The sequence below is a fragment of the Gastrolobium bilobum genome, unplaced genomic scaffold (genome assembly GCF_033153095.1).
Source record: "Gastrolobium bilobum isolate Gb01-03AN ecotype WA unplaced genomic scaffold, APGP_CSIRO_Gbil_v1 utg8372, whole genome shotgun sequence".
Lineage (NCBI taxonomy): Eukaryota > Viridiplantae > Streptophyta > Magnoliopsida > Fabales > Fabaceae > Gastrolobium > Gastrolobium bilobum.
In genome coordinates, this window is record NW_026897597.1 from 117,579 (window position 1) to 261,757 (window position 144,179).

The 144,179-nt window shown below is 33.1% G+C and overlaps 10 protein-coding genes and 1 pseudogene across 17 annotated transcripts; 4 read left to right on the plus strand and 7 right to left on the minus strand.

Moving 5' to 3' along the window:
• Positions 1 to 8,874: 8,874 nt before the first annotated feature.
• Positions 8,875 to 30,473, minus strand: LOC133308418 (uncharacterized). Its single transcript, XM_061509030.1, is given in 8 exon segments — positions 8,875 to 8,974; positions 14,513 to 14,844; positions 15,079 to 15,738; positions 15,912 to 16,043; positions 25,816 to 25,936; positions 26,120 to 27,982; positions 28,044 to 28,535; positions 28,687 to 30,473. Coding segments are annotated over 8 exon segments (5,487 nt in total).
• An 8-nt stretch (positions 30,474 to 30,481) lies between these two features.
• LOC133308419 (loganic acid O-methyltransferase-like) lies at positions 30,482 to 42,158 on the minus strand (annotated as a pseudogene).
• A 2,569-nt stretch (positions 42,159 to 44,727) lies between these two features.
• LOC133308433 (uncharacterized) lies at positions 44,728 to 53,881 on the minus strand. 2 transcript variants are annotated; one of them, XM_061509054.1, is made up of 14 exons: positions 53,627 to 53,881; positions 52,097 to 52,206; positions 51,892 to 52,002; positions 50,200 to 50,257; positions 49,301 to 49,390; positions 48,141 to 48,235; positions 47,897 to 47,950; positions 47,504 to 47,569; positions 47,220 to 47,357; positions 46,897 to 46,954; positions 46,655 to 46,769; positions 45,876 to 45,945; positions 45,278 to 45,349; positions 44,728 to 45,140 (listed from the first exon to the last, which is right to left on the minus strand). In XM_061509054.1, the coding sequence occupies exons 1-14, from the start codon at positions 53,790 to 53,792 to the stop codon at positions 45,024 to 45,026; spliced, it is 1,320 nt and encodes a 439-aa protein (XP_061365038.1). In that variant the 5' UTR covers positions 53,793 to 53,881; the 3' UTR covers positions 44,728 to 45,023. The 2 variants fall into 2 exon arrangements, with proteins under 2 accessions (XP_061365038.1, XP_061365039.1); XM_061509055.1 differs by lacking the exon at positions 47,504 to 47,569.
• A 12,805-nt stretch (positions 53,882 to 66,686) lies between these two features.
• On the minus strand, positions 66,687 to 67,365 carry LOC133308441 (uncharacterized). The gene has a single exon (XM_061509062.1). The coding sequence runs from the start codon at positions 67,286 to 67,288 to the stop codon at positions 66,743 to 66,745; it is 546 nt and encodes a 181-aa protein (XP_061365046.1). The 5' UTR covers positions 67,289 to 67,365; the 3' UTR covers positions 66,687 to 66,742.
• Positions 67,366 to 88,417: 21,052 nt separating this feature from the next.
• LOC133308411 (glycine-rich RNA-binding protein 10-like) lies at positions 88,418 to 88,692 on the plus strand. Its single transcript, XM_061509022.1, has one exon. It carries the CDS (start codon positions 88,418 to 88,420, stop codon positions 88,664 to 88,666), a length of 249 nt encoding a protein of 82 aa, XP_061365006.1. The 3' UTR covers positions 88,667 to 88,692.
• A 3,715-nt stretch (positions 88,693 to 92,407) lies between these two features.
• On the minus strand, positions 92,408 to 93,150 carry LOC133308420 (uncharacterized). The gene is made up of 2 exons (XM_061509031.1): positions 93,048 to 93,150; positions 92,408 to 92,805 (listed from the first exon to the last, which is right to left on the minus strand). Exons 1-2 carry the CDS (start codon positions 93,148 to 93,150, stop codon positions 92,549 to 92,551), a joined length of 360 nt encoding a protein of 119 aa, XP_061365015.1. The 3' UTR covers positions 92,408 to 92,548.
• Positions 93,151 to 96,784: 3,634 nt separating this feature from the next.
• On the minus strand, positions 96,785 to 106,831 carry LOC133308424 (uncharacterized). 2 transcript variants are annotated; one of them, XM_061509035.1, is made up of 11 exons: positions 106,634 to 106,831; positions 106,317 to 106,421; positions 106,155 to 106,225; positions 106,016 to 106,065; positions 105,717 to 105,790; positions 105,567 to 105,629; positions 103,801 to 103,888; positions 97,819 to 97,881; positions 97,671 to 97,750; positions 97,499 to 97,570; positions 96,785 to 97,218 (listed from the first exon to the last, which is right to left on the minus strand). In XM_061509035.1, exons 2-11 carry the CDS (start codon positions 106,346 to 106,348, stop codon positions 97,140 to 97,142), a joined length of 672 nt encoding a protein of 223 aa, XP_061365019.1. In that variant the 5' UTR covers positions 106,349 to 106,421; positions 106,634 to 106,831; the 3' UTR covers positions 96,785 to 97,139. The 2 variants fall into 2 exon arrangements, with proteins under 2 accessions (XP_061365019.1, XP_061365020.1); XM_061509036.1 differs by lacking the exon at positions 106,634 to 106,831 and having other exon boundaries at positions 103,801 to 103,883; positions 106,317 to 106,402.
• Positions 106,832 to 112,863: 6,032 nt separating this feature from the next.
• On the plus strand, positions 112,864 to 118,415 carry LOC133308428 (sulfhydryl oxidase 2). Of its 3 annotated transcripts, none has more exons than XM_061509043.1 (12): positions 112,864 to 113,390; positions 114,680 to 114,704; positions 114,798 to 114,890; positions 114,993 to 115,174; positions 115,472 to 115,541; positions 115,629 to 115,697; positions 115,781 to 115,854; positions 115,940 to 116,084; positions 116,910 to 116,950; positions 117,214 to 117,360; positions 117,443 to 117,925; positions 118,060 to 118,415. In XM_061509043.1, the coding sequence occupies exons 1-11, from the start codon at positions 113,155 to 113,157 to the stop codon at positions 117,912 to 117,914; spliced, it is 1,554 nt and encodes a 517-aa protein (XP_061365027.1). In that variant the 5' UTR covers positions 112,864 to 113,154; the 3' UTR covers positions 117,915 to 117,925; positions 118,060 to 118,415. The 3 variants fall into 3 exon arrangements, with proteins under 3 accessions (XP_061365027.1, XP_061365028.1, XP_061365026.1); XM_061509044.1 differs by having other exon boundaries at positions 117,443 to 117,877; XM_061509042.1 differs by having other exon boundaries at positions 114,798 to 115,174.
• Positions 118,416 to 119,098: 683 nt separating this feature from the next.
• Positions 119,099 to 123,154, minus strand: LOC133308429 (uncharacterized). 4 transcript variants are annotated; one of them, XM_061509047.1, is made up of 8 exons: positions 122,972 to 123,154; positions 121,912 to 122,255; positions 120,677 to 120,748; positions 120,421 to 120,488; positions 120,166 to 120,316; positions 119,989 to 120,069; positions 119,797 to 119,889; positions 119,099 to 119,694 (listed from the first exon to the last, which is right to left on the minus strand). In XM_061509047.1, exons 2-8 carry the CDS (start codon positions 122,164 to 122,166, stop codon positions 119,611 to 119,613), a joined length of 804 nt encoding a protein of 267 aa, XP_061365031.1. In that variant the 5' UTR covers positions 122,167 to 122,255; positions 122,972 to 123,154; the 3' UTR covers positions 119,099 to 119,610. The 4 variants fall into 4 exon arrangements, with proteins under 4 accessions (XP_061365031.1, XP_061365032.1, XP_061365029.1 ...); XM_061509048.1 differs by having other exon boundaries at positions 121,912 to 122,252; positions 122,929 to 123,154; XM_061509045.1 differs by having other exon boundaries at positions 122,929 to 123,154.
• Positions 123,155 to 135,096: 11,942 nt separating this feature from the next.
• Positions 135,097 to 136,092, plus strand: LOC133308421 (putative fasciclin-like arabinogalactan protein 20). Its single transcript, XM_061509032.1, has one exon. It carries the CDS (start codon positions 135,097 to 135,099, stop codon positions 136,090 to 136,092), a length of 996 nt encoding a protein of 331 aa, XP_061365016.1.
• Positions 136,093 to 139,274: 3,182 nt separating this feature from the next.
• LOC133308422 (small ribosomal subunit protein RACK1-like) lies at positions 139,275 to 140,309 on the plus strand. Its single transcript, XM_061509033.1, has one exon. The coding sequence runs from the start codon at positions 139,275 to 139,277 to the stop codon at positions 140,307 to 140,309; it is 1,035 nt and encodes a 344-aa protein (XP_061365017.1).
• The last annotated feature ends 3,870 nt before the right edge of the window (positions 140,310 to 144,179 follow it).

Sequence of the window (144,179 nt, forward strand, 5' to 3'; positions counted from 1 at the left end):
CGATTTTGTGAAGTGATATGTCACGGATAGGGTTAACAAGGGAGGGTTAAAATAGTCATAAAAAGCGTGTGATATTTTTTCATTGGGTAGAAATCCAATAATAATATTAGGGTAGGGGTGTTCGCGGTTTAGATTGAATCAGTTTTGGAAGCAAAAAATATTCAAGCCAATCCCTTCGGTTTGATCATATAATTATTCATTCGGCTTGAATTTTTTTCAAATCCGATCCGATCCAATCCAATCCAATTTTTTTACGTTTGAATTTGATCGGTTTTTGATTTTTTGAAAATCCTAAAATTTATTTCATGATTATTGTGCAAATAACATCTTTTGTATATATTGGCTTTTTAAATTATTATTTTTGAAATACAAAAGCATTAGTAAACTATAATATAAATTTTTTTCGGGCAATAAGATATGAAGCTCTATAAAGATAAAAATTTGTTGATGATATGTGACTAGATTTTTCTTGGGTTTAGTTGATGGTTAATGGTTCTTGGATTTATAAATTTGACTATGATTATGGAAAGACCCAAGTAGGTAAAAATAAATAATATATTGGATCGGTTTGGATTGGATCGGTTTTCATCAACCCATCTAAAAATCGATCCAATTCAATTAAAATTTGCGATTTTTTTCGGTTTTTGATTTTTTGATTTTCAGTTTATTCGGTTATCGATTTTTTGGTTCGGTCACCGCGATTTGAATCGATTGACGAACTCCCCTAAATAACCTAAATAATATCAATCTGTGATATTTTTGAAAGGGATTTTTCTTCACAAATTCAGTTAACGAGAATCTCATATTTCCAAGAAATTTTTTTAAATCTTTATATTAAACGTGGATAATTCGGATTCATAATGAGTTTTCTAAAATTTTAAAATTTATTCATCTATCAAACACCCTCTTATTTATTAAATGTATTTCAAGTGTTAGATATCGAGACTTCTCTAAGTATTCACAACTCAAAATTATTGTTATGTAAGTTGTGTATTTAATGATTTAAATCAAGTTTAATTGGTATACAAAAGTTATAAATGGATGATGATCCATGTTTTGAAATGGTGGTTGTATATATGAACCATATCTGCATTTTCTTGTTCTTTACCTATAGCCAGTATCCAGAGGTTCGTGAATCCTGGCACAACCTATATAGACACCCATACATGGTTAAATTCTCATTAATACATTATTACATATAATTTTCATTAATAATTAATTTGTTATTAGTATTGATTGAAAATTATTAACATAGTAATTAATAATATTATTAATATATTAATATTAATATTTTAATTGAAGTGAAGGAGTGGGGAGAAGTGAGTAATTTAGAATTAAGAGAAGATGCCAACTTTTTATTTAATTTTAACGAAAAAATTAAAAAAAAATAAAATAATCTTAGTGGTGAAAGTCGCCATGCTACCCACTCAATTTATTTTGGGGAATGAATTTTATTATGTAGTAGTTAACGTGATAATATAATATTATTATATGGGAGAATCTTAATTATATTAGAATAAATTAATAGTGATGATTTTGTGATTACTTATTTCAAAGAATTTTCTCTTTTCTTCGTCATCATTTATTCATCTTTGTATAATTATATTTTCAACATAATATAATCATGCTAAGGATTTGATGTTTGTCATTTTAAATGACATAAGTTATATCGTTTTAAGAGAGAAATAGACACAGAAAATGAAAATTATGGGAGAGAGAAAGTGAGTGGTTTTTTTTTTAATTTAAATTTTGAATCAAAAAATTTATCTTGTGTCTATCTCTCTCCTAAAATGATATAGTTTCATGTTATTTTAAAATGATAAACACTTTTTCTATCATGCTAAATAACATATGAGATAATCTACTTACTCTATTTTGCTAAAAAAAAATTCTAATTTAACTGTCAAACACGACATGAAAATAATATAATTTTCGAATCCGAAATTAGTCCAATTTGCCGGCACAGTCATTGATGCCTTATTATGGAGTTGCACAGGTTTTGTATATATAGAGGATTTGACTTTTTTATTTATTTAGAGTATTTATGGAGGATTTAACTACTCTAACTAGTTGTTTTAAGGATAATGTATTTTTTATGTTACAGGACAGGAATTTTGTCTTCTAACACGATCTACATGCGAGCCTCATATGATTGTTGTAGATTTCACATATTTTTTTGTGGGATCCATATGTGATTTGTATCGGTTAGAGAAATAATTTCTCTTCTATGACATAAAAAAATAGAGTTATATTTATAAAAAAAAATATTTACAAATTACACTATCTACTCCTTTGAATACAAATATTTAAATATATATTCCTCGAATTATATAATATAATTTATAAAAGTTTGTAAACAAAAAAATTGTAAATATAAACTACCCGACATAAAAAACATAATACCCTTGTTTTAAATTACAAAATTGCACATGGAGATCCCTTTGATCGAAAAACTGATGAAGTGATCATGTCTTTCATCCGATCAGCCCATAAAATCACGAGTGCATAACAAGTGATAAATCAGCTCAACCAATATCAAATTGACAAAAATTGATGAATTAACTCAACCAATTTACCAAAAAATTAATGTAAAGTTATAAGGATTTAAGTACAAATAAAGGGAATTAGTTTGTGTTGTTAGTCTTTATCCATCAGTTTACCAAAAAAAAAGTGCAAATAAAAAAAAATTAGTCTCCAACTGTTGAAGAATGAATTTTTCTCTTGCGCTCAACATCCATCTTTTTTATTTTAACTGTTCGATAGAAAAAGTCTCTCCTTTTACGGGATATAAATCCCATAAATAAGACATAGATAACTTGTTCTTCTTTTTCATTTTATACATGTTGTGTATTTGATATTTTACTTATTATTTTATGTAAAGTTAGCGAATATGATCACTATCGAACTTTTATGTATATTCTAAAGGACCTCCTATAGTCTACAAGATTATGCTTGAATGGTTTTGATGATGTCAAAGCATGAAGAGCTCAATTTGAAGATGCTAAAGTTTTGGGTTAGACAATTTTTAGATTCTTTGTAACACATAAGATATATCACTAAGCATGACTTCAAGCTCCAATGCATTTCATTCATCAAATTATTTTTGCATCTGATTTTGATAATTTGATTGCATTTTATGCTAATGTGAAGTTGAAATCATGAGAAGTGTTTATATTGAGGTACAAGCAATGAATTTGTTTTAAAGAAAGTATGATTTAAAAGGTTGAAAATTTTGAATGTTTGTGAAGTTCTGTTGTCACTCGCTCAAATACTCGTACGTTCGAGTAAAATGGCGAGGTAACAAATTTAACTCGCTCAGATGCTCGTACGTTCGAGAAAAATGGCGAGATAAGTAATCAGCTCGCTCAAGTCATCGTACGATCGAGAAAAATGGCGAGATAAATAATCAGCTCGCTCAAGTCCTCGGACGTTTGAGAAAAATGGCGAGAAGTCACGAAAAATGATTTAAAAGAACGTTTTCAGTTCTCTCAGTTTTCATAACTCGAAAATATATTTCTCTCTCTTCAAAAATCTCTCTCTCTCATCGTTTTTCAGAATTCTTCAAGAGCCAAAAGCCATCTTAGTGAGATTAATATCTTTGAAGCCTTATTGTGTGCAAGATTCATGAGTGTGTGAGATTGTTTAATCATCTTCTTCCAAAATTTCCAAATTTCCATCAACATTTTCATCTTCTTGAACCGTAAATGAAATGTATCAATGTTGATGAGTTTCTTGATCGATTTCTAAATCAAGCTTGGTTGATTTGAAGTGTTGTTCATGTTTCTACAAGATTGAAGGTTTTGAAGCAATTAATTCAAAATTCTTGGAACCAAAAGTTCAAGAACCCTAACTACATTCTCCATTTCTCTTTGCTGAAAACTTGAAAGCTATTGTGGTAATATCTTAAACCTTATTTTGAGCATTCTTTTGGTATACTCTTGATTCTAGATATTGTTGATTTGATTTTCAGTTTTCTTTTTGATATATTGTGAATATTCTGATTTCTCTGTTTTGATTTTAAGTGAATATAATAGAAATCTTGATGTTCTTTATGTAAGATTTGCGTTTCTAATTTTTGTGAAAGATTGATTAAAAAAATATCAAATCTGAATTTGCTTTTACACCTTGTTATACATTGTGTTAATTCAGATTTTTGTTTGAGATTCACTGTTTAAAAGCCTAATCTTGAATTGTTATAGAAATTTTATTGTTGGAATATTAAATCTGAATTTTCTGTTTTAATTGAGATATATTGTGCTTAAAATTCAGATTCCGTGTGGTTTATCATTAAGTGATTTAGCTAGAACTAATTCTGAAATTTTTGTGAAATTTTGAGAGAAATTACAAATCTGTTTTTTCTGGATATAGTGTGATAGTCTCTGTTTAAATCAGAAATTTCAATTGTCCATCATTTAGTACTTGATAGTATAACTTACAAGTTCCTTATTGCTGAAAATTTGAAGTTTGTAATACATATACTTGTGCTCTAAATTTTCTGCATACATTAAACCATTTTGGAGCTTGTTGTTGCGCCTTATTTGATATATCAAGTGTGATAGGACATTGTAATAAGTTGATAAATTTTCTGTTATAAATCTGAGATATTGTATTGTTTGTTTAAAGTGAAGTGCACGTGTGTGTAAATCTGTCCTAGGTGTGAGGGTGCAACTGTGTGGGTTGACGACCTTGTGCTTGGCTTGAGAGTGTGTCTCAAGGCCTGGAGCCTCAAGAATCCACTAGGTAGAGTGGAGGTCTTATGTGAGAGGAGTCGGTGAACTCCGTAGGTTCGACTTGAGAGTATTCTCATAGCTTGAAGCAGTGTAGGCACTATGAAGGTTTTTGATATTTTGTTTGATTGCTTGTGTGACGCGTGTTTGTAAAACAGGTACACTTGTGATAAATAAAATATCTGCAACAACTTCAATTTGGACGTAGCACCCTACTTAGACTTAGTGGGTGTGAACCAGAATATATCGTGTCTCTTGTCTCTTTGATTTAATTTCTGAATATTTTTTTAGAGACTTAAAGTAACACTGATTTCTGGTTTGAAAGTGCTATAGCAGTTTTCTGGTGACATATTAAAAGTGTTATAGGAGAATTAATATTTTCAGTTTTGTTTAAGAAAATTACATTGCTGCGTTTATACTCTATAAATTGCTAAGGTGTGCTTTCAGTTACTATATTGTTCTTAACATTTTGAAAAATTATTTTGGGCATATAGGGACTAAAGAAAAATTGTGTGATTGTTTACTGAATTCAAATAGTAATATAAATTGATAACTGTTAGTCTTATTGTGTTGGTGTTGTGATTGAACTTGTTAGTTCAACTTTGTCTAGACTTTACAAATTTAAGGATCTACTAACAAAATATTTTTGAAAAATTTTAGAACACCTATTCACCTGCCCTCTAGGTGTTCAGTAAGCGTCCTGTGTAAGAAGCCGCTTGTCCAACATATTCTACACTTGGATATTTCACTCAATGTGAACAACGCATAGACTTTCAAGTATTAAATAACATAATGATTAATATTTATTTAATCTATTTCATATGCCATTTGTTGTATGGTTTTTGTTTAATCACATATTTTTTTTATCTTAACTTTTTTTTATTATTTTGTGTTAATTTATTAAATATATTATGTAATATTTATAAAATTTTACCAAATTATAACTAATTCAACTCCAATCAAATCAATAGTTTATAAAAGAGTATCTTGTTGATTTAATGTCTGGTCCCATTTATTGATACTGCCTCTGCTCGGAACAGTGCCAAAAATGTCACTGTTCCCTAACTTTTTTTTTCTAAATGCAATGCTAACAATGTTAATTTTTAATATGTCACGTGGACAAGTTCCTTGGGCACTGTAACGAACTCAGTTTGCTGATGTGTCACTTTTCTAGTGGACACCAAGTTCGATACCTAAAGTAACGAACTTGCCCACGTGGCATATTGGAAATTAATATTGTTGGCGTGACATTTAGGGAAAAAAGTTGGGGAACAGTGACATTTTGATCACTGTTCCCTCTCACTCCAACGAGTTGGTTGCCATGTCGAAATTTGATTTGTTTCTCTACGTGTGCCTATGTGCATATTTACAAGGGAATTTTAATTACTTGTACCTTTATTTATTTTTTAATCATTTATCCCTCTGTAATTTTGTCATCTACACTCCTCTTTAATATTGTTAAATTAATTAAGTATACCTATTTTACTCTTCTTAAAAGAAAAAATAAAATGATAAAGAAAAAATAAGACCAAATGTTATGAAAACTTAGAACACTTAATAAAATATCAAAATAAAAAAGAGCAAAAAAAATCAAATGTGTTATGTGTCTAAATAAAGTAAATAAATGTATTAAAAATAAAAAAAAATAAGATTAAATCACAACAGTGACAAAAAAGACTAAAATTAAAAAAAAAAGTCTAAATGAAAAAGAAATTAAACACAAAAAAATAGAAGAAAAAAAAGATAAAAATATTTAAAAAATCACAGTTATCAATTTCGAAAATATTTTCTTTTATTTTGTTTCTATTTTTTTCCTTGGTGTATTTATTCTTTTTATTTTGATATGTTTGGCCTTTATATATCTCTATTTTATTCTCTCTCTTTTTAATTTTTTTATGAAAATCTTTAATAGATGGTGTGATATAAGGCTAAACAAAAATAGAGGAGAAAATATTTATTTTATTCTCTCTATTATATTCTAGAGGTGCAATATGGGTTGAGCCCGGCGGGTCAACCCGTCAAAACGGGACGGGTTGGGTTGAGGTTTTCAACCCCCCAACCCACCTCAACCCGCCCCGCCTAGAAGTGGGTCAAAACGGGTTCAACTCGTCGGGTATATATATATATATATATATATATATATATATATATATATATATATATATATATTTTACAATTAGGTAGTATTTCATTAGTCCTTAAATTTTTGTGATATATAATTTTTTTTTTATCTTAGTACTTCTTATAAAAAATAAAGAATAGCAATTTTATTTATGACAAATGTTATCTATATATAAATTTCTAAAGAATGTTTGACAAATATTAATATACATTTAAGATTGAGACTAAAAAAATACAGAGAAGTGTGAAATAAAAAAAAAATATTAAAAAAATTCATAAAATATAATTTATTTTTAAATTTTAATTAATTTTTTTTAATTGACGGGTTGGTGAGTTGACCCGTCAACCCACCATAAAACAGGGTGGGTTCATTTTTCCAACCCATATTTTTTGGCAAGTCAACCCGCCCTGCCCCGTTTTTGGCGGGTTGGTGGCGGGGCGAGGCGGGTCAACCCAAATTGCCACCCCTATTATATTCTACCCTTCTAGTTTTTTTTGTCTTCACTATATATTTTTTCTTTTGGACTATTTTTATTTTTATTTTTTAAATTTTAGTCTTTTCTATCACTGTTGTGATTTTTAATATATTTGATCTTGTTTTTTCTTCTATTTTTTTCTTATTCTATTTTCTTTTTTTATTTTGAAACATTTGATTTTTTTTTACTATTTTTTATCACTTTATTTTTTCTTCTTAAAAGGATAAAATAGTTATACTTAATTAATTTTCTAACAGTATTTAAGGAGGGGTATGGATAAAAAATCACATGGGGTTAAGTGATTCAAAGTAGGAAAAAAGGTCTGTCATTTTAAATGACACACCTTACATCATTTCACTCTCACAAAGAGGTGGGACCCACGTTTTTAAAAAAAAATTCCCGCACTCTTTCTTTCATGATTTATCTATTTCTCTCACTTAAAATAACATAACTTTATATCTTTTAAAATGATACATATTTTTTCCTTCAGAGTAATACCACCGGGGTTTTTTGAATTTTTCCCTATTTACAATTTATTAATGAAATAACCATCCTACCTAAGTCATTTAAAAAGTTATATGATTCAAAATTATTCCTCTCACATCTTCTTGCTATTTTTTATTTTAGGAATATTAAAAAAAAATTATTTTAAATGAATGACAAATAAAAAAAATTGCGTATTAACTACCTATCAGTCCTGTAATATCAGTATATATAAGTATTTTAAAATATACATTGTAAAATATTTTGCACTTTTATAAAATGAATATAAATGCCAATTTAGCTATACATAATATTTAAATTTATATATTTTATTTAAATACCAAAATAATTAAACCTCAATCCTGTCCTTAGTCATGCTATAATATTGGAGTCATGTTGAATTGTTGATGCGCAGAGAATTCCAGTCAAATTAAATTCGACTTAACCGGTTTGATGCTTGCACAGGATCAAAATCATTCCTTTAGTTCTTTAGTTAAGAAATATTATTTGATTAAATAAATCGAATATTTAATTTTTAAAATAATAATAATTATGTTATTTATAACAATTTTTATTTGTAACATTAATTAATATTTCTGTGAAATGAAAAGATAAAAAAAATAATATAATGAAATTTAGGATGTACAGCAAAAATCAGTGAAACTTGTTATGTACCAATATCGTTAATGGACCGAGCAAGTTTCAACCTGTTTTGCCCCACTTTCTGCACCCTTTATTGATGATTCTGCATTTTTCTTCCTCCATGCAACAAAGGTCTTTCCTTTTCCTAAAAGTAATTAAATAAATTTTTTTAACTATATCTTAATTGGGAATAACATCTTTGCCTTTAAAGTAGAGAATTCCTATGTGCCATAGAGAGGAAAACCAAGAGAGAGTAGAAATCAATGAAAGAGAAAAATAGAAATGGTGACCCACTAAAATTTCTCTATGTGGCAGATAGAAATTCTCTGCCTTCAAGGCAGAAATGTTATTCCCATCTTAATTTCAGCTTTTGTACAACAATTTGGATCAACAAAGCCATATACATGATTACATGTATCTACAGTTTAATATATAAAACACAGGCAAATCATTATGAGATTTTAAAGGTTTTTTCATTTTAAACTAACAAACAAATCAATGAAAATAGTTATGACTTTTATTAATCTTTTGAGCAGAGTTATATTTATAAATTTTTTGTTACAAACTCTTATAAACTAACTATGTATTCCGGAGAATACAAACACTTAAGTGTGTACTACTCGAAATACATAATTTAGTTTGTAAAAATTTGTAAATATAACATATCTTATCTTTTACCTTCTTGTTTCATGACCTTATAGCCAAACAGGCTCTGGTATCATATTAAAGAACTATTTTAACTCAAAAATTTAAATTGTTAGGAGATGTTTTTTAATGATATCTCACTAAAGTGAATTTCTTTGGACAATAACTGATAATTGGATTTATGTTGAAGCAATTTAGGACCTAGTACATTTGTATGTTTGTCTAATTATCATCGTCTCGCGACAACACAAAGCGTAACCCTCTTATAGCGCAGATCTGTGAAGAATCTCTTTGTGCTTGAACACTCTTCACGAATTGATCTCCTCTGTGTCACAGCACGAATAAATCTCTTTGCGTATCTGGCAAACCTTTTAGACTGTCCTTAAGGGGGAAGGAGGAGTGTATTTGCACTCTTTCTTTCAGATATAGACTTACCTCAGCAACAACACCAAAAAGGTTGATGACTAAAAGTGAAGAATATATATGGGTACCAAAAAATCCTTACTCTAAGCTGCTTAGACTCTAGATTTCTTAAGCTCTACTCATAACCCGACTTTAAGTGAAAAGAGATACAAATGAGGGAAAAACAAAATCTGTTGGAATTCTTATGTAGAATGCTACATGCAATCAATAAGAAGTTGGTTGGAAATATAAAGAGGAAAGGAGATATGAAGGGATGTGTAAGGGAGTTTCACCCGGGACAATGTGAGTGGTACAGGAGGTTTTGTTAGAGCCTAGCCTCGGTAACTCGGAGCCAATTGAATGCTTTGCAATTGATAAGGGTGTTTCCTGTTTTAAAATACCAATGACAAGTTACTGATTAATATTAAGAACCTTGGGATACACCACTCCAAAAGCTAGCTCAAAAGGTGGGAGTGCCCAAGTCCTTATAAACTCCATATTAGTTGCTCATACAACCAATGTGAGACTATATATCTCAACACGTCCCCTCACGCAAGAGCCCTTTAGGCTAGAAAAGAACCAATGTGGCTCAAAAGGTGAGAGTGCCCAAGGCCTTATAAAGGCGACATTAGATGCTCATACAACCAATGTGAGACTATATATCTCAACACGCTCCCTCAAGCAAGTGGGGGCGGTGAGGATCGAACTTGTGACCTTGTAGTCACTCAAGCTCTGATACCATGTTAAAAATCTTAGGATACACCACCCAAAAGCTAGCTCAGAGGGTGGGAGTGTTCAAGTCCTTATAAACTCCACATTAGTTGCTCACAACCAATGTGGGACTATATATCTCAACAATTAATAGCCTTAAAAGTGAACCTCATCGCTTTGAAATATTATAACACAAGAAAGTCTAAATAATACAAGAAGGCAACACATTTGGAGAAGAGTCACAATAAAATAGTTAAATCCTCCACAAATACTCAACATGGGAGGCTCTAGGGTCATCCTCTCCTAGCTCATTCTTCCATATCCGGTTTCTAGATAAATCTATTAAAAGGTTGATGCTGATCTAGATGGTTTTCATGGAGGTTCATGACTATATTAAAAGGTTCATGATGCTAATCTATTAGAAGTTTCATGACTATATTCTTGATTTAAAATGTGTTTCAAACTCTGGTGCTAACGTCCTGTGATATGTTTTGCGGGCTTAGTTATTTGCGTATGAGCATTTCTGGAATGCAGGTACTGAAAATGGAGCTGCCACTAAAAATTTTGATTGGAAAAATTAGAAAATCTTTTTTTGTCTTTTGCAAATTAGTCTTTGAGATTGAACAAAGTTTGGGATTCCTCGTGTGAGAAAGGGTGGAGAATAAACCCCACAGCATCCACAATACACCTATCATAAAGCTGTTAATTACCTTAAACTGGTTGCGTGAATTTCATTTTATCCTTTAAATAATGGGGAAAAATATTTATAATTTTATTGCAGAAAAATTTTCTCTGTTATATTCACATAAAAATGAATAAATACTACAATAAAAAGAAGAAAGAGAAAATATTAATGAGACTCCCTCACTTTTACGTTAATGTGACCGAAAAACATTAAACCCATAAATAGTTAATGATAAAAAATAACAAATTAAAAATAAATTCTAATATTTATAAGAAGCTAAGAATGTAACTTTAATATTTAAAAATTACAACAAAACAAATAATTATATGATGATGATTAAATAAAAAAATAATTATTTTTATATTTCATAATGACAAACTAATAATTACATGATGACTACTAATAAAGATCGAAGGAATCGGAACCTTACATCTATAAGATGACACACTGACTATTACATGTATATAATGGAAAACATGAAGGTAAAACAGTAACTAGGGCGTGGGTTCAAACTCTGCTGATCGATATGAGGACTTTTTTTTTTTTTTTTTTTTATAACATGCCGATATGAGGACTTTGTTGGTGGGTGATATGTAATTTCTCCCATAAATTCTCAACCCTAGTGGAATACCGGTGTCTGACCCCACTTAAACTTTTATTTAAAAAAAAACAGCAACTAGGAACAAGACACAAAAATAATATTATAAAACTTGTATCAATAGGAACTAGGAACAAGACAAAAATATTATAAAATTTGTATCAGCATCCGTGAAACACAAAAAACCTTTACGTAACATGCGTTATTAACACCTTAAACTTACAACCCACCATGCATGCACATCGAGACCATGATGCAAGAAGGAAAATGAGTTAGCCAACTTAAATTCAAGCAAAACATCATGTGAATTCCCTGCCTACGTAGAGATAACGCAACATTGAAAATAAAAAAAGCATTTAATTTGTAACTAACGAGGCATTGAATTACTCCATTCCAAAACAATATTTGCAAACAAACAATACCATCTCCGCCCAGCATCAAATTATCAAAATAACATCATGACCGAAACACACACAAGAAAATAATTAAAAAAAATTCATGGTAGCTATCCAAACACAGACGTGAAGTATTGCCCTAGACAATTAAAAATTGTACTTTTCTTTAAACTCACAAGAAGGAGTATTCAAATTCATTTAGAGAATGAGATTAATCAAGATAGGTTACATACAAATTGTGTCAAGAACTAGAAAGAGCTTCAAAGGAGTTTTTAATTTTCTCTACACAGTAAGGTTGCAAGATCGCAAGCTTCTTTCTTCTCCCTTCCTCTTCGCTTGTAGTCTCTTCCTCTATTCTTTAGTGGTCGCTGGCTTTTTTGTCTTAGGTGAACCAGAATAATTGAAAAATGAAATGGTCGGAGAGCAGGTTTTTTTTTTTTTTTTTTGTATAGTATTGTCCTGGTCAAAAAAATAAGTGCTACAATTTCTAAACAAATTGCTAGATTAATGCTGTACACAACTGAATTTCACATTATTGATTGGAACAGGGTGAAGATATACGGGTTTAGTGTTATCCTACAACCCAAAATTATAAATAAAATAAAATAAAATTAGGAATACATGAAAATATAAATGCAAAAAAAGTGTAGAATGGAAAACAAAACTTTCCAAAATTGGAAAAAAGGAGTATCTATGTGTGTACTCGCGCTATCCGATGCATATACATCTTGCTAAAAAAAATTAGGACATACATGGAAATAGAAATACAAAAAAGGTATAGAATGGAAAAAAAAAAAAACTTTCCAAAATTGAAAAAAAGGAGTGTCCATGTGTGGACTGGCGGTGTACGCTAAGTTTTGCTTTCACACATGTAATTGATTGGACGTTCTGCGTGTATTGTCAACAATTATTATAGGGTTGGATTTTTCTTAGGTTGTATTGGATAATTTGTTATCTTATGTAGCACACATAAAAATAGTGAGATTCTCTTTTTTTTTCTTTTTCTTAGGTTGTATGGAATAATTTGTCTCAAACAGCATGAAAAAAATATTTTTTATTATTATAATGCATCAATTCATGCTATGTGATGTATTAATGTCTCATAAATCAATTAGGAGCTCATTTCGGGTACAACGGGAATAACTATTCGTTTGCCAAAATATAAAAATATGAGATTTGGGTGAAAATAAATATAAAGACAATGATAATTTAAAAGTATTAATTTTTATCATATTTAGTAGCACCAAAATTATTTTCATCATCTTTGAAAAAGTTAACCTATTATAATATGAATATTTTTGACTCAAATAAATCGTCTTCTGTGCGAGAAAATTGTGATTTATCCAAAATATATATGAGTTTGGTGTTTATCATTTTAAATGACATAAGTTATGTTATTTTAAGCGAGAGATAGACATAAGGAATAAAAGTGGATAGTTTTTTTAATTTAAATTTTAAATAAAAAATATTTTATTGTGTCTATCTCTATCTTAAAATAATATAACTTTATATCATTTAAAATAACAAATAATTTTCTTAATATATATATATATATATATGAAGTAGGATCTTTTGACACCTCATATGAGAGCCATTAGATAAAAAAAGATCAACGACTCTAATTTGTAAGCATATGACATCATTGATCTTTTTTGATCTAATAGCTCTCATATGAGGTGTCAAATTTTAAATTTGACACTGATATCAAAAGATCCTACCTCTATATATATTCATTCATGTAACATTGTCATGTAGCATCGAAAGCAAGTAGAATTGAAAATATTGTACTTTAAGGCGGTTTCATAATATATGCGTCCTAACAAACATGATGCCATGTGATAAACCTGTCACGTAGCATCGAAAGCAAGTGAAATTGGAAATATTGTACTTTAAGGCGGTTTCATAAGATGCCATGTGATAAACCAGCAACTTAAATATGAAAGCGTACTACACCAACCAATCTTGTTCACATTTCCCATCACCATATAATATATTATCATCAGTTATTTACTTATTAGTGGTGCAAAAAAATGCTATCGATGTATCATTTTCGTTTAACAAGTAATTAGCAACTAAAAAAAATAAAAAAAAATTTGTCCAAAACAAAAAATATGATACTTATTTTAATCCCTTATACAAAAAACTAGTCGTCTGGTTCTTATAAAATTTAAAATGGAACCTTTTTAGTCGTTTTAAGGGACTAATGTGAGTCCTTTCTGAATTTATGAGGAATCACAATTTCAACTAAATGAATGTACTTTGAATTTTTTAGATACATCGAGATTAAATTTTTTTTTTATAAAAAACTAAAATGAAAATCGTATTTTTTATTAACCGACACAAAAAGCACTTTACTCAAAATCCTAATTACTAGAGTAACTGTCATCAATAATGCGATACTACTAGATCTCTATTGAAAGACTAAAATAGAGTAACTGATTTTGCATAGTCCCACTAAAAATTAAAGGAACAACGTCTTATAGTTCTCTCCGGACATATCATGAGTGTTCTTCCGCTTATTAAAATTCTAAAACTGAAATAAGTTTATTGGTTGATGAACAACACATTATTACTGAAAAGAAGCCAGAACGTGTAGGCCCTAGGCCCTAGCTACCTATGCTTTTCACTTGCGCTTGAGAAGAGCATACAACATGACTAATTTTAGCTTCTTTGAATTCATGATATCTGGAAATTCCTTAACTTTCTCAGTGCAGCGATCAAAAAGCTCATCAATAATTCCTCCACCAAAATGCTTCTCAATTAACTCTTCCAGCCCTGCTCTGTACATGGCAACAAAAATATGTGCACTTGGGATTGCAAAAATATCTTTAATATCCAATGTTTCTATCCACTCCATACTGAAACTACCATTTGTCTCTAGAATTGCCTTCACACTCTTAACAGGTGAGTAAATGAGAGGCAGATTGAAAGAGTCCACTTTTTCTTCACTAATCAGTCCCTGCATTAAAGCCAGCCATGAGGTTAAGTAGAATAATCCAAGTTTCAGATTCGGAAAGCATTGGATATCTTTGTGGTCATACATGCTAATTCCAATGCAAAAGCCTATATAATCAAAATTTCTTGATTAATGGGGAACAAGAAAAAAAATCCCATGCAAAAATAGAAAAAGTCATTCATTGATTAGTTTCATTCATAACCTATGTAAGACAGAAAAAGCCAATAGGTTTCTTACCCCTTTGCTCATGTCCACCAGGCAAGATCCCAAAAGTTCAAAAACTCTATTAGGGTCTACTTCTGAATCAAGAACCACGTCTGATGTTACAGGAATTTGAAGTATCATTAGTCCATTTTCCACAAGTTCTTGTTCTCTAGCATGGAGGAAATTTTCCAAGTCCAATTTATATTGGGTTGCATAGGCATCTGCAATCTCCTTGGGAGCATTTGTACAATGAATCCTCCCTTTGTTCCATGCACTAGAAGTTCTGTCTGTAATTTCTTTGGGCACTGTAGAGAGCCAGCATAAAGATGAAGAAGAATGGACCAAATGAAGTGTTTCTTTTGGAAATAAGCGTCCACGAAAAGAGCCAGGCACACCAGCTGCAAAATACTTCCTATTCGGTGGAAGATTTTTGAAGAGCGTGTTGAAGTCATTTGTGACTTGGTCATTAAAGAAAACTTGGAGTTCTAAACTTTGAACAGCAAGACCATGTGATTGGAATTGGTGCTCTATTGCGTCTATTATAATTTGTATTGCAAGAAATGTATTTGGTCCTGTAGAGCAACCCATATCTGCTATACAAATTGAGCTTGTGTGTTCAGCATAGGCTCTGGGATCAAAGCATTTGGCTATTGTCTCCCGTATCAACTTTTTACGAACCTCAATCATATCTCTCTGCAAAAACCATTACATAGCTATAACTGTATACAATTTAGCAAATTGATGCATACAGATGAGTGCATGCCATTTTGTCACCATCTTTATCCATGCTTAAAGTTACTGGTGAGAAGAATAAGATGAACATGAAGCAAGGTGTTATCAGCATATATAATAGCCAATTAATATACCTGAAAGTTGGAGTTTTGAGCATAGCTGTGAGGACCCTCTCCTCCTTTCATTGCATATGATTCGTTCCCCATCTCTATTTTAAAATCCTGGTCGCTGGTGTTATCTACTTTCACATGCTTTTGTAAGTTTCCCTGCAAAATAGAAATACTTTTAAGATTAACAAGAACTTAAAAGAAATTGATTTCAAGTGTTAGATATTGACTATCAAGACTTCTCTATATTTTCACAACTCAAAATTATTGTTATATAAGTTGTGCATTTAATGATTTAAATCAAGTTTAGTTGGTACACAGAAGTTAGAAATGGATGATGATCCATGTTTTGAAATGGTAGTTGTATATGAACCATACCTGCATTTTCTTATTCTTTACCTGTGTTGGGGTGACAATGTATGACACGATCCGGACATTAACACGAATTTTTTGTGTTCCAGTCAATCCATTTTTATTTTTGTGTCGTGTTATTATTGATAAAAAAAATCATATCATATCTAATGTCAATCCGTAACTGATCCGCGATTTTCTAATTACTTATTTATCCATCTTTTTATGAACCAATTTAAAAGTTATTTTTGTAAGAGATTATCATTTCTGCTTTGGCAGAAAAGAAATTTCTACCAATAAAACGTAAAAATTCTCTCTGATTCCTGTCTCCCTCCACTGAATTTTTTTTTTCTACCACTAACATAAATATATAAACCCCATAAAATAAAACAAAACACACTAGAGTTACTATTCTTTTCCTTTGTCAGTTCGTTAGTGCCGCAGAACAGCACAACCAACACTCTTGTCTTCTCTCCTCTATCTCACTATCTTGCAACGCACTTCTCCCTCTCCAAGTTTCCCTCTCGCTACAAATCTTGTTTAGTTGTTTTGTTCCAAAGCAACACATCTTGTTCCAGAGCAGCACATTCCAGTGCTTTCGAAGACACCAAATCTGAGTTGTGTTGCATCCCATCACACTCGACCACCGCCTCCACCATATCCACCACCTCCGTAGCCTCCACCGCCACCGTTCCGGTTGTAGCCACCCTCACGACGACAAGGTTACAAAAAGAAAGAGAGAAAGAGACCCAGATTAAGAAACAAGGAGATAGGATACAAGGAGACAAAAAGATATAAACTTCATAAAAAAAAAGTCACCTGTGCCCGAACAGAAAAAGTGAAAAAGAAGTTTCTTCTATAAATATTCGCATGGGTTGGAGGAACCCAGGTTCTGGGTCTGGAAGATAAGGATGGGAGGGTCTGAAAGTGAGGCTTGATAGAAGACAAACCTTCCATTGAAGCGCGCTTGAAGAAAAAAAGGGAGGGATTGCGCAACAAAAAGGGTAAGACGAAACTGAAACTGAAGTCCAAGAAGATACGTTACTACACACCCAGGCCTATTTGGAAATGTCTATAAAAGGAAAAGAAACGTGGAGGAGAGAACCGTTGTCGGTCGCATTCAAAGACGCATGTCGTGTTAACCAGCAAAATAAACTTTAATAATTGTATTCGGATTGGAAATTTTCACACTAATAATTAATCAGGTCGTATTCGGGGTTGATGTTATTCATGTATTAGACATCAAACCAAACCGCGAATTCCACCCCTAATAATTAGATCTTCGTCAATCCTGACACAATCAATATGGACACCCATAAATGTGATTCATCTAGTCAGATGTAAAATCTAATTTATCAAACAATTGATGATCACATGATTTTTTTCTTTCCCTACACACACCACACAATTAATTGTTTATCATATAACCTTTTTTTTTTTTTTAAAAAAAGTTTATCATATAGCTTTTTTTAAGATACAATGTTATAAGTAAATATCAATTATTAAATTATATATTATTATATTCAAATTATTTATAATTTAGAATTTATAATCATTAAGTTATTATCACATATTGAACAGTTAAATTAATTATATATAGGCAGTATAAATATAAATATTATCAATATAATGTAAAAAACATTAAATTAATTTAAAAAATTTAAATTTTAAAATATTATATTCATTACTTTAAATTAGGCTTACCTATGTATAAAAAAAAGGCTAACTTACATTAAACCACCTTACACTTTAGTGTGTTTTTAAAATACCACCCTACACTTATAATTTAAATAATTAACTCCCTTAAACTATAAGAATGTAATGCAGCAATTAATCATATTTCATAATTTAAAGACAAAAATACCCTTAATTTCAATCTAACACCCAATTTTTTTAATGGTCTCTTCATCGCCAACCATCATCCATCATGTAACAATTCAATATTCGAATTTTACCAATACGCAAGGATGTTGCTTAATTGAAGAAGTGAACCTGGCCAAAGCTTTATATATTGCTTCTCCTTGATCAAATGTCAGCATGTCATTCTGCTTAAGTTATTGATTTGGAGTCTATCGTAATTGAAGTATTGATGTTCTTGAAGTGGAATCCTTAGTATCCCTATACTTTTTGTGAAGATGAATTTCTTCAGTTGAATTCAGCTTTGAAAAATCCAAGAACTTAGGTATCTAAATGAAATCAGTTAGAGGGCTTTCTTGTTGTACATCTTCCATCTATTTGATTCTACTACTGTAACTGCATAGTGTAATGTTATTGTTTGCAATGATCTATCATTCTTTCATAAACATAGCATACATCTGGCGCGTCAATACCTAACGACTGGTTCACCATGTACCTCTTTTATTAAAGCTTTATTTTGTTTATTAGGTTCTAGCCTTGGGCACAATGATGCCCCTTTCGCTAAACTGAGTTCTTAATTCCGATACAAACATCTTCACCTCTTCACAAAATGATATATGCATTCCCTTAAAAATTCTCGATAGACCCAATCCTCCGATTTTACTTAAACAACAAAACAATTTTTTCAGTATTCAAATTTTACCAAAAATATTGCAAACGTTAGGTGGTGTCTGACGACAATGGCTATTGAAGAGAATAGGGATATTTTAGTCTTAAAATTGCTAAGTATGCTTAATTGTTGTAATGTGATAGATGAGGGAGGTTAATTGTCGCAATTAAAAGTGCAGGATGGTTTTTTGAAAACCCATTAATAATAGGGTAGTTTTATGTAATTTTCCCAAAAATAAAATAAAAATAGGCTCAGCTAACATTTGTGTCAAACGCTGGCTGTTTGACACCTAAGGACAAACTAGCTAAAATTTAGTAAAATAGATTTAGTGAAAATTATTTTTCCAAGGGGTAATTAGCGGATCCAGCGATACTATTTTATTTTTATTAATACATTATTGCAAATAATTTTCATTTAATAATTAATTAATTATTAGTATTGATTGAAAATTATTAACATAATAATTGATAATTATTTTAATATATTAATTAATATTTTATTTGAAGTGAAGAAGTGGGGAGAAGTGAGTAATTTACAATAAGAAGAAGAATATTTTTCGTTGTTTTTTTTAAAACAAAAAGTATGGACTAATAGCCATCTTTTTATTTAAATTTGACGAAAAAAATAAAATAAAATAAAATAATATTACGGTGAAAGTCGCGATGCTAACCACCTGGTTAATTAGAAATTCGCATTCAATGATTGTACAAGACGCATCAGACTTTTACGCAGATAAACTACCCACACCTCCACAAAAAAATTTAAATATTATTTTTATAATAAATTTTTTTGAAATCGTTATATTTTTTTAAAGATTTGATGTTTGTCCTTTTAAATGACATAAGTTATGTCATTTTAGGAGAGAGATAGACACAAAAAATGAAATCATGGGAAAAAAAGTGGGTGGGTTTTTTTAATTTAAATTTTAAATAAAAAATAATTTCTTGTGTCTATCTCTCTCTTAAAATGACATAACTTTATGTAATTTAAAATGACAAATAGTTTATTTTTTTAATCTATTTAGGAATCTTTAATAACTAATCAAACCCAAAATTTGAAACCGGTCACGCCACAAAAAATAGGCGCATTGAGAGTTGGATCATGCCCATACTAAGTTGGGACCAGTCACGCTCAAATGACCCTTTTCTCGAATCCTAATTTGTTTTTGGCGTACAAAAAATATTCCAACGCACATAATGATGCTAGGGATTAATACTTTTTATATTATTGAAAATAAATTTATAAAAGATAAAATTATTTTATATACATATGTAAATGTACGTGAGGCCCACATGAAGCATATAAAGAGAAGAGAAAAAAAATATAAGTCATATATATTTTTATATATATATATAAGATAAAATGATCATTTATATATAAGATATAAAATACTAATCCATAGTATTATGCAATAATGTGATTGTGTCCCACCCCATATGTTGTCTCGTTCATCTATCTCCAATGTCATACTTGGTCTTATATGTCTATTATTTTTCAGGAAAATATTTATTATTTTAAATGACATAATTTTATGTCATTTTGGTTGTTTTTGCATTTTCTCTTCCCCACTTTTTTTTTCTTAATTTTATAAAAAAATGTAAAACAATACCAAAAATACACTAAAACGACATAATTTTATTAAAAATGATATAAAATTGTGTCATTTAAAGTGATAAATATTTTTTCCTTTTTTATTTACTTAAATTTTTAACGAGAATTTTTTTTTGTATTAATAAAGCTTAAACATTTAAGTAAATAAAAAAAATGCATTCGGTTTGTGAATTTGTTTTCGTATGACGTTTAGTATCCAATTTTTTTTTCTTTGTTACTACAATCGGTTAAACATATATATATATATATATATATATATATATATATATAGGATATTATTAATATCAATTAATGTTATTATCAATATCATTATTAGTTTGTTTCACCATTAGATCGACAATATTGATCTAACAGTTCTGATTTAATTTTTTAAAAATCTTCTTTCTTCTCCCTACATAATATTTTATATTTATTTTTACTTTTGTATAGTTATGATTCCTCATATTTAATATAAAAACATTAAATATGAAGAATTATAACCATACAAAGATAGAAATAAATGTAACTATTAAATTAACATAAACAATCTAACGGTGAAACAAACTGGTAATAACATTGATAATAACATTATCCTATATATATATATACTATTTGCTTCTTCTTTTTAAAAAGTCCTTATCTGTTTTTGTCAATATAAAAAATATATTTACTTTTTTATTTCCTTCATTTTTATTTTCGGTAAACTTTCTTCACGTTCACTTTATTCGTTCTTGTAATTTTTTTAATTTAAATATCATTTTTATTTTATTCTTATAAATATTTTGGTTTAAATTTTTATTTCACTTTAAAATCATGTGATTATTATTATTATTTTATAATTATTTGTATTAGTTCTTTAGTTTTTAGTATAGGTCAGAATTTAACTTTTATTTATTAGTTTTTATCTGTTTGTCTTTTTCTTTTTTCTTTTTGCATATCGCGCTATCGCGCCAGAGGGAATAATAGCATGTGTACGCTTCCTCTCTTATTAGGTACTGTAACGCACTGTTTATATAACATGAATAATAGACATAAATAAACTAAAGGTTAATTTTTTTCTTATTTTACATGAGAAAAATTTTTCATGTTACACACAATTAAAGGTGGGTCCCATCTTCATTTTCTTGTCTTCACACTTTTTTGTGGACCCCACTTATGTATTGAGTGTGTAGCATAAGAAAATTTTCTCACGTAAAATGAGAAAATTAATCCCCATAAACTAAATAAACAAAATTTATATGTTTATACAGTGTTGGGTTATTCAAGTGGGATGAGTCTCATATTGATTGATAATGGATTAAGTGAAGTGAATATAAGTGGATGGATCCATGAACCCAATGTCTTAAGGTTTTGGATTGAGATGTGGTGTCGAATCTACTTGTTACGGTTGATGTGGCTTAGCTCATTGGTGGTGTCCCCCACCACTGGCTTTCTCTTGAACTCGCTTTACAATGATGTCGTCGATTGAAAGGGAGTAAACCGATGATGAGTTTCACACTTGAGGAGGAGATTGTTGGATTATTCAAGTGTGATGAGTCTCACATTAGTTGGGAATGAGCTAAATGAAATTGACATAAGTGGACGGACACATGAACCCAATGCCCTAAGGTTTTGGGTTGAGATATGATATCGAATTCACTTGCTATAGTTGATGTATTTGATCCACTTAACTCATTGGTGGTGGTCACCTGCTACGGGCTCCTCTTGGACCCGCCTAACAGGGGTATTAGAGTTGGGTTGTGCTCGAGCTAGCCTGGTCTTTGGCTAGGAGGCGAGTTGAGTATTTTGGGCCTAGGTACTCAGTTGAGGGCAAACATATCAATGGTGAGTTTCACACTAGCTAGCATATTAATGTTGGGTTTCACACTTGAGGGAAGATTGTTGAGATAATCAAGTGTGATGAGTCCTACATTAGTTGGTAATGAGCTAAGTGAAGAGTATATAAGTGGAAGGACTAGTGAACCCAATGACTTAAGGTTTTAGGTTGAGATGGTGATGTCAGACTCACTTGCTACGATTGGTGTAGCTTAGCCCATTGGTGGTGATTTTCCGCCACGGTCTCCTTCTGGACCGCTGACATACACAAATTCAAAGAACATAAATAGTGTCTACCAAAAAAAAAAACATAAATAGTAGACATATACGAGTAAGTATGACATTGGAGATAGCAGTATGAGGCAGCACATGGGGTGCCTGGGAGTGACACTTTTTAAATCCCATAAAATAGAAAGATCACAATCACATTATAACATAGTACCATTTTGTGCGTTTAAATCATTTTTTTTTATAAACTTATTCTTCACAGGAAGTAATTATATTCAAGACGAATACATGATTATGACTTTAAACTCTCCCAAAGATAGTATTGAAGAGTATCGAACACATACTTTTACCCCTATTTACTCTGTTCCATTGCACCAACTGAACTATCATAATTTTGTTGAAATCATTTTTTGTACAACAAAAAAATTTAGGAATTGAAAAAAAAGGGTCGAGTCACGCCCAAAATAATGCGTCTATTTTTTAGTGTGACCGGTCTCACTCTATTTTAGAAGTGATTGGTTGTTACATATTTTAAAAAGATTCAGAAATGTAATGTTTTGTGATTTTTTATTAAAAAATAATATTTAAATTTTTTTGTCACCACACCGCTCGTTCTTTAATAGAAGTCAATTAACGGCAAAAAAATTAAAATATTATTATTTAAGTAAGAAATTACAAAAACATATCAATTTGGAACTATTTTACAGATCTATAACAACAAGTTATGCCTAAAATAGGTGTGACTAGTCATGCACAAATAAGGCATATTTGGATTCTTAGTCGCTCCCAATTTGGGCGCAACTCACTCGGTGATGACACGTGGCAATTGAAATCAACAATTTTACCATAAAACCTCGTAAGACCATAACTTTTGATTTGGTTGTTTGAATGAGGTGATTCTTTTTTTGATTCCACATAACTTTTCGAGATTTATGCAATGATATCTCATTGAAGGAGATTTGGTAACAAATATTCAATTTTTTTCGAATTTGCAACAATGATGCCACCACAAGAGCATTTTATCTCCCAAAAGTTTCCAAAAAAAAAAAAGACAACATACATTTATTTGTTGGAAATGTTTCTAATCATCATAGTGGTTTCCTCTCCAACAACATGCATAGGCAACAAATGAAAACAACAACAATTTTTTTCTTACGAAAATCCTTAAAGTACTGATCTTGTTGCTGAAAAAACAGTTAGTTCAGAGACTATCAATGGCAAAAAATGAGTGGCAAATTGTTGGCTCGGGTTAATGGAAGTTGGTGGAATCATTGTAACAGGTAATGGACACAGATGATGAAGTTCTTGTGAAAGAGATGAAGAGATAATAAAGTACTACTATTGAGGAGATATGGAAATGGTAAAACTAGGCCAAAAAATTGATGGCACATGTTATAGCTCATCCTGTTGGTTTAGGGACTTCTGGGTTTAAACGCTCTTGTGGTTATGACATCATTGTTGCAAATTCAAACCGTATTTGTGGGATACAGAACTCCAACTCAAACTTCAAAAGTTCAACTTAAATAACATCATTCACATTTGTAAAGATAAAATGTGCCAAATTGGGCACAAGGGAATTTTTTTGACTCAATCCCCTTTGGGAATTTGGTAGTACATAGATCTCAAAAAATATGTGGAATAAAAAAAATGCACAGATTGGGTGCGACCAAGCAACCTAATATGCCTTATTTGGGTGTGACTGGTTGCTATAAATTCATAAATTAATTCTAAAATATTATGTTTTTGTAGTTTTATTTAAATAATAATATTTTAATTTTTAGTAAAGTATCTTTGGAGTGCTCAAAAAAAATTACAAGGGTTCATTTTAATCTCTTAGAAAGAAAAATTGACTTATGGTTCCTTTGAAATTTAAAATAGACCCAGATAGTCAAAATCACGGTCTTTCTGAAATTTAAAATAGACTCATATTAATCCTTTTTTTGTTTTGAATTTCAAATAGACCACGAGTCGATTTTTTTTTAAAAAAAATTGTAATTAGTTGTCTTTTTTTTAAATTAAATTAAATTGATGATTATATAATTTAGAGTAAATACCAATTTTTGTCCCTGACAATTTTCACGAGGCACATTTTAGTCCGAACAATAAAAAAGGCTCATTTTAGTCCCTAATATTTGAAAAAAAAAGGGTCACGTTTGTCCTTTCGTTAGTTGGCATTTGACGGCCCAACTAACGGAGCACATGTGGATTGCTGAGTCACCGTTAAGTATGCCACTGTGGAAGTAATACGATGTCGTTTTATGTCTTCTCTGAGCTTTGGACAACTGACCTTAGGATCGAAGGCTATTTGGTCACTAACAAATTTATCGAAGCCCTATTTAGTCCTTAACACTAAAAAAATAGACATGAAAATAGAAGTTGCAAGGCATATTGCATCAAACCACAAACATTTCAAACCCAATGGCCCTATTGCAGCTCAGGGTTAATTAGTTTGTTCTTACAGTTATTCAAGCACCGAACCTCTCCACCTTGAGCTACACCAAACCCATCATAATCAAGTTTATGACTGAAAGGCAAACGAGGTTCAACATTCAGCTCCTATTACCGACTTCAAAATGTATATAGACGTTCACGTTTTAAATTGCTCACATAATCTTCTTAAGTTAGACGGTGGGGTCGAATAATGATATGGGCTCTACGCTACCACGGAACCAAAGATCCTCACCTGTCTGCTGATGTCATAATCACAAAGGGGTGTTGAAGAAGAAGCTAGCCATGTAATCGTGAGAACTTTAATTCCGTTTAGATTGATGAAGAAAGCGAAAATCATGACAAAATAGTGGGATCCAACCACCAAATAAACTGTCCAATACATGATATCATTGTAATTGTTCCTTGTGTGAAGGTGGCTAAAAGATGTTCAGCATTGTTAGGATACACACAGTTCCCAGTAACAACAACAATCAACACACACAACATTGGTTTCCTTCGTGCTCAATTGTTACAACAAAAATTGGGTTTTGCAAATCAGAAAGAAAGAATAATAAAAACAATAACTTGGGGTTGTGATAGGTATCAGAGATTAATAGAATGAAAACTGATGGAATTTGTAAATGTGTTATTAACTCAACCTCTAAATCAACAACTATATCATTAATATTCTCCAACTGTGAAGTTACAAGTAATTGAAAGCAAAATTACAAGTATGAGAAATACGTAATGACAATGTGAAACAATTCACAATAAGAAATAGCTGCTAAATGATGTACTACCCAGAACAGTTAGAGAGGTCTGGTTCTCTCCCAATTCACCCTAAAAGGATGCCCAACTTCCAAATTCCAAAAGATACTATTCACACGCTCCCTACCCCTATATGTAACAAACTCAGTAATTGTAATAACACCTTTTTGCTGGAAGCGTGACCTCCCTTCCTTACATTTGGTTACTGTCCACCTGATGCACCTGACGCACCCCACTATCCACGTCAGCAGCCTTCCCACTAAATGTGCTCAATGTTGCTGACTCATCATTCTCATCATTCAGGATCCCTTCATGTTGTTTCTGCCTTCTTTTGTACACCTTCCTAAATTTGCCCCTGCCCACAAACGTATCAATACTCCCCCCCCCCCCCAATTTAACCACCTTGTCCTCAAGGTGGAACAATGGAAATTGATTATTAATCATGAAAAATTCTTCCCATGTGTTTTCAAAAGAAGGTAAGTGTTTCCATTTAATCAACACTTCCAGATTTCCATGAGAGTTGTACCTCCACTGTAAAACGTCCTCTGGCTCATATTGTAATTCCCATTCAGCAGATATAATAGCTGGTAAAGGCTGGGTCACTGTTGCAGGTGAGATAGCTTTTTTCAATAAAGAAACATGGAACACTGGATGTACTTTGCAATCAAGAGGAAGATCTAGCTTGTAAGCCACTTCGCCAACTCGAGCAACAATTTTGTAAGGGCCATAAAACCGCGGACTCAACTTTTCATTAATCTTGTGTGCCAATGTCTTTAACCTATAAGGTTGGAGTTTTAAATATACCATGTCACCCACTTCAAAAACCAATTCCCTCCTCTGCTTATTGGCTTGAACCCGCATACGATTTTGGGCTATCACCAAGTGGTCATGCGACTCCTTTAGAACCACATCCCTTTCTTGCAACATTGTTGAAACATCTTCAACCACACAATTCTGGTTGCTGTCCCTGAACAGAGTAGGTGGCTCACAACCATATAAGGCCTTGAATGGTGTCATGCCGGTTGAATCCTTGTATGTAGTGTTGAACCAATATTCATCCCAAGGCAACCACTTGGGCCATTGTTTCGGTTTTGGGCTACAAAAACACCTTAGATATGACTCTAAGCAACGATTGACCACTTCCGTTTGCCCATTAGATTGGGGGTGATATGCAGTGGAGTATTGTAACTTGGAGCCAACCATTTTAAACAACTCAGACCAAAATGTGCTAAGAAAGATCCTGTCACGATCAGACACAATGGTTTTAGGGAACCCATGTAACCGTACTACTTCACGAATAAAGACTGATGCAATGTCTTTAGCTGAATAAGGGTGACAGACAGCCGTGAAGTGAGCATACTTGGTCATTCTGTCAACTACTACAAATATAGTGTCCACCCCAAACGCCTTGGGTAGGCCACCAATGAAATCCATTGACACATCAGCCCACACTTGTGTAGGTAAGGGCAAAGGCTGCAACAACCCCGCAGGTGATAGATTCTGAATTTTGTGTTGTTGGCATAAATGACAAGCAGCCACATGATCCTTAATCTCCTTCATCATTCCCTGCCAGTACACCACTCCAGCAATGCGTTTGTAAGTCCTGAAAGCTCCTGAGTGTCCTCCCACCTGTGAATCATGAAATTCCCGAAGTATCAAAGGAATTAAATGGGACTGTTTTGGAAGGACCAATCTGTTCTGATACAGTAGCCTCCCTCCACACAAAGCAAACCCATTATGTGAAACAGGATCGAGTAGGAGATCTTGCAGTATAGTGCGCATTACTGGGTCAGCCCTTATTTCATCATCCAGATCATTGAAATGTGCCAAACCAACCTGTGAGATAGCAGAAAATTGCATTTGCCTGGAAAGGGCATCCGCCACCTTGTTCTCCTTCCCCGGCTGGTATTGAATTTCAAAATCGTAACCCAGCAACTTGGAGGCCCACTTCTGCTGTTCTGCATTTAAATTCTTTTGATCATTGAGGAACTTTAAACTCTTCTGGTCAGTTTTCACCACAAAGTGACTACCCATTAAATAATGTCTCCATTTTTGGATGGAAAAAACAATTGCCATCAACTCTTTTTCATAGACAGATTTGCTCATAGCTCTCTGAGAAAAACCTTGGCTTAGGAATGCAACTGGTCTATTTTCTTGCATCAAGACAGCCCATATTCCCTTACCAAAGGCATCTGTTACAACCATAAATTGCTTGTGAAAATTAGGTAAAGCTAACACTGGAACTGAAATCATTGCCTTTTTTAATCTGTCAAAGGCTTCTTGTGCATCTGGGCCCCACTTGAAATTATCTTTTTTCAACAACTCAGTCAATGGTCTTGCAATCTTCCCATAATCCTTTACAAACTTCCCATAATCCTTTACAAACTTCCTGTAGTAACCAGTAAGACCTAAAAACCCCCCTCAACCCCTTGATATTGGAGGGTACTGGCCACTTTTCCATAGCTTCTACTTTCCGGGGGTCAGCCATAACTCCTTCTCTTGTAATTATATGGCCCAGGTACTCCACCTGCCGCTGTCCAAACACACATTTTTTTTTATTCGCCACCAGCTGGTGCTGTCTAAGTGCCTCCAGCACCTTCGCAAGATGTATTATATGCTCCTGTTCATCCTGACTATATATCAAGATATCATCAAAAAATACCAAAGAAAATTTCCTAAGGAATGGCCGTAGCACTTCATTCATGAGAGCCTGGAAGGTTGATGGAGCATTGGTGAGACCAAACGGCATCACCAAATACTCATAATGACCCTCATGGGTCCTAAAAGCTGTTTTAGGGATATCCTCCTCCCTCATCCTAATCTGGTTAAACCCAGATTTTAAGTCAAGCTTGGAAAAAATCTTAGCCCCTCCTAACTCATCCAGTAACTCTTCAATCACAGGCATAGGAAATTTATCGGGCACAATGTACTTGTTTAATGCCCTATAATCAACACACACAAGCCAACTACCATCTTTTTTTTTTTACTAATATTACAGGACTAGCATATGGGCTCACACTATGCCTTATCCACCCATTGTCCAGCAACTCAGAAACTAATTTTTCTATCTCCGATTTTTTATGAGGAGGATACCTGTATGGACGATTGTTAGGTACTTGGCTACCTGGTTTCAGTGTGATTGCATGGTCCTGCGTTCTCTCTGGAGGTAGTCCCTTGGGTTCACGAAAAAGATCCGCGAATTCTTCCAGCAACTCATTCAACTCTGGCCAAGTCACTGCTTCTTCATTGTTCTGATAGGGCCTCTGTTCCACGAGAAATCCATCGCCTCCATCATATAATGCCTTCACTATAGACTTCATAGATGCCACAGCCCTAGACAGAGAGGGATCCCCTCGGAGTAACACCTCCTTACCTCCTTGTTCAAATTTCAAGGTCATATCTTTGAAGTTAGCCTTGATTTCTCCCAGACCCGTTAGCCATTCCAACCCTAATACCACATCCGCTCCTCCCAATTCAAACAGATGTAGATCTTGTCGAATCTGATGTCCCTGTAACTCCAAGGGTAACTGTCTACACACACCTTGGCAAGACACCCTATGACCGTCGCCAACCTCAACCCAAAATCGGGGTGTATTATCAACCTTCAGCCCCAACCTATCCGCCACGCTTTTGCTGACGAAGTTGTGCGAAGCCCCACAATCAATCAAGGTCACCACTGATTCGCCCCCAACCGTTCCCCACAGCTTCAATGTTTGGTTTGAGGATAGCCCCAAAAGACTGTGCATGGATATTTGGAGAGCCTCCTCTCCTTCCTGCTGTTCTGCCGCGATTATGACCTCAGCTCCCCCTTCTAACTCGTTCCCTTCATCTCCTTCTTCGTCTACGATGAGCACCTGTAGCTGTCGCACCTTGCATCGATGGGTTGGATTCCATCGCTCCTCACACTTGAAACAGAGACCTAACCGCGATCTCTCTTGCATCACCGCCTGGGGTAATCGCCGGCCAAAACTCCGCCCGCCTAAGCTTGCTTGGCTTTCCATCTGGGTAGGGCTTCCGTGGTGAAAGCTTTGCGTATTGGAGTTTGCTTTCGTAGTGGCAGAGTGTGTAGAGGCTTCTATCACAGGTGTCCTTGGGCCGCTTAAGTTGGGCTGACCCGAATTGGAAAAACGGGTCGATCCATAACCCGATCCGCTCCTGGTGGTTTGGGCCCATCTACTAGCCCCAATTCCATTACTCAAGCCCACTCGTCCAATTCCCTTAGCAACCCACGCCTGGTTTCTCCGTTCTATCTTCGTGGCGAGCTTCATCATCTCAGAGAGTCTGTTCATGGGATGCATGAGCAACTCTTCTCGAAGACTATCAGCTAAGCCGTTGAGCCACGCCCCTCGAAGCACTTCTTCATCTTCGAACCTCAAGTGACTTACTATTTTCTCAAAAGCTACCATGTATTCAGCCACGCTCCCAACTTGTTTCAGCGTGAACAGAGCACGATAAGGATTATCCTCCATCTCCGGTTGAAATCGGCTTAAGACGTCTGTCCTGAAACTTGCCCAGTTTGCGTTGGGGGAATTAATTTCCCACCACTGGAACCAATTTAAAGCTTCTCCTTCCATCACCAATAATACCGCTGGTAACTTCTCCTCATCAGTTAATCCGTTTACTCGGAAGTATCGCTCCACCTTATTCAGCCATCCGAAGACATCTTCTCCGGAAAAAACAGGAATCTCCAACTTCCTTTCTTGTGCATTTAAGATATTCCCCCCAGTACCACCGTTGGTTCCCGTTGAACCCGTTCCTTCGGTGTTAAATTGTCCTGCCGTTCTGATGTTTATCAGTGCATCCAACCTTCTCAGTATCTCCGCCTGACTCGCCTCCGTGTTTCTCACCCTTTCGGATAGTTCATCAAATCTAGCCTCCATACTGCGTGTCACAACCATTCAAGTTCTCCCTGGGATCGAATTGGCTCTGATACCAATTGATAGGTATCAGAGATTAATAGAATGAAAACTGATGGAATTTGTAAATGTGTTATTAATTCAGCCTCTAAATCAACAACTATATCATTAATATTCTCCAACTGTGAAGTTACAAGTAATTGAAAGCAAAATTACAAGTATGAGAAATACGTAATGACAATGTGAAACAATTCACAATAAGAAATAGCTGCTAAATGATGTACTACCCAGAACAGTTAGAGAGGTCTGGTTCTCTCCCAATTCACCCTAAAAGGATGCCCAACTTCCAAATTCCAAAAGATACTATTCACACACTCCCTACCCCTATATGTAACAAACTCAGTAATTGTAATAACACCCTTTTGCTGGAAGCGTGACCTCCCTTCCTTACATTCGGTTACTGTCCACCTGATGCACCTGACGCACCCCACTATCCACGTCAGCAGCCTTCCCACTAAATGTGCTCAATGTTGCTGACTCATCATTCTCATCATTCAGGATCCCTTCATGTTGTTTCTGCCTTCTTTTGTACACCTTCCCAAATTTGCCCCTGCCCACGAACGTATCAGGTTGTTTCAAGAATGTAGCCTGATTCGGATGATAAAAAGGTCATCCAATCATTACTGACCAAGTTATCAAATTGTCCATTTTTTATATCAAGAATTTAGAAGCTAAAAGAAGTTTAGTTGCAAGATAAACACTGTTAAAGTTGCCATACTGCTCTCTGACTCTGGCCTGCTATACTCACTTGAGGATGATAAGTTGGCTAGATGTCTTAAGGGGCAGCAGCCAACTTTTGTTCCCTAACATACCAACTAGGTTTCTTTCTTGGTTATGACATCTTCTCTAGAATCATACACCAGTTGGATTTATCAAAAAACTGATCAACAACTTTAGCATTGTTTATTCCAGTTGCCAAACTGCAAAAAGATATGAAAATAAGTTAGAAATCAGAAGTAACCTATCCACATAAGCATGTGAAGTCATCTGAAACATAGTTCTGCACTATCCTCCTTTTAAAATGTGTTCATTTTGAAACATAGATTAGTAAGGAAGCCATAAAAAAGGTAATTATATATTTTCATTGCACCCTCACACGCTGTTGATTAATTTAAGAGGTAAAAGGTGGATTGCAGATGGGTTTGGTGTAGGGGACAGTGACCATTTTGCCACGTTTTGGCAAAAAAATTGTCAGAATGTCACGCGAACAGTAAAATTTTTCAAACTGCCACGCGGCATAATTCGCTACACAGTGTAGCGAATTATGCATGCAAATAATTCGCTACACAGTGTAGTGAAATATGCCACGTCAGAATGCACAGAACCAAAAAGTGTCATGTTCAAAATTGTTGAAATTCGCTACCCTATGTAGCGAATTTTAACATTATGACACATGACACTTTTTGGTTCTGTGCATTCTGACGTGGCATATTTCGCTACACTGTGTAGCGTATTACTTGCATACATAATTCGCTACACTGTGTAGCGAATTATGCCGCGTGGCAGTTTAGAAAATTTTACTGTTCGCGTGGTATTCTGGTAATTTTTTTGCCAAAACGTGGCATTTTGGTCACTGTCCCTTGGTGTAGCTCAAGGTGGAGAGGTTCGGTGCTTGAGTAACTGTAAGAGCAAACTAATTATCCCTGAGCTGCAATAGGCCATTGGATTGAGTTTGAAAGGTTTGTGGTTTGCTGTAATATGTCTTGCAACTTCTATGTTCATGTCTATTTTTTTAGTGTTAAAGATCAAATAACGTCTCGATAAATTTGTCAGGGACCAAATAAGGCCTTCGATCCTAAGGTCAGCTGTCCAAAACTCCAAGAAGACATAAAACGACGTCGTATTACTTCCACGCTGGCATACTTAATGGTGACTCAGCAAAGTAACGGTTCACGTGCGCTCCATTAATTGGGCCGTCAGATGCAACTAACAGAAGGATAAACACGGTCCTTTTTTCAAATATTAAGGACTAAAATGAGTCTTTTTTATTGTTCGGGACTAAAATGTGCCTCATGAAAATTACCAGAGACAAAAAAGAGTATTTACTCTTAAATTTATTTATTTTTTGCTGGTAGACTGGCTAGGTAATTATAGTAGTCAGTCTCACTTCCCACAGGAACACAAATATCTATTCATCTCCGCTACAGATTAGATTTGGATATTAAGTAATAGCAGATTAAAAATATTTTATAAAGGAAAAATAAATTTTGAAATTATAAGTATTATTAAAATTAATAAAAGATATTAATTATTATAAATATTTTTGGGAGAAACTAGTCATTGATACTAATAATTTATTATTATTACAAAAATATTATTTTATATATATAATAATAATAAAATTATAATTTAAGAAGCAACCGCCGTCAATGTTAACTCCTCACTGAATCCGCCCCTATATTTGGAAAGTAGCTTTCCCCATATTTATTTCTAGTTAATTTCATCTTTCCATTCCCTTTTAAAAAAATTCGCACTCAATCTATTTTATCATTTTTTTCTAATATAACTGTCAAACTCGACATGAAAATATAAATTTTCAAAAGATTTTATAATTTTCATCTTGAATGAGAATAAAAATTTTATATTATAAAGACAAAAATTATATGAAACTCATATTATAAAAAAAATTATTACGTAAAAACACGAAAATCAAAAAATATAGAAAAATTTTAATTCTCATGTTAAATATTTATTTTCTAATCCGAAATTAGTCCAATTTGCCGGCGCCGTCAATGATGCCTTATTATGGAGTTGCATTGGTTTTATAAAAATATTTAATGAGAATTTGGCTTGGAGTTACTTTTGTCATATTGCAGGAAGGAAGAAATTGGTTGGATACAAGTTTTACGGACCCACAATAAAAAGAAAAAAAAGAGAGAAGCTTGATAATGAAGTGTGTGCAGAAAATTGGTTTCTTATCGGGTATTATGATGGTTATATTACCCTTTTATTTATTCTAAGTATTTACGGAGGATTTAACTACTCTGACTTGTTATCTTAAATTACCAACTGCACTTGCACTTGAATGTCCCATTTGGTTGAAAAGTTGATGAATTGATCTTGTCAAAAGATCCGATCAGCCCATAAAATCAGGGGAGTCTATACCTATATTACCAATGATAAATCAGCTCAACGAATATCAAATTGACAAAAATAAATTATTATCGACTTGAACTTTTATTTTAGGGATTTTTTTTCTCGTGTATCATAAAAAAAAAAAAAATCAGCCGACATACATTTTATGTTGAATTTATTTTAAATTTTTTTCTCTCCCTTATTCTTTTTCCTTTCTCTTCCTTGTATGTTTGTGGAAATATATTATTTTTTCTTATTTAACATAAAAAAATCACTATTATTTTATGGTTTCAATCTTTTTTTATATAAAAGATATATATCTTATACTATAAACATATATTATATGTGGCTCATATCTAATAGATAAAAACAAAAGAAAATCTTGTACTAAAATTAATAGGTCACTAGTACGGAAAACAACTCTCATTCATAAAGATTAACTCAACCAATTATACGTTTTGAGTCAAACAAAAACTTTATGTTAAGTTAAAAAGATTTAAGTATAAATAAAACTTTGATAACTTATTCTCCGTTGACTTTTTATGCATGTTGTATAGTTGATTTTTTTTTGCAAATATAATCCTTTCCTAACTTTTATGTATATTCTACGCTTGGATATTTCACTCATTGTGAACGGATAGACTTTCAAGTATTAAGTTACATAATGATTATTCTTTATTTAATTTATTTCATATGCCATTTGTTTGATGGTTATTATTTAATCACATATTATTAATTTTTTAATCTTGCAACACATATAGTATTTCCCTTTATGTTAATTTAAAATTTACTTAATTTATTTTTTATGATTTTTTGTTAATTTATTAAATATTTTATGTAATATTTAAAAAATATACCAAATTATAACTAATTCAACTCCAATCAAATTAATAGTTCATAAACAAGTATCTTCGTTGATTTAATAACCCGTCCCATTTATTGATACCGACACTCGCTCCAATGAGTTGGTTGCCTTGTCGAAATTTTGATTTAATAACTATCCTACTCCTACCTAAGTTATTTGAAAAGTTCTTTGACTCAAAATTGGGAAATCAACTTATCCTGTTACGGAAAATTACTGTTTTTTCCTGCAAAAGCATTGAAAATGGGAATTGTGATTATTTATTTTTTTATTTACTTTTTTAATAGGTCCCACCATAATCTTTTATCTACAGAAAATTTAATTCTTGTCTTATAACATAACAAGTTGATTACCCTTCAAAATTATTCCACTAACCTCTTCTAGGTATTTTTTTTATTTAAGGAATATTAAAATATTTAAAAAAATTCTTTTTTATTCATTATAAATGAATGAAAAATAAAAAAGTGCATATTAACTACCTACCAGTCCTGTAATATTAAAAATAAGTTGCTTTAAAACTACCAAAAAAAAAATTAAGTTGCTTTAAAATATTTTTCTTTTATAAAATGAATATTAATGTTAATTTAGTCATACATAATATTTTATTTAAATATCAAAATAATTCAACCTCAATCCAGACATTAATCATGCTATATTATTTATAATTATTATTACTTATAACATCAATTAATATTCATGTGAAATGAAAAGATAAAAAATATATATATAAATTCAACCTCAATCCAGACATTAATATTGGAGTCAAGTTGTTGCGCAGAGAATTCAAGTCAAATTAAATTCGACTTAACCTGTTTGATGAATTTGCACAGCAACAATATTGTAGTTAAGAATAATTATTTGATTAAATAAATTTAATATTATTTTTAAAAATAATAAAAATTATATTATTTATAATTATTATTACCTATTATAACATCAATTAATACTTATGTGAAATAAAAAGATAATATATATATATATATATATATATCTTTGGTAAAATCATTTCCGCAGCCGCTTTACGTACAACAACAACAGATATATGGTTATGATTCTTCACATTTAATGCTTTTATCTTTTGTATGGTTATGATTCCAAGCATTTAATGCTTTCACGTATATATATGACAAGTATTTGATTGATGCACGTACAGCAACTATAGAAATATATATATATATATATATATATATATATATATATATATATATATATATATATATAGCATCAGATCATTTACACTGGTGTAAGTTATACTCTCAATCTTGACCATTGATTCAACTTAAATCTAGCGGTTCTAATTTTTTTAATAATGTGAGTCATTGGATACAAGTGGATCAATGATTAAGATTGAGTGTAAGACTTCTAACTCTTACAAAGAATATCCTGCCTCATATATATATATATATATATATATATATATATATATATATAATGAAATTGAGGATGTCCAGCAAAAATCATGTCATTTTGTGATCCAGTGAAACTTGTTATAGATCAATATCGTTAATGGGCCGAGCAAGTTTCAATTGTTAAAAAACTTTGAAATCCACATTGCATAGGTCGTTTGGCCTCAATTTCTTCACCCTTTATTGATGATTCTGCATTTTCCTTCCTCCATGGAACCAAGGTCTTTCACTTCCCTAAAAAGAATAAAATAAATAAATAAATTTAATTTGAGGAGCATGACCACAGGGGTGTAAATGGGTCAGGCTGGCCCAGCCCAGCCTACGCCCGGCCTACATTGAGCTCGGCCCAGGCCTAACTTTTCAGAAAAGTAGAATAGACTTAGGCTTATAAAAAAGTTTTTTTAACAAATAGATCATAGGTCAATTTTGTCAAGCCCGGCCTACAGCCTTGTAGGCTGGCCTATTTAATTTATTAAAATAAAATAATAAAATAATATTTATTTTATGTGGCAAAGACGTAAAGTACCAAATACCAATATCTCTTACTTTTTGTGCTATTTTATTTTATGAAAGGAAAACTTGTCTAATGTCTCCAAATTTTATTGCAGCTTAATACCAAGGAGTAATGGGTACCTTGCTGGATTATGATGTTACTGATGAAGATCTTTCAATAATACTCTTATTTTTCTTGTCTTGATGGTTGGTGGTTTAAGGATTTTTAGATAGATGACATTCTCTTGTAGACTTTATTTCAGCTTCCGGAAATTGTATTTTTCTTTTTTCTCCATTTCTTTGACTCTATTCCTCTATGATATACATTCTAGAGTTGGGGTATTATGTTGACTCTTTCTTGTTTGTCATTTTTTTTCTTATGAGAAGTACTAGTGCATGCATGAATGGAACTTTCTTTGCTCTATAGAATTATTTTTTTACTTAGTATCTACCGTGGGAGTGGGAGGCCTACAAGGCCTGTAGGCCATGTCAGGCTTTCTTATTTTTAAAAATGGGTCAGGCTTATCCTACAAATAAAGCCTTTAATAGGCTAGTAGACTGAATTTTTTTTGACGTAGACTTGGGTCAAAAAGGCCAAAATCAGCCCAGCCCAGCCGATTTACACGCTAATGGCCACCCCAAGTCCTTCCCTGCCATGTTTACATAAAATGTCATGTTTTTACTATATACATAAATTCAGCTCTTGTACAACATTTTGGATCAACAAAGCCATATACATGTATCTGCATTTTAATATAAAACACAGGCAAATCACTACGAGATTTTAAAGGTTTTTTTTTCATTTTAAACTAGCAACCAAATTAATGAAAATAGTTACAGCTTTTATTTTATCTTTTACTTTCTTGTTTCATTTAGTATTTACCCTTGCTTTGCAACTGGTACAGAGTTGTTAGAAATGAAACAACTTTGAATGTTGTTAGAAATATAGTAAAATATGAATTACTGCGAATTTTGATATGATTTAAGATTTTACGATATCTAGAAAGTAGCAACAAACTGCATTTCTTAGGACCATAACTGATAGTTGATTAAGAAAATTAACGACACTAATTATAAAGAGAAAAAGTTTACAGCAAACTTCATGAAATTCTTATTATTCATAATTATTCAGCTACTGCTTATACCGAACTTCAAAACCTGTGGCCTGATAAATACCAAGATTGTTGCTGAAGCAACACCAGAAAATACTGAGGTTGGTTTCAAACGCAGTATACTGAAGCTTTAGGAATCCTTCTATTCACACTGTAGCTTGCGCTTAAGAAGGACAAAGAGTCCAACTCTTTTACGCATTTGTAAATCCATGATTTCCTTGAATTCTATCAGTTTCTTAGCATGTCGATCAAAGAGTTCATCAACAATTCCATCTCCAAAATGGTTCTCAATTAGTCCTTCCAATGCAGCTCTATGGAGGGAAGCAGACGAGGGGACTTCTATCTCCAAAACAGCATCCATTATTTCCATTTGCTCGATGCTGAAATCTTCATTACTTTCAAGAATTTTCATCAGATCCTTTCGGGGTGAGAAATATATTGGCAAATTGAAAGTGTCTACCTTTTCTTCATTGACTTTTCCCTGCAAAGAATCAGTAAAATCACATAGATTACTTTTTTTTTTCTCTCTCTAGTATGAGTACAAGATAGTACTTTATAGTTTAATCAATTCTCAAGCTTGCTTAGGCAGTGGATAGTAGATTATAGTTTATAGTTTATAGCCCTTAGATTGTTTAATTGAAGTGATCTTGCGTTTCAGACTCTAGTTTTGTTGCAAATTTCAGAAGTATAACTACTATAGTTTCATGATAGTAGTTTATAGTCAGTGGATAGTAGACTATTTATAGTTTATAGTTTATAGCCCTTAGATTGTTTGATTGAAGTGGTCTTGCGTTTCAGACTCTAGTTTTGATCTTATTTCCACTCACATTTCTTCAACTTTGTTGCAATTTTCAAAAGTACTTTTGTTTCAAAAAAAAATTGTGCGAACTGCGAAGAGCCAATTCAAGCTCTCTTGATTTTCTAATAGAAAAGCTATTCATTCATAGCATTTAATATAAGACAGGGCAATTGCTTACCTCCTTGGCCATGTCCAATAAGCAATCTCCCAGAAGTTCAAGATCTTTAGCTTTAAAAATTATCATTTGCAACAGGAATTTGAAGTGCCATTAGCCCATTGTCCACAAGCTCCAGTGCTCTTGCATGGAGGAAAGTTTCCATGTCTTTCTGATACTGACTTGCATAGGCATCCACAACTTCCTTGGGAGCATTCGTGTAATGAATTCTACCCTTGTTCCAAGCAGCAGAAGTTCTATCTGTAATCTCTTTGGGCACCTTAGAGATCCAGTTTAGAGATGCAGATGAGTGAACAAAATAAAGGCTCTCCATTGGAAATAATCTTCCATAGAAAGAGCCAGGAACCCCAGCTGCAAAGTACTTTCTGTTAGAAGGAAGATTTTTGAAGAGTGTATTGAAATCATTTGACACTTGGTCGTTGAAGAAACTTGTAACTCTGGGACAGCAAGACCATGTGACTGGTATTGGAGCTCTATTGCTTCTACTATGTATTGAACTGCAATAAAGGTATTTGGCCCTGAAGAGCACCCAAAGTCTGCAATGCAAATTGGTTTCTTAGAAGAAGCAGAAATAGTCTTGGGGTCAATTTTGTTGGCTATTGCACTCTGGATTAAGCTTTTGGCAGCTTCAATTACTCCTCTCTGCAGATAACATGTGGTTAATTATATCCTCTCTGCAGATAACTGTCACTTATATGATTTTAAGTATGGTACAGTGCACCATGCATCCAAAACACAAACAATAATTAATCTGCTGAAAATCTTTCTGGTCCAATGGAGATCAGTGAAACTCTGCCAGCACTTGGGTTGGAACCAAAATTTAAATTTTTTATTTGCAAATTAATTATGATGTGGACCAATGCATAAAGCAGATCAATAGATTTCAAGATATATGTTACCGTGTATAGTGGCGTTGTACGTTAATCAAATGAAATAAAAGAAAGTGTACGAGTAAGTAATAGATATGCCTGAGGGTTTGAATTTTGGTAATAACTGTGAGGGCCCTCTCCTCCCTTCATAGCGAATGATTCAGAAAATGCCTTAACAAATTCATTCTCCATCTTGCAGTTAAAGGGTGCTTGCTATATGTATCTGCATGCTTCAAATAATCTTTATCAGACCCAAAAGCAAATAATAATAATAATAAAAAAAAATATTCAAGGAGAAGAGTACTAACCCTTCAATCTCTAAGAATCAGGAGCAAGTATGAGCTTGAGGAATCTGAGTTTTCTGGATGATGCAAGAAGCAGCTAATAGCGTACATATTAATAGGGACTTCATTTAATTAGTTCCATGTTAAAGACGTTACGTAAATATCATGAAAAAAATAATTTAATATAATAATCAATACGTGGCATACCCAATGAAGCAATTACTTCAAATGCACGCATTGAATGCGAAACTCAACCGCCTTCTTGTTCGATTAATTAAAACAAAGCGTGGGGATATTATTTCGTGGGGGCAAAAAAATGATAGTTAGCAAAAATGATAGTTAGTCCCAATATGCAATGCTTTTATTTTATTTTTATTTTTTTTTACTATTGCGGAAAAAGAGTTAGTGGACCTAACCTGTAACATTCATGAAAATAAAAGCTTGAGATGACAAGACGCAAACTGATTTACGAAATTAGCCAAAAGAAAATTAAGTATCTTTCATTAGGAACAGGAAACACGAATTTAAACTTAAGATGATAAGAAGCAAATTCATTTACCAAATTTGGCAAAAGAAAATTAAGTATCTTTCATTATAATTAGCAACAGGAAAACGAATTTAAAACAGAGATGATAAGAAGGAAACTCATTTACCAAATTAGCTAAGCATCTTTCATTAAATGCAGCAAACAATAAACACGAATTTAAACAAGGTGACAAAAGTCTTTCAAGATGGTATAAAACGTGATAGTAAGGGGGTTTGGTAAAGAAGGAATTCTGTCTTACCCGAAATCATAATTTTCAGGAATATTACGTGAATGTAAATTTTTCAAAAATATTACAAAAAGTTATTTGATTGACTAAAATATTTATGAAAATGATTGGTCAATTTTCCTGATATTATATTTGGTTGATTGTTTACTGAGAATATGAGTTGATTTTACAAAACTAACCCTTTTTCCCTCTCTCATGTGCATTTAAAATATGGAAAAAAAAGTATCTAATGTTACTTTAGACATCTTTGTCTAATGTTCATCAAAACGACATCGTTTTGGGTTGAAAAATTAAAAAATTAGAATGATAAAGACTATTATAACCCTAAAATAAATTAATATTACAAAAACACCATGATTTTCGTTCCAAAACGACGTCGTTTTGTTGAACATAAGATAAAGTTATTTAAAGTAACTTTAGAAAACACAAACGCTTAAAATATTTGGTCAATTTTCTTGATATTATATTTAGTTGATTGTTTGGAGAATATGAATTGATTTTACAAAACTAACATTTTTTTCTCTTTCTCACACGCATTTAATGTGCATATTCAACATCTATGTCAAAAACACAGCGCACCAGAGAGAATAAACCAACCGCGAGAACAATAAAGGAGGCAAACCTCTTTCCAATTCCATAACAAGTTACTAGTTTTCCAAACCATCCATCAATGTTATCATCTTTTAGATCCCTAGAGCTCAACATCACATCACACTATCTGCCATAGCTATGCACGGTGATGCAAAGAAGATAAGAAGAAATCAGATAGAGAGTGATGCAGTGTAAACCATGTTTCAATCAATAATCTTCTTCCTTTGTAGTCACGACTTTGTTTCTTCGATTCGAAGTTCATGGTGTTGGTGAATGAACTCACCCCAAAGCCCAACGGTGAATGATTCAATCTAAGAAGAAGAAGAATTCAAATTTTTTTTTTTTTATTTTGAATAGAAAAAATCAATTTGGCATAAAGAGAAAGAGGTGTATGTCTCCTCCCAAAAGGGTAAGCGTAAACGTTGGACGAGGAGAGAAAGAACAAGTTCGAAGAGAGTGGGAAAACGAGGATAATCTTGTCTGAAACAATTTACAAAATATTCCCTGCGAATCTGAAAATACCAACCAGGCATTTTCCTTCACAAACAAAAATTATGAGAATGGGAAAATTTTCAAAATCCCTCTACTTAAATAAAATCACCAATTTCAGATTCCTGAAAATTTAAAATAAAATCATGTACCAAACCAACACACGTTTGCTGCAATGGTGGTACACACCGACTTCCTTTCAAAATCTGCCACTTGTATATATTTTTTATTTTTTTATTTTTTTCATCCCACTCTCATCTTTTTTCTCTATTTTCGATTGGTGTTCCTTACTGAATACATGGTTCCACCGTGGTACTTTAAAAATTTCCATACCAAACGCCCCTAAATGCAACAGATTAACATAGGGGTGTTTGGTACAAGAATTTTTTTTTTTGTCGGGGAATTTTTTTTTCAAAGAATATAGTGAGAAATTTTTTTTCTCATAAAAGTAAACAAAAAGTGTTTGATATGTCAAAATTTTAACGGGCAAATGAGATTAATTTTATTGATGGTATGTTTGGTTGATGATAGAATATTGATGAGAATCTCAACAAAAATTACCAAATTACCCGTAATTTTAAAATTTTGTATCTCTGTATGTTCTTTTTGTGCCTTGTCTCCCTATGTCCAGGTTGAAATGGTTGTTTCAGAAAATCATAGAAATCACCCTCTTCCTCCATCCAGTCGAGATGCAAACCCAAACCATAGAGGGAAGATTCCATTAGTCGTTTATTTTTTTTATTCTTGTGTGTGCCGCCGTTAATTCATCGTTTGTTTGGTCTCTTCCAAGTTTTTTTTGGCTCTTGGGATAACTCTATCACCATCACCAAACTCCAGCTACTGGGGTGTTGTTTTTATCACCGGCAAAAATGCTAGGCTGCCTTGTCCCTTCGCCGTCCACACTGTATGGTAGTCCCCTATCTCTACACTTGTCCCTGCATTTCCATACTTAAGATCTTGGTCTGTTAAAGGTTCCATCAATATTCCACAGTCAGTGGTTGTAAATCCGGTAAACATCCATAAACAGAATCGGAGGGCATTATCGTCTGAATTCACTAGAATCACAATTGGAGTACATGGGGGGAAAAATACCATAGACTGATGGGGATTCTTTTTTTCTGGTGCTCAGTGCAAATGTGGATTGACTGGAGGACTTTTTTGCAGGGAATAAATCAAGATACCTCGTACCAAACATGTACAAAAAACATTCCACACCCCACTTCCCCATCATTCTAAACAAAAACTTCATACCAAACACCCCCTACATGTCTAAATTGGAATCCTGAGAAGCACTGCATGGCCAGTAGAGGTGTTCGCGATTTTGATTGGATCAGTTTTGAAAGTAAAATCATTTGATTCAATCCCTTCGGTTTAATCATGTAATCATCCGTTCGGTTTGGATTTTTTTAAATCCAATCCAATTTTTTTTGGTTTGCATTGGATCGGTTTTCGGTTTTTTGAAAATCCTAAAACTTGTTTCATGATTATTGTACAAATAACATCTTTGTATATATTGACTTTGTAATTTTTTTTTTGTGAAATACAAAAACATCAGTAAACAATAACATAGTTTTTTTTGTGGAAAATGAGATATGAAGCTCTACACAGATGGAATTTTGTTGATGAGATGTGACTAGATTTTTTCTTGGATTTAGTTGATGGGTTAATGGATCTTGGATTTAGAAATTTTTGGGCTATGATTGAAGAAAGACCCAAGTAGGTAGAGGGAAATTAATATATTGGATCGATTTTCATCAATCAATCCGAAAATTGATCCAATCCAATTAAAATTTGCGGGGTTTTTTTCGATTTTTGATTTTTTGATTTTCGATTTATTCGATTATTGGTTTTTTCAGTTCGGTCACTGCGGTTTGAATCGATTTGGATTGGTTGATGAACACCCCTAATGGCCAAATGGCAACTAGGGGTGTTCGCGGTCTAGATTGGATCGATTTTGGAAGCAAAAATCATCTAATCCAATCTATTCGGTTTAATCGTATAATCATCCATTCGGTTTGGATTTTTATCAAATTCGATCCGATACAATCCAATTTTATTCGGTTTGGATTAGATCGATTTTTGATTTTTTGAAAAGCCTAAGATTTGAATTATGATTATTATGCAAATAATATATCTTTTGTATGTATCGGTTTTGTAAAGTTTGTATGATGATTATTGTGTAATCTAAAAGCATTGTACAAAAAAAAGTTGATTACTATCTTTTACCTCCAAAAAAAAATTTATAATATGATTGCCTGAGATACGAAGTAACCCAATTTTTATCCCAAAGAGGAGTTGTTGTGCAACAATAACTCATGTAATAAAAATACATTATGTATCTCACCAAAAAAAAGTAACATAGATCAAGCACAACCTACTTTCTTCAACATGATGAGTTAATGGGTTTTTTAAGTAGGTAGATGGTAAGGTTGGAAAATCATTGGATCGGTTTGGATTGGATTGGTTTTCACAACTCATCCAAAAACTGATCCAATCCAATTAAATTTTGCGATTTTTTTTATTTTCGATCTTCGGTTAATTCAATTTTTTGGTTCGGTCACCGCGGTTTAAATCGGTTAATGAACACCCCTTCTGGAAACACCTATTTTGTTGATTTTGCTTCTTTTTTCTGAAACTTGTTGAGTCATGCTAAATGCATATTTAAGGGCACGTTTTTTTTTTAATTTTCAATTAAAAAAAATATTTGATATGATCTGTTTTGTAAAAATAATTTTAAAAATTATAACTGTTTTTAAATTTTTAAAATCAAAATATTTTATATTTTTACTTTTAGCTTTTAAAACAAAAAAAAAATACAAAAAATACCTATTTCATTAACTATTCTACAAAATAGTTTTAAGAATAAAAAAATCAAAACACAATCAAACAAACCCTAAATCTTCGATACTCTTAATTTTCCGTACCTGAGAACAAAATTTCTGTGTTCTAAAAAAGAACAGAGGAAGTTTGAGCAGTAGGATTAGCAATCCAAGCAATTCAGGCAATGAACGTGGTTTATTTCATTTTTATTATTGATTTTGTTGCTAAAGTTTGTGAGAATAAACCATGCTCAGCTCAGGTGTATTTCAAGTGGAAGTCGAACCCCTCTACTGCCAAGAAAAGTAGGCTTATGTACGGGGCACAAGATTTATTTGCATATTGACTAAAGTTGAAAAGTTTCTAAGCATGTTATCCCCTTTCTTTTTCTTTTCTTTCTTTTTCTAAAATGGAGGAATTTAAAAAGATGAAGTATGAGCGAGATTAGAGTTTGATACAACATAAAAGCATGATTATAGCATAACTTGAAGCTCCGAAAAGATAACAAAAGAGTCTTGAAACTACAATATTTTACAAATGCAAAACTTGATGGCAAATATAGAAAACCAAATGCAAATCTTTCCTCTCAAGTGATTTTTTTTTTTTTTTTTTTTCTATTCTCTGATTGTGACCCAAGACTTGGGCAAGAATTTCATCTGTGTACATGTATCAACTAACATATTTACTAAATGAATACAGCGTCCAACACCAACGCACCAACAGCCAAAGACGCTAGAAGTAGAGCTCATATCAATTTAGCATTGGTCTGTTCACGGTTTATGTTGTGCATATATTGATGTACGAACAGCTTGTTGAGGAGTCAGAGCTTTTCCATTTACAAGCACTTGTTCATAGAAATCCAGGCGTATAGATTTGAACTGGTAATGCTATTTTTAAATATACATGAATACAACAAGGTAAACCCTTAATCAGAATGACAATTGACATGTTCGATCACAAAGACCATGGGGAAGTAGCTCACATCATTGCATTAAATCAAGAATATCTTCAATGAAAAGTTTACCTTCTCCTTCCAAGACAAATCAACATCGTGAAAATAAGGGTCAAGCAATGTTAGCTGATCTCCTTCTTTAATCTGGGTGACAAGGGCTCAATTAACTCCACAATAATTCTTCAATTGATGAACCATAACAGTAGGAAAGAGAAAATTAACAAACAAAAATTCAACAAATAATTACTCCCTTAAATGGACAAGAGAGAAAAATAAGTAGGATATGATTTATCTATTATAACTCGATGGGGTGTACATCAGCTAGACCAAACTTTTACTCAGCACTGCCAAAACTGCAAATTTTATTGCTTATGGTCACATTTGGGCATTTCTTTTATCCCTTTTTATGTCATAGTTATAGATCATCACATCACATGATGATTTTTCGGTTACGCCTTAATTGCACGAAAGTCCATAAGCATAGACTACCCACCCTCATCAATTTTTTGTTTAAAGAAGAAATATTAATTAGAGATGAGATTGAAAGAACCATACAACTAGTTTGTCACCGTTGACATTTATCCCAGACAGACAAGTGAATTTTAACTTCTGAAAAAAAATTAAGAGACAAAAGGAGAAGATGACATAAAACTTGAGCAGCAGTTCTTACCACATCATCACGTACACCATAAACAGAGAGAACAAAGCAAGATTGATTTGAATCACAAAGCAAATAGTATCTGCAAAATGACAAGAACAAGATTATCTGCATCGAATTTCGGCAAACGTAGCAACAATTCTTTGGTGAAGTCAAGGAACAGAACTATACAGAGTAGGAAAAAAAGTAATGTAACAGTTAAAAGATTTTTACTTTGTTGCATTAGATGCAACGTGAACTATAAATACATGTTTGTATTTTACTTTATTTTGATTAAAACATGTATCATAATATTTTGTAATTTTATTTGTCATTGTTGCCCCCTCAAACAATATTTCGGGCCTGCCCTGCCATTGCGGAAGTTGAAAAGATCTCTTTCCCAACACCCCTTCACTCCTCCCACCCCAACCCAATAGACTCCGAAAAAAGTGAGGGCAAAAAGAGTAAAAAATAAAATAAAAAATAAAAAAAATCAGTTATTTGAAGATAAACAAGTAGTTCAACAGAATGCAATGACATTTATATTTTAAATTACAAAAGGCATAGTTTAGGCATATTAAAGACAGATTATTCATTTACCAAAAAAAAAAAAAAAGACCGATTATTCAATGCAGTGGGTCTAATAAAACATTTCCATAAATATCAACTCACTCCATTACTTCTAAAACTGGTTTTAAAAAAAAAAAAAAATTCAAAACTCCAGAACAGGGTTACCAATTAAGAGAATGAGTCATTGTTTATGGAAATAATTATAAATAATGAAAAATACTATTCTGTAGTAGAGGACTTACAGGGGAGCAACACTCTCACTCCTAACAAAGAAAAGCACCTTCCCCTCTATTGCTAGAGCCCTATTCAGACCCTCTGACAGAAGATCCATGGTAACTCTTTTGTATGGCAATTTCACTTGCACCAGAAGGTAGACATGAATCTAGTCAGTACATTATTAAAGAAATAAAGATCTATAAGCACGGGCTCAACAGAATTTAGAATGGACAATGAACTGAAACCTATAGGTCAGAAAAGTGCTTACAATTAACAGCAGCCAATGATGATGCCAAAGAAGACATTCGCTTAGCTTTTACATGTCCCTGTAAATTATATATAAATGCCTCTCTCAAAATAAGATGTTGAATACAACCCATTTTTTCTTTTTCATTTTTTAAAAAGTTGGTACTTAGGGAGAGGGCAGAAATGCAAAATTGACTTTAATGTTTATTGCAAATACCAGCTTCTACATTTGAAAAGAATCCTCCACGCTAGGATATCAAGCTATTGAGAAACCCATGTGTAAAGATGCTTCAACAAGTTACTATCTTAGATTACAACCACATAGCCAAAGTAAAATTTCATTACCCTCAAAAGATTGTCCACCTTGTCAAGTAAATTGACTATCTTCTGAACCTCCTCTGCAGCATTGAGACCTGGATCCTTCAAAGCAGCAGCCTCGAATCCACTAAGAGCCCTCTGGTAGTTCTCTAGATATTTGTTAACCTGTAACAAATATGTAAAGAAACAATTCAACCCAAAAGCTTAAGCTGTTAGGTGAAGCTACATTAATGTTTTATACTTCTCTAACATGTCCTCTCATACGAGAGCCCACTAGGCTTGAAGAGTGGATAATGCACAGGCCCACCTACCTGAGCTAAAAAATTCCACAAAAGAAAGTGGGGGGCAGTGAGGATCGAACCCGTGACAACCTGGCTCTGATATCATGTAAAGAACCAATTCAACCCAAAAGTTTAAGCTATTGGGTAAGGTTACATTAATGATTTTATACTTCTCTACCAAAATATTTAGACAAACAAGCAAAACTCCACCCAATACATTATTTATGGAGTATAGCATGCACTATTATATGATTTTAATGTTTAAATATTATTCTTTTCTATTATTTCCAGCAAGGTGGGAACTGATAAATATGACACCAAAAATAAAGGAGAAAGTAATCTAACATTTTCATTCTCCAAACTCGTATTGCATGAAGACTTTAACATAATGAAAAACAATAAATGGATCAAAATGCAACTTACAGTGGCACAATTAAAATATAGATCTGGACTGGACTTCATTCTCTCATCTTTTTCCTGGTACATATAAACCAAGCCTTAGGTTTTCCATATTGGTAAATGATAAGCCTAATTACCAATAAATATTAGATATAATAATATTCTCCATGAATAAACGAGTATAATAAAAGTAACCATAAGTAAGAGACGTTTCTATCTTATGCACACTATTGCGGCTAAATTCTAAATCCTTCCTCTTTGTACTCACAGCATTTTGATATGCTTTTAAAGAATGTAGAAGTTTGGTATGATCCCATGCTCCAGTGACAAAAAAACTTGTAAGGCATGCATTTCCAAGATTATCTGTCAAGAAGATCAGATTATGTTAAAAAGACACAGACAGTGCATCTTATATTCAAAACAAACAAGATTCCACCAAAAAAATAAATTAAAAAAATGAGAATTAAAAATAATAGGTTGCTCTTATTTTCTCATGTATTCTATTCAGTCAAAAAAGATTTTCAAGGACAAGCAATAAAAGTAACAAATATCTTGGGACAGCTAGGAAAAATTACTGGTTTCATATATCCAATTTCAACCGTAACTGTTCATTTCAGGAAAAAAAATATAAGTATTTTCAAATTTTATGAATGCCATAATCTATGATGTCCTTTGACTAAAATATTGATAAATATATTTCTCGCATCGTACAAGGCAATATGTTAAGCAACAACTTCATCTAAAAACTCATGCTGTTAAGTGAGGACCACTTTAATAGTTTTATATATTATTTCTCTAATAAACCCCTTCACGCCAAAAGCCTTATAGGATTGAAACTTGGACAATATATAGACCCACCACACCAAGAACCATTTCTCAGGGATTGAAACATGGAACATTAACAAGCCTACCACATCAAGAGCCCATTTTAGGGATTGAAGCATGGATTTTTAATTTTTATTAGAAAACAAGGGATGATGGGGATCGAACTCTTATATCATGTTAAACAATCACTTCACCTAAAAACTCAAACTGTTAAGATAAGGACCACTTTAATGGTCTTATATATTATTTCTCTAACACTATATGTACTCAGTGCATCGAGTTGATATCAACTTTAAACGGAAATGTCCAGTCCAATGGGATGTTGAAACAGAGTGTCTCAGAGAAATTTGCAGTCTTGGTTTCACGCCAATCCTTTTTCTATGGTGAAATTTCTATTCATAAAGGAGCAATCAAAGGGTTAATAAATAACTAACTTACAGCCTAATCACTAGCTAATTTACAGAAATTGTCATAATTAAAGTTGATCATATATTTACACGTGCTAAATCTGTCTAGGGATATGCCAAATATTATTCAATAGAAATTAGCAAAGCAAGATTTTATTTTATATATATCATAGTAATAGCATATTTAAAAACTTACACCAAGAGTTCCCATCTTTGACATCCAAAGTGATTGCTTCCTTCGCATGTTGAATGCTTTCCTCAACAAGTTCTGCCTGATTCTCTGCACCTGAGTTCGTGGCAAGCAAAATAGCACTTCTCTACTGTTAGGTAGTTCTCCAATCCCAATTTTGTCCAGAAAAACACGAAGTCCTTTTTCTATTTCACATTTTAAGAAACTTGAAAGAATTATATAGATGTAAAATATAAAACTAATATAAATAGTTAAGTTCACTTTCTCTCTCCACTCTTCCCATTTTCCTCCATTCTTACCTGCACCATTTTTCCTCCATCACCGCACTCTCCATTCCAGCTTTTCATTTCTATGCATACAAGTATGTACGCTCAAATGTCCGTGCATTATAAAACAAACCAAAGTAACTGCTCTGCTAGTATATTCTGCGCCTCAACACCACAGGTTTCTTTCTCGCTTTTATGTTTTCATTCAGTCATTCAACTTATGTAATTCGATCCTCAAGTAGCAATGCAACCCAGAACCACATGTGTCATTTTATAAATAATCACATTTTAGACCACTGTCCACTAATAAATCAGTTTTGTATAACTGGCAGCAATTATAATATACTGTTCCTCTCTGAAGAAATGAGACATGCTCTCTCCAATTCTAAAATCTCAAGAAGGATCTTAAGCCCATTTCTCATGTGAATAAGGGAGATGGGCTAAAATCACACTCTAAAACCAACCATCTGACCAATTATTATAAAGATGACTAAAATCAACACAGAAAGAACGAATGTGGAAAATAAGGCTCCTTCATTTATGCGCACAAGCTCAAAACCAAGATACAATGACTAAAGAAATTAGGACAATTGAAAAATGATCGATCTTAAAACAATAGAGTACAAATTAATCCCTTACCTTGAGACATTCTTCTTTTAAGCATAGATAATTGACAAAGAATCTTTTTGTTAGGACCCTGCATAAACAACCAATATCTATCATCACTCATCAGTTCACTACAGAGAATCTCAACCAGAGCAACGTGAAACTGAGACTTCAGAGAAAAAGGATAGGGCCTCCACTAGATTTCCAATATTTTTTTTATCAAAATATTGAAAATATTTAAGGTTAACAATAAATGTCTTCTCCTAAAGCATATCCTTCCTAATACCACGAAACCAAGAACCAAACTATTGTGTCAAGAAAACACAATGATTTAAAAAGAGACATTACCAAACTCTTAAGAAACTGGATAGCCACAGTGAAATTACTTTAAAACATGAAGAAGAAGAAATTATGTAGCAAAACAATTTTTCAAAGCCTTGTAACAAAATGTATATATAATTTTAGCATAACCAATGATGCTCCAAATATATAGAAATTACGTACCATTCCCATACAGTTCATAATTTCCTTCAATAAAAACTACCAAATTATGCAAAAGAAGAGCTCTAGTAAATAAATACAAACCAATCTAGATACTCTTAATTGAGGTCCTGTTTGGCACAAACATGCTTACAGTTATTTGCTTCATTCCATAAGCCTTATTAACATGCATTATATAAACCATGCTAGTAAGCAGTAATATATGGATAAACTTCTTTTGGAAATTGACACCTCCGTCTTGCCCCAGCATCAGATGTCTAAGATTATAGTCATACTTCTAGAAATAAATAGAATAGCATTTACAGCAAAGATAACAATCTGCCATCATGTTTCTTCGGTCACAACCTCTAAATTCTCATCCTCCTTCTAGAGTATCTTGTAAACTACCAAAATCCCTCACCACTAACCCACTCTTAGAGGTTGATCCTTCTTCTATACAATTTTCAACCAACCACTAATATCTGTATTTGTGTTCAAAACTTTGATGTTCTATACAATTGCTAACCCCCTCCAATGAATACATGCTTACTATCCCTGATGAAAATTCATAGAAAACATTGGATCAAGAAATGAAATAAAAGGCTATTCTTTACACTGACCTTACAGGCAAAGTGGAGATGGAATATATTCCTTGAAAAAGAGCAATATTCAGATTCAACAGTGATTTTTTTGCTACCTATTTGGTAATGGAAAAAGAGATGTTTCCCTCACTTTTTATTTCCCATTTTCTCAAGAAAGGGAAGGAAATATTGAATTTTATTATTTAAATTTCTTAGAAGCAATAAATTTTATTCAAATTAGAAGAAATAAATAGATAGGGGAGGAGTATGTAATACATAACATCCTTCTGAACAAGGAGACAAAAACAAAGATGAGAAAAGAAAGCAAGATTGTTAATACAACAATGCAATTCAAGCCCTCTGCATACTTATCAAAGAGACAGCTTGAAGGAGAAGCCATAAAAACATTCCTGTGCTACATTTAATCTAATGAAAAAGATCCATGAAAACCAAGCATTTTGATAGTTCAACAGAATTCCATTCTAATATGAACATACAGATTTAAATGTTAAGTGTACACATTCAGTTGAACAAGTTCCCAGCCACCACTGATGGGGGGTGAAACGAAATGTTCCTTAACCCGGTAACTGATTGCAAGTATTACAATATGGTTACTTCATCAGTCACGTAATGTAAGTCATGGAAATCTATGATCAATGCTAACCTTGTTTAAGGCAAGGCTAAGGCAGTTCTTTGCAGCAGATAAATCTCCTTTCTTCCAAATGCAGTTACCTAAACATAGCCAAGCATCTGCAAGAGATGGGTTTAACTTAACCTGGGGCACAGAAGATTCAATTATAAATCATTCGCTTAAATATCAGTATAAAGACGCATTAGATCACGGAAACCAACAATTCAGTCTTGCTTACAGCTTTTGATAGATGATCCTCAGCTTCTTTCCTGTAGTCAGGAAACACATCCAACATCTTCCCTCGAAGATATTCAAATTTTGCACGTTGCATAGGTGATTTTCTTTGTTCTGGCAAAGGAGACAAAATTTTAATAGCAAATTTTAATAAAACAAATAAGATAATGGAGAATAAATAGCCAAATATGAGACATTGGCTGAATTATTGGTCAAAACAGTGTAAGAAGTATTCTTAGTAACTGGGAGTCTGAGGCAGCCACAAAAAAGAAATGCAATATGAAAACAAAATTGTTTACACTTAAATTTAAACCAATAATATAGGAGTTTCTGAGCAACTATATCAACCTTTATACCACGTTACTGGGAACTAATTTTTCTTACACTGCAAAGCATCGCAACATATATATTTGGAAACACCCTATTTACCTTGTTACTTGGACCTTGATTTCTTATTTTCCACTTTTTTTTATGCTGATCAGTCTCAACTAGTTGAATTTATATCAAGACATCATTTAAGCACTTGGGCTTCTTATCTGGGGCATGAATTTTCAGTTCACCTTGGATTTTGCTATCCCCAAGATGGTATCCTTTCTTTAGGGAGTATCCTTTAATAAAGTATAGAAGTCCACATCTTTGGACAGTGTAATGACCACTAAGACTAATTGAATTTCCGAACATTCCAATGATTAAAAAATGAAAATAAATAAATATCAATCTATGCATAGAGATGGAGTTGTAAATAGTGTTTAATGCACCACCTTGACATTTTCAACAAAATATATACATACTTCATACTCACTCTCTTTATAATATTGCTCTTTTATTATAAAGTAGTACACCGAAATTTAATTAAGGGTGGCCTAGTGCACAAGGCTCCCACTATTGTGCAATGTATTAGTAGAAAATGCTTAGGCAGACACAATGTATCAGTAGCTTGTGCAATGGAAAAATCGAAAATGACAACTGGTTTAACAATTATATATTTAGGCCCCACTAAGTAGACTTTGTCAACTGAAAGCTTCTATTGATGCAGTGCACAAATTGATTGTACATCATGTTTACCCAAAAAATGTCACGTTAGTCGTTACTTAAAAGCTTAATCATGCTCCTTTACTGTATAGAACCTGTCTTCGTTAGAGTTATCCTCTTAAGCTATTGGAATGGTGGTCCTTGAAGTAAGTGATCAAGTTTCAAAACCCTTTCTGCACATCTCATGTTGTCTAACACAAGAATTAAAGCAAGTTTCACATTCGCTGGTGTCATCTAGAATCTCACCCTTCCACTATTGCACATTAATTTTTCAAAGTAATGTAGTCATCCGCAAACATAAACCAAACGCTAGCAAAGCACATTAAACTCATGTAAAACCTGAAATTTCCAATCATCGATTAAAACCCCAGAATAAAAAATAAAAAAAAAGGTCCTGCGTTCATGACAGTTGAGTAAACACTTTCAACTAAATGAGTTATTCAACAAGCATCAGAAAATAGGAAATAAACTAAGAGAAGGTGGAGATTGAAAGCAAACAGACCTAAAGGAATGGAATCGAGGAGTTGAAGAGCGAGATCGGATGCGTGTTGCAACTTAGAGATTCTGTCATCGGGATTGGGAGGGAAATAAGTGTCTCGAAGATGGTAAAGATCTTCTGCTGCTCTTGCAGCTTTCGATAATGCTTCTTCTTCATCTGAATTGCTCATCTCACTCTCTCACTGTGAGTCAATGAGCGTTCTTCGTCAGTAAAAAATGTGTGGGTTTTGATTTTTGGAAAGACGACGACGACGACAATAATGGATGCCAATTTACTATCACAAAAGCCAAAACCAGAAAGTATATAAGTTATCGGCATTTATTATAGATAGTTTTGGAATTTAAAATATTAAAAATTATAATTATAAAGATTATAATAATTTTGAAATAAATTAAAATTATTAAAACATCATAATTTTTGTCTCAGAAAGATTTTGTATTGAGTTTAGTACAAATAACATATATATAATATCTGCTGAAAAACCGAACCCATTTAAAAAAGGGTTCTATGTTTGTTATTTCATAAGTTATGTTATTTTAGAAGAGAGATAGACACAAAAAATAAAAATCGAGAGAAAGTAAGTGATTTTTTTAATTTAAATTTTAAATAAAAAATATTATTATGTGTCTGTCTCTCTCTTAAAATAACATAAGTTTATGTCATTTAAAATAACAAATATTTTTTCTTTTAAAAAATATAAAATCAATTTGACCAAAACATAATAAAGAATAATGCTCTATTTGTACTTTTTTTTGTATATATTATTCTAAATTTGAATAATTTTTATCATTGGACTCATGCTCTTAACATTTAAATTCTAATTTTACTGAATTTAATCACTTATATTCTTATACATACGTTTGAATAAAAATAATATCTAATTAACTTTTTCTTTTTATTAACAAATACCTCACATGATTTTAAGGTGTACTTGTCTAAATTTTTACATATAACATTTACTTTTCTACTTTATCCAACAACAGGGATTCAAGAGGTGCATATATGAAACGAGTTGGGGCATGTTTGGTGCATAGTATAGGATAAGGCCTAATAGTATAAGGTCTAATAGTATAAGACCTGATAGTATAAGATCTGATTGAATTTTAATACTATCAAGCGTTTGGCACGGTATTGTATAAAATAATATATTGTATAAGATAATATCATCTAGTATTTGGTAATGCACTGTATAATACTATATATGATAAAAATAAATATTTTTAGTAAAAATATCCTTTAATAAAGAATTTATATAATTCTTCAAAAAAATGTCATATGATATTAATTTTTATAAAAATATATTGATAAGTGTGTCCAAAATATAAATTAATTTTTATAAAAATAAAAATATTCAATATTTTAAAAATTAATATATTGAAAAATAAATTTTTATTTTAATAGATTAATATTAAAATAATATATTAATTTTTGAAAATTACATTGGTCAACGATGTTAATACATCAATCTCTTATCAGGTCTTATCCCTCATCCTTGGGCCGGATTAAGTTATATATCGTTTTGATGTATTAAGGAATTATGTTGTATAAGCTTATACTATACGGTGGTCACACCAAACAACTGAAAATGTCATAACGTATTGTATAAGTTTATACTATCATGCCTTATACGTCACACCAAACAAACCCTTTGTTTTGAGCTCTTAATTTTTTGTTTTTCTTCTTTTTATAAACATAAATTTAATCAAATATAATTTTACAAAGAGTTGTTTTATAAAGAAGAAAAAAAGTTAAAAGCTTTCACTAGAAGTTTTTTTAACATGTATGTGAGTTTTTTAAAATTTTTAAATTATATTCTAATTATACCTTTATTTTAAACTTTTGCTTATAAATTTTATCAGTTATACTAATGACAAATTATTTCATCTCTTGAATTCTAAAATTTTTAGAACAACTTTATACTATCATCAAATAGCTTTTAATTTTATTTATTAAGCTCTTATTTTTAATTTTAACTTAAAAGTAATTTTTAGTTTAAAAATATTGTCAAATAGGCTCAAAGCTAGGGGTGGCAATTCGTGTTCATGGGTCGGGTTCGGGTCAACCTGGTTCTGACACGAACACGAATAAGCTCAACCCGAACACGACACGATTAACAATTCGTGTTATAAAACTGAACCCAAACACGACCTGTTAATTAAACGGGTTGACACGATACAACCCGAATTTGAGTACAACCTGCTTTTACACCACACAACACGACCCAACCCGACACGAACCGACTTTATTAGCATCCTCAACATTTGCATTTCGAACATCAACCTCCTGGTCCATCATTTCAGCGTTGTTTTGTGATTCAAAATCCATCTACATGTACAAATAATAACAATAATATAGATAAGAAATTTATATAACAAATAAAACCCAAATAACTAACAACCAGCACAGCTATACGGTGGGCATAACAAAGGAATGTGATATATTATTTTATTTTTATTTTAAAAAGAAAATTTTAAAATTGAAACATGTGAAAACTGCATAACAATATACGGTGGGTTACTCACAAATTTTGAAAATTATAACTCTTGAATCCGTGAAACATGATCCATTGAATATATATATATATATATATATATATTCAGTAAAGCAACGGTGGGTATAGATTTCATTCGCAGGAAGTCAGGAACAAAATATATATATATACAGTATATATATAAAACGACAAAAGTGAATAAAGCAAAAAAATGAAAGAAGACTTAATAAATTTGCGGACAGTATGCGTACCTTTTGGTTGAGGTGGAAGAAGGTTTGCAGACATATGAGAGATCGCCAACAGAGAGATGAGTGTTTGAACTTTGGAAGTGAGAGAGAAAAGGGTTGGGCCACGGAGAGTGAAGAGAGAGAAGAGTTAAAACCCTAACATTTAGTTTTTATACCATGACATAAAATTACCAGAACATCCTTATAATTTTGCGGGTCGGCAGGTTTGCGGGTTAACCTGTAACATGACACGAATTTTTTCGTGTTGTTTTTCTTCAACCCGGACACGACCCATTTAATAAATGGGTTGACCCGAACACGAAAATTTCATGTCGGGTTCGGGTTGGGTTGGCGAGTCGTGTCATAAATTGCCACCCCTGCTCAAAGCCCATTTGTTTGGGCTTATAAAAAATTAATTTTTATTTGTTCCTTATTTTATAAGTGTTTTTTACAATAAGGAAGCAGGCTTATAAAAATATTTGACTTTTGCTTTTTTTAGAAGCTAAATTTTTTAGCTTCTTGAAAAAGTTTAGCTTCTTAAAAAAAGTAAATTTTTGACTTTTTTTTGTCACTTCTACTTTTTTTTTTTTAAAAAAAAAAGTAGACATTTGAGTGTGAGTTTTACCTACCATGAAAAAAAATGAAAAACATGATAGACATTTGACTTTTGAAAGTAGACATTTGACTTTTGAAAGTAGACATTTGACATTTGACTTTTTTTCATGGTGGGACCCATCATGAAAAAAGAAAAGAAATGTTGACACAATATTCAATGTGTGAGTAGAAATGTTTTTCTATATCATGTTACATGATAGAAATATTACCCATAATCTATTATTGCTACTTCACCATTCATTCGTCCCGTTCGTCAAATACACCAAGTCTACATTGATCCTTTATTTAAAATCACAAATGGTTGAACAACTCGCTATATATACATATATTGTTCTACTTAAATTCTTTTTCTAAAAAGAAGAAGAAGCAAGAACCAAATACACAATTACCAAATATCCATACAAATTAATTATCATGTATTTCTTTGTAGAAAAAATATAAAAAAGTAATCAATATATCACACGCTAATTTGTTCTTTCCACAATAATATATTTAACAAATCATTTTCGTCTCCAATTTCTACCTTATCATTTTTTTAACTTTCAAACATCTTTCCCCTCCCTTTCCCTCCTATTCCTTTCCTTTCTTTTCTCTCCAAACTCCCAAACAAAGCCTAAAGTCTTTCCAATTCTAAATAATTTTTTAAAATCTATAAAAGAAAATTAATCTTTCAGAATCCTAATCCAATACATCTCGTAGCTTTTCCTCATGTAACAGAGTTTTGTCGAGCAAGAGTAACAATACAAAGCCACCTACCTCTATACTATCTTCGTCAGAGCTACCAAATCCTCACGGTGTCACAATGTCAATGTTCGATTGTGTTCTGAAAGATACATTGGAGTAAATCCTGCATCGACTACCGCCAAAAAGCATTGGAAAATGTATGGCAGTGTGCAAATCATGGAACTTATTGATAAAAAGCCATAGCTTCTTGTCCTCGTATCAACAACGTTCACTCTCTAATACTCTCCTCTGTTCGTTGTCCGGCACTCATTCCGTCAGTATTCTCTATGCTCCCCAAACATCGAATACTCATTTCCGCTTCCTAACGATGAATACAGGTTTGTGGGCGCTCTCAACAGCCTATTTTGCCTCACTTTCTCCCTTGGTCTTACTCATAATTCCAAGGTCAGTATCATCCTCTTGAATCCTCTGACGGGGAGACACCCCCAACTCCCAACCTCCCAAATAATGGGTCTCTCTTACAATGATTCCAAATTTGGGTTTGGATTTGAATTTGGATTTGATTCCAAGAAGAAGTGGTGTATATTTGTTACAGTGCTAGCTAGCGACTACAGGGTTCCTCCCAAGGTGGAATTGTATTCCCTCAACTATGTGTTTGGAGGGTCATTAATGCTTCATTCGTGGAACCAAGTATCAATCTCGACCAAGAATTATTGTACGAGAATAACTGGCGGAGCTAGGGTTTAATTTTAGCTGGGACTAAATTTTTTGAGGATAGGTTATTCTACCTACTTTTTTTTTTCTGCCTACCTTTGCCTACCACTCTGAAAGACTTTTACATCAGAATCTTAATTAACATTTATTTTTCTCTCTCTACTTTAGATTCTGATCTAACGATATTGGAGAGTGGTAGGCAAAAGTAGGCAGGAAAAATGGTAGGTAGAATAACTATCCCTATATACATATATGAAATTTTCATGTGATTTTTATGAACATTTTCATGTGATCTTTATGAATATTATTTCATGTGATGTTAATGAAAATTTATTTCATATGATGTTAATGAAAATTTATTTCATGTGATATTAATGAAAATTTATTTCATGTGATCTTTGTGAATATTTTTTTATCTTTTATCTTTTAATTTGGTTTGAGGCCTGTAAACTTTAATTTGCAACTTGGTAGACTTTACTTGTCGAATTAGATTTTTTAGTTTTTTATAATAGGTCAGACTAGACCTATAAATCAAGTCTTTAATAGGCTAATAGGTCAATATTAAGCTCTAAATATTTTACATAGGCTTAGGCTTAGGCTATCAAAGTCAAAGTCTGGTCTTACCTAGCCCATTTATACCCCTAGCCGTGACCTGTGAAGAACATCAACGTAGAGGGATAACAAACTTCACAATTAAAAAGAAACATAGAACAATCAACAATAAATGTCTAAAATCATTTAAATAACATTGGATCCAGATAAATCATTTAATCAGCGTTTAGATATTTTAAAATTTTTAAAAATACAAAAAAAAAACAAAAAAGTTGTTAATGAATATGTACAAGAAAATTTCATACTCTATATATATACATATATCTTCATTAATTTTTCTCTTTAACAATTTTCATTGATTAATAGCCAAAATTTTCATTCCTGTTGTGAAATCAAATACAAATAGCACCAATAAATAATTCAATTCCATTACCAATAGCAACTGTAATTCTTCATTAAAATAATTTTTTTTAAAAAAAGATAAATGTAAAACAGCACTCTATTTTTCAAAGGAAATAAAATTAATAAATACAACCGCACAAAAAAAGTTATAAATAAAAAACAAAGGAATGAATTTCACTCATGTTAAAAAGAGAAAGCAATGCCAAGGGTTCGTGTACTTTGCTAATACTTTCTTTATTGTAGTTTTGTATTCATTCAATTGATTAAGATTATTTATTATTTACTATTGTTTATACTGATGTGCAGTGTGGGACCAAGATGATGAATCATCCGAAAGTGAAGGCCGAGGCGGAAGCTGAAAAGGCAGATATTGATAGACTGTTACGAGAGAGGTAATCATAAAAGGAGTACCGAATGCTTGTAGTGAAGGTTACATGCTAATTGTAAAGTAGTTATAGGTGTTATGTGAAATAAGGTGAGCTGTGAGGTTAGTTACAAATTAGTTACAGAGCTTCACTATTGTAGATAGCAGTATAAATAGAGACTGGTGTACAGATTTGGCTAATTTTTGGAATAATACTCATTGTTTGTTTTTCCTTCTCTGTTCTAGCTCTCTCTGTTAGGTTGAACCCTAACATAGACGGTGGCCGATTCTTTATTGGTTAGTTAGTAGTGGTTGGTTAGTTAGTTAGTTTGCTATGTTTTGTGTAAGTCATCGTATGTCTTTATTTTGTCACAAGTGTGTTTGTTTTTTAGTTCCACGAAGGAGTTTTGTCTGTGTTACTGTCCATTTATTAGTGTTGTCCTCGTTAAGCTAATGGAGATTTTGTTATGAGAAAAAAGGAATTGACTATAATATTGAGTATGCACTGTAAGAGAGCAAATTACTAAGTTTGGGGTAAGTGAATATTGTGAGTAGCACCTGACTTGATGAAATAAGTGAGTACATTTAAGGTTTAAGTCAGTAGAAAAAAAATGAGTTTGGCGGGCATGTGTACATGTAATGTAAAAAAAAAAGTTGACTAGCTTAAGTTCACCTCACAAAGAGTTCATATGGGAAATTTTTTAATATGCACCGGGACCACCGTGGTCTTTTTATTCAAAAATTGACACCTGTATTAATTTTTTTTTCTCTCTTTTCTCTCCTCAACTTTTTTCTCTTTCTCTCACCTCAGTCTAACCCAATCTTTTGAAGTCCCGAACCATATTAACTTCACTCTTCATATGGATTGTTCTCTGAGTGTGCTCCATTTAAATTCATATGTCTAACAATATGTTATTAGCAAAGTAACATAAGGTGGGTAAAAAATTTAAAAGCAGAATGGATTACTTAAAGTTAGTGAGCCCATAAAGAAGGTTGAAGGAGAGATAAGAGGGTAATGGGTTACTACAAGTTAGCTGAACGCACATAGAAAAAAGAAATTATTATTATTATTTTACTTTTTTTTGTATAAAATGAAATGGGCCATGTGTGATTGTGATAATTTTTTTTAGCCCAATTATGTTTGACCCAATACTCTCTTCCCTTCCTTAATTTTTTTAATCTGACAACTGTCATAAGTTTCTCTTCCTCTATCTCTTACCTTTCTTTCTATCTAATCACCTCTGTATCAATCTCAATTTGTTGGTCTAGATTTAACAAAAAAATTCCTGATAAAAGGGGTGTTCCTTTTACTGCAGAACCATTTTCAATGGTGGAGTTTAGCCATTAAATGCATCTGAGCTAATATACAATAGCTTGTGCCTAGAGCTGCACCGTTTGACAAGACCATACCTTGATCATTTAGGCTTAACCAATTAGAAAATAAAATAAATAAAAAGGGTGTTTTTATCTTTCTTTCTTTCTCACCGTACCCAACATATCTATTTTTACTCTCTCTTCTCATACCTATTCTGCCAAGTTCACTCCCCATTGAGATTTTGAGATTGTGTTCATTTGGTGCTCATTAACTTGGTTGCAAACAAATAAAAAATAGGGTATCTTGTGGTTCTATATCTAGGTGCTGAATTATTTATTATTTATTTTGCAAGACCACTAATAATCAAACAGCCATAAAAAATAAAAAATTTAAATCTGAGTGAGCGAACCCCCCTGTCACATATGTTGAACTGCAGTTTTAGTTTCTTTGTGTGTTGTATGTTGAGACGAGTCAAACAAGCATGTGGTTAAAAAAAAAGGAATTTTGTGGTAGAAGGTAGCGAGTTCATGTCTCTTTTTTGATGCGTATTGGTTAAGATGATAGTGGTTGTGGAATTCTGGATTGACATATGTATTTTTGTGGTATCCATTATCTGTGTGACTATCTTGATGGTAATTTGAGGTCAAACTGGTTTGTACTTCTGTAAGTAATATTACTGATTCCCTATACTAGCCTATGATTTGTAATTTTGGGCTTACTAGATTGAATCTCAATTACTAACTTGTGGCTTAAATTACTGAAATCTTTTAGTTGTGAATTGGTACCCTCATCTTGTGCTTTCCTTTTTCTATTAGACCAAACCACATATGTAGTCATGTTTCTTGATAGTTTGGTTGCTGATATAAACCACATAACTTTCACATGTCACTATTTTAGTATTCAGTTACAGTGTCAGAGAGCACCTAAACCATATCAGAAAATTAGAAAAATGGCAAGTAGGACATTAAGAGAATGATCCAGTTGAAGTGGAGGATTCTTCTTATGAAGATTGAGACTCCTCCTTCTCAGCTGACCATTTCATGGTCATCCAGGTTCTATTATCATTTTTTTGAAATCTCACATGTCTCTTTTACTTATATCACTCCCTACTATATAAAGTTTTGTAATTGTTGTGAGGACACAACTACCTTTTAAGTTTGGGGTGGGGTATACAAGGTATACAAGCTGATTTGATTGGTTTGCATGCTGAGAATATGTATAAAAAAAAAATTGAACTTGAACAGTAACCATTCTTTGATTTATCTATACATTAACTCAACTATGTTGATCTTACATATCTTATTAACTCTGTCTATTCCATTCTAAGTTGGTTAATTAGCTATGCATCATCCATGTTACACTTCATGAAAGCAGTCCTAACATAACTCAACTTAGTTCATATTATATCACTGACTAAAAACCTTTGTGAGGATTTGGACCCAAACACATATACTTTCTTGTTGAGTGGTCACTCTACATTGGGGTTCTTAACCTACATTACACCTAGGTGACTAGTGTGATTATTTTCATGTGATAAGGGCACTTGTTTCTAATTGTTTAGCCTAGAGCCAAAAAGCTTTACCTTTTTCATTAATTTTAATCCCTTGATCTCTTATTTGAGCCTGAACCTTTTCTTTTCTGTTTACATAACCATGATTTCAAAAGCCAATTTCCCCGATCCATCCTTTAAGCGAGCCTTAGTCTTTAATTAATTCTCACTAGGCTGCAATGCAAAAAAAAAAAAAAAAAAAAGTAAGGCAAAAGGGAAGCTAGATGGAAGAGAGTGGTTATAAAAAAGAAGAGAAATATAGAAGGTGATCAAAAAGAGATCAGTAAAAAAAAAGGAAAAAATAAAATAGAAAATTCCCTGTATAAAAAAAAGGAAAGTGAAAAGTTGAGGCTGGAAATAATAAAAAAAGGCAAGTAGGAAAGGAAGTTAAAAAAAAAAGTAAAAATAAAAAAGGCAGCTTCCCTTTAACTTACTTAGACCATATTTTGCAAGCTTAGTTGTGGATTAATTAGACACTTAAGGCCAGCCAAAATTAGCCAAGTGTTCAGAAAAACAAATATCCAAACACAGCCACATTACAAGTCTAAAAGGGAAATGCCACATTAGACATCACGTGTCTAGGCAATATTGTATGTTAGGCAAAACAATGTAGAGTTGATGAAGAGTGATTATCCTTAATAAAAAAGAGGGATGAGTAATAAAATGCCTTGTGAGGAACTCAGTGTATGACATTGAACTAATATGAAATATGTATAGTGACTGTTTGATGTGCTTTGTAACATAGTGTGTTGTTTGCTTAATTTAAAACTTGGCTTGGACTAAACTCTTGGCTGGTATTGATACTAAAAGACAATATGATTGAGTGATGTTAATGGTTGACATATACTGTGATAAATGGAGAATTAGACTGCAAAAAAAGAAAAAAAACCATTACATTTCTTGAATGCTGAAAAAGAAAAATGCTAATAATGTACTCACTAGTTAATATTTTCTTGATTGCTTGAGGATAAGCAATTGCCTAAGTTTGGGGTATTTTGTTAGCTATGAATTATGCTTATTTTAATGGCTTTATTCTTACAATATTTGAGTTGAAGATTGGTTATAAGTGCAGGTAATGGGCCAAAATGAGTACAAATCAGCCCAATAAGGTAAAAGAGAGAGAAAGAGATAATTTGATGATTTACTATCCTCTTTTACTATTTTTACTGCAGTTAGAGAGCCATATGAGTTACGTTTTGGAAGTGAAGTAAAAAAAAAGGGATGAGGATCCTCGGATGCATTTTATGATCAAATGGACAGCAACGATCTTGGCTTTTGGAGATAAAAATAGGAATTTTCATTTCTTTGAGAGAGTCAGTTTTAATTTTTTTTTCTAGTTTTACAAAGTCTGAGTTTTTTTTTTTACATTGTAAGTAAGTTTTCTCTCTTCTCTGTAAGTAAGCGAATGTGAAGCTATCCTTGGAAGAACACCCAAGAACCTTCAACATCTTTCAAGTTCCGATCTAAGAATTCAGCATTGATAGCTAAGCTTTTCTTTTACTTACGTTTATCTAGATAATGGTCTGTAATTTCTACTTGAGATCTATTTTCTTTATATTTTGTAATGCATGTTAATTTCAGTTCAGGTTTCCTCTTTTTTTTTGTTAATACGAATTTCTAGTTCCTTTCTTTTTCTGGGTTTATCAAAATGATTGGATGAATTTTTAGTGTGCATTGTTACTGTTCTTTATTTTATTCATTTGATACTTTCATCTTTTTAACTCAAGAAATTCATGGGAATGGAACTTGAGTTTTTCAACAAAAAGAAATTGGGGAATGGATTTTTGTTAAGTGTTAAATGAACTATTTTAATTAGGAATAATCAAAGGTGATTTCTGATATAAATTTCTATAAAGATTCAAGAAGTTTTGAGAAAAGTTTTTCTTGAACCTTATTGTTGAATCTGGAAAGTTTCAGCTAAACTTGCTGTAGTAACTCAAAAACTGAGATAAACTTGCCACAACAATGTACGAATTTGCAGTATCGCAAATATTTTTGTCATCCATGATTTGAGATATACCCAGAAATCTTTTAATATTGATAAATCAATTCTTTACTTTTTAGATTAACTTTAATGCATCATAAAAATTATATAAAAATTCTTGTTCTACAACCAATTAAATTCCAATTTTAGAATTTTTAATCCGGAAAATAAAAAGAAAATACTTCAACCTATTCGCCAGAAACGATAACTCTTTCTTTGAAAAATTACTACCAACAATAACCATATCTCAAACAAGCCAATAAGGACATCCATTTTATTCATTGGAAAATGCAACTACTACTTCTTGTCGTTGTTGTTGTCCTTTTGTGCAGCATGCAAACCAGCAAAATAGCCCTGAGGGTTTTTGTCAAATTCATCCCTGAAATGTACGATCCATCTCCACCTGGAGCTTTCATCACCTCAGCAGAAGTAGAACCCTTACCAATGTTGTCTTTAGGAGTATAGTTTCCACCTCCAGCTGTGCCGGTAGCACCACCTCCAACACTGCCACTACCTTTGTGGTCCATAATCCAAATCAGTTTAAAAGAACTCTAATATTTTTAAAAAGCTTCAGGGCAGGGTATGTCTTAGAAATTGAGCTGGTTTTGGCTATTTATAGAATAGAATTGGTTTCCGATACTTCCCAAAGCATTCATGGTTTCATGCATACTGCCAGGAAAAATATTAAATGCATTTGACTATAACTTCAATTTTCATTGATATGTATCAATTCTCAGCTTTCATGCACCCAATTGTTTTCAATTCTGATATTTACTGATCAATGTGTGACTGGTGGCGGTGGGTGTTAAATTAATGCACATATAATATATCCATGAGTGGCTTGGATTCTCTAAACGTGGGAAAAAGATTAGAAAGGAGAATTTAATACTGATAATTAGTCAATTCTAGTAAGTAAAATGTAAGCTAGTTAATTACTGTAGTTGAGTTTCCATTTCGTTCTTTGTTCTCTGGATTTTGGCCTTAGATGGTATAGTGAAAGTGGATTTTCCTTTTTCGTCAATATCCTCTGTAACTAATTTGCCTATTTAAGATTAATGGAATTCGCATGAACAGAAACATGAGCCTTAACAAGATTGAGACACTTTCAATTCAGAAAAAACTCCTAAGGTTTTATTTGTTGCATATCGAGGAAGAGTACGACCAGGACACTATAACACACGTGGTTGAGTCAAGAATAACTGTTGTATTATCAGGACTAAATTTTTTGTAATATCCATGAATAGAATAATATCAAATTTATTATAACATGCTTCTAGTTCTTATAGTTTTGTCGACCCCTGTATACTTCTGTTCATGCTTGTCTGTGTTGCAATCTGCTGCTTAATTTTCCCTTTTAGGTAGCATGTCGATTTTGACTAGCTTCCCTAAACACCCCCTACCATTACCGTACCAATAATAACGTTGTAAAAGACAAAGACTGCGAAGACTAATTCTAACTTAGTAAATGGTAATAGCCGAAAAGAACTTGCACAGAGCCTAAAGCTCTCTTCTCTTAATCCACACGGAAATATTTCTTTACACCTCAAACTCTATACCAGAATAACACCTGATGAATTAATTATTAATAATCCTTATCGTTTGATTATCAAATTAATAATATTTTTAAGTAAAGAAATGAATATTAAATATTATTAATTAATAATTAATTCATTGCTAGCTAGGTGAAGAATTACCTGAACAATACCCATTATACCGAAGTACAGATGCTGTAGTCCCCTTTGAATTTGCCACAATGGTCTTACACGTGCCTACCTAACATTCTATTCTATAATCTATTATTGCTACTTCACCGTTCATTCGTCCCGTTCGTCAAATACACCAAGTCTACATTGATCCTTTATTTAAATCACAAATGGTTGAACAACTCGCTATATATACATATATTGTTCTATTTATTTTATTTTTTTCAAAAAAGAAGAAGCAAGAACCAAATACACAATTACCAAATATCCATACAAATTAATTATCATGTATTCCTTTGTAGACAAAATATAAAAAAGTAATCAATATATCACACGCTAATTTGTTCTTTCCACAAATTACTTTGTACAGATTTGATAAATACTAGACAGCCACCACCTCAGATCAATTTTGAGGTGCTGGGTAAATCTACTAAATCTCTATTTAACTTAAATAGATACGAATTAATAATTAACATCATCAAGGATCTAGCTAGCACACTAATAAGTCTTCTCCTTCCTTCACCTTGACCTAATCGGTTCCTCATTTATAGTCTCCAAAACAGGCTTCCTTGATCTACAACAATTTAACCTATATTGAAACCCCGAGTCCACACCTTCCAAACTCAACCTTGGAACAACGTTGTTCTCAACACTCATCGCTTCTGAACTCTCCTCTGCAGATTTATCTTGCTGCCCCCCTCTGCCGCCGTTGTCCGGAATGACACGTACCTTTCCGGCGGATATCCGTTTGGCGGCGGAGTTCGCCGCCAAGAAGAACACCGCCATGTCAGCCGCCGTGACGACAGAGTTAACTCTTCTCATGGGAAATAAGATATACACGTTCCCAAACTCTAACTCCTCGTCAGCAGCAAGAGCAGAGAACCTTCGACCGATATGAAGAGATCGAGAATTGGATAAGAAATAGTTGGGGTGCTCCAACATAAGCTCCGCAGCCTTCAGAATGTCCCTGAACTGCTTCACTTCACCGGTGGGGAGGATCACCCTCGTGGCTTTTGCGTTCTTCATTAATGGAGGTGCCAAGGTGCATGAAATGTAATTGCCCATTACGTGGAACGAGGAGAAGATAAAAGCTTTAATGTTTCTTGGAAGAGAAAACGGAGAAGAAAAAAAATGGAATTTGATAGAGGTTTTGGTTTGCGTGGCTGAATGCGAAGTAGTGTGTCTTTATAAGGGGAAGATTTTTATTATTTTAATTTTTGTGGGAAGGGTCAATGGAAAAAATATTCAAATAGTGAATAGAAGAATATTGAAGTTGCACGTTGTTCTCAAATATCATGTGCGTGTGTCAGTGACAGAATTGCTGACTAGTGTGTATGCGTGTCCGTGGAGGTTGGTTTGGATTGGTAAGATGAGACAGTGGGAATGCGCGTTGGGTTGGGTATGGTTCAAACTTCAAAGTATTTGGGAAAATTGGTAGAAGGTGCAGCGCGCAAATATGTTTGGTCTTGGGCTCTTGGCCTTTAATTTGTAGATAGTTTAATTTCGTGGCTGATATGGCTGTCACACAGTTACAACTTACACGGTTGAAATTTCGGTGTAAAGGCGAACGCGCCTTGGACCGAATGGTGTCTGGCTGTTTCAAGCTCGCCCCACTTAGGGTCAGAGTATTCGCGATCTGGATTAGATCGATTTTGTAAGTAAAACTCATCTGATCTAATCTCTTCGGTTTTATCATGTAATCATTTATTCGGTTGGGATTTTTTTCAAATCCGATCCAATCCAATCCAATTTTTTTCGGTTTAGATTGGATCGGTTTTCGATTTTTTAATATCCTAAAATTATTTTCATGATTATTGTGCAAATAACATCTTTTGTATATATTGGTTTTGTAATTTTTTTTTAAAATATAAAAATATCAGTAAACGATACTATACTTTTTTTTTTTTTTGCAATGAGATATGAAGCTCTACACAGATAAAATTTTGTTAATGAGACGTGACTAGGTTTTTTCTTGGGTTTAGTTGATGAGTTAACTAGTCTTGGGTTTAGAAATTTTTGGACTATGATTGGGGAAAGGACCAAGTGGGTTTATAAATTTTTGGACTATGATTGAAGAAATGACCAAATAGGTAGAGGGAAATTAATATATTGGATCGGTTTTCATCAACCTATCCGAAAAACGATCAAATTCAATTAAAATTTGCGGTTTTTTTTCGGTTTTCGATTTTCGAATTTTTCGGTTATCGATTTTTTGGTTCGATTTTTGCGGTTTGGATCAGTTGATGACCACCCCTAACTAGGCGTGTAAATGGGCCAGGCTGGCCCAGCCCAGCCCAGACCCGGCTTTTCAGAAAAGTAGAGTAGGCTTAGGCTTATAAAAAAGTTTTTTTAACAAATAGGCCATAGGCCAATTTTGTCAAGCCCAACCTACAGCCTTGTAGGCTGGCCTATTTAATTTATTAAAATAAAATAATATTTATTTTATGTGGCAAAGACGCAAAGTACCAAATATCAATATCTCTTACTTTTTGTGCTATTTTATTTTATGAAAGGAAAACTTGTCTAATGTCTCCAAATTTTACATGCTTTTGCAGCTTAATACCATGGAGTAATAGGTACCTTGCTGGATTATGATGTTACTGATGAAGATCTTTCAATAATACTCTTTATTTCAGCATCCGGTAATTGTATTTTTCTTATTTTCTCCATTTCTTTGACTCTATTCCTCTATGATATACATTCTAGAGCTGGGGTATTATGTTGACTCTTTCTTGTTTGTCATTTTTTTCTTAAGAGAAGTACTAGTGCATGCATGAATGGAACTTTCTTTGCTCTATACAATTATTTTTTTTGCTTAGTATCTACAGTGGGAGGCCTACAAGGCCTGTAGGCCATGTCAGGCTTTCTTATTTTTATAAATGGGTCGGACTTGGCCTACAAATAAAGCCTTTAGTAGGCCAATAGGCCAGATAGGCTGAATTTTTTTTTGACGTAGGCTTGGGCCAAAAAGGCTAAAGCCCAGTCCAGCCCAGTCCATTTACACCCCTACCCCTAGCCCCACTCGACTCGCCAACACAAAGTATAAAACTGAGCAAAATATTCATTTTATTTTTTATTTTCTTTTGCTTACTTAAGTTTTCGAGTGACACTCAAAGTTACGGGTGTTCATCAACCGATCCAAACCATTCAAACCGCGATAACCGAACCGAAAAACCGATAACTTAATAATCTATATAAGTTAATAAAAACTGAACCGAAAAATATTCATAATCTATATAAGTTAATAAGCTACAAACCATTTGCGTGTGAGAGTGAAAAAAAGAAGGACATTGATTGATGAGAACAAACTAGTTTTCTTTTTTTTTTACGAACCGGGCCGGGTCACCAATTTTTATAAAAATCGGTTGGGTCGTAGCGGGTCGCACCGATTCTATAACATGGATGGTTCAATATAAAAGTTGAACCTATTACATGATCGATTCACCGATTTTCGAGTTAACCCGTCTGGGCCGATCTGATATTTATAATATTGGTGACACTAATTGCTACATCATTCTTACATTTTTTTTATTTCCTATAGCTATGGGAAAAAAATATTATTTGTAGTGTCATTTAAGGATAAAAAACTCAAACCCTTCTCGTATTGACAAATTATAGTCCCACGAATTACGTGTATTAATTTTTTTTTTTGGTAAGCAATTACGTGTATTAATTAATTGATATAATTATTACAACTTAATTAATAAATTTGAATATGAATCCCAAATATAAAAGTACATAAAATAAACCTTGTAAAAAGAATTTTATCATCTTTATAATTCTGTCTGGCTTAAATTAAATTAGTCGAATAATTAATGATAAAAAACAAATTATTTGTACTTGTAAAAACCATATGATGTAACTCAAATTATTTGTTTATATATTTTAAAATTAGATATGGAGTGTTTTTAGTCAAAATTCAAATAAAATTAATTATAAAGGATTATTATTCTTATGAATCATCATATATATATATATATATATATATATATATATATATATATATGTAAGATGTATATAAATCAAATATTAAGATTAATATAAAACTTATTATTCTTAAACTAATATAAAATAATGATGCCTTGTGTATATATATAATCCTTTCATGAGTCTATAGCTTTAATTCTGGTCCTTAAGATGGAGATTTTTTTCCGAAACAAATGATCGTGGAATTAGGCTAAATAAAAGAAAAAAGAGAGATGTAAACAAATTAATTGAGGAATTAGTGTTTTTAATATTATAGGAGATAATGTTATTTCCTACACATACATAAAAATATATGGGGTTTATATTTTCTTTTTCTTTCTCATCTTTTCAAATGGCCTCATATATTTTTATGTGTATATAGGTATATAGGTGATTTTTTTTTTTGGATACAATATAGAAGATAATTTTCTCTATACTATAATATGAGAAACATTAGTTTTTGATTATATGATTTTGAAAATGATAGGCAAAATATAGTAGTAGCCAAACAACGACACATATATGAATTGTCTTTGTCATGATGGGCTACTGATTTGTTTAAGTCGGCCTTTCTGCCCCCCCTTAAAATAGAGGGTTTTTTTTACGTAATAAATGATTTCGAAATTAAGCTTATTAAAAAGAAAAAAGAGAGGAAGAAATTAATTGATTATATGGTTGTGAAAATGTTAGGCACATATAGTAAGTAGCCACACGTTGTTTGATAAAGGCAAGCTAAAGAAAAGAGGTAAACAAGTGTGAAATAGAAAGTGCAATTCAAAGATTCTCTCTCTCTCTCTCTCTCTCTCCTTTTTTGTTTTTCGGAACTGCAATTTCACACGAACGCAGCATAGTCACGAAACATAACTACAAATAATCGGAGTTGCCTAACCCAATTTTTAGTCTTAACGTAAATACTACAAATTTTAAAACATGCACTTTATTTGTTTTTTGGCTCTATGATTGTAACTTTTGTTTTCATTGACAAATTGCAAATTGCAGCATGCAGCATGCGAAGTGCTTAACTCGTTGCACTTTATTCATTGACAATTGCAGCATGCCAATCCATTCGCAAGTAATTTCATTGAAAATAAATCGTTAGATTTAACATTTATTTGTTTTATTGGCTCTGTGATTGTAACTTGTTTTCATTGGCAAATTGCAGCATGCAGCATAGCAGCATGCCAAATGCTTAACTCATTGCACTTCATTCATATATACTGACAATTGCAACATGCAGCATGCAGCATGCCAAGCCATATTGGTCAGTAATTTCTGTTGAACAAATGATTTTAAAATCATTTGAGAGGGATAATCTGTTTTAGAGAAATCACTTTAACAACACATACAATTTCATAAAATGTATACAAGAAATTGAAACATGCAATAATTTAAAGTTAAAGTGTACCATATGAAAATATATAAATATAATAAGGGAAAATCTGAGCCCAATATTAAACATTATGTCCTCAAGACAATATTATTTTCTCCGTGGTGCTCAAGATTTGTGGACAATTATCTTCCAGGATAGAACCGATTACTCTATTTTTATGGCAACACTTTCACATTGAATAACCCATCGAACTCAATTAACGTCTGACCAATCGCACTAGAGTTGAAGAACACAAATGCAAAGAATCACTACAAGAAAACTGGTATTTGGAGGCTGTTTATTCGAGGCGGTTTCACTTAAACCGCCTCCAATCGATACTTAGAGACGGTACTTCCGGCGGTTTAATTAATTCGAGGCAGTTGAAGTGAAACCGCCTCCAAATGTAAATTAGATGCGGTTAAAATAACCGCATCCATTTACCATTCAGAGGCGGTTACATTGAAACCGCCTCTAGTTGCTACCTTTAGAGGCGGTTAAACCATAACCACCTCCAAATGTATATTAGACGCTGTTAAAATAACCGCCTTCATTGACCATTTAGAGGCGGTTGAGATATAATCGCCTATAAATCTAGCAATTAGAGGTGGTTTCAATGTAAACGCCTCTGAATGGTAAATAGAGGCGGTTATTTTAACCGCCTCTAATATACATTTGGAGGCGATTTCACGTCAACCGCCTCAAATATACATTAAAGGTGGTTAAAATAACCGCCTCCAAAGCATATTTAGAGGCGGTTCATGATCTTTCGGACAGTGAGATTCAAAGAAGAAAATCTCTTTGTTCAGCTTTTGGATCGTTCTCAAATTTGGTTAATCTGTTCTTCTCTTGTAATACTTTAATCTAACCGTTCAGATTTTTAAGTTGAATTATCTGGTGTTATATATAAATTTCTAAAGATGACTGTTGCACATTGAAAAAAACCATTTCACCTTCACTTTGAAGACCTACATTGGATGTCACTTGTTCCTCTTTCTCCATTTCTTTCTATATAACAACCCACACTAACACACACATATACAAAATTTAATAAGTTATTTATATTCAACTAATAACAATTATATTAACTTTTAAAAATAATTTTTTTTTAAAAAGTATATTAACTAATCATTATCGAAAATTATATTAAAAATAAAAATTTAAAAATAAATTTTATAATAAATTTTAAAAGTAACAATTTTAATATTAAAAATTAAAAATTAATATAATTTAACCATTTGGAAGCGGTTACACGTTATTTGGAGGCAGTTAATATAACCGCCCCAGATTGTCTTTTGGAGGCAGTAGTGGAGGCGGTTAAAATAATCGCCTCAGAATATGTTTTGAGGGTGGTTAGAATAACCGCCTCATATTGTCATGTAGAGGCGGTTATTCCAGCGGTTTTTAAAAACTGCCGCATTTTGCCTCGCGACGGTGGTAAACGAGGCGGTTTATGAACCGCCGAAACAAGCATTTAGAAGCGGTTTGAACCGCCTCTAAATGCAAATATAACCTCAAAAAGACATGTTAGGGTTTAAAGTAGATATCTTTATTCGGATTATTATTCCTGATCAAATGCGTTCTTGATCAATTCTTCAGACTTGAAGAACACAAGTCCTCCGATGGAAATCCACACCACCTTGTTGTATTGTAAGAGAAGAACACTTCTTCGAATGCCTAATCTCCTTCAATGGAGGTTGCTAGACTCAAGAGAAGAATAAAGATTAGGTAGTGCCTTTGGTTATTCCAAGAGAGAGATGGATGCCACACTGATGTGTGTGTTGGCTAAGATTTCAGTGGAGAAAATTAGAGATGAAGAAGAGATACCAAACTAAGGAAGAAGAGGGGCTATTTATAAATGTGGTGACTCATTAACCTAAGACTAGGTCAAATCAGCGCCCTCATCAAATCTTAATCTTATTGGGTAATTTCCGTAATTTTATCCAATCAATTCGATTGATTGGTTTCCCTAATTTCAGTCAATTAATTTAATTAATTGGTTTCTTTAATTTTACCAAATCAATCCAATTGATTACTTTCCCAAATTTCAGCCAATCAATCTAATTAATTGATTTTCTTAATTTGGGTCAATCAATTCAATTAATTTGTTTTCCTAATTTCAGCCAATTAATTTAATTAATTGGTTTCCTTTAATTTTGGTCAATCAATCCAATTGATTTGTTTCCCCAATTTCAACCAATTAATTTAATAAATTGGTTTTCTTAATTTTGATCAATCAATCCAATTGATTTGTTTCCAATCAATCTAATTGATTGGTTTTCTTTATTTTGGTCAATCAATCCAATTGATTTGTTTCCAATCAATCTAATTGATTGGTTTCCTTTATTTTCTCCATATTCAATAAATCTAATTTAATGACTATATTTAAATTTCAATTTCAGATTCGAAATTCAAAATTATAATTTAAATTAATTTTATTTAAATTCGAATTTCAAATTCGAAATTAGAATTCAAATTAATTTTATTAATTTAACATTTAAATCAATTAGGTTACATCATGGATCAAGTCCAACTTGACCCATGATGCCACTACTCTCTCTTGGCCCAATATGTGGGCTTTTCCAACTTAGGTCCATTATGCCTTATTGAGCCCAAAACACATATGCTAGAATTCAAGACAACTTAAGGTGTTTGTGTGCGACCCATCAAGCTCACATAGCCACTGACATAAATAGGCTTGGGCCCATTAGGCCCAATCCATCTAATGACAACACATAGCACTAGCAATGCTTTGTTGTCCCAGATCTAGTTGAGTTCATTGAATGATCAACATGTTATACCTATTTGGTTATCGTGTGAATTGTCTTTTCGTCTCGGTTATCCATCTCATTGACCTCAAGGAAAATGTATCAACCCATGTGGTCTAGGGTTAGCTTTTGCCGAAACAGGGAATCTTCATTTACGGACTCTAAAGAGCGGGTCATCTCATGACTCCTTTACTATGCATAGATTCCCAAGTCCCGTAAATGTCATCCCGGTTTCACCGGTCTACGGATAACCTAATCTCTCACAGAGATTGACGAATTCCTTTAGCTTGTCACACTAGCCCTGAGTCCTTAGGGAGTGCCCAAGAGTATACCTACAAGTGTCCATGTTTCAGGCAGACAATATATACAATCAAAACAAGCCTTCCAGAGCACATGTCTATACGACAGTGTCAGGTCTAAAGAAAGACACACTCAAATAATAAGAGACATTACATATTGATACTATATATGAGATTTCTTTGTAGTGTCTCTTTGTGAGTCAGTTCAGTAAAAAAAACTCACCTTAAAAATCATAATTCTCTATTTATTTATAGAAAACGTAGTGTCACGATTTAAAAGGCATACACATTCAAGAATGAAACAACACATCCGTTTGGCGACGAAATGACACGTCTTTTCAAATCAAATTTCTTATTTGTAAACAGAATTAATTCAAAATTAATTCCAATAATTTCTTTTAAAAAAATCGTTAGAATTAACATTTATTTGTTTTTTATTCTCTATGATTGTAAATTTTTCCCCGGTATTATTTTACTCAAATCCCAAAGAAAGGGATTATTAAACTATACATAAAAAATCAGACAATGAACCTGATCAACAATTCGTAAAAACTATATATGAATTGTATCAAAATATCAGGCACATGGAGAAAGCTTCAAGAGAGATTGCATATTTAAATTGATAAAATTACTTTCTTTTTTTAAAAAAAGCAAATAAAATTTTAAAAATAAATCTGATCCACAGATAAACTAGGTGAGAGGGGGATTTCTGAAAAATTATCTTCTTTATAGAGAGGAACAAGGTTGGAGGAGAATGATAAACTGGAAAATAAAGGAAAAGTGAAGCTCGTTGAATGGAAAGAGGTATTACCATATATTCATTCTTTGATTCTAGAATGTTGTATAGGTTGTCATGTAGGATGCTGTTGTAACAAACTCAACCTTGGGTTGGACTTGCTGTATATATACTCACTTGTACCATTCTGAGAGTTGATGAATAATACAATGAAGTTTTTACTTTTTAGTTTCTGTTGCTTCCTTGCTAATATGGTATCAGTAGATTCTTAAGTTCTTGTCTTCGTCATGGCTCGTGGTTCCACCACTAACAATGCCTCTCGTTCAACTACAACATCTTCGGTTCTTTCATCCTCTGTATCTATGGAGGATTCGAGTAGTCCATACTTCTTGAGTAACGGTGATCACCCTGGGCTAATTCTAGTTGCTCATGCTCTTCTTGGATCCAATTTTCACTCATGGAGCCGTGCAATGCTGATTGCTTTATCAACGAAGAACAAATCGTGTTTTGTTGATGGATCTCTTCCCCGTCCCGATTCTAATGATCTTCTATTTCCTTACTGGAATCATTGTAATTCCATGGTAACATCTTGGATTTTGAATTCTGTTTCCAAGGATATCGCTGACAGTCTTCTATATTTCTCATCTGCATCTGAGATCTGGACGGATCTTCGCATCCGTTTTCTACAAGCTAATGGTCCAAAAAAATTTCAATTAAAACAACAGATTTCATCTCTTCAACAAGGAAATCTTGATATCAATGGCTATTACACACGTCTCAAAGTGCTTTGGGATGAGCTTCATGATTATGCTCTAATTCCTGTTTGCACTTGTGGAGCTTCGCATTTGCTATATGATCTTTCTCAACAAGATCATGCTCTTTAATTTTTAATGGGACTCAACGAATCTTTTTCCTCTATTAGAGATCAGATTCTGCTCATGGAACCTCTTCCACAATTATCCCGGATTTTCTCGTTGGTTCTTCAGGAAGAAAGACAACGTCAGATTACAAATTCTCTGCCAATGGTACCGGATACACCGTTTCAATTCTGCTTCTGGTATGTCTTCATCTCCAGATTCCGGCAATACTCCGGTGGCTGCCGCTTACTCTGCTCCGTTACGCCGTGCACGGCCATAATGCACCTATTGCCATGTTGTCGATCATACGAAAGAAAAATGCTTCAGGCTACATGGATTTCCTCCTGGCTACAAGCCCAAATCAATGCGGCCCAGTCCACTTAATCCCTCAGCCCATGCCAATCTCAATATGCTGGCCCCTACTTGCATTGAGTCCAACTCAACTACTCCAACGTTGACTCACTCCCAATATCAACAGCTTCTGAGTCTTCTTCCACCTAACACCAACACGTTTTCATCTTCTACCTCACATCCATCTGCCACGGAGATATCCCCTTCTGTTGCCAGCTTCAGTGGTAGGTCATCACTTTCTATTCCATTAACTTCATGGGTTTTGGACACGGGTGCTGCACACCATGTCACATGCACACCTATTTTTTTTCCTCATCTTTATCATCCAACTTTATTGTCTCTCTTCCAAATAACACTTCAGTCTCTGTACATTTTGTTGGTAGTGTTAAACTTTCACCTACTCTTATACTCCAAAATGTTCTATATGTTCCATCCTTTTCTTTCAACCTTTTGTCCATCAGTGCACTCACACGAGACTCATCACTGGTTGCTATTTTTTTTCCTCGTCTTGTTCTCTTCAGGACCCTTCCTCGGCCAAAGTGATCGGGATTGCTAAGAGAGTTGGTGGTCTTTACATTTTAGATACTTTGTCTTCTTTCAATTTTGATGTTCCCTCATTTTTTTGTTCTACTGTTAGTATGCCAAATTCTGTTTTATGGCATTCTCGTCTTGGTCATTTGTCTCATATAGTTTTAAATCAGATGAAAAATGCTTTACATTTTAATGATACTGATTGTATCTCTTCTCCATGCTTGATTTGCCCTCTTGCAAAGCAACGTAGATTGCCTTTCTTATTGAATCCAAAAATGTCTCATTCTATTTTTGATTTAATACATTGTGACATTTGGGGACCTTTTCATACTCATTCTGTTGATGGTTACAAATTCTTTTTAACTTTGGTAGATGATGCTACTAGATTCACTTGGTGTTACTTTCTGAAACAAAAATCTGATTTTAAAACTATTTTTCCTCAATTTTATACACTGTTGTTTACACAATACAATATTCCCATTAAATCAATTCGGTGTGACAATGCACCAGAATTCCATTTGTCTGATTTTTTTTCATCTAAAGGTATTCAAATTTTTCATTCTTGTGTTGATAGACCGCAACAAAATTCAGTGGTAGAGAGAAAACATCAACATATTCTTAATGTTGCTCGAGCATTACATTTCCAATCTAACATTCTATTGGCCTGAATGTATTCTTACTGCCATATATATCATTAATCGTACCCCATCCCCACTTCTACACAACAAGACTCCTTTTGAACTTCTTTCTCACAAGTCTCATTCATATGATCATCTTAGAGTTTTTGGGTGTTTGTGTCATTATTCCACCTGTCCAAAACCCGTCACAAGTTTTCCCCACGTTCTTTACCTGCTGTATTCATTGGATACCCACCTGGATACAAAGGTTACAAACTTTTGGATCTCAATTCCCATCGCATCATCATTTTTAGAAATGCGATATTCTCAGAAACTGTTTTTCCTTTTGCATCTTCAAACCCAACAAATTCACCTTTCCCTACTTATCCTTCTTCCCCTGAATATGTACCCTCAACATCAAGACCTCCTCGTGTCTCTAAACCACCTCCTCACCTTCAAGATTACATATGCTCTTCTTCTATATCCCATCCTATTTCTAAATGAACACATTGCCCCACCACACCTAGCATTTGTCAATGCTATTTCCCAACATTTTGAACCTCAGACATATTCTGAAGCTTCCCAGTTACCTGAGTGGACTGCTGCAATGGAAGCTGAAATTCATGCTCTTGAAGCAAACAACACTTAGCAGATCACTTCTCTTCCTCCTAGTAAACCAGTTGTGGGTTGCAAATGGGTATATCGTGTCAAATATAATGCGGATGGTTCTCTTGAACGCTTTAAAGCAAGGCTTGTAGCTCAAGGCTTCAACCAACAAGAAGGTATTGATTTCTTTGACACATTTTCTCCTGTGGCAAAGATCACAACTGTTCGATTACTGCTTGCCCTTGCTGTTGTTTCTGGTTGGCATCTCATCCAATTGGATGTCAACAATGCTTTTTTACATGGTGAATTGTTAGAAGAGGTATACATGCAAGTTCCTCCAGGTTATTCTAGTAAGGAGAAGATGCCACAAGGTGTTGTTTGCCGGTTAAATAAATCACTTTATGGCTTGAAACAGGCTTCTAGGCAATGGTTTGCCAAACTCTCCACCACTGTCATTTCACTTGGATTTACTCAATCTCAGGCTGATCACTCATTGTTTGTTAAGCAGCATAATGATTTATTCATTGCTATTCTCATATATGTTGATGACATTCTTGTTGCTTCTAATGATTTCTCTGAGGTGCAGCATTTAACCCCTGTTCTATATAGCAAGTTCAAGCTCAAAAATTTTGGATCTCTCAAATATTTCCTTGGTTTGGAAATAGCTCGCTCTCCAAAGGGAATTTTCCTCTGCCAAAGACAGTATGCATTACAAATCTTACAATATTCAGGTCAACTCGGATGCAAACCCCAATCCACACCTCTAGAAGTTAATCTCAAGCTTTCTGTTAATGATGGTGATCCATTGCCTGGCCAACACAATATCGCAGGCTCATTGGCAAGCTTCTCTACCTTACTGTATCTAGACCTGATTTATGCTTTGCAGTAAATCATTTGAGCCAGTTTATGTCAGCACCAAGGATTCCACATTTACATGCTGCAAACCGTGTCCTAGCTTATCTGAAATCCATTGTTGGCCAAGGTGTTTTCTTTTCTTCTTCTTCTTCATTACAATTACATGCTTTTTGTGATTATGATTGGGCTTCATGCCCTGATACCCGCAAGTCCATATATGGATTATGTATTTTTCTTGGCAATTCTTTAATTTCATGGAAGTCCAAGAAACAAACTACTGTCTCAAGATCTTCAGCTGAAGCAGAATACAGATCCATGGCCCTTACTACTTGTGAGCTGTTGTGGCTTTTATCATTACTGCGCGATCCTCATGTTCCTCATTCTGGACCTGCTCATATGTTTTGTGACAACCAAGCAGCCCTTCATATTGCTACAAATTCTGTGTTCCATGAGCGCACGAAGCATATTGACATTGATTGTCACATTGTTCGTGAGCATATTACTAAAGGAACCTTGTGTACCTTTCATGTTCCTTCTTCTAGTCAAATTGCTGATATATTGACAAAGGCCTTACATTCTACACCATTTCATGCTCTTCTCTCCAAGATGGGAGTTCTTAATATCTACTCTCCATCTTGAGGGGGAGTATTACCATATATTCATTCTTTGATTCTAGAATGTTGTATAGGTTGTCATGTAGGATGCTGTTGTAACAAACTAAGTTCTCTGTTATGCCATGTAGGATGCTATTGTAACAAACTCAATCTTGGGTTGGACTTGCTGTATATATACTCACTTGTACCATTCTGAGAGTTGATGAATAATACAATGAAGTTTTTACTTTTTAGTTTCTGTTGCTTCCTTGCTAATAAGAGGAGAGAATTGAATTCGGCTGAGAGTACTGTGCTATAGAAAGGATAGACCTTCCCTTCAAAGAGCAAAGGAAAATGGGGTGGTATGGTCAGGGGTGCGGTGGCTCTCCTTTACCTAAATTGTTAATAGTAGCAATCAAATAAAATATGGAATATGATATTTTACTTATCTACTAATTTCCAACACTGTTAAATGAGAATCGCAACTAACTTTTATCCTTTTCTCTCTCATCTTGAGATTATGATCCAATGGTGTTGGAGATAGTAGGTAGAGTGTGAAAAAAAGGTAGGCATAGGAATTAGGGGTGTCCAATCCATAAAGTAAACCAGACCAGTTCCAAAAATCGATTTTTATAAAACGGTTTAAAAAATCAATCCAGTTTTTTAATTTTGGTTTAGGTTTGGTTATCCATTTTCGCAACAGTTTGGATATCCAAAATAATCAAATCATATCCATTTTTCTAATCATTTTTTATTTTTATTTTTTATCACTATCTTCAATATTCTAAATTTCTAATTTCTAAGCCCATGAACCCTAACTTTCAAATTCCCAATTTTAATGGATTTGCAGTAACTCCTGAATGGAAAAAGGAGTAGAGATTATACTCTCTTTTTTATTTGTAACAGGAAAGAAAAATCTGAATCTGATGCTGGAAAAGTAAAAGTTTACATGCTTTTGCTCGGATGCAGCAACGTGGTAACCAGACGCCAGAGTTCAAAGGTTAATGACTCAATGGCTTCCCAAGTGACATTCAATACGACAACTTCCCATCTCCTATCTCGTCCCATTACATTTTACAGCTTTCATTGTGAAGCATTACATTCAAAAACGGTTTTAATTGATTTTAAATCAAAATCGGTTTCCAACTATAAATCGATTTTTGAACCGGTTTCAAATGAGTTTGGATAAATAAAAATCGGTTTTAAAAAATAAACCAGTTAGGTTTTAAAACCAAACCATTTAAAATTAGTTCGGTTTGATTTTTATCAAAATCATTTATGAACCGCTTCATGCACATCCGTAATAGGAATCTCTAAAATATGATAATGAAAATCTGTATTCAAAAAAAAAAAAATATGATAATGAAAATCAATAATAATATAAACTAGTTTTGAAGAAATCAAATCTAGTTATTTGGGCTTTTTGATTTTATTAATGATATTTCGAAAATTATCATTGGGTTAATGCATATTCAAATAAATAATCAAAGTAATGCGTTTAAACTCTTATATTGATTGATACACAGGAGTACTAGTCCCACACATAAACAATGTCGAACTTCTAGATGTCATACGTTGTCAATCTCGCATGTTGACCATACAAAATTAGTATCGCACGTTAACAATGCAGGACCTTCAGTTGCCATACACTGTTAATCCTACAGACGGCCAATCATACACTACTAGTCTCGTATTGTCAACATGCACGACTCACTAGATTAAGCCATGTGACACAATCATGACCGTGCAATGCACCTACCACAAGTTACACATGCCAATAATCATACAAGTTTCCAGGATGATGTCACGTGGCTCAATCCTAGTCATCCATTTCCCAAATCTCTATAACTCCCATCACCCTGGAAAATTTATAATGCTTTTTGAGTCAATTATCTCTCTCTCTCTCTCTCTCTCCAACTCCCCCTTCATATTTTCTATTTGCATCTCGAAAATAATTTCAAATATTCAAAAAATTTGTGCAGTTGTTTGCCACAATTGTTGCAAATTTGTAGGTTCCGACGATATGACATTTGAGGATGAGAAAAGAACTATGCATATTGTCTGTGGTGCTTCTTTTGATGATTTGAAGGATAAAATTCACCGCTAATTGAGGCTCCAAGAAAATATATAAGTGTTGTGTCGCATTATCTGGTGATGAAGATCTAGATGTGATACTTGAAGTAAATGTTGATTAGTGAAAGGCAAAATTCGTAGAGTTGTATGTGTACATTGATATAATTGAGGATTTGTCAACACTGACTCAACTGCTGGATCACAACAGTCAGCCATAGCACGTGTATAAATGTCTACACCTCAGCATATCAAGACGACGACTGAAGGGTGAACCGAGATAATGATAATAATCATAAAGACAAAAACGAGAACACTCTTCTAATTAATGATGAGAATTAATCAAAAATATTATTTGGCATTTTCCTTCTGTACGTAAGTTGTGATTTCCTTTCAGGGACACAGGTTATATTTACAAACTTTTTTGTTTACAAACTATACTAAGCACACCGGTCATACTTTAATCATGCAGTGTACGACCAGTAATACTTAGTGTAATTTGCAAAAAAAAGTTTGTAAACGGATCATATCCTTTTTTTTTTACAGTAAACAATGTATCTTTTATACTTGGTCTTAGATTCTCCACTCCCTCGCAGGGCTTTCACCATTGCTGTCCCTCCAGTCTAGAGGACGTCTATTAGCAAGTAACAAATATTGGTTATGGTTAGTAAGTCAACATCTGAATATGCACCCTTCACAACAAAAAGACATCACCATCCATGATTGATGGTTGAGGATGGGTCAATCCAAATTAGGTACTATGACAAAGACAATTCATATATGTATTGTGGAATTCACACCTGCCTAACTGAAGCTTGGTTGAGGAATTTACACCTGCCTAACTAGTGCCATTTTTTACACATCAAGCACTAGTCAAATAATTACGTTTCTATGCCAACCATTTTTAAATTCCCTATCCCCTAAGTAATCGTCATTTTAAATTAACAATAATGCTATTTATTCAGCATGATATACGTAATATATAGTGGCAATTTTTGATTTGGAACATGAACATAAATTTTCCATGTATTGTGGTTGGTGGGTAGTGGAGAATTGTTCATTTTCCCATTAAGAGTTTTTATGTGTCTTCCAATAAAGAAGATTGAAGTAGCTAAATTTAGGCACTATTTTTACAGGATTGTTGTATTGTTATTTGTAATTCCTTCAATTTGGACGGGTGGAGTATAACATTTGATCATTACAGTTGCTGCGAAAATTAAATTAGCTTTTTAAAATTTTTTTTTTAACTTCTTTAAAATGCTTTACAAAAAATGGAATAAAATATCGTATCTATTTTTTTATGGTCTATTCTATTTATTTTCCTCCAATATTGTTATATTTTTTATAATCAATTGTTACTAAATACCCAATTAATATTGAGCTCAATACAAACGGTTCCCAACGATCCTTTAATGCAATTTCTTAAAAAAAATTGCTGAAATAATGTTCTTTTCAAACTTAATATTGATATAATACAGTAAGAGCGCTGCTCTGTATGAAATTCTCTATTGGTTCTTGGAGTTGGTTGTTCTTTTGGGTTCTCAACTCCGAAATGTCACCATACTTTTGCATTGGCCAACAATTTGCTGAGACCTTGTTTAAATCTTACCACAGCATTCGCTACCCTTTTGGAATATTGGGGTTTCAAAGCATAATGAGTGATGCCCTGAAAGCTCTTGACCTACCCTGTTCAAATTCTGTCCTCTCCAATATATGAGAGGGAAAGTAAGATTGAAGAGAAAGTAAAAAAAATATTGGCATTCGTGGATATTTGGGGAAGCTAAACATTGGCAGTCAAAAGTTTTCACGGAAGAGGGCTTTAGGCTCTGTGCAAGTTCTTTTCGGCTATTGCCATCTAATAAGTTAGAATTAGTCTTTGCAGTCTTTGTCTATTACAACGTTATTATTGGTACAGCCGTACAGTAATAGTAGGGGGTGTTTAGGGAAGCTAGTCAAAATCGACATGCTACCTAAAAGGGCAAATTAAGCACCTACCAATTCACTGAATTCAGAATACAAAGGATGATATAATAAATTTGATATTATTCTATTCATGGATATTACAAAAAATTTAGTCCTCATAATACAAAAATTATTCTTGACTCAACCACGTGTGTTATAGTGTCCTGGTTGTACTCTTCCTCGATATGCAACAAATAAAACCTTAGGAGTTTTTTCTGAATTGAAAGTATCTCAACCTTGTTAAGGCTCATGTTTCTGTTCATGCGAATTCCATTACTCTTAAATAGGCAAATTAGTTAGAGAGGATATTGATGAAAAAGGGAAATCCAATTTCACTATATCATCTTAGGCAAAAATCCAGAGAACAAAGGACGAAATGGAAACTCAACTACTTAGCTTACATTTTACTTACTAGAATATATAACTAATTATCAGGATTAAATTCTCCTTTCTAATCTTTTTCCCACGTTTAGTGAATCCAAGCCACTCATGCATATATTATATGTGCATTAATTTAACACCCACCGCCACCAGTCACACATTGATCAGTAAATATCAAAATTGAAAACAATTGGGTGCATGAAAGCTGAGAACTGATACATATCATTGAAAATTGAAGTTATAGTCAAATGCATTTAATATTTTTCCTGGCAGCATGCATGAAACCATGAATGCTTTGGGAAGTATAGGAAACAACTTCTATTCTAGCTATAAATAGCCAAAACCAGCTCAATTTCTTAGACATACCCTGCCCTGAAGCTTTTTAAAAATATTAGAGTTCTTTTAAACTGATTTGGATTATGGATCACAAAGGTAGTGGCAGTGTTGGAGGTGGTGCTACCGGCACAGCTGGAGGTGGAAACAATACTCCTAAAGACAACATTGGTAAGGGTTCTACTTCTGCTGAGGTGATGAAAGCTCCAGGTGGAGATGGATCGTACATTTCCAGGGATGATTTTGAGAAAAACCCTCAGGGCTATTTTTCTGGTTTGCATGCTGCACAAAAGGACAACAACAACAACAACAACAACAACAAGTAGTAGTTGCATTTTGCAATGAATAAAATTGATGTCGTTATTGGCTTTTATGGGATATGGTTCTGTAGAATGGCTCAGTGCTAAGGAATAATAATCTTTTTGTTTGTTGCCTATAGGCACTACTCTCTCATATATAATAAAGCACTCAGCTTTTTTTAGTCCCTCTTCTATACTTTTTTTGTCTCAAATTTTTCTGTTGTTTCTTATTGCGTGCCTGGTTTTGTTAAATTCTTGCGTGGTGACGAATTGCTATTTTGGTTCCCTCTAATCAGGTGTCCACATTATCTGTTTGCAGTTTTCCAAAGAGACAAAATATAAGTGTAATGAAGAACTTAGTTAAAAAAATTCAATTAAATTAAGATTATTTTTAAAGTGCCTGAGTGTTATTTAAAGAGCTGTTTAATACCTGTTTGGTTTTATTATTATTTATAAAAAATATATATTTGATAGAAATATTATAAAGAAATATTTAATAATACTTTTTTTGGAAATTAAATATTTAATTATATTAAAATATCTAAAAATTTATTTAATGAATCTTACTCAAGAATAAATTCTTCAAACTTGATTATGTGGAAGAAATAATAACGCATGTGACAGCTAAAGCGGCAATTGTGATGTCAAGAATACTGGATATAGTTTATTAGTTTGAAGTGAGTGTAGAGAATTTATAAAAATAAAATAAATAAAAAGAAACTAAAATATTTTGTTCAATTTTTTATTCTAAAAATGAATTTATAGAACAGTGAAATAAAATAAAATAAAAGTAGTCAAATAAGATTTTTCAGTGGTTTAATATTTAAATAGAATTTTTTTTTTTTGAGATATTCCAACCGGTTCATCGTTTCGTGACTAATTCGATTCGGGGCGGGTCTCGGCCGGGATAAAGACTTTAAATCCCTCCCAAATACGGTACTGCAGAGACTCGAACACATACTCTCACTCTCACCTACTCAGTTCCCAGACGCCAACTAAACTACCTAATTTGGTAAAAAAAAAATCCCCACGTAATAAAATTCTTTTTGAAAACCAAGAATCAATCGAATACATGCTCTCACCTCTACTTAAAGTTTTTTTATTACTTACCCCCTAACTTGATTTTCTATCCACAACTAAAATTAATAGAGTTAATTTTTTTTAAATACCAAAACTACCCTTAAAACAAAAAAAGAGAGTAGAAGATAACGTTGGGGGTGTTTGTATAAAAGATTTCTAACTTACACATATGAAAGTGTCAGAATTTGTTTTCACTCAAAAAATTTCATTGATTCAACACACACACACAAACTCAAAATTCGAAATAAGCATTGACCACCAAAAAGAACACGAAAAAGATCCAGTTCATCATAAAGGGTGGGTTATATTGTGTAAGAGATGGCGTTTGAAGGGAAAGAAAAACAGAAGGGTCGTCAAATTAAAACATAAACACAAAGTATCACAGAACCACAAGCTAGACAAAGATAGATACGCACCCAGATTTACGAAATCCAATATACAACAATTACAAATTTTTCTCCTCTTCCTATTTCGGAGATGTGTAGTGTTGTGCTTTGTGTTCTCTTTCTTCTTCTACAGTAATAAAAAAAAGGTTATGACACATCAGATGAAAACAAGGCAACGCAAGCCACATCCACAGCTCAAGGGTTCTTCTACGTTTTTTTTTGTTTTTTTTTTTAAGGGTAGTTAAGGTATTTTAAAAAAAATAACTCCATTAACTTTATTTTTGGATGAAAAATTAAGTTAGGACATAAAAATTTTTTAAGTAAGATATAAATAATTCAAAATTTTGAAAAGGGAATACGTGATTCTAGAACAAACTTATGGAGTTTTTGAAGTTTTACATTATATATACTCAAAGGATCTTTAATCATTCCTCGTTAGGCTTATGCTGGCCATCACCACCTCCATCTTTGTTGCTACCCTGCCACTATCATAGTTGGCGGAGAGTCCTTCAATTTTTAAAATTTATTTTTGAAATAAACTCGAATGAGTTGTTTTTTCTATTTTATATTTTAAATTATTTATCAAAAAAATTCTATTAAATATTTTTTTTTAAAAAATAGAACCAAACAGGATTTTTTTTTTCATGACAAGGGCCTAGCCCGGTAAAAAACACACACACACACAAAATATGAGATGAATTTAAAGTGAATAAATGAACCAAATAGATCTTAAACAGCTCTTTAAATTTAACCATAGTAAAATTTTGATGAAGGTTATACTTACAACCAATTTTCGTTTACAGTTTCTTACAATTATATTTTAACTGTTGATTTTCTTCAATCAACGGTTATTATTTTCGTAAATCAAATTCATTAATTAATTATTATTTCACAATAAATGATAATCGTTAATTGACGAAAATCAACGATTAAGATATAGTTATAAGAGGTTGTAAGTATACCATTCCTTTAAAGTTTTTGTTATCTTTTTTCTTATAACTTGTAAATACTTTTTTTTCATTTATATAAAACAAAGAAATAGAAATTGGATAAGTTTCAGAAAAAAAAAATATTTGCAATATAACTTTTTTTTCTGAAGTTTCGATTTTTTACTTTCGAGAGAAAAGCACTAATAATAGTTTTTTTTTTTTTTTAAGAAAAGCTTATTTAAATATTATAAATATTTAAAGCATTTTTTAATCGAAAAAGTATTTCTTTTTGAAAAAAGTACAAACAAATGGGTATTACAGATAACAGAAAATTTATTTTAACTAGACCAAATTAAGATTTAATCATGGATTACATGTGTATAGAAGTGGGCACAGTAGTGGCTTGGCTTGCGTATGAAATTTTAAAATGCTTAAAATTTAATTTAAATGTAAAAAGAAAAAATAGGAATGCTAATGCTTTAAAATTAATGATGGCTAAATTCTATACCTGTACTGTTACACAATACGAGAGTCCACATTTATCTTCACATTTGTATCTTTAGATATGTTAAACATTTTTGTTTTGGGGCCATATTTAATTCCGTGATTTTCCGATTTTTCTAGAGACTTTATGGATCATTTCTACGATTTAACCTGAAACTCATATACACTAATTAAGTATAAAAATGAAAAATATTATATAAAAATTATTTTTTAAAAAAAATCTATACATTAAATGTTGTACTTTTTTATTATTTTTTATTTGTTGATTTTTTAACAAATGCCTCTCTCTAGTAGGACCTTTTTTTCTAAAACAGTTCCAACATGCATAATTGTCCCAATATATTTAACTACCCGCGGCCATTTAGATCCGTTATCCCTTGGGAAGTATGAAAGATATTGAGAACCACATACAGGTCATCCCATTGAAAATTGAAATTCCATTTAAATACATTTGAAAATTTTCGTGGTCATATTTTTGAATTCAAGCCTTCTTTGGGAATTATGAGAGGCGTTTTAATTATTTATATCATCATTAATTAAGAGTAAGTATTTCACCCTTAAACATTACTACTAAACAAATCTTTACCATTTTTTTTCTATAAATAGCCAACCACATAAGATTGTTTTCTGTATCCCTTTCTTAGTTTTTTCTTAAAACCTTTTAAAGACTAACTTTAGCGTGTGTCTGTTGTGATCATTTGAAACATGGGGGGCAAAGGTGGTAGTGGTGGTGGTGGCAAAGGTGGTAGTGGTGGTGGTGGCAAAGGTGGAAGTGGTGGTGCAAAAGGTGGAGGTGGTGGAAACTCCAAAGGCTCAGGTGGCAGTGGCAGTGGTTCTGGGGGATCCATGAAAGCACCTGGTGGTGATGGATCATACATCTCACGTGGTGCATTTGAGAGCAATCCTCAGGGCTACTTTAGTGGTCTGCATGCTTCGGAAAAGGGCAATAAGTAGTGCTATTAATTTGTTCTAATATTGTGTGTTGGCTGTTTACATAAATGTTATGTAACTGTGGTGGTTATTTATGTCACTATCGATCATCACTATAAATAAAAACAGTCTCTTATTGTTATTCCTTACTTTATGATATCTCCTTGTCAAAGTCTTCGTTTGAAAAATATTACTTTTATATATATTTGGTTTATCTCATTTTTCTTTTATGTCTATTTTTATGGGAGAGAAAATGAAAAAGAGAAACACATAAAGCATCATTTGCGATAACATTCAATTAAGAAAGTACGTAGAAAATGTCAATTAAGAAGAACAAGAAACACATAACATTCATTTGCGATATCTTATTTCTTATTTCTTCTTGTTTATTCTATGTATTCATAATTTTATGAGTAAGTGCAATATATGCCGTCTAAAAATAAAGCATCGATCTCAATCATCAAAATAATAAGATAGTATCCTTCCCTTAAAAGATGCTAATATTACGGAAGTGTAAGACTCGTTTTGAACTTCTTTTAAATTTCTGTTAACATCCCCTTCGAAAGAAAATGTTATACTAATTATTACAAGGAACTTAGCTTCTGAAACGAAAATATTATATTAAATTGAGATGTTTACGAGATACTGCAGTCTCTTTGTTTTTTTTGTTTTTCATAAGGGAACAACTATTATCGCTTATTACTTTTTAGTATTTGTAATTATTTAATGGGATTAATATTTTTAATGTTATAAGAAATAATATTATCTCCAGTACATACATTTAAAATATATGAGATCCATATTTTTTTTTCTCTCTCTTCTCTTCACATGACCTTATATAAATTTTACATATTTTTATATATGTGTAGGAAATAAAATTATTTTATGTAAATCATTAATCCCTTATTTAATTAGTATTATCGTTGGATTATCTTGTTAGTATTTTTTTAATTTTTTTTTTGGGTAAACAGGACCATTAAAATTTGGCTCACGTTTCCTTAGGTGGCTGCCTCGTGAGTCAGCAAATAAAGCCAATCGTGGATACAGGAGTGTACTTTAAACTTGATATTAGTAAACATAGTTTAGAAAACGAACAAAGAAAATGATAATAAATAACACTTATATTAATTCTTATGTTATGTATTGGCTTGATGGGATTGGCTCTGACCTTTGGTAGGTGCATGTCATTGTTAACTTATGAGTTAACAACAATTTGAGAAGAATAATTTCTTAGTTTCACTGTAAAACCCATCCAGGCCTGTAATTACCACCCTGCATCTTTAGCCTTAATTAGACCTTAATCATTCCTCAACTTGGCCTGCCTTTAGAAATAGAAAACAGTTTGAGATTTTCTTGGGGTGTGTATGACAATTAAATTTTTTTTTTCTTTATAATTTCTGGAAAAAATAATTTTTTTCTATGTTTAAGAAAAAAATTTAGGCATAAATATGTTTGATAACAGTTTATTCTATTCCTAAAAAAAATAAAGTATATATTTAATAAATAATTTATATTTAATGTTAATAACGTATTTTATAATGTATATATTTATTAAATATTATTTTTTATTTCTTCGCTACGATATCAGCGGTGGAACTTCATCTAAATTTTTGAGGGGCATAAGCTTCTTGATTTCTTTTGTGACAACGACAACCCCACCATAAGGAGTAGCTAGAAAAGGCTCATCTGTGTATAGTTCTATGTTTCTTTGTTTATATTCTGGTAGGTTATTAACTTTAGGAAAGGAATCCAGAATAATTGGGGAATTGATAAAGATAGTTAGGAAATTACTAGAGTGCTAAATGCCTTCACAAACAAAGTGCACTACATGTATTCACATGCCAAAAGCAGGTCTCTTGTTTTATGTAATTACAAATTTACAATCAGTGGCTTTTAAGTTTTAAGAGAGAACAAAATTATATATTTTAAAATTTAAAACTACAAAAAAAAAAAAAAAAAAAATTGTGAAGGTGCAAAGTATTCCGTGGCGTATATTATAGTTTATTCATGAATGTTTACTTAATAGTTAAGCTTTTATTGAAAAATTGATCCTTTAACATGGTACCAGAATATTTATGAACAAGGGATTTCATTTTGGGGGCGCACTCTAGGAAGCGAGGAGAATTGATGATGACTTCTTTTTAAACTTTTATTATTATTATTATTATTATTATTATTATTATTATTGTTATATATAAAATAATATTTTTGTAATAATAATAAATTATTAATATTAATATTTAGCCCCTAGCTCTTTGAAAAAAATAATTACTCCATTCTATTATTCTTAATAATATTTGTAATTTTAATATTTTATTTTCACAATTTTTTTTTTAAAAAAATTGAACCCGCCATTAGACTCCATTTTTCTAACACAGTAAAAATGAGCCTTCTTATATATGTAAGTAAGGTCCACCTACACTCACTTAGTATCATGAAAATCAAGTTTACTATATGTAAAGCAGACAGACACGAGACTATTTACTGTGGTTCGGGGTACTATTGTTTGGGTGGTGCTTTAATGTAAATGAAATGGTAAAATTAGAAAAGAAAAAAAATAACAGGGATAAAAGGGGGGGATTGAAGTTATGAGAAGGAGCACCGGATTATTAGGTGATTCTGGATCATAAAAAATATTTCTGACAGACAGTGGCTAACTACGCCCTTGAGTACAGGTGTAAATGGATGTAGTTTGCTGAAATTTGACTTAAATAAATTAAATTTGTATAAAATATTTTAGGTCTGATCTCTGTTAATTTTGTATAGGCTCAAATTATAGATCTAGTCTGACCTATATTTAAAAAACAAAAACTTTGACCTAGACATGTTTAAACCTATAGGGCAGGATATACTTACCACCACAAAAATTTACAACCAATCTAATCACCGTTGATTTTCATCAATCTAATGGTTATAATTTATTAGATTTATTGGTAATTAATAATTAATTAATAAATGCGACCCAATAAATTATAACTATTACATTAACGGAAATCAACGGTGATTAAGTTGGTTGTAAATGGGATAAAAAAATTTAATGGTAAATATATCCTGCCCTCTAAACTAAACCTATTAGGCATTCAATAATTTAAAAAAAAAAAATAATAATATTACTTTATTATATAAAATTATTAAAATAAATTTTATTTATAAATAATAGGGAAAAGTTCACTAATGCCCCTGTGGTTTGCTTCAGAATCATTTATGCCCCTGTGGTTTTTTTCCTATCACATATGCTCCTGTGTTTTGTAAAAAATAAGAAACCACAGGGGTATATGTGATAAAAAACATACCCTTTTACAAACCACAGGGGCATATGTGATAAGAAAAAAATCACAGGGGCACAAGTGATTCTGAAGTAAACCATTGGTGAACTTTTCCCTAAATAATATAATATAGAGCGATATACAAGTTTATAGGCCCGACATGTAAATAAAAATCTATGATCTACTTTCTAAATAGGCTTTTTTAAAAGCTTGAATTTGTTCTACTTGACTATATATATATATGATAGGACAAACCTATTAGGTCAAATCTACCCTGATATAAGCTGAGCCATAAATCCTATTAAGCCGTCTGGCTCATTTACGGTCCTAGCTTGATTTTGAGTTGGGGATTCATTGTCTGGATCATCTTCCTCTTGGTTGTACGAGTTTATCACTTGAGGTTCATGCTAGTGTCTCCTTAATCGGGAGTGTTTTTTTTTGTTAGGGACCTAAACCAAAATAACAAAAAGTGTAAATTTTCTTTTTAGGATATCCCAAATAATACATGATAAGAAGCCCTTCTTCAAACCACGGATTATATCAGTTCTAGGCTATGAATACATATGATTCTACCCTAAAAATTAATCCAAATAATACAGAAGATACAGACAACAAGAGGATATGGTTCTTAGATATCTTATCACTTGCATATATAAACAAGGAAGGACACGAGGCAGATGCTAAGAGAACCAATAAGAAAGACAAGCCCAATTGCACCACATGCCAAACCCATAATCTCTGCAGCCTGAGATATCATAGAATCTCTCCTGTACTTAGGGTCATAATTATGCTTATAATTCCACCCACATGTATGTATAAGCTTTTCCCTTTTTCTCACTTGTTGAATTCTTTCCCTTAAGACACTCAGGTTTGCATCAACAATGTTTGCTGGCTTCCCTGCCAAAACAATCAGAAGATTAATCAAAAACCACATTAGTACAATAGTTGTAACAAACTATGTTTTTTTGGAATAGTGAAAAAGCTGAAATAATTGAAGAGAAAGACAAGGATTTGTTGAAAAGAACAAACAAGTCAGAGGATTATTTTGTGCTATTCATGAGCATTAAAGTCATCTTCTTGTGCAAATGCAGTGTACATTCAATTTCCTTTGTGCTGATAGGAAGCAGAGTATCTATTACCATTGTCCCTAAAACTTTGGGATCTTATTTTGGGGTATTGGAAGAACTTATGCCTGCAAAAAGCTTGGTTTAAGCTACACAAAGATGATAAAGAGCAAGCCATGAGGTTGGATGGACTTGCTTTTTTTGATTCTTGTATTTATAAAGGATCATCCACCTGCCTCGAGATTAAAACTTGATTTTGACACTAACATTTAGTGAAAGTAGCCATATAGATTAATATTTTATTCTAATATGTTTGATTCTCTCTAAGCTACAAGGTGTGACGTGCTTTGATTAAAGATTATAATAAGAAATTAAGAAAGAATAGATGAAAGTAGGAGTGTATGTGTATTGTTCCGAGGACTACACATGGCACCTAGCTTGGCTTTTATTACATTGGAGATTTAGATATTATACAGAAACAGCTCACTGAGATCTGCCAGTATCACATGATAAGAGTACTTGTGTTTGATGCGGGCTACATGTCCATGCCACCAAGTTATTAGGTAATATAAAAAGTATAGATATACATATATTTGAAATAAAGGTGTGGGTTGGTGTTGATTATAAACCTCAAAAGGAAGAGATTATATAATAGAGAATTGGTGTTGGGCTAATTATTTATGTCATGTCATCTGATCTAAAAAGTATTTTATTATATGTGTTCTGTCTTCGAGACAGAGATGTCCAGCCCAATAGGCTGATATGTTGATCTTGGATCTAGTGTCCTCTCCAAGGTATCTATGAATGAGATATCCTTGAGTCAAGCAGATCACTGTGCACAGAATACTATAACGGCATTAGCCAATGGGGTGTGTGTGCGCGCACAGTGACAACATATCAGTAAGAGAGAGCTTACCTTACCTTTAAGGTTTACCTTGTATTTATAGAGGTTACCTGTGGGTAGTGTGGATGGCCCTTTGGTGCCTCTGATAAGGGCCCAGGCTTGCTGGCTATGCTGTCGTATTAGAATTAATATCCTTGATGAATATCTATTACTTGTTAATATCAATCCGTATCTTGGATTGCCCCTTGTTAGACTTACCACTTAATAGGCCCATTATATGGGTCCATAACAATCTGTATTAATATTGAATTTATAAACATTTATAGTGACCTGTGGCATTCTTAATTTGAATGTTAACACTTGTCCTGCCTTGTTAATTAACACCGAAATGGCATAACCTGATCATGCAGGTCCTCGCCACTTATCACACATTTTTCTTTGACTCTTGAAGATGGCCCAACAATTAGGCTGGCGTTGCATTTAACTTGAGTTCCAATCCTTATCATCATGACCAACGCAACCAAAGTAGTAAGAGATCGATCATTAGAAAATTTTCATATTGAAAGTGAGACAACCTTCATCTATGCAGCTTGCTATGTTAATCCCAATGTGTAAGAGTTTATCTAGTAATTTCCTAATACAAATTTTATATCTGTCAACAATGAACTAAATTTCACACCTAAATGTGATGAGTTCTTTTTTCTTTTTCTTTTTTAAGTCATGGCTTATGAGCTTAGTCCTATTTTTATTTTATTTTTGGTACAAGATGCTTAATCCTATTTAATTAACGAGATTAATGACTATTCTACTTAATTTCACTCATGTGATAAGCCTAGGTTTGATTTGCCATTTGATACCTCCAAGATTTGTCAGCCAACATGGCAAAAGCAAAGGCCTCAAAGAACAAATGAAACACAGACTAATAAAGCAAACAGCTAATCATATTGCTTTATAGTGAAAGTGAACATTTTATATGTGAACTTTTTTCAAATTTCAAATTGGTTATACCTTTTCCTTCTATTTTCAAAAAGTTAATGATGTCGTAACTAATTACACTCTCAGTGAGAAACATACACGCAGATACAAACCCACAACCAGGTTTGTATATGTTATTTATAAGCATCTAATATGATCCAGTTGGATCCAGACGCGTCACCACAAATTTGAATTGCTACCTTTATTACTTTATGAAACGTATCTAATTATCAGGAACAAGTTCGTTAATAATACATTAGTTGGTAACACAGGTTGAGAAGAATGAGAAAAGAATCTGAGTTTGATTCTCGATCCCATAAAATCATATTTGGAAAAGGGTGATGAGCTTTAATTGTGATTAAAACCTTGACTCGGGATTAATTTCGCAACCGACTAGTTGAAATTTATAGAGATATCAACTCGTCTCAAAGATATAATTAGAGTCAATATACTTAAAAAAAAATTCGCTAGTATTATTCACATAATTATTCAAGTTTATTATACGTAAAAGTCAATATAATAACCAGGTTTGTATTATTCACATAATTATTCAAGTTTTTTTTTAAATATCAATAACAGCTAGTTATGGAAACATCTCTATTCAGATCAAATAAAAATAAGAATAAATATATTTTTTGGTTCTCAGAGGCCCGTTTTAGTCCCTAGCAAATAAAAAGGCTCATCGTGATCCTTAAAAAATTTAAATTGGACCCATTTTAGTCCTTTTGAGGATTAATATGGCTCTTTTTTGAATTTGTGAGGGACCACGATTTCAACTAAATGGGTCTTTTTGAATTTTTGAGGGACCACGATTTCAACTAAATGGGTCCTTTTGAATTTTTGAGAGGCCACGATGGGTCTTTTTATTTGCTAGGGACTAAAACGGGCCTCGTGAAATTTTCTGAGGACCAAAAAAGGTATTTACTCTAAAAAGAATTAAAACAGCTCCAACATTTATTTGTTGTTAATCAATATATCCTTTTGATATAAATAATTTAATAACATTAATCATATAATAAGTTAACTCGTAAAGCTCTCCCTTTTTTATATGGATCAAATAAAAATTTGAAAACATTTTACTTTAAATGTTTATATTCATTCGAACCATATGTCATCCAAATGAGCAAACTTTTCTTTGTACGTATTTTTCATATAGTTTATATTTTATTGAATTCCTTTTGGATAATGCTTACTAGATGCCATTTAAATAGGCCTCGTTGGCTACCATGTAATCACTTCCAGCACTCGTGGCAATAGGCTAGGTAAATCACAAAATTTTCCTAGTGACCCAAACCACTAACCATGCCAATAAGATTTAGAGCAAGGCACAATCCTCCTATAAGATTCAGTTTAAGTCTGATTAGTTGGCACAAGAACACCAAACAATGTCATCTCAGCCAGATTCCTTGACAAATTCGCAACCGTATCTTTTTCTGGAGCGCACAAATGATAGTGGTGAGGACTTAAATCATGAAAAGAGAAGATAAAAGCAAAAGGAAAAGAGGGATAAAATTACACTTGTTATTCTCCGAAGATTGTGTGAATGGTGACAGGAAATATATCTTAGTTAAATATTCTTTGCTTTTTTCTTTTTCTCTCCACTTGGTTAATTAGTCTGATCATCTGATGGACACGTATGCCACCACTGATGAACTACTTTTCATCAATTGATGTAACCAAACTAATATAAATTATTTGTCAGTAAAAACATTACTAATATTTTATCCAAAAAAAAAATCATACTAATATAAATATAATCAGTATAACAAGGAAAAAGATAGGTGAAAGTCGAAGAGTACAGCCAAAGGAAGATAAATGAAACTTTTTGGAAACAAAATAATTAAAAAACGATATGTGTAACCGCGCGAGGCTTAACACAACACATTCACATTACCCATCTTGCGGTCTCAACACATTGCTCAATGAACAAACTGTTTAGAGTCCACCGAAAACAAAATAGGGAGAGAAGCACCATTTTCAGAGGAGTGTAACCGAATATTCAACAATCGTATCTCCAATTCCAAATAAGTATGTTTTTGTATTATTACAACAGAGGTGTCCTAACTACGATTAGTTATATGCACACACAAAGATACAGACTCCAAATCTACAATGTGCATTCGAGGAAGATACAGATGCTAAATCTACTATATTCATACGGGAAGATACAAATGCTGCAAAGAAACCATAGTAGCATTTGTAGTAATAATATGTAGATCTACGACTCGGGCCCCAGAGAAACGATCTTCAATTTACAGAACTACACATCTGAAGTAATCTTATATTACAGAACTACACACAGGAGGTTGAGAGTCTTGATATGCTGACATAGTAGATGCAGTATTGACTCATATATCCATGTCAGCAAATATTTCTTCGTCCTCATCGTGTATCTCGTCGATAAGAAATCCATCAGTAATCCAGTTACTGCCACAAACAGCATTGCGTTAAGGATGAATATAGATGCAAGCAAAGAGTAGAACAAATAGCATGTTTGGCTTTAACTAAATTTTGGAGAGAGAATGTACTAAAAAAAAAAATTGGAGAAGCTTCCTTTTTTAAATAAAAAACTCTCTGCAAGCTTTTTTTTTTTTTTTTTGGTGAAACTCTCTGCAAGCTTTTGATTATAAGCCGATTGGAACGCAAAATAATCTAATCTAAATACACATCAAGACACTTGATGAAGAGTATGAAATCTTCAACCCACCTAAAACAGCTGAAACGGAAAGTCACAATCCGTTTAAGCTTCCTATTATAAAACAAGAAATTAAAGGACCATCTGTAGAAAACAGAAAATAAAGTTATTATATATAACAGGCAAAATGATGGTAACAACAGTTCTAATTTTAAAACGTATGTAGTAATAATAACTACTTTACATTGCTCCTCTCTCAAGTAACGGATCTGCCTCAGAATCAGGGACATAACCATATATTTCGCAATCCACTAACTTCACCACCTGCATCACAAGGTATCATAAAAATGCCTCTTGATCTCATTTCCATTAACTTTTTAAAGGAAACTCACCTCATCAAGGGCCTTGAACAAGGCGTCTAGCAGTGAAACACCACCAACAGTTTCAACCCATTCCTGCAGTAGACAAGTCAACCAAAACAAAAGGTAAGAAAATCAATGTAGCGAAACTAATCATTACTCTGAAGTAACAACATATGAGAATTTTTGCACAAACCAATGAATCACGGACAAAAATGAGACACACCATCGTCAATGTCAAAAATGGAATATAAGGGACCATAGGTGTCTCAAATGCACTCTATCCAGCAAACATATTCATTGTGTGGGTTCTTGTTATGCCTTTTCCAATCCATGACAACCCTAAGGATGGAGAAGTTCTACATACTATGAGAGTACTACACTATTCCGGCAAGAATGTAACGTGTGGCACCACAAAAATATATAGGCGTTGGGTTGAAAATAAAATATTATTAAATTAAACTTAAACCGTAACAAAACTACTCGAGTGTGTGTTCTTTTCACTCTATTTATGCCTACCTCCCACCTTTTTCCCCTTCTCTTATAGCATAACCTCATCCATTTCCTTCAACTCATTCCAAATCTCTCTCCATTTATAGCCTGTCACTTGTATTCTTTCTAACCCACTTCCCTTCTTTCTTCTTAACAGAGATTTCTTGGTGTTAGTGTTGATTGTTGCCTCTCCATTGGACTATTGATGGGGAAGAGGCTTGATAATTTTTTTTATGAATTTCCATTTTACTCTATGATTATTAATTTATAAATTGATAAAAAAAAAATTATATAGAACAATGAGAAATTTTGCTACACATAAATATTTTTTATTAATAATATTAGGGAAAAATATTTATCCTCTTAAAGGATGGTCATTTTTAGTTAAAACTTAAAACTAATGTTTTTTTATTTAAAAATAAAATTAAAAAAAAATCCCACTTTCTCCCCCTATGATTTCCATTGTGTATTTCTTTCTCTCACTTAAAATAACATAATTCTACCTCTGGATTTGAGATCACTACTTGTATACTCGGTATTGGCCATAATTTACAAGAACAAACACTAATCTCATAATATTATTATCATTATTGTTACGAAATAACCTTACAATGTTAAGTTCTTATGTTATTTAAAATTCATAAACAACATGGTATATTAATCTATACTACTTAAAAGAGATTGTCCCCTTTAACTACTTTAGAGCCCGTTTGGATGAGCTTCCAAAAAAATTGCTTTTTATACCTTATTTATTTTAAAAGTTCTTTTTATAAAAGATAAAGTTATTTAAATTTTAAAAAAAAATATTTGGATTTTGAAAGAAAAAAAATTGACTTTTAACTTCTGCTTTTTTTGTGACTTCTGTTTTTTTTTTTTTTTTGAAAAGCGGGCATCCAAAAACTACTCTTCCCTCGCTTTTTTCCCTCTCTCGTTAAAAAAAATATGGTTTCAATATTTTCTTTTCAATTATTATAATGATATTAAATATTTATAATAATATGATTAAAAAATGAAAAAATGTGGATTTTGCCTATCATTATTAGATCTTAAAATATTTTAGAGCATTTTAAAAGATCTATTAAAAGTGATTTTCATATTTCACGATCGGTTTCTTGATTTCATTAAGATTAGGAGTCTTATATTAATATTGTTGAATAACAAGGAAACAAGAGGCATATGTTAAACTCCATGGGTCTCGTTAGGACAACCAAGGCTCTGTTATTTACATTGACCATAACAATAATTATGATGTGGGACTTCATCCCTCACGATATTATCGACCTTTTTCTTGATATATGATGCACTTCCCCTCAACCAGGAGCACATAAATCATATGCGCCAAGCTTATGACCTATTCGAGGACTTAGTGAAGACATCTGCTAGTTGATCATTTGAATTGACAAAGTGGGTGACAACTCTCTTGGTACGATCTTCCCTCTAATGAAATGAGAATCTATCTCAATGTGGTTTGTTCTCGTGAAAAACTAAATTGGATGCAGTATGGAATCCAACTTGATCATCACAAATGAGTGTTGCCAGCACATTGTCTCCAAAATTGAATTCTTTTGAGTAGCTATTTCAGCCAAATGATTCACAAGTAATTGAGACCATGGCCTAATATACTGCTTCAACATTGGAAATTGCAACTACACTTGTTTCTTACTTTTCCAGGAAATTAAGTTATCTCCAATGAATACACAGTACCCTGAGGTTGATCTCCTTTCAATGAGACATCTTGGCATCTGAGTGTCCAACAATCAGAGTATGACCTGTATGTCCATAGATAAGACCTCCTTCGGGAGTTGCCTTAATAATATATTTGAGGATACGAATCACTACATTGCAATATTCTTCATAAGGAGAACTTAGGAATTGACTTACCACACAGACAACAAATAATATCCAGACGAGTGACTGTGAGGTATCACAAGGAGAACTTAGGAATTGACTTACCACACCAACAACAGATGATATGTTTGGACAAGTAACTATGAGGTAATTCAGTTTCCTAACTTAGCTTTTGTATCTCTCTGTATCTAAGAGTTACTCCCCTTTGATTTGACAGAAGCTTGACATTGGATCCATATAAGTGTCAATTAAGTTTTGCATTCAACAATGTTGTTTACTTAAAAATGTCCATGACATAATTCCTATAGGATATTATAATACTATCTTTGGATTGAGCCACCTTTATCCCTAAAGAGAAGTATCAAAGTTTTCAAAGATTATTTGTCTAAAAGTGATGATAGAAATGTTTTACCTGAGTTATGTCATAAAGATCATTGTCTGTAATGACTATCTCACCAACATACACCACTAAATCAATTCACCATGAATCTAAATGGCATAGAAGACCGAGTGGTCAGCCTCACTATGAGTCAAACAAAGTCATCGAACCATTGTGTCAAATCTTCCATACAAAGCTCTAAGTCATATAAAGAAGACAAACTATGCCATAAGACTCCCCCTGAGCAACAAACCCATCTTCTTCAAACATAATCACCATCGAGGAAACGATTCTTGATATTCAGTTGATAAAGGGCTACTGACAAATAGCAACCATAGACAAAAAAAGCCATTTCGGGAGAAGGTGTCCCCATAATAAAATCCAAAAACTTGTGTATACCCTTTTGCCACCAATTGAACCTTGAGACTATCCACTTGACCATCAAGCCAACAACCGACAACAATGTTCCCATGAGGAAGAACAACATGTTGAAATGAGAAGCATATGTTGAAACCCATTTGTCTCCATAGCAGAGCAAAAACTCTATTGCATACACGACTATAACAATTACATATCAATAATTAAACAATGTGGGCCTTCATTTCTAACAATTTTATCAACCTATTTACAATATTTACAACAATTATTATTAGAAATTAGTGCTTTGTGTTTTGTATCACATCATTATACACAAATGTGTATTACTCAAACTATTTGTTCTCTCCTTTTCTCCTTACCTAAACCCTAAAATGTAAACATGGCCTCAAAGTGATACCTCCCTTTGTGACCTATATTGTCACTATTCCGATGTCACATGAAATCTGAACTCTGTTATAAAGATGATTGTATCTATATAACTCTTTTCTTCCCATTGGTAATTTGGTATTGCACAAATTCCGACCATTTTTCTTCATATTCAAATTCTTTGTCCCTTCCTCTATACTTCTGTGATTGTCATCTTAAATTTGTGCTTTTAAAGTCTATTTCTTCTCCGACCAAACTCACCATGGTGTTCGCCATCCCAAACTCAGCCAATCACTGAGTTTCATAGTAAGGATGCACTGCCACCTGTTGGTCGTTGGATTATGCATGCTCAACCTTTCTCGCGTGGGAGCACGCGCTGCCCATTTTTTGGCTAACACCAACTCCAAAAGTATTCCCTAATCATCTTTGACCAAATTCAGCCCCTCTTGCCCCAATTCACCACTGTCCTACGGTTGTTTGCATCCCTTTGGCTGCATTCTTTGTTGTAGGTTTGTTCTTCCATTTGTAGGTTTGGTATGTTTGGTGCCAATCTGTCATGGTGTGCTTCATTTTGGTAGCCATTTCATGGTCTGAATTGTTTCTTCACTGCATTTACTATTGTTTGGTTGCTGGTGTCTGAATTATTCTTCGATGTTGATCTCTTCTCATTGATCACTGTTGTTAAAACGTCAAGTCAACTCGGTAGAAACAGCTGTTTCTACATTTTTTGGTCCAAAATCGTGTTGAAACGGAAACTGAGTTGACTCGATTGAAACGACGAGTCAATTCGGTAAACTCGATTGACTCGGCGAGTTTACCGAGTCGACTCGATATTTAAAAATCAGAGATAAGGGGGAGGAGGAGATTCCGCCGTCGTTGACTCTGACTTCGTCGTCATCCTTGCCGCTCTTCTCTGCACTCTCATCTGTGTTCTTGGTCTCATCGCCGCTCACGTTGCGCCTGTCTCTGCCGCTTACGTCTATCCTCCACTACTGCTCCTTTTCCTCCTCCAGTCGCCGCAAACAAAGGCATCAAGAAGAAGGTTTTGCGCTCTCTTCCGATGCTCACAAGACCACCTCCTCCTCCTTCACTTCTCCTTGCAAATCCTTGTGCTTCGGATGTTTTGCAAAAATACCCAGACAGAGAAAAAGAGAGAAAGAGAAGAGGAAAAGATTTTTTGATAAAGGGCAACTACTATTGAACTGTGGAAAAAAGAGAGTAAGAGAGAGAATATATTTTCAATGAGCCATAAAGATAGAAACTGACAGAGGAGATGACTTTTCATATATCATTTTACACAAATTTGAAATCTTATCTTTTGCTATTCTTTATTATTATTATTATTTAAATTTTGTTTTCAATTAAATTTAAATTTTTATTTTCACTCTTTTCTATTTTTTTTATTTGAATATAATTAATAAAAATTAATTGTTACATACATTATTCTTAATAATTTGAAGTTTTTAATTAAATTTAATATTGATTTAGATATATATATATATATTAATTATAATTTTCTTTGATACATAGTAAACTCTTATGTTTCGTTTACATTTCACGATCACCCCTACTGTTTCTAGGTAGACTCTATGTTTTAACAACATTGCCATTGATGACCATTCTGGTGGCTTCTTTCTTCCCAATTGATGAATCATAAGTTCATAACTAGTACTGGCTTCTCTTCCCGTTTAGTCATTCCAATTCTTCCAAAAAGTAATTCTTCATGAGATGGACAAATATTAGTTCTTGTTGTGTATATCTACTTGCCAGGAAATTTCCGCCAATCATCATTCCAACAAAGTCCCTCTTCCTTGGCCATGCAACATACCACCCAGCTCTTCGACTAATGATGATTCCAGCCATCTTTCCAAGTTACCTCTCCAGTAATACTCACCTCTCCAGCGTCCCCAACATCCTTAAGTTGCCTTTCCAGTCATGTTTTATGGAGCCTAGTTTATATCTTTAATTCTCTATGTTATTTTCTTTTAAAGTGTTAATTTATAAATGCTTAAAGCTTAATAAACTTTAGCTTGAAGGGAAGTGTCAAAATATCTAGAAAATAGCTCATAAAATCATTATTGTACCTTAAAAATATTTTAAAGTATCTTAAATGTTCTATTAGTAGTGTTTTGCATATTTCATTATATTTTATGATCTGTTTCCTTACTATTCTGAGTCTAGTATTATTAAAAATATGCTTTAGTGCTTTGTACTTTGTATCAAAATATTCTACACAAGATCATATCATTCAGAGTCTTTATTCTTTCTTACTCCTTCCCTACCTAAAACCATAAGGAATTTTTAGAAATTGAAAGTTACATTAGATAATCAGGGGCAACCAAACACGGTCATCAAACATGCCAAGGGATGTAAAATATAATACCAAATATAGGAATCTTAAATAGTAAATACCCACAAATTTTATACCCAAGCATCTTATGCCTAAATATCCAAGATGCCTATAAGATTTCTGCATGCCAAACACCTAAGAGGAAATGCAAATAATAAGAAGAATTATTCAAACAAGAAATAGAGAATATTAATAGCACCACCTTTGAGGCTTCAAACATGTAGGTATCAAAAATCTGCTTAAAACTGTCCCATGATTCCTCTGTGAAAAACTGGTGAGCTTTAACTGCACTAAAGCCATTATAGGAGTATGGTATTATAGGAAAAACGAAAGCATGCAACAGCAGAAATTAAATAAATTTAGAAGTTAAAGCAAAACAGTCAACCATAAAAATGGCCAGCATAAGACTTGGGAAATGGAGAGAATTGAACTCTCAGCTCCTAGAGCAACAGTTTTCTGAACTGTCTGTCAAACCTTTTTGACAACACTCCCAGTGCAATAAAAAAGGATTACATAGTGGGTTGCCATGTTGACAACTACGCTGACAGTAGCATTACCCATAATCCTCCTTTTTATCCTATAGACAATACAGAAGCACTAAATAAAATTTAGAAGTTAAAGCAAAACAGTCAACCACATAAATGACCAGCATAAGACTTGGGAGTAGAGAGAATTGAACTTTCAGCTTCTTGAGCAACAGTTTTCTGAACAGTCTGTCAAGCCTTTTGACAACACTCCCAGGGCAATGAAAAAGGATTATATGGCAGGTTGCCATGTCGCCAACTAAGCTGATAATAGTGTTATCCATAACTTGGGAAATGGAGAGAATTGAACTCTCAGCTTCTTGAGCAACAGTTTTCTTAACTGTCTGTCGAGCCTTTTGACAACACTCCCAGGGAAATAAAAAAGGTTACCGATAGAATACCTCTAAAAATGTATTCTAGGAAGCGTCTCGGGAATATTAGTTAATGCTGACTCAGACAACGCGACCAATGACAATGAAGGGAATATTCTAAAGGATGATTGGGGGGGGGGGGCAATTCTGTTAATGAGGAGGGCAATTCTGTTGGGGGGGAGAGAGAAAAGGGTAACGGAGGAAGTTAGTTATGATTAGTATATGAAGGGAGGAGAAGAGGAATAAGGAACTAGGATGGAATTGGAATGGAAACTTGGGAGAGCTTCAGCACCTCTCGAATGTGCTGAACTTTAGCTTTTCTTCTTTTGAGTCTTTACTGTTCTTGTACTTGAATTCTGTAATTTCTTTTTCTTGTTCAAATATATAGAAAATCCAGATCCTTTCTGGCCCAAAATATCTCTTGTTTGCTTCTGTTATTTGGTTATTAGATCCGGTTCTATCAATTCCATAGTGGGTTGCCGTGTCGCCAACAAAACTGACAGTAGCGTTACCCATAATCCTCCTTCTTATCCTATGGACACTATAGAAGCACTAAATACAATTTAGATGTTAAAGCAAAACAGCACATAAATGACCAGCATAAGACTTGGGAAATGGAGAGGATTGAACTCTCAGCTCCTTGAGCAACAGTTCTCTGAACTGTCTGTCAAGCCTTTTGACAACACTCCCAGTGCAATAAAAAAGGATTACATAGTGGGTTGCCATGTCACCAACTAAGCTGACAGTAGCATTACCCATAATCCTCCTTCTTATCCTATAGACAGTACAGAAGCACTAAATACAATTTAGAAATTAAAGCAAAACAGTAACACACATATATGACCAGCGTAAGACTTGGGAAATGGAGAGAATCGAACTCTCAGCTACTAGAGCAACAGTTTACTGAACTGTCTGTCAAGCCTTTTGACAACACTCCCAGTGCAATAAAAAAGGATTATATGGCGGGTTGCCATGTCACCAACTAAGCTGACAATAGCATTACCCATAATCCTCCTTTTTATCTCATAGACAACACAGAAGCATCTCTGATACATCATAAGATACTGAGTTACCTGAAGTCATAATCTGGATACATGTGATAGAGGGTAAGAACCAGGTAAACCAATGTTCTTCGGCTGAAATGAACATATAATGAAAACATGTGAAAGAAACTTCAGTGATAATTTTCATTTCCCTAGTCCTTTATAGATAGTAAAGGCCACCTGGATCTGGAAAATAAGATTTCATCCGGCGAGGAAGAATCAGTGTCGGATGATTTCCCAAGATAATCAAGAATCTGAAATTCAAGAAGTTCAAAAAATAACTATTAAATTGGCCACGAAAGAAAAATTTTAATAAATTGAAGTAGGAATATTAGCTCGAATAATTAAGTTTAAAACATCGAGAATTAATTATATCCTCAATTCTTTTTTTAAGATGAGCCAGAACAGCTTCAGCTGCATCAATCTTGAGCAAAATTTACAGTGAACAAAGAGATTCAATCAATACGGCATCAGGTTACCTCATTCTCCAAACTGATAGAGAGTTTTTTATCAGTTCCAGCATGTTTGCCTATGGAAAAAAAAAACACTAAAATTGTTAATTACTACCGCAACCAAATCCAAAAATAAATGTTCTTGAAGTCACCAATTCCTCCTTACAACTATAAGCTTCAAGGCATCCTTTGATAGTACGCTCTCCAAGATTCAAATTACTCAAGAAATCGTTAAGCCTGAAAATGTTTTTACAAGACTCCATTATATACCAAAGTTATGTGATTTTATCACATAATTCAATTCAAACTAATTTGAAATTACAAGTACCGATCCAGAGGAGCACACTCCAGGAACTTCATGACGAATTATGTTCCAACGATTCCAATTCGGCCAAAGAGAATTGCAGCAAAAACCCTTAGTTTCCGTCTTTGCCTGGTGGCTCTCTCAGCGAGATAAACTCAATCAGAAATTATGAACGATTCGAAACAATAAATTGCATCCGAGCATTAGAGATGCATGAAACAGAGCATAACACACATAGTGGAGCTCATACAACAGATCAAAATCAAAATTACAAAGTCAAAACATGTCAAAATGAAAGAAATCTAAGCAGAAATGAATACAATAAAGAGCAATTGAAGTACCAGGGAGAAAGTGGACGAAGATTTGTTTGGTTTGATGATGCTTTAGAGAGGTCACCTGCGAATTCGCGATAACGAGGTTCGAAAATTTGGGGATAAAAATGGGGGTTTCGAAGCGGCGAAATTCGAATATTCGTTTTTTTAGTTTATCTGATTGAGATAAAGACACGTGGATGAGAGAGAATCTTAAATCCTGGCATAAGTTTGGTAGGAGAGAAAACGAGAAGTGGATGAGAAACCCAACCCAATTCTTAATATATTTATATTACTCTCGTTCAACTCGAGACATGTTGTTTATCTTACGGTATTATTTCTAAGGATATAAAATTGTGTTATTTTAAGTGAAAAAAAAAAAATCATGAAAAAAAGAATGAGTGAGGAAAGTTTTAAAAATATGAGTCTCACATCTTTGTGAGAGTGAAAGAATATAAGGTGTGTTATTTAAAATGATACACATTTTTTCCTTAAAAAAAATTAGAAGTTATATTACTTTCTCATGCAACTTGAGTATAATATAACCCTTAATAAATATATATATATATATATATATATATATATATACGGGAAAAATATTTCTCAAGCAGCTTGAGATAAGTTTATCTCCGGCCACCCCAAAACTACGTCGTTTTATTTATTTATTTATTTTCTTATATTAATTGATTCACCTTTGAATGATTATTATTCCCTTTTTCTCTCTCTTCCTTTATCACCATTTATCCATCTTTGTACGGTTATGATTTAGTAGTCGGAGATAAAATTATTTCAAGCAACTTGAGAAACTATAAACCCTATATATATATATATATATATATATATATATATATATATATATATATATATATATAAAAGGTAGGATCATTTGACATCAGTGTCAAATTCGAAATTTGACATCTCATCTGAGAGTCATTAGATCAAAAAAAATCAATTGTGTCATATGTTTACAAATTAGAGTCGTTGATTTTTTTTGATCTAATGGCTCTCAGATGAGGTGTCAAAGGATCCTACCCATCTCTCTCTCTCTCTATATATATATATATATGAGTTTTCATCTCTTATGTTATAAGTTATGTTGCGTCGACACCTGCATAGAACATAACTCGATACGACACGCCGACATATTAATTTTAAAAAATGTTAGATTTCGATATTTTTTATATTAAATATGGGAAAATAATTTCTGATGTGACTTTAGATAATTTTGTCTAATGTTCATCGAAACGACGTCGTTTTGAGGTTAAAAAATTAAAAAATTATAACGATAAAGACTATTATAACCCTGAAATAAATTAAAATTACAAAAACACCATAATTTCCGTCCCAAAACGACGTCGTTTCGATGAACATTAGATAAAGTTATCTAAAGTAACTTTAGAAAAAACAAATCCATTAAATAATATATATAATATAGCTTACATTTAGTACATATAGCAGCCCATAATAAGTCATATAACTAATCAAATATTCAAATTTTGTAATATAAATATAAAACAAAAAATAATTATGCTTTTTTTATTTTTCATGTCAAATTCCATAACAGAAAATGTTTTATTTATAGATATATTTTTCATGTTTAGTTAAAAAGATTAAAAAATTGGATAAAAAAAACATGGTGAAAAACTTTGATCGCGTATCGAAAAATGTTGACCGTATGTCCAGTGGTGGACCGAGAAAATTTTATTTATGTCTGCATATTTAATAGCGTTGAATTTTTTTTAATTTTTAAAAGCATTAAAAAACAAAAAAATATAAACAATAAAAGAAAAAAAAAACTTCAACTTAACATAAAATAATAACAATCCAGAGTCAACTAAGCTATCATAATTTCCAGCAATGATTATTTGTTAAGATTTTTATTTATATAGAGGCAAAATAATCTTGTCATATTTTTTATTATTATTATAATATTAAATATAATTATATATCCAATAAGTTTAATAAAACATTTGATAGAAACTCCAATAAATTTTAATAGTTTTGGTTATAAAGCCAACTTTATACCTAAAAGATGCATGGTTAGACATTTTCAACAACACACTAGCCAACTTTTTCATTTGTTCTTAACACTAATTTTAACCTTGGCATATTTTAAATCATCCATTGACAAAAAAAATTTCCCTACAAAAACTTGTGTCTGCAAGTAGAGCTGGCAAAAAGGGTCGAGCCCGCCGAGCCGGCCCGCCCCGCCCGCCAAATGGGGTGAGGCGGGCTGAGTTTCTCAAACCTGCTGCCCACCAAGCCCGCCAGCCCGCCCGGGCTGATTTATTTTTTTTAATTTTTAGTGTAAAATGTAACGGGTTTGGCGGGCAGCCCGCCCAAACGGGCCGGGGCGGGGCGGGCAGCCCGCTTTGCCACCTCTATCTGCAAGTGCCCACACTTGCAATAGTGTGGGTCCGCCCCTGCGTGTGTTGATATCTGACACGCATTTTTTTTGAAAAGAAGCTTGTATGTGCTTCCTTGATTATAGGAGATAAAATTATTTCTTACACATACATAAAAATATATACGAACATGGGCCCCATATAGTTTTATGTGTTTGTAGAAGAAATTTATATATATATATATATGAAATATTATTTTTGCAATTGTGGCAGAAATAATACTTCTGCACAGACACAAAAAAACATTCTTTCTCATTCAACCAAAGCATTATCTCTTATCTCTCAGTGTGTGTGTGGCTAGGAGTATTATTTCTGGTCCAACCGCAGAAAAATACTCCCATATATATAAACAAAAAGTTTGAATCTCATCTGAGTGCCGTTAGATCAAGCAAGATCAACAACTCTCATATGAGGTGTCAAACTTTTCTCTTTTCAATATACACAACATGTGTATATTGTTTGACACCAGTGCCACTAAATCATGCTCCATATACACAACAGACATGTGGGTCCCACTTTTCTCTTTTCAAAGAGACATGTTTGTTGTATGTATAAAAGAACATATTCTTTAAACATAAGAAGTAGGGATGGCAAAAACGACAACCCGTCCTAAATGAGTCGGGTTGGGTTGGCCTAAATGAGCTGCCAACCCGACTCAACTCGACCCGATACAACCCAGACCCAAACGAGTCAGCCCGCGGGTCAAGCGGGCCAGCTCGCGGGTTGGGTATTTTATTTTATTTTTAATTAAAAAATAATAATATGATTGTATTAAAAAAATAATAATATGATTGTATTAAAAAATAATATGAAAACTCCAAAACTGTCATACGCTCACATCGTCGTCACTCGTCACTTTCCTTAACCCTAAGATTCTTCTGCCCCCTTGGATAGCTTGTTCACCCTGTTACCACTAACCTTGCATCTTCTGGTCTATTGGCCTATTCTCTTGACAAACGCAATCCACTACTCCCAAGGAGCAATACCCTTTTCTCTATATTTCTCATCTTTCTTTTTTATTTTTTCCCAATATATATATGAAAATTGATTCATTGTTCTTCTTCTATGTTGTTGACATTATAAGATTTGTTACTTCAATCTTTTTTATTTTTCCAATCTGGGTACCTTTGAAGAGATCAAAGTTGGAACCTTTTGGCAGTGTTGATAATTTTAGCAGTGTTGGAGAACAAATAAGGCTAGTTTCACAAAAATCAATTTTTTTGAGCCAACTCGCGAGCCAATATTTCGAGCTAACCAACCCGCGAGCCAACCCACTGGCATCATTTCGAGCTAACCCGCGAACTTTTTTTTAGCCAACTCGCGAGCTTTATTCCGAGCCAACCCGTAAGCTAACCCTAACCCGGCTCGGGTCGGGCTGAGTTGAGTTTTCTGGCTTTTTTATTTTTTCGGGCCAACCCTAACCCGACCCGTTTTTTACGGGTTGAATGCGGGTTGGGCCGGGTCAAGTCGGGTTGGCCCGTTTTGCCAACCCTAACGAGAAGTCTTTAACCCATATATATGTGTGTGTGCGTGTGCACGCATGATATGATCAACTTATACTGGTGTAAAATTAATAAATTTTGCACTCAATTTTAACCGTTGATTTCCATTTATCAAACAGTTATAGTTAATTAGATTATTTTTATTAATTAATTATTAATTTCAATAAATTATAATCATATCATCAGATATACAAAATCAACGGTTAAGATTGAGTGTAAGATTTATTATTCTTACACCGATGTAAGAGATCTTGCCCCTATGTATATATGAGATATGTTATTTTACCTAATTTTTTTGTTTGCCTTACATACTCATCTTCAATAACATCGGATTAGAATCTCAAAAGAAGAGAGAAAGAGTAAGATTTTTATCTAATAGTATTGAAGATAAGTATATAAAATAGGCAAGAAAAAAAAGATAGGTGGAATATCTTATCCTTGTAGCGTTAAGGAAGAGGTTAACTTGTTAAGTCACTCTAAATGAAATTTTAAAACTTTATCCCTTACATGAATAAATATATTTTAAGTGGATTAATTTTTTCGTTTTATATGAGAATTTTTTTTCTGATATTACTACTCACAATACATGAGTGAGGTTCACAAAAATTGAAAAAACAAAATAATCAAGATGAAACTTACTCATATATTATACGTGTAACATGAGAAAATTTTCTCATATAAAATAATAAATCTATTTATCATATTTTAAACCCCAAGCTAAGTTTATATCCATAGGCCACGAAATGAAATAGTTCACAACCTTGAACCTTCGTAAGTAGTATTCTTGTATTTTTTTTTTCTTCGCGTTATTCCATTACATACATACAAATGTACACTTACCTCACCAACCCAATCAAATAAAGCCCACCTTTCAACTTATGACCAATTTCAATGGTCATATCTTTAGCCACGTCAATATTTATGTTTTGGCCTATAATTAAGGCCTAAGGGTGATCACTGATTAAATTGCGTTACAAGTTGTTCTGTGTTAAACTCAATTGATATTTTTTTATGCTAAAATAACTACTAATTTTTATAAGAGTAAAATAATACAAAAGGAGAGGGCAAAAAACAGAAGACGAAGACGAAAATAAATCATTAATTGCTGTATATTATTCTACTAGATATTTTCACCTGTGCGCCGTCGTTTTATGAAGTTTGTATGTATACGAAGGATTAATTCATAATTAATTTTAAATATCATATTAATTAATAATTAAACTATTATTATCCAGCTAGCAAGTAGCTAGTATAGTATAAGAATGTTTTAATTTAGATGAAATATGAAAAATGCAACTTTAAAAAATTAAGATTATAATATACATATATATGAAAAGATTATATTTACAATTTTTTTCTGATAACTATTTTATTTACCATTGAATCAAAATCAAATTAACTGTTATAAAATGATATGTTAATTTTATTAATATATGATTCAAGTTGAATCTTAAAAATATATATTAAAAAGATAAAACAATAAAATCATAAAAAAATGTAGGATTAATTCAAAAGAATTTAAATTTAAATTTAAATTGTGAAAGGAGAAAAGTTAGAAAAAGGTCTGTATAATTTCTTAAAAGAGAATAGATTAAAAATTCAAGCAATTTTTAAGATAATATATACTCTAATTAATAATAAAAGTGAAATAGTTAAAATTGAAAATAGTAAATTTTATTCATTTATTTTTAAATGATTTCCGCGACTAGTTAATCTGAGATCCAAAATTAATCTAATTTGTGCAAGGAACACTCAAGATATCTTTTTTGTTTTTTTTTTTGGTAAACGTACACTCAAGATATCTAGTTGAACTATTCGAACTCAAGATTCAATAAATTCATAAATTATTTTATAGGATAAGATATTATTACTACTAATGTTATTATTATATTTATGACAATTAACGATTATTATTTATTATAAATTAATAATTAATTAACGAACTCGATTTATAAAAATACTAATCATTGATCGAAAAAAATGAATAAATGAATGGTTAAAATATAATAATACTATTATTTTGGTAATAAAAATATCACATCCCATATTTTATTATAGGGTTTTATAAGAGTTATGTTGTAGGAAAAGTGATTGTGTTATGTTATAGAGATTCGTTTTGCATGCTGAAGTTTTTTCTTTTTTTGCTGCGGGCCCCATAAAATATTGTGTGTGTAAGAAATTTTTTATGATTATGTTAAATGATAGATGATAAACCCTTCTTTATATACGAGTTTCGCCCTATAATATGCAGGGGCTTGATGTAAAAGTAGTGTGTACACGTTTGGTGGTAAAAGAAACTGCAGTATAAGGATAGATTTAAAAAGTTTTTATTTTAGAGTGTAGAGAGGAGAGGGTCCTTGTTCCACCATCTCCAAAGCATTATGCAAACGTAATTCTCACCCTTTTCTGTTTGTAAGTTTCCATTCACAACACAAAACAACCCCATTTTCATCACATCAAATCCAATACCATAACCCCATAAAACCAGTCACAACAAAAACTGTTGCGAGAAAAAGAAGAAGAAGAAGAACAGTAACAGATCCACTCCTCTCTTCAAAAATCTAACCTTTATTCAATTTTTGCCGATAATCACCAAAACCCTAGTTGTCACACCCCCTCTCCTTTGTGATCTGGTCCGTTTTCCATGTCTGGGATATTTTTATATTTGTTTCTGTTTCTGTGCATACTTTCTGTGTGCTGCTCTGCCACTTCGACTTCTTCCTTCGGGTCACGTCGTTCGATCCTGCGAGAGGTCAACGATAATGGTAAAACTGGTGTTGATCATCCCGATTATGCAGTTGAGCTGAATGCCACGAATTTCGATGCTGTTCTTAAGGATACCCCTGCTACTTTCGCTATTGTTGAATTCTTTGCCCATTGGTTAGTCACAATGATTTCTATCAAGTTATCATATTCCCGTGTTTCTATTTAGTCTTTGAATTCATTGAATCCTCTCCCCGGTATTGAAAAGTTCAGTTTTTTTATGGATTTTACTTTGATTGTAGGAGTTTTATTTATTTATTTTGTTAAATTTGATTCAAGGTGAAATACCCTTTTGATTAGCGAATTGGATCTGCAGTATAATAGTGAGGAGAGATGAATTCATAATATAAAGCATTACAATGCTTTGGGAAATTCTGGTTGATTTGTCTGTTGAGTTTGCTTTTTCTATTGTTACTACTAATCCAGTTAAAGGTAATTGGAGCTTAGAAAAACATTAAGGAGAGGTAATGGTTGGTTTATGCAATTGATGCTATAAGCGGTGTAGGGTAAAAATAAATGGAAAATGTAGTTTGATAGAACACCGGTAAAGTTTTTCCTTTTAAAGGGGCCAGCTTAGAGAGTGGTAAAGTTGTTTCCATTGTGATTGAAAAGTACGGTGAATAATCTATTTTCAAATATACAAGGGTAAGGTCACGAACAAAGATTGCCCTTACCCCAAGTCTCTAGCCGGTTCAAATACGGAAAAAAGTCTCTTTATAAATATGCAAGGATAATGCTGCATACAAGGATTGCTCTCATTTCACCCTCGTTGGTTAGGGTTTAATTGGAAGTGGTTTTAGTGTGATAGATTAGGACTTTGCTTGAAAATGGTCTTTTTTATTCCGTTCACTTCATGTCCTCTTCTTTTACACCTCTGTGAAGCTAGCCTTGATTTGTGAGTCATTTTACCGCTGCCAATTAACATTAAATAGTTACAAAGTTCAGCCTATGACAAAAAAGGGAAGCTCGAAAAACTGCCTCAAATTTTAATACTCCTTTCTTACTTGATCAATTTGACATGGACTAAATAGTTTTTAATTCTAGGATTCATTCAAAGGAAAATTAACTCTCTCTTTTATGGTCAAACCCCAACCAGTTTTTGTGTGTGTGTGTGTGTATGTGTGTGTGTTTGACATCAATATTTCTCCTCTGCTCTCTTCCCAAAAAAATAAAATAAAAAGGAATATATCCATAGGTATGCTTGAGGAGCATATTATTTTACTTTGACTTCTGAAATTTCTTGTCTTAGTTAAGATGCTTTTTCTACAATCAAATTGGACTAAGCTTTTTCATTCCTTGATAATAAATATTTTACAAATTCTTTTCTGCATATAGGTAGATTTATAAGAATGGAATATGAGTGTAAGAAAATCTCATTTCCCTTGTGTCCTTTATTTCTCTGTCAGGTGCCCTGCTTGCAGAAATTACAAGGTATTATTTGGTAAAAAGTATAATTAATTTTTTGGAATTTTTTCAATTAACATTTCAACTCACTGTTATTATCTCACTGAATTTATAACACAGCCTCACTACGAAAAGGTCGCAAGGTTATTTAATGGACCCGATGCAGTGCATCCAGGAATCATATTAATGACAAGGGTAGATTGTGCATCGAAGGTACATGCATCTTTTGTTACTTTCTTTAAAAGACGGTTTTATGTTTATACAAAACATGCCTTGGTGATTGGTACCTTTCTGTTCACTTTTTTGGCAGCACAGATAAATACTAAGCTCTGTGATAATTTTAATGTTGGTCATTATCCTATGCTCTTTTGGGGTCCTCCTCCTAAATTTATTGGTGGTGGTTGGGAACCTAAACAAGGGAAAAGTGATATACGTGTGATTGATGAAGCACACACAGCTGATCGGTTGCTTAATTGGATCAACAAGCAAATAGGCAGGTATGAGGTATTCATACATTCATTGTTAATGCAGTTATGGTATTCTAGGTGAATATTTTATTTGAGCCAGTGATGTATTTGAATTTAGAATCAGCATTTGGACTTATAATGCACTAGAAACTAAGCAGTATGGAAAAATCAAAGTACTGAGCGCAACAGTCTAGAACTATGAGGAAGCATATCAGTTGTGTCTGGTGGAACATAGAAATTGTCATTGTATATGTTGCTTAAATCTGATGCAAATTTAGCTTGATCTTATTTTATTGTGTGTAACTTCTAATGTTCATAATGCCACAGTTCATATGGCTTGGATGATCAGAAGTTTCAAAATGAGCATATTTCATCCAATGCATCAGACCCTGGACAGGTCCCCTTTTGCACATGCCTACGTATTTGGTTGCTTTTGTTTTATTTTTGAAAATATTGACATACATGATATGCATGACTTGGAAAGATTGCAAGAGCTATCTTTGATGTTGAAGAGGCAACTTCTACCGCTTTTGACATCATCTTAGAGCACAAGGTAGACTAGCATTTCTCCCTGATTGGTCTTTTGTTTTGTGCTCATTCTTTTGGATGATAGAGCTAATACTTTCTGCTTGGCAGATGATAAAACCAGGAACTCGAGCTTCACTTATAAAGTTTCTTCAGCTTTTGGCAGCTCATCATCCTTCTAGAAGGTAAGAGGAACCTTTTACTGATCCTTTCTTCGCTGTCCAGAATTTAGTGTCACAATTTTTTGGTGTTCTGGATCATTTTTTACAGATGCCGGAAGGGTACTGCAGAATTACTTGTGAGTTTTGATGACTTGTACCCAACAGATTTTTGGTCTACTAATAAGCAGGAAGATGATAAGAGTTCAATTAGGAACTTACAGATTTGTGGAAAAGATGTGCCTCATGGGTACTGGGTAGGAACTCAAACTTGTGGTTAACCTTTTAGACATTTCTGTAATGTAATACACTTCTGCTTGGCTTTTGTATGAAGTATTTGTAACATCTATACTTGGACAACACCTTAAACTTATATTTTATGAATGTATTTTTTGTGGGCTAGTGTTGTCAGATGAATCTTTGAAAGATCTAGGCTGTGTTTGTTTAAGCTTAGAACAAAAGCGCTTTTTTGATGTAGCTTTTCTTCAGAGCTTTTTTTGAGAAGCTACTTTTTTCAGCTTTTGAGAAAAGCATTAAAACAGCATTTTTTTAGGTTTTCACTTTTTTCTGGAAAACCTTATGTAATTATTATAAAATTCTTTAAACATTTTTAAATTAAAAAAATGCGCTGAAACAAAAGGGTTTCTATTGTCAGTAACCATCATTTATTCATAGCCTCTATTCTCTTTTTAAAAGTTACCATATTATGTTAATTATAGTTGAATTGTAACTGAGAGTAGGATCTCATATCATTAGTTATATCAAGTATTCGCAAACAAACCTGTGTTTTTTTTAGAAAAGAAGGATTTTTTAATCTCCTGTGTCAGTAAACCTTTATAATATTTATACTTTTTTGTGTCTCTGTCCTATGATTTGTCCTCAATGCTTTCATAATTATGTCTTAGAAGAAAATTTTGCTCTATGAGCCATGCTTTCATTATCTAATCATTGTCACCACATAGAGAGAAGAAGAAGAAAGTACATCTAGGGTCTCCGAAGAAGTAAAAGAAAGCAGTGAGCCAAAGTAGCAAAAATGAGAAGGTTCCTGATTGTTTTGATTTATTTTGACTTTTGTTTTCCAGATGTTTTGCCGAGGCAGTAAAAATGATACCAGAGGCTTTAGGTAATACTTTCCCTTCCATGTTTTTTCTAGTTCCATGTCCAATCAACATATTCAACTTCCTTCCCCACATTAACTGCCTTTGTTTTCATTTTAAATTTAAATTGGTGTCTCTCTTCTGCCACTCTATTTTTATGTGTGCGAAGAAATATGCATATAGCTGGAGCTTCACCCATCTAAGTGACCTTAGTTCTGCATTGACTGCAAACCATCTCAATGATATATCTTAACATTATACCCTGTCTGATCTCTCTGCACTTTTCCAGCTGTGGTTTATGGGTTCTTATGCATTCACTCTCTGTGAGAATTGAGGATGGAGAGAGTCAGTTTACATTTAATGCAATATGTGATTTTATTCACAACTTCTTCATCTGTGAGGAATGCCGACAACATTTTTACAAGATGTGTTCAAGGTAAAAGGAATTGAGAACTGCTAATGTCAATATCATTCAAGATCCTTTTTTTCCCTTAACTAATTTTGAATTCAATTTTCAGCGTTTCTAGTCCTTTCAACAAAGCCCGTGACTTTGCCCTCTGGTTGTGGAGTTCCCATAATAAGGTGAACGAAAGGTTGATGAAAGACGAAGCATCTCTAGATACTGGTGATCCGAAATTCCCAAAAACAATTTGGCCGCCAAAGCAGCTTTGCCCTTCCTGTTACCTAGGCCATGACCAGATGAACAACAAAATTGAATGGAACCTGGATGAGGTCTTTAAGTTTTTGACTAGTTATTATGGAAAAACGCTCGTTTCTCTGTCCAAGGACAGGAGTATTGTTGGAAATGACAGAACTGATGGAGCTGTTGAAGATTTAGTAGTATCTACTAATGCAATTGTTGTGCCTGTGGGAGCTGCACTGGCAATTGCTGTTGCTAGCTGCGCTTTTGGAGCACTTGCTTGCTACTGGCGTTCACAGCAAAAGAGTCGGAAGTATTTTCACCACCTACACTCTTTAAAGAACATATGATAATTAGTAGGGTAATGAACTCTTTCAAAATTAACTGATATGAAGAATGGAAAAGGGGGTATAAGGAGAGATAGATTATGTTCTTGAGCTATTGAAATTCTTTTTTATTTTTTAATTTTAATTATTTGTTTGCATAATGTTTCAGGCCAAGGAGAACGTGGAAGTAGGAATAGCTGACAAATGCACAAAAAGGCATTATGAGGTGCATAGCACATTTTGTAGGCATCCAATTTATGGTCTCACTCCAAAGAGCCTTGCCAGGGTTCTTTTTGAATCTATCCTTCCTTAATAGAATGTACAGAATACAATTCTTGCTCTTGGAGATCATTACTGATCTGTGCTACTTTCTTTTACTTTCTTCTTGGTGTTGAACTCACATAGCCTGGGAATTTGTGGGAAAGGAGCACATGAATGTAACATTTTTGCTTTGTAATTTTGGGTTATTTTTTATTAACATAGTAACTATAAGCTATAGACACGATTTACATTATTATGCCTGGTTCACCTTTTACCAAAAATTTGAATGAAATCACGAGCCTATAGTAGTTTATCATTTGAATGAAATCACGTAGTTTGATTTAATTTTTGATAAAATCTTTACATATAAAATCTAATTACTTGAAACCTGTAAAAACAACACATTAAGGTTTGTAGGCGACTGTAAATGTTTTTTAAAAATGTATAAAGCCCATTGAAAATATTAAAATATAGGGTTTTATTTAAAAATTCACTGAAACTATAAAGGCTGAGTGATTTGAATTTTGGTTCAATTGTGACAATTTTGAGTGCTGTATGGGTTCGGGCGTTCACCTAAACCAATTTAATCAATACTTGACAGTTTCATAATTCCTCCTTATGCAACTAGAATTATAGAAGTTGTCATATTAGATTACTGAGCTACCACCCAAAGTGATAATTTCTTTGGCCGAGGGGGTCATATACAAAAGTCGAGGTTGACAAACTTTGATTTCGAAGGTGACAATGGCTAAATATTTTGGCTTCAATGCAACAATACTGACCAGTAGATGGTGAGATCATCAAGGAAATCAATAGAATACCGAGCGTCTATTGTCTACATCAATGATGGTAGGGCTATTCGAGAGTTGAAAGAGACTGACTGAAGCAGGCATATGCAGACCCTGGACCATGTGTCTCAACTAGTGACAATCTATTTTCTATGGCTTTTCATTAATTAATGAGCTGGTGATACAAATAACATGAAACCCAAAAGAAAGTAAACGAAGCTAGCAGCATCCTGTAGCGAAATAAATGCCACAAACGTGCCTATTTTTCATTGCAATATATACAAGTTTGATATCTACCCATGTAATTTTCTCTATTTATAATGATAAATTTCTATCTGCACGCCGAAGATATTGTACTGAATATGAAGAATTCCAATCTGTAGGCAGAAATAGTAATGCAAATGTACAACTTGCTTGTGCCAAGACTTTCCAGGGAGTAGCTATTACAGGATCTTGGTAATATAAGTGGCGCACAATGCCCCATGAGGTATGACACCTGTCGCACACCAGAATTTCAGTGTCTTCTGACCAGTTTTATCCTCATTCCTCAGCAAATTCAAGGTTCTCAAAGTTTTCTTCATCTAATTTGCATCATAAATCACAAGACAAATTGCAGCATCTCAAACCAAGAGCTTTTCACACTTCATTTACTTCAAGTGGCTTCGATAGTTTTACAGAACACGTATCATATGAGGCTGCAAAGCTGCTTCCTCGTTTTCATCGTCAGATAAACTGACCAAGGCATTGGGATGCTCCTAATAGTTACAAATGGCCAAGCAAAAAACCAAGAGACTTCACTATAAGTAATTACATGATTGCTGAGATATATTGAATCATGGGAAATGGTAGAAACTCACCCGAAGATGTCTCCGATGCCGCTGGATGAACGTCACTGCTCTAACCATGAAGTATATAGGAAGAACAATTCCCGCAGACCGAAATAATAACACCTATCAAAACTCCATTAAATTGAATATACCTTGGTAAGTAAGAGAAGAGAATGATGATTGCTCTTACTAAAATTATATGTTGAATTATGCAAACCGTACCAAGAAGAGTGGGAAAGAGTAATCCTTATTTCCACTAATTACAAGGGGAAGAGTATGTCTTAAAATCAGCAGAACCATGAACTGCACATGAGAAGCAATGAGGATTGGGAAACGTCATAACCAGAAAATGTAAAGGCACAGTGCCATACATGCACAGGAAGAAAAGAGAGAGATTACAATGACAGCAACCAAACGACAGCATATCAAACTTCCTGGAGTAGAGGCTGAATATTGATCATAGTTAGAATTGATAAGGTTCTGGTCGGTCGAAACCATGCTAACCAAATGAGTGCTATTCAAGTCTCTTCTTGAAATCTCCCAATTTCCCCTGACATAAAACAGCATGGGAGCACATTTGAAAAATAGAAATGAAAAAACATGGTTCACAGATTAACTTACTGTGGGGGGGTAGGAATATTGCGAGGAAGTTACCTGAAACTCATTGGAATACGTCCAAATTGAAATAGTGGAGGAGGAGCTGTATAACCAGGCTTGAATTGCTAAAATTTACAATACAGCGGAAAATCATCAATTATAACAAATTCAGGTGAAAAATGATATGCCAAATATAATGATTACTTCCCAAACCCAAATAATCCAGATACCACAATTTCCTCAAATAAATTATCAGTGGGACTAGTATGCAGAAAGGATATGAGAACCAGGAATAGGAGCAATTTTAAGCTACCTGGTGGCATATCTCACAGGTGGTGTCACCCTTCTCATTACACCACCGTTGTATACATCTTCGGTGGGCGTACTGCAAAAATCAATTAATAAAAGTGTACAAAGTTTAAGCATTAGTTGAGTTTGGTAAAGATCAGTAGTTAGTACATGTGCAACTTTCTCAAAAATAAAGAGCCAAATAAAACATGCAGCACCTTTTTTTCCTGTGAAAATACAGCATAAAACAACTATCAAGAGATTAATAAACAATTTTATTTAGCAACAATAAAAGCCAAAAATAAGGAATAGAAAGCTGGGAGTCTAGGACCATTGACAACTACTTGCATCACATATGATGTTTAAGCTGTGCACAACATCAGAAGCATGCAGACAACAGCCCCATGTACACAATCCATCTAATATGCTACCACCACATGCTAAATTGCAATTGCACAGGCTTTGCAGCCTTGACTGATGTATGGCATGTTAGAAATAAATCTCAGCCTGGTTGGTATTTCCAAAATTCTTACACTGTTGAGGTGTCTACCGTCTACCTAATGATAGAATGTCAGACAAATAGTGATAGAAGCTTCTATAATGCATAAGTCGCACATATCTTTAAAATCTTGTGCAAAATGAGCATGTTTCCAATTGATCCCACCTTGTAAGATCTTAACCACTATGCTATCAAGGATAAAAATGGAGAAAAAGTCTTATACACCTTGCCAGGCATACTCTTATAAAAGATCTTTGTTCCCTGGCATTTTACCAAAATCATCTGGTTATCTTGGGTGGAAGGAATATCTTTTTTATTATGTAATTTGGTAACTGACGTGTCAAAATAATTAATTGTCCTCATCTCTCCAAGTGCAACCGTTTTGTATCTTTCATGTGGGTTCATCTACCACCGACCCCAATTAATTTAGGATAAAGGTGTTGTTGATGTTGATGTTGATGTTGATCTCTCCAAGTGCAACCATATAAATAAATTAGAAACTGACTAAAAGTTTACGATGGTGAAAAATAATCAACCAGGTGACAGAAAATATGTCAGTAAAATTTGGCAATAGACACTTGAAATTCTTCAAGAACATTTATGTGTCCATCACAATGGATTTTGTTTTCCATAAAATTTTAAAACGCATGTTTCATGGATTCACGTAACAAATAAAAATAAAACAGAATAAAAAGCTTAATAACTTTCACATATCGTAAGTAACATATGATTATGAATATGCATACTAGTAAAGAACTAACCTTCAAACTACCACAACAGGAGCAGGGTGTTTCCATATTGGAATCTTCATCCTCATCATGACATATCCTGCATTCTACCAGTTTCCCCGGATATTTTATATGATCGAGACCCATCTTCATCGAAGAGAGGTCAACCTCTGTATCATTCACTGCTGAGGATGCAGCCTGCATTGATCGATTTCTGCTTTCAAGTGCAGCTTCTAATGTGGATTCAGTTATCAATCGATCAACCAACAAACTAAAGTGATCCCCCATCTTTATGCACCCAATACCAAAATTCACAAAACTCCTAAGGGATTTCTTTATTCTCTGGGTCTAAACCTCTTGGTCAAGTAAGTCTCCTTCTGAAAATGAAATCCAAATGCAAGGAAAGAAACAAAAAGCAAGTAAGCATCAGCAACATCGAGAAGCATATTGAGAAAAAGGTAAAAAAAAAAAATGCTAAAAAAATTGGCTAATTTTATCTTCATGCAGAAATTCCCAGTTTCAAAAAATAAAAAAATATATGAACCCCACACAACGCTACAAATTGGAAGAACCCGAAGGGATTCAATTTCATAAACCGAAAGCTACAAATTGGAACAAAAGCACCCCATCCTCGAAAATAAAGGGGGAAAGAAAAAAGGTTAATCGAACCTACAAACTGATGCAACATCAACGAAGCTGATAAATTGAACTGAATGAACAAAAGCAATTAATTTGAAAATTTATCTGAAAAGGATGAGGAATTTGAATTTATAGCGAGAAAGACAGCAACTTAAAAAAGGGTATACCCTGAATAAGTTGAAACAAGCGCAGAAACATTGTAAAGACATATTAGATAGAGAAAGAGAGAGTACCCAGAAAAAGTTCGGGGACAAAGGGAAAGGTGAAACAGACCCAGATGAAAAAAATGGAACAAGAGAACAAAAAGCGACCACCTTTACTCACAGAATGACTTAAAAAGCCAGAAGAAGCATCACAACAACGAAAAGGGGCGCCAAAAAAAGAAGGGTAGAAAGGAAGTGGGAATCTTACAAGAAGGGGATCGCATTTTGTTGAAGCTAAGAAAAGCTTTCACCTTTTCTTTTTTTCTTCTTCTCAGAATCGGTCATATAAAAAGGAACGGTGCTTTCACTTTCTACAAAAGAACGAGGTTTGGGAATGAAGCAAGAGATTGAGTGTCGTTCATGTCCAAAGGCAATAACAAAGAGAGATGCGATTTTCCCTCGTGTGTGTGCGTTGTGTGTGGTGATGTCTATAGTCTATTGATGCGGCTGTTTCTCTTTTATACATTGATTCAAAGGGTAGAGAAGCAGAGGGATTATGAATCTAACTGCAACTATGCCCTGTGGGACCACCACGATTCTACTCTTATTTCACCGTTATTGTCATTTCGCATTTGCTTCCTCTCCACCCTCATGTTCATCGTGTGCCCATGAATATGTCCTAAATAAATAATAATAAACTAATTCAATCAATCAATTTTAGTTAAAATTCAACCATCCTTTAATTTCTTTTAAAATATTGAATATTTTGTTAATGGAAAAAATATTTGTCCTCTAAAATAACATCTTATATTATTTTACTTTTATAAAGAGATAAGATCCATACTTTTATTTTTTATTTTTTGGGTCCATTCTCTTCTACTCATGATCTATTTCTTTTTCTCATTTATAATGACATAATTTTACATCTTTTAAAATGACACATATTTTTTCTTTTGTTAATTTTAAAAACAGTTTGAAATTGAATTTTTGTCACAAAATACCTATTGATTTGGTCAACATTAAAAGTGGTCTTGTAGGGTGACAACTTATATTGTCTGTTTATCATTTAAACGCATCAGAACTACTACACAAATAGTACGTGTACAATTCTTCATTTATTATATTACACTTTATTTGTTAGTCAGGTTAATAATAATAAATTGTGTTTCTATCATTTACAAACATCGCTGTATCCTGTATGTAGGTATTGTATGTTCACATCTATGCAAGGAGATGAGTGAAAAATCAAAGAGAAAAAAAGAAAAGAAGTTAAATCATCTAGCGTAATTTGCAATATGAAGAAATTAGTGTTTCTTTTTATATCAAAATTATGGAGGGTAAAATGATGGGAAAAAGTGGAAAGTTTAGGCATTTGCGTTTAATGTACCGAGCATGTCATGTATTCTTTGTTTTTTCTGATAGGAATGTATTCTTTCACTTTCAGCACAAACAACATCTTCTAATTCTAGCACCAAAATAGACATTAATCTTTTTTCAATCTTTAGGAATTGGGTGAAGTAAAGCTTTATACATAGAACTGATAGAAGGCATTTATTCGTGCACGCGAGGCATGCACCCAATCGATCAAAACGTCACTCTATTGCATTACCAATAGTAAAATGAATAATGAAATGGCGTAGCCCACGTAAGTTCATCCTATTTCACTTATACCACTTTTGATTAAATTTTAAAGTTAAATATTAATATTTAATGATGAAATTATTGCCATGTTTTAGAATACAAAAATAAAATAGATATACAGTGCAAGTGCTATACTTGAAAAAATATAATAATTTTCGTATGATTCTTTTTCTTTTTCATTTTTCACCAAGTATTGAACTTGGCATTAGTTGAAAAAGACCATGTCAAAGAACCATCGAGCCAACAGGTTCAAGGGGTCCGCATAAGACGCTGGTCGTGTTAGTCTTGGATCGATTTCTCAAATTAAATCAAGGTCGTGATATTATTCAGATGCATTTCAAGCTTTCCACAAAGGCAACTACGTAAATGTCATGGTAGACTTGGTGAAGGCTTTTATATTTATGTTATTAATTTTGTAGGGGAAGGATATTTCCCCCCAGTAATATTAAAATACTTATTGATTGTATTAAATATTTATACGCCATGTTTAATCTAATACTGCTCTTGCACCCAAAAAAGTTTAATACTACTGGAAAGGGGATTGTATCCCTTGGCCTCCGATTTTCTAGTTACTCAAAATTAGAGACGGAAAATAGGCTTATCTCTCACCTTGACTGGTCCGGACTTATCAAAAACGGGATGGAATGAGTTGGCTCGGCTCTTAAAAATAGGTTGACAATATTAATTCGTCAATTTTATAATGGGTTGATAGGTCAACTTATTTAAAAAATAAAAATAAAAAGGAAATCTTATTTTATTTTTATGATTTTTATAGTATTTTTAATTTAATTTCACATTCCCGTTAAATTTTTTCAATCTCAATCAAAATATACGTTAATATTTAGTGTGAGAGTCCCTAGGGACTCATTTTTGCCACCATATATTAATAACCTTGGTAAGAGAGTATTAAAATAAAAAAAATTAAATATCACATAAATTTGACATAACAAATAAAATATTACTTAATACTAAAAAAATGACCTGACAGGTTAACCACAGCTAGGGGTGTTAACGGGTCGAGCCGAGCCAAGCCGAGTTTTGGTCTTAAAAGGCTAAGCTTGTGTTTAAATGTGACAGTCTGACCAAGCCTGTTACCTATTATGAATATAATTATCGGCCTGTGACCTGATTTATTTACAAAAAATAAAAGTCTTGTTTAGCCTGTTGGCCTGTTTCAAAAATATAAGACAATAAAAATTTATCCAAACATAATCTACAGTCAACAGCACTAATAATTCCATAAATATTCATAAATTTAATGTACATCTAAACAGCATAATATAGAACAAAATCATTCAAAAAAATTGTTTAACCAATAAAATAGGGTGAAATGGATTGAGGAGAGAGAGAGGGCTACTAAAAATAGTATAAAAATATAAAATAAAATAAAAATAAATATACTAGTCCAGCCTGGGAGGCTCTAAGGCCGAGCTTTTGAATTGGAGCCTGAGGCCTTTTTATTAAACGAGTTTTAATACAAGTCCAAACCTGCTTCCAACAACCAATTTTAGACATATAAGCCCAGACTTTCACGAGTCGAGTCAAAGGCCTCTGAAAGGCCTCTGATTTGTTTAGCACCCCTAACCACAGCCCCGACGAGGTGAACTCATTTTGTTCCATCTTTATACAAGATGAGTTCAAATGGGTTGGCAGACCGAGAATCCCACCCCAACTCATTATCTGTGATGAGTTAAACAAATCAACCAAATATATTAGACTTGTTTCATCAACTCTACCCAAAATGCCTTTGAAATGCATTTAAAAAATAAATCTTAGCGAAAATGTTTTGTGTAAGATTTGGTGTAAGATTTATTATTCTTACACCGGTGTAAGTTAATCCTATCTCATATATTATATATATATATATATATATATATATATATATATATATATATGGAAAATATTTCTGCAGCCACTTTAAATAAGGTTGTTTACTGCTACCTTTTTTTCACTAAGTACGACCGGTCGTACATTAAAATTGCATTTTCTCTCTCCGCTGCGTCAGCCGATGATGTCTGAGGAAAGAGAAAAAAAGAATAACTTTATTGTTATAACTTTTTTATATATATATATATATATATATATATATATATATATATATATATATATAAAGTATTTTTCTCATGTTGCATGAGAATTCAATTCTCATGTTGTGACCATTCGATTTGCGTGCAAAGCTTTTCTTTTATTTTTATTTTTTAATAAATGTGGGACCCACCACTAGTTGAGTCACAACATGAGAATTAAAATCTCATACAACATGAGAAAATCAAACCCCGTATATATATCAAGATCATTTTACACCGCTATAAGTTACACTTTTAATTTTGATCGTTGACTCTATTTGTTAGGCTGGTTCCGAAGGAGCCCATGGTGGGGGACCACAACCAATAGACTAAGGCTACACCACCATATCAAGTGGATATGACATCATATCTCAACCCAAAACCTTAAGACATTGGGTTCATGGGTCCATCCACTTAGCCCATAATCAACCAATGTGAGACTCATCACATTTGAATATCTCAACAATCTCCTCCTCAAGTGTGAAACTCACCATTTGTATGCTCCCTTCTCTCCGAGTATCTTAGGCTCAGGTACTCAACCAGCCTCATAGTCGAACACCAGGCTAGCTTGAGTCCAATCCGACTCTGATACCACTGAACACTGTGTTACCTAGTAGTTTCCGCAGTTTACCATGACGTTATCTTCTTGCAATAACCATAGCTCCTCGAGTCAACTAGCATGAATACTTGTAACTACTGAAACTAATACCCACATCTAAGGGTGTAAGTGGGCCAGCAACCTAACAGGGGCTTGCAACCCACCATACATTAGGTCAGGCTCGACTTATTACATATAGTCAAATAGAACATGCTCAGACTTTTTAAAATAGCCTATTTAGAAAATCGACAATGGGCTTTCTTTTACATGTCAGGTCTACAATCCTACAAGCCGGTCTATATCATATTATTTATTTTAATGATTTTGAATAATAAAGTAATATTATTTTAATTATTTTTTTAATCATCGAATGCTTAATAGGCTTAAACAGGCTAAAAGATCTAGACCAAGGTTTTTTTTTTTTAAATATAGGTTTGCCACATTTATAATTTGAACCTACACAAGTCAAACAGATCAAGTCAGTGTAACATCCCCTATAATTAACTAGTATAGAGGATATCACATTATTTCTTAAATTATATTTTAATAATAATATTAAGAAATATAGAGGAATATAAATTTAGGAAGATAACTAATTAACTAACATCCTTCATTAGTTTGTACAAAGATGATAGATGCGAGTTAGTACATAATTTTTTTACATTCTAAATATTTTACATTAAAGTCTACTTCCTAAATTATTTTACATCAATATCATACATATATTACATTCCTAACTACTTAAAATTACAAATTTATACAGTACATATACCTCACTTTAATCTAGCCTATAAGTACAAGTCTTCACATTGTCTATATAGAATATAGCAACAGCTCCTTGGTTTTCAATTATTATGTAAAATTTGGAATGGTCTTCATAAAGGTAAATAGTAACCCTCCATCCTTTGCCAGACAAGTTTAGACTAGGCATGGTAGTTTTCTGGAAAGGTTAACACAACACAAATAAATGTGAGAAAAATTTCAGTAATATGAAGGCTTCCTAACTATAACCATTTTAGCCGTAGTAACGAAAAATACCATTCTCTCAAATAATTTCATAAAAATGCAGGAATATCAAAAATAACCATAAATAATAAATTGTGTAATATTTAACTAAAGCTAATTAAATCCCAATTCTATAGGTCTATGCATGTGAACGATTCTGTATAGCAGAGCTCAAGCCATGATAAGACGTCCCTTATCCTATAACCGTTTGATCCCAGACTTTGTGAGTCAGTTCACAACAACATCATTTAGTTAAAATTTACACATTCTCTTAATATTTATTTGATATCAAATAATTCTTGTTACTATTACTATAAAATAATCTAAAACTAAATAAAAGATCGAGGTAAAACTACAAATAGAAATAATACTAAATAAAAGAAAAAAATTTAAAACATATTTTGACAGAATAATAACTTTCTTTCTTTATTTTCCTTACTTTCCTTCTCTCGGATTTGTATCTGTTTCTTTCGCTCACTGTTTCCTTTCTTTCATTCCTCTTGTGCGTTTTTTCGTCAAACACACACACACATTATATATATATATATATATATATATATATATATATATATATATATATGGGTTTTATAATTCTCATTTAACATGAGAATTCAAATTTTCCTACACACTCTTCGATTTCTGTGCTGACATGAGTCCTACATATAATTTTTTCTAACACATGTGTCCCACATGCTTTTTATCTCTACAACATGAGAATTGAATTCTCATTTAACATGAGAAAATCAAACTTATATATATATATATATATATATATAGGTCGTTTGCCAAATAAAATCCTAATGCAGCCATCGTTGCCGTTTGAAAAAATCTAACAATAATCGTCCTTTGCAATTTGTAAGCATTGTACATGTTACTGACTTCGGAAGCATTGTACTTGTTACTGACTTGTTAGTTGTTATTATCACATATATTATTTGTTTATTTTTTGTTTGTTAACAGACAAATTCTAAAGATATATAGAATGTGCATGACAACCATTCTATTTCCGAGCATTGTTTTTGAAAAGAATCAATTCTTTTCTATTTCTGTGCCTTGGAATAGTTTCTGAGAAAAAAAATGTGTTTGATAACATGTTCCATTTTTATTCCAAAAATGAGAATTGTGTTTGATAACACAACAAATAATATAATAAAAAATAATTCCTATTAAATATAAAAAAATTTCGGATCAACTCTTTCCTTTCCATATGGTGTGGTTGTAGTGGTGGCAGCGGCGACTGTACGGTAGTGTTGGTGGCAGTGACGTGGTGAAGATAGTGGTGGTGGTTGTGACGGCAGTGGCTGCGACGATGGCGGTGATAATGGTGGCAGCGACTGTGGTAGTGGTGGGGATGGTGGTGGTGGAGGTGACGACAGTGGCAGCGACAATGGTGATGAGTATGGTGGTTGGTGGCGGCAACAATGGTAGCAGTGACATGGTGGTGATGGTTGTGAAGGCATCATGGTGGTGGTGGTGGCAGTGACTGCGGCGGTGGTGGTAGGTGACAATGGTGGTGGAGATGGTGGCGGTGGTGGTGGCGATGGCTTGGTGATGGTAGTGGTGGCGTTGGTGTAATGGTGGCGATGGTGGCGGTGATGACGATAATGGCTGTGACGATGGTGGTGGTGGTTAGTGGCGGCGGTGGTGAAGACGGTAGTGGTTACGGCAATGGTAGTGTTGGTTGGTGACAGTGGTGGTGATGGTAGTGGCGGCGTCGTGGTGGTGGTAGTGATGGCGATGGGGGTGGTGGCACTGGCGTGTGATGGCGATGGTGGCGGTGACGGCAATGGTTGTGATGATGGTGGTGGTGGTTGATGGAGGTGATAGTGATGGTGGTGGTGGTGGTGGCGGCGATGGTAGTTGTGGTGGTGGTGACATGGTGGTAGTGATGGGTGGAGGTGGTGGTAATGGTGGCGGTGACATCGTGGTGGTGAGGGGTGGTGACGGCGGCACTAGTGGTACGATGGCGGCGGTGACGATGGTGGCGACAGTCGTGTCGGGATGATGGTGGTGGTGGTGATGATGGTAGAGGTGGAGAATGATTGAGAGAGATAAATGTTTCTCATTTTGAGTCCGGGAACAAAAAAACAGATATATTTTTATTCTTTTTTCTGTTCCCCAGCACAAAAATTAAACCGGTTCATCCCGGAAACAAAAAAATAAACCGATTTTACCAAACGAGTTTCCTATCCATTTCTGTTCCCGGGAACGGAAATTAAAAAAGAATTGATTCCAGGAAGGTTATCATGTGCACCCACATATTAATAATCTTAAGAAATACCAAAACTTGTTATATGACATATATAACAAGAATGACATGTAATATTTATATTATATGTTAATCTAGAAAGTTGGAACCAGGCTCATAATTTAAGTTTATAATAATCGTTTATATGCTGATATGTTTATACCTACCCTTTTGTTTTTAAAATATACAAGTAAAGACATATTTATTTAGTTCACCAAAAAAAAGACATATTTATTTAATTAAATAAATGATTTAACTGAATGATAGATACAAGTTATTGAATTATAGGATTAATTTAACAATTAAATAACAAACTTGATTCACATGTAAGAAACAGAACTATTATTTTTATATTATATATATATATATATATTTACTTATTAATTATTATTATGTATATATATTTTTTATTTTATTATTTTTATATTATCATTTTAATTTGAATGCTACAGTCAGACCTAAAGTATTTTATACAGGTCTGACCTGTTTAAGGCAAAGCTCAGCCCGACCCATTTATACCTCTACGGTCGCATCTGCCATATTACCAATGGAGATCTGATTTCTAGTTAGGCCCGGAATATGCATTACATCAGGCAGATTCTTGATTATCTCATCATTCATCTTCAGTTTTACCATCCTATATCCCACAATAGCATGAGTTGTGCCATCTCTCATTCTGATCGTATCGCCAAAATACGATTCATAAGTGTAGAACCACTCTATATGAGGTGTCATATGAAAGTATGCTTCAGTACCAATAATCAATTCGTTGCAGTCGCTATGATTGTCAAATGCCATGTATAGATGCACTACGCTGTCTCCATCATTCTTATTTGTACCAGAACCGTAAGATGGTTGATCATTCCACTTCTCAAGACCTACGCTTTTGTTTTTGAAATTCTTTCTCAAGTGTCCAACCTGTTTGCACCTCCAGCACCTTACTTCATATTTATCATGGGACTTTGACCTTCCACTTGATTTTTCTCTGTAACCAGACTTTGATCTGTCACCACTCCTCCAGCTCTAACAAACAGAGCCTCATTACTGGTACATTTAGAACCTACCATTCTTATATCCTCAGACAATAAAGAAGAAACAACTGTCTCGAACGACAGTTTATTAACACCAGTACCGATTGAAACAATGATGTGCTCCTAAGAGTTAGGCAGGGAACACAGTAAAGTGCAAGCCTTGTCTTCTTCATCGAGGTTGACATCTACAGATGTAAGTTGCGCATAAATAATATTAAATTCATTTAAATGAGCAGAGAAAGAATCACCTTCGCTCATCCACAAATTATATAGTCTCCTTTGCACAAACTTGTTCACAAGTGACTTGCTTTGATAGAGACCTCCCAACTTCGTCCAGAGATCCTTCACGGTCTTCTCAGAAGTCACGTTCACCATAACATTATTTGTCAGGCATAACCAATTCAGGGTTCGCGCCTTTCGATCGTCTCTAATTCATTCCTTCAACTCCTTCGACTCGCCTGCCTTTGACAATCCATCACCGACAATTTTCATTGGTACCGATGGCTTCTCATCTTCGATCACGTACCACACCTCTCTGTCAATGAGCAAAGCCTCCATCTCCAGTTTCCATAATTCGAACCCCTTTCCTTCGAACTTTTTGACCTCGGTCCGTGTTTGGCCAATTGACATCTTTTCCAGATTAATTTTGTAATTTTCTCTATGCCAAGAAAAAATCTCAAATCGTGAAACCCCAATCTTCTGTCATAGGAACCTCGGTAGCAGAAAGCTCTTGATACCAAATGTTAGAAATCGACACACACACAATCGAAATAGAAAAGAGAAATTAACATAGCGGTTTCCCCTGGTTCACCCACTGTAGGCTACGTCCAGCTTGTCTGTACTATATTTTGGGATCAGAGTGGGTTCCAGAGGAGCTCGTGGGTGGGGACCACAACTAATAGGCTAAGGCTACACCAACATATCAAGTGGATCCGACACCATGTCTCAACCCCAAATCTTAAGGCATTGGGTTCATAGGTCCATCCACTTCATTTATCCTATTATCAACCCAAAACCTTAATGGTTCTGATTTATTATATATTTGAGCTATTTGATGCAAGTAAATCAATAATTCAGATTTAGTGTAAAAAATTTTATTCTTACATCGGTTAATAATATCCTGCCCTCATATATATATATATATATATATATATATATATATATATATATATATATATATATATATATATATATATATATATATATATATGGGACAGGATATTCTTACACTAGTGTAAGAGTTAGAAGTCTTACACTCAATCTTGAACATTGATCCCCTTGTATCCAATGGCTCACATTACTAAAAAATTAGAGCATTTACATATAAGTGGGTTCAATGATCAAGATTGAAAATATAACTTACACTGGTGTAAAATGATCATGACCCTATATATATATATATATATATATATATATATATATATATATATATATAATTGATCATTTTATCAATTATTCGACTAATCTAGTCAATTCACGTATAATCACAGTTATGTGCCCAAAACTCAAACTTGTGATAATTAATTATGCTGATATTTTTACCAAAAAAAAAAAATTATGCTGAAATAACCCTATACCAATTAATCCATTACATCTGTATATTTATGTTGTTCAAAATTACTAGTACTTTTCATTAAGAAAAGGATATGAATATATTCATGGCAAGGGAAGAATTGAATAGATCAGATACAAAACAAAAAGAAACCGAACAACTGTTGACCTCATCCGAACAGGACAATTTCCCCTTTTGACTTTGGGACAATTTCCTTCTTACGCTTTCCGTGATATCATTTTCCTCTATTACTAACCCCATTAAGTAAAACTAATACAAACATACAATAAATAATTTTCTTAGTTATGTAAAGCTTTATTCTAAAGTGAAAATCAAAATATTAGCTGCGATATAAGATATTTGAAAATATTATGACTGTTTTAAAGGGAATAACATCTGTCATTTTAAAGGATATAAGTTTATATCCTTTTAGATTTTAACCGTTGATTTCCGTCCATTAACGGTTATAATTTATTGGATTAAAATTATTAATTAATTAATAATAATTTTGGCCCATTAACTTTAACCCAATAGATTATAACCGTTGATGGATGGAAATCAACGACTAGGATCTAAAAGGATATAAGATTATATCATTTAAAATGATAGATGTTTTTCCTTTTAAAACAATAAACATGGTAAAATATCATGTTAGTTAATAAAAAAATGCGAAGTTTTAAGATTGACTCTATTAAAATCTTGAATTAAATTTCTCCCCTTTAATTTCCAGTTGGACTTGTTAGTAGCTTAATTTATGATAGTCCTAAATTTAAGTTGCATTAAACTGCATGAATTGAATATAAAAGGGTATAGACCTTTGCATGCAGTCCAAAATACCTAATTAGAATCAGTCCGGTTGTTGAATCAAACTACACTTTTGAGTCATTGACTCTTATTCAAAAATGGCACTATAAATTTATAATTATCATTAGAACACAAGCGTTAGGTCAACCCACGACAATTATGATATTTGAATGGTTAGGTTGTGCAAAGTCGAATGATATGGATTTTCTCATGCATAATGTCAAATTGTCAATATATCCCATTTTATATGATCTCACCTTCTCTCTGTATGTATATATATATTTTGATTAGTATAGTACCTCTAGCTCCTGCTCCATTCTAATCATGGAAGACCATGCAAACTTTAGGGTACAATAATCAGATTCAAATTAATGTGTAGGTGAACGACCGAACTAGTTTAGAAGTTTAAGTGCACGGAAGAATATAAGAAATGGTGCATGATGGCACTGATTTGGACTTAATTAGAAACATTTTGTAAAAGGCTAATTGTTGGGTCTCACATATTATTTGGTGCTGCTGATGTTAACAAATGAGAAAAGTCACGTCATGTGTAGTTATTGCTTCAATTTTTTTAAGTTTATTGCAGAATTTAATATGTGATGAGTTAAAAAAATAGTAAATACAAAATAATTGTTATGAAATAAAAAATCCAGAATATTGTTAATATATAATTTTTAATCTGAAAAAAAGAAATTTAACTTGATAAAGTGTTACAAAATATATTATTTTGTAACTCAATGTTTCTATTATAACAAGAAACACTCATGTAACTTGAAAATGATATCACTTTGAAATTTGTATGAGATAACTTTATCTCTTGTTAAATGAGAAATATTTTTTTCTTTTTTTATGATAAAATCTTCAAGGATAAGGTTTGATTCTGTTTTTAATTTTTTTTTTTTTCAAATCATGATAATCTTGACAAACATATTTATTATTTAATGAAAAAAATTTAGAAGACCACGATGTATAATTTTTTAAAACATACTTAGATGTGAATATAATGTTTACCACTGAACCATAGTATTTTGATTTTCATAATTTTTATTTTTATATTTATCGGTACCTGAAATTATTTTATGCTAATTATGCAACGCTGAACAAAGCCCGTGCTAGAATATATTGTGTGGATATACAAAATCCAAATACTAAAAAAAATTAGTCTTGGAATGTCTTGAAGAAACTCAAAAATTTATATAAACTGCATATATAAGTATATAACGAGTATTATAACATGAAACTATAAGATAATCTACAAGATTTGTTTAGGTTAGGAGATATATGGAACTTGATTTTTTTTTTAAAAACAATAATAATTAATACAGTAGATTTGAGTTCCATAATTATATTAGAGAGAAAAGAAGATTCAGGGGGCCTTTCCGTCTTTTCAAACGAAACGACTAACGATCTCTTTAACTACTTGGATGTCATCTCCAATAGCAGAACGCCACGTTTAAATCTCCATTTCCCGCCAAATCTCGAGGTTCATCAATGGCGTCCACGCTTGTGTTCCTCCTTCTTCTCTCCTCCTCCTTCTCTCTATGCCGTGCTCTTCCACGCGAAGCCATCTTGGACGCCGCAGATGTTCTCTCCGATTCAGGCTTCGTCTCAATGGCACTCACGTTGGAAATCGTGGCCAAAACCCTTCTCGAACCGTCCCCTTCCGCCACCGTCTTCGCTCCCTCCGATTCCGCATTCAAGAAATCCGGTCAGCCATCCCTCGATCTCCTCCGCTTCCACCTCTCTCCCCTGCCGCTGCCGCCGCTGAGTCTCCGGCTGCTCCTGCCCGGCTCCAACATCCCGACGATGCTCGCCGGCCAGTCTCTGACCGTCACCGCGTCAACCTCCGAGGGCGCAACCTCTCTCAACAACATCAGAATCACAGAATCGCCCATTTACGACGACGGATTTCTCCTAGTCTACGGAATCGAAAGGTTCTTCGATCCCAATTTTCAGTACACAGATTCCAATCAGAGACCTAACCCCAATCCCAATCCTAATCCCTCGTGTGCAGTGAATAACAACACTGTGAGTTCCTTCGATCAAGCCGTTGAAACCCTAAAATCCGGCGGGTACTCTGCCATGGCTTCGTTTCTCGGAATGCAACTCTCCGGCGTGGCGGATCATAGTGGAATCACAGTGTTTGCTCCTACGGATGAAGTGGTGCTGAACCATATTGGGGATTTGGGAGAGCACCCTTCGTTCTTTCGTCGCCATGTTGTTCCCTGCAAGCTTCTGTGGAACAATCTGGTGGATTACACTGATGGATCGGAACTGCCGACGTTCTTGGAAGGGTACAGTATCAACATCACGAGATCCGGTGGCGTTTTGATTCTGAACGGAGTTCCGGTTTTCTTTCCGGATATATTCTTCAATGACAAGGTTGTTGTTCATGGCGTCAGTGATGTTCTGGCTGTGCAAGACAACACCCGTCAAGTTGTGCACGTTGATGATGAGGAAAATGTGTTTGACCCTGATGAATTTTGAGGCCTGCTCTTGTCTTTTTCAGTAAATTTTCAGTGACTGGTTAATGAATATCTCTGCTGCCATCATCAACTTGTGATTTCATTTCACAGTGTTTTGTGATGAAAGAAGAGGGAGAGTCAGTGATTTGGTTTTATTATGCTTTTATCATGATTTTCAAATGTAACTTTCTTTAATAGTGCTGCTCGTCTTTGATTGTTCAAAATTGCTTACAGAAATCAAAGATTGAACTGACCAAGAATTAAGATCCAAGTGATCAATTAACATTCTTTCATTGCTGAATTGCAAGGTTGAGCTTCCAACCAATGAATGTTAGTTAAGAACAGTGAGAATTTGATTTGAGATAACAAGAGTTTAAATAAGTTGACATTCTTATTCATGTTGAATCGCTGAGTGGTCTCTGTCACTTTATCTTACCCCAACACCAGCATTGAGTCTTAAATTAAGGCAGAATTCTTTCATATGTTTTTCTGACCTCTATTATTAAGCACTATTCATTTCATAATATTAGGCCCATATTGAAACATGATTTGATCCCCTCTATACATCTATTTTTTGCCCTACAGATGACAGAAATACAGATCGTACTTTTATTTTCCAGGAAGGAAAAATTGTTTGGTTGGTAACTTGTAAGTTATTTCTAAAATGTCATTATACTTGGACAGTATAATAGTCTAATTCTTTATCAATTTTCTATTGTAAATCTATACTTCACCATCTGCATTTGACAATGATAAATTTTTACTGTTGTTGCTCTTGTTAAATCTGTTCTTTAATTTTTCTGAAGGATAGCTTCACAAACACTTCTCCCCTTGGGGTGTGTGTGTGGGGATGGGTTTCTGCATAGAGTATAGGACACAAACTGAAATGAGACCCGATCCTACATTGATAATGTGGAATTGAACTATAAATTAGAAAATAAAAAGTAAAAGGGTGAAAGTGGGAGGAGAGAGAAAGGATAAAAGAGTTGTGATCAAACGGTGGGCAGAGAAGAAAAAAGAAAACATAATATCATATCATATCATATCCTTAATTTAAAATACACAAAAAAATTCTCAAGATTGAGTTCAAAATCATAATACAATTTCAGGATTCTATAATTAGGGTAAAAAATCAAAAAATCAAAAAAATTAAAAAATATTAAGATTGGGATAGGATCCGTTTACAATTTTTTTTTTGCAAATTATACTAAGTACGATCGGTCGTATACTGTATAATTAAAGTATGACCGGTCATACTGTTGCTACTCACGGCAAGTGCACCGATCGTACAAGTAATATATGATTAAGTAAGAGATCGTTCCCACGAGGATTACGGTTCAAGCACTAATTCACTATCGCAAACTTAGTTGGACAATCGAAAGTGTATTTGGAAACAGGATTTGAATTGCAAAATTAAAATATTAAATATTAAGCTAATTACTTGCAAGAATTAAAGACAAGAAATTAAAGATGTGATTTAACTAATAAAATAAAAACGTAGCTAGGGGTTCGATTTCATTTAATCTCCTTATTACGTTTGAATTCCTTCTTAATGTTAATTGTCCTTAGTATCAATCTAATCAATTCTTTCGCATGTTATTAGAGCTCAATCCCTTGTTACTCTAAAACCTTTACAATATTGGAAGAACCCTAGTTCCCCGGTTATTCCCCAAGCATGCAAACATTAAATTCAAGAATCTTAAAGATTACGCAAACCCTATGTCTATCCCTAGAATCATAACGTTTACGATGAAGTTATCAGATATGGATCACACACCAACATTCCTATTGTCATGTATTCACCGATGATCATTATATAAGATTCAAGCCTATATAAAGTATTAAAAACAGATAACTTCATTCATGATATAAAGGAAAATTAACACAGCGAATTGTTCAAAACATAATAAATTGACTAAAATCCATCTAATCCTAACTACTTAAAGAACTAGCCGGACATAGCAAAATCAAGAACAAAAGAAAATAGAAAGGCTCCCCCAAACTCCATAGGTGATTGGTGGATCTTCAAAATCTCCAGTGAACACTTGACGTTGATCTGTCTCCGCCGCTCACGAACATGAATCTGATGTTTCTCCGCGTTCCTTCAGCCTCCAAGCACCTAAGAGTTGTTTAGCAATGTAAAAGTTCTTTATTTCTGTTCCCCAATGGCTTTTTTATTGGCCAAGAGTTCGTATCCTAGTAGAAAACTCGAATGGGCCTAAGTTGGATCTGTCTGGGCGCTTAAGCTTGTTGTAGCGCGCTTAAGCGCCCTAGGACAGTGAATTCTGACTCGCGTTGGGCGCTGAAGCGCTCTGAAGGGAACTTAAGCGCGCTCCTCGCGACAACTTTTTCTTCTTGTGGCGCGCTTAAGCCCTGAGTTGGGGGCTTAAGCGCCCAGAGGCAGTAGCTATTTGCGTTTTTAGGGAGCTTAAGCTTCTGAATGGGGGCTTAAGCTCCCACTTCTAACAACTTGATAAGATCTTCAATCTTATTGTTTTTGATCTTCTTCTATCATCTCTTGATCTCATCTTTTCTAGTTGTGATCTCTATTTATCCAATCTTCATCTTTGACTCCTTTTGTCAACAAATCCCTAAAAAATAGCAAAGATGATTCCATTAAACAAAAATTCAGATAATGTTCATGATTATTATATTAAACCCTAGTTTTTGACTTATTTAACTTGATATTTTATATTAATTTAGTCTATAAAATAAGATAAACTAAAGGTTTATCACATACTTAGTGTAGTTTGTAAACAAAAAAGTTTGTAAATATAACATGTACCATTAAGATTATATCTTAACAAAATTTAAAGTAACCTAACTGATAGGATTCTATAAATATGGAATTTATAATTATGCTTAAAAATAAAAAAGATTTATAATATTAAGATTATATTTTAAAATAATTTAAATCATCGTAAAAGATTTCTCAGCGTTCATATCTCTATTTGAATTTGACTTATTTTTCCGTTATGATTTCATTATTTGTAAATAAGGATTAACATGATTTGATTTGTTTTTCATTAGCTTTCCTTTTTTTAAACAAGGATTGGCGCTTTATCTTGTTATCATGTTGGATTCCTTTTTTTATTAGGATTCCTCATCCATCTATAACTATAAATAAGTATTAGACTTCGTGACATTATTTCCAAACCCTGAAAATTGCAGAAAGAGAGAGAAAGAAAGAAAAAAATGAGAATAATGTCAGAGGATCTTGAGTTTTGCGGAACAATGCATGGTCACACTGCCATGGTGACAGCCATTGCTACTCCAATGGACATCAATAACTCAGAGATAATAGTAACATCATCGCGTGACAAATCGATCATCGTATGGGATCTTACCAATCATCTCGACGGCGACTACGGTGTCCCCTGTCTCTGGCTCACCGACCATTCTGGCTGCGTTCAGGATGTCACCCTTTCCTCCGACGCACAATACGCTCTTTCCAGCTCCTGTGACGGCGAACTCCGTCTTTGGGACCTCGCCAACGGCACCTCCCTCCGCCGCTTCATCGGCCACAAAAAGGAAGTGCTTTCCGTTGCGTTCTCCATGGATTACGACCGTCAGATTGCGTCGGCGTCTCGCGACCGCACGATCAAACTCTGGAACATTCGCGGCGAGTGCAAGTACACCGTTGAAGAGAGAGACGAAGAAGACGGAGACGAAGAAGGAGATGGCCACTCCGATTGGGTGAACTGCGTCAGGTTCGGGCATGAGAGTCTTGTTTCTTGTTCAAGGGATGGCACTGTTAAAGTTTGGGATTTGAAGTTTAATAAGATTGAGCTGAGGCACAACCTTGATGATGATGGCCACAGTACTGGCTATGTTAACTGCATTGCTGTTTCACCCGATGGGTCTGTTTGCGCGAGTGGTGGGGATGATGGTGTTATTCCGATATGGGACTTGGATGAGGGAAAGAGGCTTTTCTCTTTGTATGTTGAATCCAACGTTCATGCACTGTGCTTCTGTCCCACTAGGCATTGGCTCTGTGCTGCCACTGACCAAAGCATCAGAATATGGGATTTGGTGAGTGAGGATATTCTCCAGGATTTGAATGTTCCTATCGACATTAATGAGGAGGGGAATGATGATGAGTCTATATACTGTACAAGCTTGAGTTGGAGTGCAGATGGGAACACTTTGTTCGGTGGCTATTCTGATGGTGTTGTCAGAGTTTGGGGAATTACAACATACTTGGACAACTTCTCCTTTTTTGATGACCTTTTAGACTAGTATTCTTGTTAGTTACTGGTTTTGCTGTTCAACTGTCAAAAAGTCTTTTTTTTACTTGGTTCATATCCGAATCAATTTTTATTTGCAGAGATTTGTTTTGTGGCTTTTTTTTTTTTTTTTTTTTTTTAAATGTCGCCTTATTACCTATTATTTTTGGTTGTGAATGAAGAATTTTTTTTTTTTTTGGAAGAGCTAATTCCAATATGATATTGATATTCTTGCTCGAACATGGTTGCATTTGGAAAAATATTTATGATTTATCTAAAAAAGGATTTTTTTTTTTTTTACACGTTTATTAATTATATAATTTAATTTAATTCGAGCACAGTTAAATCCATATAAAATGACTCTACCAAAATTCAAACCCAGACCTATAATTAAGGAGAAAAGTCCCTCCCCATTATTGTATGGATATTTGAACATCACCCTTTGTTCATCTCTTAGCTACAAATGTTATATTTTAAAAAAAATAATAAGTATAATAAAATCATTCATTTATATTCAGCGTGACAAATTTGTTTCATAATATATAGATAATTGAATTTCAATTCAATATTATCAGTTTATGTCAGGTTCTGTTATGGATTAAGTTAAAGCTTTGAAGACAGTTAGATACCCACGTTGTAGCTTACTTATTTGCAATTTTTTCATCCCACTACAGCCGTGAGCATGTTGATTTATGATATGCGGAAAGATATATTTACAAACTCTTACAAACTACACTAAATTAAGTATGATCGGTCATACTTCAATCAAGTAAAAGTGTATGACCGATCATACTTAATATAATTTATAAATAAAGTTTGTAAACGAATCTTTCCCTGCATGATATTAATATCCAACATGATATGCTGGCAATTAAAAAAGGTTGAATGAAAACGGCTTTAGTTAGAAGGGAAGTACCGGTCAAAGCAATCGTAAAAAAATAAATAAGCTATGCATCTAAATCTAAAAACAAATCAAATTGCTTTTTTATTTATATGGACAAAATGTGTAGGACACTAGCTTTGGCTATTCTCTTCGAACTCAATAAGTAGTATCGCTCCCCATTTGTTTCTTCCCATTATGCACATACTAGCTCATCTTGATAAAATATATAAAAAAAAATTCAAAGAAAATTTTAAATGCACTAAAAAATAAAAGAATATAAAGAAAAGAAAAGAAAATTTTAACTTAACAGAAAAAATAATAATAATTCAGAGTCAACTAAGCTATTACAATAGAACGATTGCAAAAATATTCTTCGATTCTCCATTCCTTAAAAATAGTTTTATATCTTCATTATCAATCTTATCAAATATATCACGTTCAACATAAATATATTTGAGTGAATATATAATTTAGTTTCTAAAATATGTTAATTGTATTACTTTAGTTATTAAAATTTTAATTTGCATCCCAGGGTCGACCATTTCAAAAAAATAATTATGGTCAATAACAACAAAAAAATTGTTGATTTGCAAAAAAAAAATCTATCTTATCAAAATTGTAAATGTGCTAATAAATTTATTCATTCAAAGATCAATTTAAATATAAAAAAATATGTAAACTAAAAAAAAAGAGTATATTTTTGGAAGAAATGGTATATTTACTCAATATATTTTTCTTACGTATAAAAACGATTTATCTTGCATTATTCTTAACCCAAAGTCACCATTTTAACTTTGTCCAGCTTTCTAGCATATACCAACACAACGTGGGGCACTTCAATTATGGGTATTATTATTGTTTAATTATATGAATTATTTAATAGTGACATATAAGTCCCAATAGAACTAAAAGTTCCCGAAGAATATAAATTAAAATCACAAGAGTTGTATTCCATAAGATTACAAATGTTTTGTATGGACTTAAGATAATATGCACAAATGTGGTACATGGTGATTTGGGCATTATCAAATAAGAATTGACAAATAACTCCATGAGTCTATTTGTTATTAATAAAAGATCAATATCTGAATGAATTTGAAAGAAAACTGCAAAATATTTATAGAATGAATGTGAATGAAAAAATTTGGAGTAAATAAATTTTGTCTCAACAGCAGATCGAGCAGTTATCTAACTGAAATATTTGTTCATTAATCAAATTATATAGAGAAGATATTAAACTATTTTACATTAACAAAACTCATCAATTGAGTTCAACATGGTTGTTTGATCTCTTAGCATTGAGAAAAATTATTTTTGTCATAAAAAATATTATGAAAAAGTACTTGGTCTTGAAGTATCACATTTAACTGCATATGGGGCTTGTGTGTATCTTGCTAATATTACATGACTTGATATAACATTTTCTATATATGTGCTAGCAAGATATAATGTTATTGCAACACAAACATATTGGAACAAAAGGGCGAATTCCTCCAAAAAGCAATGATTAGATAGCTGAAATGATTTTTGCATTCAATGCACACGAAATACGAACAGGACATATGTTGGTTGCAGCATGCTAATGAATGCAAAAATTACCACATGTAAAGATTGCATCAACGCTACAATAAAATAAGTTTTATCCCAAGATTATAATCTCACAAACGACTGGGATCTTAGGAACCTGGAGCTAGGTTCCTATAAATGAGCTTCCTCACGCAGCAAATGATGGTAAGCTTTACATTGAATATTCAAACCGAGTTGTTAAAGGATGGACTCAAGGGCAACTTGTCAACAGGGAATAAATGCAATCCAAATTCAATTATAACTTGAGTCAGAACAACATGAGTAATATCTCGGGATGTTGAAGATTCAACTTGTTGAGATATGGGGCAAATATATTACCCCACAGGACCCTTGAAACTAATACCAAAATCCAAGCTTTCTGTATTGTTGCGAAATCGCCAAGTGTACCGATCGTTCCAAGTAATAAAATGGTAAGTAGAGTATCGTCTCCACGAGGATTGAGGCACCAAAATTATTTTAACTATCCCTCTCTTGTTGGATGAATAAATTGGTTTGAGAATAATTGTGATTTGTAAAAATTGCGAATAATTCAAGACTGATGAATAATTCAAAGATGCTTTTGAAAACTTAAGAATAACAGATTAAGATTGAGAAAAATGTTTAAAAGAATATTGCGGTAAAAGACGCCAACGCCTTTATGATCCCCACCTGCAATATTAATTAATGTTTACATTTAATTACCCATTGATCAAACAATTCACCATTTGTTAATTGATTAGTTAAGCCCTAATTCCTTAGTGATATTAACTTTATTAACCCTATTAGAATCCTAATCCCTTAGAAATTCCTTTTCAAGTTAATCCTTTTAAACCAGTGAATTTTCCACGTTTGTAATTCATGTAGCCTATCCCTAGTGCATACATGAATTGTTATTTTACCCTTTGTCAGGAACTAGAATCTCAATATTCCTATTGAAAACCCTAGCACTCGCAATCCTAAAAGAGTGATCAGTTCTAAAAGAATTAGAAGATGAAGAACAAGGTAAAATAAATGCAATTGAAATAATTAAATATAAAAATTAACCAAACTACAAGGGATTCACATCAAGGGTTGTGACCCTTACCACAATAATAAAAGACTAGTCAGACATATTCATGTCTGACAATTTAATGTATGAAAAAGAATTCATGAATAAAACAATAACCAAAAAAATTGGAGAAGAAGAAAGCTTCAATCTTCAATCCAAACGCTTGCTTCGATCTCTGCTACCGTATTCTTCTCCATGCAAAAGTTCTCTTACTTTGGTTTCTGACTTCTTTTTATAAGCAGTAATCCAATCAGGTCAGAATCGTATCAAAGATTTAATTTTTCTTTTCGTTTTTATCCCAATTTGCAATCATACTGAAATCACGATGCCCGCGCGATCAGCGCTAGATCCGTGCGGGCGAGCAGTGGAGAAGGATGGTTCTTGGC

Excerpts from the sequence above, each read along its gene's own strand:
- LOC133308441 (XM_061509062.1), bottom strand. The coding sequence starts at position 67,288 with ATGGGCAATTACATTTCATGCACCTTGGCACCTCCATTAATGAAGAAC.
- LOC133308429 (XM_061509047.1), bottom strand. The coding sequence starts at position 122,166 with ATGGGGGATCACTTTAGTTTGTTGGTTGATCGATTGATAACTGAATCC. Across the intron at positions 120,489-120,676 it reads CCTGTGAGATATGCCACCAG|CAATTCAAGCCTGGTTATAC; the intron begins GTAGCTTAAAAT and ends TGTAAATTTTAG. Across the intron at positions 119,890-119,988 it reads ACTCTTTCCCACTCTTCTTG|GTGTTATTATTTCGGTCTGC; the intron begins GTACGGTTTGCA and ends GAGTTTTGATAG.
- LOC133308421 (XM_061509032.1), top strand. The coding sequence starts at position 135,097 with ATGGCGTCCACGCTTGTGTTCCTCCTTCTTCTCTCCTCCTCCTTCTCT.
- LOC133308433 (XM_061509054.1), bottom strand. The coding sequence starts at position 53,792 with ATGAGCAATTCAGATGAAGAAGAAGCATTATCGAAAGCTGCAAGAGCA. Across the intron at positions 52,003-52,096 it reads AGGATCATCTATCAAAAGCT|GTTAAGTTAAACCCATCTCT; the intron begins GTAAGCAAGACT and ends TCTGTGCCCCAG. Across the intron at positions 49,391-50,199 it reads TAAAAGAAGAATGTCTCAAG|GTGCAGAGAATCAGGCAGAA; the intron begins GTAAGGGATTAA and ends CCACGAACTCAG.
- LOC133308424 (XM_061509035.1), bottom strand. The coding sequence starts at position 106,348 with ATGAAGTTCCTGGAGTGTGCTCCTCTGGATCG. Across the intron at positions 106,066-106,154 it reads ATGCCTTGAAGCTTATAGTT|GCAAACATGCTGGAACTGAT; the intron begins GTAAGGAGGAAT and ends TTTTTTCCATAG. Across the intron at positions 97,219-97,498 it reads TTCCGTTTCAGCTGTTTTAG|TAACTGGATTACTGATGGAT; the intron begins GTGGGTTGAAGA and ends TGTTTGTGGCAG.
- LOC133308420 (XM_061509031.1), bottom strand. The coding sequence starts at position 93,150 with ATGGCTTGCTCTTTATCATCTTTGTGTAGCTTAAACCAAGCTTTTTGC. Across the intron at positions 92,806-93,047 it reads CCAAAGTTTTAGGGACAATG|GGAAGCCAGCAAACATTGTT; the intron begins GTAATAGATACT and ends TTGTTTTGGCAG.
- LOC133308422 (XM_061509033.1), top strand. The coding sequence starts at position 139,275 with ATGTCAGAGGATCTTGAGTTTTGCGGAACAATGCATGGTCACACTGCC.
- LOC133308428 (XM_061509042.1), top strand. The coding sequence starts at position 113,155 with ATGTCTGGGATATTTTTATATTTGTTTCTGTTTCTGTGCATACTTTCT. Across the intron at positions 115,542-115,628 it reads ATGCATCAGACCCTGGACAG|ATTGCAAGAGCTATCTTTGA; the intron begins GTCCCCTTTTGC and ends TGACTTGGAAAG. Across the intron at positions 116,951-117,213 it reads AATGATACCAGAGGCTTTAG|CTGTGGTTTATGGGTTCTTA; the intron begins GTAATACTTTCC and ends GCACTTTTCCAG.
- LOC133308411 (XM_061509022.1), top strand. The coding sequence starts at position 88,418 with ATGGGGGGCAAAGGTGGTAGTGGTGGTGGTGGCAAAGGTGGTAGTGGT.